Below are 121,896 nucleotides of genomic sequence, written 5' to 3'. Positions count from 1 at the left end.
TACACTAACGATCTATATTTCAATTAACTTTGTATATTAATGAAGTTTGTTTATTGAAGATATATGTATGCTGATGATCTATACAAGGGGCAGCAAGGTAAGACAGTGGAGTCCCGGATTAAGTCACTGTCGGTGCGGAATCTGCACGTTCTCCCCGTGTCTGCGTGGGTTTCCTCCCACAGTTGAAAGATGTGCAGGTTAGATGGGATAGCCATGATCAAGTGTCCGTATCCAAAAAGGTTACGTGGGGTTACGGAGATAGGGTGGAGGTGTGGGCTTGGGTAGGGTGCTTTTTCCAGCGCACGGAGCAGATTCGATGGGCCGAATGGCCCCCTTCTGCACTGTAAATTCTATGATTGAGAAGTTAAGTTTGTGGATTGATGAACTTGGCATAATATTGGACTGTGAAAGTGAATGAATTTGTACAGGCTGAAGAGAGACAGGGATTAGAGAGTTTGGCCTGTGTAGCAGAGGCAGTTCTTACAGCAGCAGCACGAAGTGATCTCCGTGTATCAGAGTCCCACCATGCATTCGGCTTCACTCCGGCATATGGCTGTGTTTGAAAAGCTGCTGCGATCCTGGGCCGGCTCCTCTGCTGCCCTTGCGGGAAGCCGGCTGCTGGGCAAGGTGTTCGGCAGCGGCTCGGCGATGCAGCGGGCTGCCCACTGCTCCGACCAAGGTAGATACATATCAGTACCCGGGCACGACCCCGGCACGGAAGCGGTGTCAAAAGCAGCTCCGCCCAGGTCGTAATCATCCGACGGGGTTGGAAAGGAAACAAAAGGCGCGTTTCCTTGTTCTGTTGCAAAGGGGGCTGGGGCGGGGGCGGGGGGGTCTCGGTGCCTGAAGGAGTTTCCAGCAGGGACTGACTGCAGAGGCTCAGGAAGGCAGCTGACCACCTTCCTGCAGGGCAGTTAGGGATGTGGCCTAGCCACGTGAACAAAATGAACAATCTGGGTCATTTATACCATTGCATCAATGATATATTCTAATTATGGTCCATTTTAAAAATCCCCCCACAACCCCAAAGATGTGCAGGGTAGATCGATTGGTCATTCTTGTGAGGTCTTTAGGTGGTTAGGTGGATTGGCCACGCTAAATTGGCCCTTCATTGGGGAAATAAATGGGTACTCTAAATTTATTAAAGAAATCTTTTTTAAATCCTTCTTTTGAATAACTCATCTTGCACAAGGTTCTTGGGTATTCAGATGTGTATTGTACAGTTGCACATAACAAGATTTTAATGTTTATTTGTCCCTTTTGTTGACAAACTACAAAAGATTGCAATTGCACATAACTGCCTGGGAGTGGCAGTCACCAGTCGATTGGGGGTGGGCGATTCAGACTGGGGGAGCTTGGTTGGGGCAGGGTTGGGGGTGGAGTCAGACAGGTGTTGGATGGGGGGGGCGGGGCAGAGTTGGATGGGGGGGCGGGACAGAGTTGGATGGGGGGGCGGGGCAGAGTTGGATGGGGGGGCGGGGCAGAGTTGGATGGGGGCGGGGCAGAGTTGGATGGGGGCGGGGCAGAGTTGGGTGTGGGGGCGGGGTGGAGTTGGATGTGGGGGCGGGGTGGAGTTGGATGTGGGGGCGGGGTGGAGTTGGATGTGGGGGCAGGGTGGAGTTGGATGGGGATGGGGTGGAGTTGGATGGGGTGGAGTTGGATGGGGGGGGGTTGAGTTGGATGGGGGGGTGGAGTTGGATGGGGGGCGCGTTGGAGTTGGATGGGGGGTGGGGTGGAGTTGGATGGTGGGGTGGAGTTGGATGGGGGGGTGGAGTTGGATGGGGGGCAGGGTGTTGGATGGGGGTGGGGTGGAGTTGGATGGGGGTGGGGTGGAGTTGGATGGGGGGGTTGAGTTGGATGGGGGGGGTTGAGTTGGATGGGGGGGTGGAGTTGGGGGGGCGGGTTGGAGTTGGATGGGGGGTGGGGTGGAGTTGGATGGGGGGTGGAGTTGGATGGGGGCAGGGTGGAGTTGGATGGGGGGCAGGGTGGAGTTGGATGGTGGGCAGGGTGTTGGATGGGGGGCAGTGTGGAGATGGATGCGGGCGGGGTGGAGTTGGATGGGGGGTGGAGTTGGATGGGGGGCAGGGTGGAGTTGGATGGGGGCAGGGTGGAGCTGGATGGGGGGGCGGGGTGGAGTTGGATGGGGGGCGGGGTGGAGTTGGATGGGGTTGGAGTTGGATGGGGGGGTGGAGTTGGATGGGGGGGCTGAGTTGGATGGGGGGGTGGAGTTGGATGGGGGGGCGGGTTGGAGTTGGATGGGGGGGCGGGTTGGAGTTGGATGGGGGGTGGGGTGGAGTTGGATGGGGGGTGGAGTTGGATGGGGGCAGGGTGGAGTTGGATGGGGGGCAGGGTGGAGTTGGATGGGGGGGTGGAGTTGGATGGGGGGGTTGAGTTGGATGGGGGGGTGGAGTTGGATGTGGGGGCGGGGTGGAGTTGGATGTGGGGGCGGGGCAGAGTTGGATGGGGGCGGGGCAGAGTTGGATGTGGGGGCGGGGTGGAGTTGGATGTGGGGGCGGGGTGGAGTTGGATGTGGGGGCGGGGTGGAGTTGGATGGGGGTGGGGTGGAGTTGGATGGGGGGGTTGAGTTGGATGGGGGGTGGAGTTGGATGGGGGGGCGAGTTGGATGGGGGGCGGGGTGGAGTTGGATGTGGGGGCGGGGTGGAGTTGGATGGGGGTGGGGTGGAGTTGGATGGGGGGGTTGAGTTGGATGGGGGGTGGAGTTGGATGGGGGGGCGAGTTGGATGGGGGGTGGGGTGGAGTTGGATGGGGGTGGGGTGGAGTTGGATGGGGGGGCGGGGTGGAGTTGGTTTGGGGGTGGAGTTGGATGGGGGGTAGGGCAGAGTTGGATGGGGGGGTGGAGTTGGATGGGGGGGTGGAGTTGATGGGGGGGCGGGGTGGAGTTGGATGGGGGTGGGGTGGGGGGTGGAGTTGGATGGGCGGGTGGAGTTGGATGGGGGTCGGGGTGGAGTTGGATGGGGGAGTGGAGCCGGATTGGGGGGGTGGAGTTGTATGGGGGGTGGGGTGGAGTTGGATGGGGGTGGAGTTGGATGGGGGATGGGGTGGAGTTGGGTGGGGGTCGGGGTGTAGTTGGATGGGGGGCGGGTGGAGTTGGATGGGGGGTGGGGTGGAGTTGGATGGGGGGGTGGAGTTGGATGGGGGGCGGGGTGGAGTTGCATGGGGGGTGGAGTTGGATGGGGGGCAGGGTGGAGTTGGATGGGGGCAGGGTGGAGCTGGATGGGGGGTGGGGTGGAGTTGGATGGGGGACGGGGTGGAGTTGGATGGGGGGTTGAGTTGGATGGGGGGCAGGGTGGAGCTGGATGGGGGCGGGGTGGAGTTGGATGGGGGCGGGGTGGAGTTGGATGGGGGGTGGGGTGGAGTTGGATGGGGGTGGGGTGGAGTTGGTTGGGGGGCGGCGTGGAGTTGGATGGGGGGTGGGGTGGAGTTGGATGGGGGGTGGGGTGGAGTTGGTTGGGGGCGGGGTGGAGTTGGTTGGGGGGTGCAGTTGGTTGGGGGGCGGGGTGGATTTGGTGGGGGGGGTGGAGTTGGATGGGGGGTGGAGTGGAGTTGGATGGGGGGGTGGAGTTGGATGGGGGCAGGGTGGAGTTGGATGGGGGGCAGGGTGTTGGATGGGGGTGGGGTGGAGTTGGATGGGGGTGGGGTGGAGTTGGATGGGGGGGTTGAGTTGGATGGGGGGGGTTGAGTTGGATGGGGGGGTGGAGTTGGATGGGGGGGCGGGTTGGAGTTGGATGGGGGGTGGGGTGGAGTTGGATGGGGGGTGGAGTTGGATGGGGGCAGGGTGGAGTTGGATGGGGGGCAGGGTGGAGTTGGATGGGGGGCAGGGTGTTGGATGGGGGGCAGTGTGGAGATGGATGCGGGCGGGGTGGAGTTGGATGGGGGGTGGAGTTGGATGGGGGGCAGGGTGGAGTTGGATGGGGGCAGGGTGGAGCTGGATGGGGGGGCGGGGTGGAGTTGGATGGGGGGCGGGGTGGAGTTGGATGGGGTTGGAGTTGGATGGGGGGGTGGAGTTGGATGGGGGGGCTGAGTTGGATGGGGGGGTGGAGTTGGATGGGGGGGCGGGTTGGAGTTGGATGGGGGGGCGGGTTGGAGTTGGATGGGGGGTGGGGTGGAGTTGGATGGGGGGTGGAGTTGGATGGGGGCAGGGTGGAGTTGGATGGGGGGCAGGGTGGAGTTGGATGGGGGGGTGGAGTTGGATGGGGGGGTGGAGTTGGATGTGGGGGCGGGGTGGAGTTGGATGTGGGGGCGGGGCAGAGTTGGATGGGGGCGGGGCAGAGTTGGATGTGGGGGCGGGGTGGAGTTGGATGTGGGGGCGGGGTGGAGTTGGATGTGGGGGCGGGGTGGAGTTGGATGGGGGTGGGGTGGAGTTGGATGGGGGGGTTGAGTTGGATGGGGGGTGGAGTTGGATGGGGGGGCGAGTTGGATGGGGGGCGGGGTGGAGTTGGATGTGGGGGCGGGGTGGAGTTGGATGGGGGTGGGGTGGAGTTGGATGGGGGGGTTGAGTTGGATGGGGGGTGGAGTTGGATGGGGGGGCGAGTTGGATGGGGGGTGGGGTGGAGTTGGATGGGGGTGGGGTGGAGTTGGATGGGGGGGCGGGGTGGAGTTGGTTGGGGGGTGGAGTTGGATGGGGGGTAGGGCAGAGTTGGATGGGGGGGGTGGAGTTGGATGGGGGGGTGGAGTTGGATGGGGGGGCGGGGTGGAGTTGGATGGGGGTGGGGTGGGGGGTGGAGTTGGATGGGCGGGTGGAGTTGGATGGGGGTCGGGGTGGAGTTGGATGGGGGAGTGGAGCCGGATTGGGGGGGGTGGAGTTGTATGGGGGGTGGGGTGGAGTTGGATGGGGGTGGAGTTGGATGGGGGATGGGGTGGAGTTGGGTGGGGGTCGGGGTGTAGTTGGATGGGGGGCGGGTGGAGTTGGATGGGGGGTGGGGTGGAGTTGGACGGGGGGGGTGGAGTTGGATGGGGGGCGGGGTGGAGTTGCATGGGGGGTGGAGTTGGATGGGGGGCAGGGTGGAGTTGGATGGGGGCAGGGTGGAGCTGGATGGGGGGTGGGGTGGAGTTGGATGGGGGACGGGGTGGAGTTGGATGGGGGGTGGAGTTGGATGGGGGGCAGGGTGGAGCTGGGTGGGGGCGGGGTGGAGTTGGATGGGGGCGGGGTGGAGTTGGATGGGGGGTGGGGTGGAGTTGGATGGGGGTGGGGTGGAGTTGGTTGGGGGGCGGCGTGGAGTTGGATGGGGGGTGGGGTGGAGTTGGATGGGTGGTGGGGTGGAGTTGGTTGGGGGCGGGGTGGAGTTGGTTGGGGGGGTGCAGTTGGTTGGGGGGCGGGGTGGATTTGGTGGGGGGGGTGGAGTTGGATGGGGGGTGGAGTTGGATGGGGGCAGGGTGGAGTTGGATGGGGGGCAGGGTGTTGGATGGGGGTGGGGTGGAGTTGGATGGGGGTGGGGTGGAGTTGGATGGGGGGGTTGAGTTGGATGGGGGGGTTGAGTTGGATGGGGGGGTGGAGTTGGATGGGGGGGCGGGTTGGAGTTGGATGGGGGGTGGGGTGGAGTTGGATGGGGGGTGGAGTTGGATGGGGGCAGGGTGGAGTTGGATGGGGGGCAGGGTGGAGTTGGATGGGGGGCAGGGTGTTGGATGGGGGGCAGTGTGGAGATGGATGCGGGCGGGGTGGAGTTGGATGGGGGGTGGAGTTGGATGGGGGGCAGGGTGGAGTTGGATGGGGGCAGGGTGGAGCTGGATGGGGGGGTGGGGTGGAGTTGGATGGGGGGCGGGGTGGAGTTGGATGGGGTTGGAGTTGGATGGGGGGGTGGAGTTGGATGGGGGGGCTGAGTTGGATGGGGGGTGGAGTTGGATGGGGGGGCGGGTTGGAGTTGGATGGGGGGCGGGTTGGAGTTGGATGGGGGGTGGGGTGGAGTTGGATGGGGGGTGGAGTTGGATGGGGGCAGGGTGGAGTTGGATGGGGGGCAGGGTGGAGTTGGATGGGGGGGTGGAGTTGGATGGGGGGGTTGAGTTGGATGGGGGGGTGGAGTTGGATGTGGGGGCGGGGTGGAGTTGGATGTGGGGGCGGGGCAGAGTTGGATGGGGCGGGGCAGAGTTGGATGTGGGGGCGGGGTGGAGTTGGATGTGGGGGCGGGGTGGAGTTGGATGTGGGGGCGGGGTGGAGTTGGATGGGGGTGGGGTGGAGTTGGATGGGGGGGTTGAGTTGGATGGGGGGTGGAGTTGGATGGGGGGGCGAGTTGGATGGGGGGTGGGGTGGAGTTGGTTGGGGGGCCGGGTGGAGTTGGTTGGGGGGGTGCAGTTGGTTGGGGGGCGGGGTGGATTTGGTGGGGGGGGTGGAGTTGGATGGGGGGCGGGACAGAGTTGGATGGGGGGGTGGAGTTGGATGGGGGCGGGGTGGAGTTGGATGGGGGGCGGGGTGGAGTTGGTTGGGGGTGTGGAGTTGGTTGGGGGTGTGGAGTTGGATGGGGGGTGGGGTGGAGTTGGATGGGGGGTGGGGTGGAGTTGGATGGGGGGTGGGGTGGAGTTGGATGGGGGGCGGGGCAGAGTTGGATGTGGGGGTGGAGTTGGATGGGGGGGCGGGGTGGAGTTGGATGGGGGGTGGAGTTGGATGGGGGGCAGGGTGGAGCTGGATGGGGGGTGGGGTGGAGTTGGATGGGGGACGGGGTGGAGTTGGATGGGGGGTGGAGTTGGATGGGGGGCAGGGTGGAGCTGGATGGGGGCGGGGTGGAGTTGGATGGGGGGTGGGGTGGAGTTGGATGGGGGGCGGCGTGCAGTTGGATGGGGGGTGGGGTGGAGTTGGATGGGGGGTGGGGTGGAGTTGGTTGGGGGGCGGGGTGGAGTTGGTTGGGGGGGTGGAGTTGGTTGGGGGGGTGGAGTTGGATGGGGGCGGGGCAGAGTTGGATGGGGGGGTGGAGTTGGATGGGGGCGGGGTGGAGCTGGATGGGGGGGTGGAGTTGGATGGGGGCGGGGTGGAGTTGGATGGGGGGTGGATTTGGATGGGGGGCAGGGTGGAGTTGGTTGGGGTGTGTGGAGTTGGATGGGGATGGGGTGGAGTTGGATGGGGGGCGGGGCAAAGTTGGATGTGGGGGTGGAGTTGGATGGGGGGGCGGGGTGGAGTTGGATGGGGGGTGGATTTGGATGGGGGGCAGGGTGGAGTTGGATGGGGGGCAGGGTGGAGCTGGATGGGGGGTGGGGTGGTGTTTGATGGGGGACGGGGTGGAGTTGGATGGGGGGTGGAGTTGGATGGGGGGCAGGGTGGAGTAGGATGGGGGGCAGGGTGGAGCTGGATGGGGGGCGGGGTGGTGTTTGATGGGGGACGGGGTGGAGTTGGATGGGGGGCAGGGTGGAGCTGGATGGGGGGCGGGGTGGTGTTTGATGGGGGACGGGGTGGAGTTGGATGGGGGGTGGAGTTGGATGGGGGGCAGGGTGGAGTTGGATGGGGGGCAGGGTGGAGTTGGATGGGGGGCAGGGTGGAGTTGGATGGGGGGCAGGGTGGAGTTGGATGGGGGGCAGGGTGGAGTTGGATGGGGGCAGGGTGTTGGATGGGGGGCAGTGTGGAGATGGATGCGGGCTGAGTGGAGTTGAATGGGGGGCGGGGTGGAGTTGGATGGGGGGAGGGGTGGAGTTGGATGCGGGGTGGGGTGGAGTTGGATGGGGAGTGGGGTGGAGTTGGTTGGGGGGCGGGGTGGAGTTGGTTGGGGGGGTGGAGTTGGATGGGTGGCGGGGCAGAGTTGGATGGGGGTGGGGTGGAGTTGGATGGGGGGGCGGGGTGTAGTTGGTTGGGGGGGTGGAGTTGGATGGGGGGGCGGGGTGTAGTTGGTTGGGTTGGTGGAGTTGGATGGGGGGCGGGGTGGAGTTGGATGGGGGCGGGGCAGAGTTGGATGTGGGGGTGGAGTTGGATGGGGGGGCGGGGTGGAGTTGGATGGGGGGTGGAGTTGGATGGGGGGCAGGGTGGAGTTGGATGGGGGGCGGGGTGGAGCTGGATGGGGGGTGGGGTGGAGTTGGATGGGGGACGGGGTGGAGCTGGATGGGGGGTGGGGTGGAGTTGGATGGGGGACGGGGTGGAGTTGGATGGGGGGTGGAGTTGGATAGGGGGCAGGGTGGAGCTGGATGGGGGCGGGGTGGAGTTGGATGGGGGCGGGGTGGAGTTGGATGGGGGGTGGGGTGGAGTTGGATGGGGGTGGGGTGGAGTTGGTTGGGGGGTGGAGTTGGTTGGGGGGCAGGGTGGAGTTGGTTGGGGGGGTGGAGTTGGATGGGGGGGCGGGGCAGAGTTGGATGGGGGGGTGGAGTTGGATGGGGGCGGGGTGGAGCTGGATGGGGGGGGTGGAGTTGGATGGGGGCGGGGTGGAGTTGGATGGGGGGGCGGGGTGGAGTTGGTTGGGGGGGGTGGAGTAGTTGGATGGGGGGCGGGGCAGAGTTGGATGTGGGGGTGGAGTTGGATGGGGGGGCGGGGTGGAGTTGGATGGGGGGTTGAGTTGGATGGGGGGTTGAGTTGGATGGGGGGTTGAGTTGGATGGGGGGCAGGGTGGAGTTGGATGGGGGGCAGGGTGGAGCTGGATGGGGGGTGGGGTGTAGTTGGATGGGGGACGGGGTGGAGTTGGATGGTGGGTGGAGTTGGTTGGGGGGGTGGAGTTGGATGGGGGGGCGGGGCAGAGTTGGATGGGGGGGTGGAGTTGGATGGGGGCGGGGTGGAGCTGGATGGGGGGGGTGGAGTTGGATGGGGGCGGGGTGGAGTTGGATGTGGGGGCGGGGTGGAGTTGGTTGGGGGGGGGTGGAGTAGTTGGATGGGGGGCGGGGCAGAGTTGGATGTGGGGGTGGAGTTGGATGGGGGGGGGTGGCGGGGTGGAGTTGGATGGGGGGTTGAGTTGGATGGGGGGCAGGGTGGAGTTGGATGGGGGGCAGGGTGGAGTTGGATGGGGGGTGGGGTGTAGTTGGATGGGGGACGGGGTGGAGTTGGATGGTGGGTGGAGTTGGATGGGGGGCAGGGTGGAGCTGGATGGGGGCGGGGTGGAGTTGGAGGGGGGCGGGGTGGAGTTGGATGGGGGGTGGGGTGGAGTTGGATGGGGGTGGGGTGGAGTTGGTTGGGGGGCGGCGTGGAGTTGGATGGGGGGTGGGGTGGCGTTGGATGGGGGGTGGGGTGGAGTTGGTTGGGGGGCGGGGTGGAGTTGGTTGGGGGGGTGGAGTTGGTTGGGGGGCGGGGTGGAGTTGGTTGGGGGGGTGGAGTTGGATGCGGGGCGGGGCAGAGTTGGATGGGGGGGTGGAGTTGGATGGGGGCGGGGTGGAGTTGGATGGGGGCGGGGTGGAGTTGGTTGGGGGGGTGGAGTTGGTTGGGGGGGTGGAGTTGGATGGGGGGGGTTGAGTTGGATGGGGGGTGGAGTTGGATGGGGGTGGGGTGGAGTTGGATGGGGGGGTGGAGTTGGATGGGGGGGGTGGAGTTGGATGGGGGGTGGAGTTGGATGGGGGGGGGTTGAGTTGGATGGGGGGTGGAGTTGGATGGGGGGGCGGGTTGGAGTTGGATGGGGGGTGGGGTGGAGTTGGATGGGGGGTGTAGTTGGATGGGGGCAGGGTGGAGTTGGATGGGGGGCAGTGTGGAGTTGGATGCGGGCGGGGTGGAGTTGGATGGGGGGTGGAGTTGGATGGGGGGCAGGGTGGAGTTGGATGGGGGCAGGGTGGAGCTGGATGGGGGGGCGGGGTGGAGTTGGAAGGGGGGCGGGGTGGAGTTGGATGGGGGTGGAGTTGGATGGGGGCAGGGTGGATTTGGATGGGGGGGTGGAGTTGGATGCGGGGGTTGAGTTGGATGGGGGGTGGAGTTGGATGGGGGGGCGGGTTGGAGTTGGATGGGGGGGCGGGTTGGAGTTGGATGGGGGGTGGGGTGGAGTTGAATGGGGGGTGGAGTTGGATGGGGGGGTGGAGTTGGATGGGGGGTGGAGTTGGATGGGGGGCAGGGTGGAGTTGGATGGGGGCAGGGTGGAGCTGGATGGGGGGGCGGGGTGGAGTTGGCTGGGGGGCCGGGTGGAGTTGGATGGGGGGTGGAGTTGGATGGGGGGCATGGTGGAGCTGGATGGGGGGCGGGGTGGATTTGGATGGGGGGGCGGGGTGGAATTGGATGGGGGAGGGGTGGAGTTGGATGCGGGGTGGGGTGGAGTTGGATGGGGAGTGGGGTGGAGTTGGTTGGGGGGCGGGGTGGAGTTGGTTGGGGGGGTGGAGTTGATTGGGGGGCGGGGCAGAGTTGGATGGGGGGTGGAGTTGGATGGGGGCGGGGTGGAGTTGGATGGGGGGGCGGGGGAGTTGGATGGGGGGGCGGGGGGAGTTGGATGGGGGCGGGGCAGAGTTGGATGGGGGGGTGGAGTTGGATGGGGGGGGCGGGGTGGAGTTGGATGGGGGTGGGATGGAGTTGGGTGGGGTGGAGTTGGATGGGGGGCGGGGTGGAGTTGGATGGGGGGTGGAGTTGTATGGGCGGGTGGAGTTGGATGGGGTCGGGGTGGAGTTGGATGGGGGAGTGGAGCTGGATTGGGGGGGTGGAGTTGTATGGGGAGTGGGGTGGAGTTGGATGGGGGTGGAGTTGGATGGGGGATGGGGTGGAGTTGGGTGGGGGTCGGGGTGTAGTTGGATGGGGGGCGGGTGGATTTGGATGGGGGGTGGGGTGGAGTTGGATGGGGGGGTGGAGTTGGATGGGGGGCGGGGTGGAGTTGGATGGGGGGTGGAGTTGGAAGGGGGGGCAGGGTGGAGTTGGATGGGGGGCAGGGTGGAGTTGGATGGGGGGTGTGGTGGAGTTGGATGTGGGACGGGGTGGAGTTGGATGGGGGGTGGGGTCGAGTTGGATGGGGGGTGGGGTGGAGTTGGATGGGGGGTGGGGTGGAGTTGGTTGGGGGGCGGGGTGGAGTTGGTTGGGGGGGTGGAGTTGGTTGGGGGGTGGGGTGGAGTTGGTTGGGGGGGTGGAGTTGGATGGGGGGGCAGAGTTGGATGGGGGGGCGGAGTTTGATGGGGGCGGGGTGGAGTTGGATGGGGGGGCGGGGTGGAGTTGGATGGGGGGGCGGGGTGGAGTTGGTTGGGAGGGTGGAGTTGGATGGGGGCGTGGTGGAGTTGGATGGGGGGCGGGGCAGAGTTGGATGGGGGGTGGGGTGGAGTTGGATGGGGGGGCGGGGTGGAGTTGGATGGGGGCGTGGTGGAGTTGGATGGGGGGCGGGGCAGAGTTGGATGGGGGGGTGGAGTTGGATGGGGGGGCGGGGTTGAGTCGGATGGCGGGGTGGGGTGGAGTTGGATGTGGGGTGGAGTTGGATGGGGGTGGAGTTGGATGGGGGGGTGGGGTGGAGTTGGGTGGGGGTCGGGGTGTAGTTGGATGGGGCGGGTGGTGTTGGATGGGGGGTGGGGTGGAATTGGATGGGGGGGTGGAGTTGGATGGGGGGCGGGGTGGAGTTGGATGGGTGCAGGGTGGAGTTGGATGGGGGGCAGGGTGGAGTTGGGTGGGGGTCGGGGTGTAGTTGGATGGGGCGGGGTGGAGTTGGATGGGTGCAGGGTGGAGTTTGATGGGGGGCAGGGTGGAGCTGGATGGGGGGCGGGGTGGAGTTGGATGGGGTCGGGGTGGAGTTGGATGGGGGGTGGAGTTGGATGGTGGGCAGGGTGGAGTTTGATGGGGGGCAGGGTGGAGCTGGATGGGGGGCGGGGTGGAGTTGGATGGGGGCGGGGTGGAGTTGGATGGGGGTGGGGTGGAGTTGGATGGGGGCAGGGTGGATTTGGATGGGGGGGTGGAGTTGGATGGGGGGGTTGAGTTGGATGGGGGGTGGAGTTGGATGGGGGGGCGGGTTGGAGTTGGATGGGGGGGCGGGTTGGAGTTGGATGGGGGGTGGGGTGGAGTTGAATGGGGGGTGGAGTTGGATGGGGGGGTGGAGTTGGATGGGGGGTGGAGTTGGATGGGGGGCAGGGTGGAGTTGGATGGGGGCAGGGTGGAGCTGGATGGGGGGGCGGGGTGGAGTTGGCTGGGGGGCCGGGTGGAGTTGGATGGGGGGTGGATTTGGATGGGGGGCATGGTGGAGCTGGATGGGGGGCGGGGTGGATTTGGATGGGGGGGCGGGGTGGAATTGGATGGGGGAGGGGTGGAGTTGGATGCGGGGTGGGGTGGAGTTGGATGGGGAGTGGGGTGGAGTTGGTTGGGGGGCGGGGTGGAGTTGGTTGGGGGGGTGGAGTTGATTGGGGGGCGGGGCAGAGTTGGATGGGGGGGTGGAGTTGGATGGGGGCGGGGTGGAGTTGGATGGGGGGGCGGGGGAGTTGGATGGGGGGGCGGGGGGAGTTGGATGGGGGCGGGGCAGAGTTGGATGGGGGGGTGGAGTTGGATGGGGGGGCGGGGTGGAGTTGGATGGGGGTGGGATGGAGTTGGGTGGGGTGGAGTTGGATGGGGGGCGGGGTGGAGTTGGATGGGGGGTGGAGTTGGATGGGCGGGTGGAGTTGGATGGGGGTCGGGGTGGAGTTGGATGGGGGAGTGGAGCTGGATTGGGGGGGTGGAGTTGTATGGGGAGTGGGGTGGAGTTGGATGGGGGTGGAGTTGGATGGGGGATGGGGTGGAGTTGGGTGGGGGTCGGGGTGTAGTTGGATGGGGGGCGGGTGGATTTGGATGGGGGGTGGGGTGGAGTTGGATGGGGGGGTGGAGTTGGATGGGGGGCGGGGTGGAGTTGGATGGGGGGTGGAGTTGGAAGGGGGGGCAGGGTGGAGTTGGATGGGGGGCAGGGTGGAGTTGGATGGGGGGTGGGGTGGAGTTGGATGGGGGACGGGGTGGAGTTGGATGGGGGGTGGAGTTGGATGGGGGGTGGGGTCGAGTTGGATGGGGGGTGGGGTGGAGTTGGATGGGGGGTGGGGTGGAGTTGGTTGGGGGGCGGGGTGGAGTTGGTTGGGGGGGTGGAGTTGGTTGGGGGGCGGGGTGGAGTTGGTTGGGGGGGTGGAGTTGGATGGGGGGGGCAGAGTTGGATGGGGGGGCGGAGTTTGATGGGGGCGGGGTGGAGTTGGATGGGGGGGCGGGGTGGAGTTGGATGGGGGGGCGGGGTGGAGTTGGTTGGGAGGGTGGAGTTGGATGGGGGCGTGGTGGAGTTGGATGGGGGGCGGGGCAGAGTTGGATGGGGGGTGGGGTGGAGTTGGATGGGGGGGCGGGGTGGAGTTGGATGGGGGCGTGGTGGAGTTGGATGGGGGGCGGGGCAGAGTTGGATGGGGGGGTGGAGTTGGATGGGGGGGCGGGGTTGAGTCGGATGGCGGGGTGGGGTGGAGTTGGATGTGGGGTGGAGTTGGATGGGGGTCGGGGTGGAGTTGGATGGGGGTCGAGGTGGAGTTGTATGGGGGGTGGGGTGGAGTTGGATGGGGGTGGAGTTGGATGGGGGGGTGGGGTGGAGTTGGGTGGGGGTCGGGGTGTAGTTGGATGGGGCGGGTGGAGTTGGATCGGGGGTGGGGTGGAATTGGATGGGGGGGTGGAGTTGGATGGGGGGCGGGGTGGAGTTGGATGGGTGCAGGGTGGAGTTGGATGGGGGGCAGGGTGGAGTTGGGTGGGGGTCGGGGTGTAGTTGGATGGGGCGGGGTGGAGTTGGATGGGTGCAGGGTGGAGTTTGATGGGGGGCAGGGTGGAGCTGGATGGGGGGCGGGGTGGAGTTGGATGGGGTCGGGGTGGAGTTGGATGGGGGGTGGAGTTGGATGGTGGGCAGGGTGGAGCTGGATGGGGGGCAGGGTGGAGCTGGATGGGGGGCGGGGTGGAGTTGGATGGGGGCGGGGTGGAGTTGGATGGGGGGTGGGTGGAGTTGGATGAGGGTGGGGTGGAGTTGGTTGGGGGGCGGGGTGGAGTTGGTTTCGGGGGTGGAGTTGGATGGGGGGCGTGGCAGAGTTGGATGGGGGTGGAGTTGGATGGGGGCGGGGTGGAGTTGGATGCGGGGGTGGAGTTGGATGGGGGTTGGGGTGGAGTTGGTTGGCGGGGTGGAGTTGGTTGGTGGGGTGGAGTTGGATGGGGGGCGGGGTGGAGTTGAATGGGGGGTGGGGCAGAGTTGGATGGGGGGTGGAGTTGGATGGGGGGGCGGGGTGGAGTTGGATGGGGGAGCGGGGTGGAGTTGGATGGGGGGGCGGGGTGGAGTTGGATGGGGGGTGGAGTTGGATGGGCGGGTGGAGTTGGATGGGGTCGGGGTGGAGTTGGATGGGGGAGTGGAGGTGGATTGGGAGGGTGGAGTTGTATGGGGGGTGGGGTGGGGTGGAGTTGGATGGGGTGGAGTTGGATGGGGGTGGGTGGAGTTGGGTGGGGGTCGGGGTGTAGTTGGATGGGGGGCGGGTGGAGTTGGATGGGGGGTGGGGTGGAGTTGGATGGGGGTTGGAGTTGGATGGGGGGCAGGGTGGAGTTGGATGGGGGGCAGGGTGGAGTTGGATGGGGGGCAGGGTGGAGCTGGATGAGGGGGCGGGGTGGAGTTCGATGGGGGGGTGGAGTTGGATGGGGGCGGGGTGGAGTTGGATGGGGGGTGGAGTTGGAAGGGGGGGCAAGGTGGAGTTGGATGGGGGGCAGGGTGGAGCTGGATGGGGGGTGGGGTGGAGTTGGATGGGGGACGGGGTGGAGTTGGATGGGGGGTGGAGTTGGATGGGGGGCAGGGTGGAGCTGGATGGGGGCGGGGTGGAGTTGGATGGGGGCGGGGTGGAGTTGGATGGGGGGTGGGGTCGAGTTGGATGGGGGGTGGGGTGGAGTTGGATGGGGGGTGGGGTGGAGTTGGTTGGGGGGCGGGGTGGAGTTGGTTGGGGGGTGGAGTTGGTAGGGGGGGCGGGGTGGAGTTGGTTGGGGGGTGGAGTTGGATGGGGGGGGCAGAGTTGGATGGGGGGCGGAGTTTGATGGGGGCGGGGTGGTGTTGGATGGGGGGGCGGGGTGGAGTTGGTTGGGAGGGTGGAGTTGGATGGGGGCGTGGTGGAGTTGGATGGGGGGCGGGGCAGAGTTGGATGGGGGGGTGGAGTTGGATGGGGGGGCGGGGTGGAGTCGGATGGGGGGTGGGGTGGAGTTGGATGTGGGGTGGAGTTGGATGGGCGGGTGGAGTTGGATGGGGGTCGGGGTGGAGTTGGATGGGGGTCGGGGTGGAGTTGGATGGGGGAGTGGAGGTGGAGTTGTATGGGGGGTGGGGTGGAGTTGGATGGGGGTGGAGTTGGATGGGGGGGTGGGGTGGAGTTGGGTGGGGGTCGGGGTGTAGTTGGATGGGGCGGGTGGAGTTGGATGGGGGGTGGGGTGGAATTGGATGGGGGGTGGAATTGGATGGGGGGCGGGGTGGAGTTGGATGGGTGCAGGGTGGAGTTGGATGGGGGGCAGGGTGGAGCTGGATGGGGGGCGGGGTGGAGTTGGATGGGGTCGGGGTGGAGTTGGATGGGGGATGGAGTTGGATGGGGGGCAGGGTGGAGCTGGATGGGGGGGCAGGGTGGAGCTGGATGGGGGGGCAGGGTGGAGCTGGATGGGGGCGGGGTGGAGTTGGATGGGGGCGGGGTGGAGTTGGATGGGGGGTGGGTGGAGTTGGATGAGGGTGGGGTGGAGTTGGTTGGGGGGCGGGGTGGAGTTGGTTGGGGGGTGGAGTTGGATGGGGGGCGTGGCAGAGTTGGATGGGGGTGGAGTTGGATGGGGGCGGGGTGGAGTTGGATGCGGGGGTGGAGTTGGATGGGGGTTGGGGTGGAGTTGGTTGGCGGGGTGGAGTTGGTTGGTGGGGTGGAGTTGGATGGGGGGCGGGGTGGAGTTGAATGGGGGGTGGGGCAGAGTTGGATGGGGGGTGGAGTTGGATGGGGGGCGGGGTGGAGTTGGATGGGGGGGCGGGGTGGAGTTGGATGGGGGCGGGGCAGAATTGGTTGGGGCGGTGGAGTTGGATGGGGGGGCGGGGTGGAGTTGGATGGGGGCGGGGCAGAATTGGATGGGGGGGTGGAGTTGGATGGGGGGGCGGGGTGGAGTTGGATGGGGGGTGGGGTGGAGTTGGATGGGGGTGGAGTTGGATGGGGGGGTGGGGTGGAGTTGGGTGGGGGTCGGGGTGGAGTTGGATGGGGTCGGGGTGGAGTTGGATGGGGGGTGTAGTTGGATGGGGGGCAGGGTGGAGCTGGATGGGGGGCAGGGTGGAGCTGGATGGGGGGCGGGGTGGAGTTGGATGGGGGCGGGGTGGAGTTGGATGGGGGTGGGTGGAGTTGGATGAGGGTGGGGTGGAGTTGGTTGGGGGGCGGGGTGGAGTTGGTTTCGTGGGTGGAGTTGGATGGGGGGCGTGGCAGAGTTGGATGGGGGGTGGAGTTGGATGGGGGCGGGGTGGAGTTGGATGCGGGGGTGGAGTTGGATGGGGGTTGGGGTGGAGTTGGTTGGCGGGGTGGAGTTGGTTGGTGGGGTGGAGTTGGATGGGGGGCGGGGTGGAGTTGAATGGGGGGTGGGGCAGAGTTGGATGGGGGGGTGGAGTTGGATGGGGGGGCGGGGTGGAGTCGGATGGGGGGTGGGGTGGAGTTGGATGTGGGGTGGAGTTGGATGGGCGGGTGGAGTTGGATGGGGGTCGGGGTGGAGTTGGATGGGGGTTGGGGTGGAGTTGGATGGGGGAGTGGAGGTGGAGTTGTATGGGGGGTGGGGTGGAGTTGGATGGGGGTGGAGTTGGATGGGGGGGTGGGGTGGAGTTGGGTGGGGGTCGGGGTGTAGTTGGATGGGGCGGGTGGAGTTGGATGGGGGGTGGGGTTGGATGGGGGTTGGGGTGGAGTTGGTTGGCGGGGTGGAGTTGGTTGGTGGGGTGGAGTTGGATGGGGGGCGGGGTGGAGTTGAATGGGGGGTGGGGCAGAGTTGGATGGGGGGTGGAGTTGGATGGGGGGGCGGGGTGGAGTTGGATGGGGGAGCGGGGTGGAGTTGGATGGGGGGGCGGGGTGGAGTTGGATGGGGGGTGGAGTTGGATGGGCGGGTGGAGTTGGATGGGGTCGGGGTGGAGTTGGATGGGGGAGTGGAGGTGGATTGGGAGGGTGGAGTTGTATGGGGGGTGGGGTGGAGTTGGATGGGGTGGAGTTGGATGGGGGTGGGTGGAGTTGGGTGGGGGTCGGGGTGTAGTTGGATGGGGGGCGGGTGGAGTTGGATGGGGGGTGGGGTGGAGTTGGATGGGGGTTGGAGTTGGATGGGGGGCAGGGTGGAGTTGGATGGGGGCAGGGTGGTGTTGGATGGGGGGCAGGGTGGAGCTGGATGAGGGGGCGGGGTGGAGTTCGATGGGGGGGTGGAGTTGGATGGGGGGCGGGGTGGAGTTGGATGGGGGGTGGAGTTGGAAGGGGGGGCAGGGTGGAGTTGGATGGGGGGCAGGGTGGAGCTGGATGGGGGGTGGGGTGGAGTTGGATGGGGGACGGGGTGGAGTTGGATGGGGGGTGGAGTTGGATGGGGGGCAGGGTGGAGCTGGATGGGGGCGGGGTGGAGTTGGATGGGGGCGGGGTGGAGTTGGATGGGGGGTGGGGTCGAGCTGGATGGGGGGTGGGGTGGAGTTGGATGGGGGGTGGGGTGGAGTTGGTTGGGGGCGGGGTGGAGTTGGTTGGGGGGTGGAGTTGGTAGGGGGGGCAGAGTTGGATGGGGGGCGGAGTTTGATGGGGGCGGGGTGGAGTTGGATGGGGGGGTGGGGTGGAGTTGGTTGGGAGGGTGGAGTTGGATGGGGACGTGGTGGAGTTGGATGGGGGGCGGGGCAGAGTTGGATGGGGGGGTGGAGTTGGATGGGGGGGCGGGGTGGAGTCGGATGGGGGGTGGGGTGGAGTTGGATGGGCGGGTGGAGTTGGATGGGGGTCAGGGTGGAGTTGGATGGGGGAGTGGAGGTGGAGTTGTATGGGGGGTGGGGTGGAGTTGGATGGGGGTGGAGTTGGATGGGGGGGTGGGGTGGAGTTGGGTGGGGGTCGGGGTGTAGTTGGATGGGGCGGGTGGAGTTGGATGGGGGGTGGGGTTGGAATTGGTTGGGGCGGTGGAGTTGGATGGGGGGGCGGGGTGGAGTTGGATGGGGGCGGGGCAGAATTGGATGGGGGGGTGGAGTTGGATGGGGGGGCGGGGTGGAGTTGGATGGGGGGTGGGGTGGAGTTGGATGGGGGGTGGGGTGGAGTTGGATGGGGGTGGAGTTGGATGGGGGTCGGGGTGGAGTTGGCTGGGGGAGTGGAGGTGGATTGGGGGTTGGAGTTGTATGGGGGGTGGGGTGGAGTTGGATGGGGGTGGAGTTAGATGGGGGGGTGGGGTGGAGTTGGGAGGGGATCGGGGTGTAGTTGGATGTGGGCGGGTGGAGTTGGATGGGGGGTGGGGTGGAGTTGGATGGGGGGTGGAGTTGGATGGGGGGCGGGGTGGAGTTGGATGGGTGCAGGGTGGAGTTGGATGGGGGGCAGGGTGGAGCTGGATGGGGGGCGGGGTGCAGTTGGATGGGGGGCGGGGTGGAGTTGGATGGGGGGTGGAGTTGGATGGGGGCAGGGTGGAGCTGGATGCGGGCGGGGTGGAGTTGGCTGGGGGTGGGGTGGAGTTGGCTGGGGGCGGGGTGGAGTTGGATGGGGGGTGGGGTGGAGTTGGATGGGGGTGGGGTGGAGTTGGATGGGGGTGGGGTGGAGTTGGTTGGGGTGGTGGAGTTGGATGGGGGGCGTGGCAGAGTTGGATGCGGGGTGGAGTTGGATGGGGGCGGGGTGGAGTTGGATGGGGGGGTGGAGTTGGATGGGGGTTGGGGTGGAGTTGGTTGGCGGTGTGGAGTTGTTTGGTGGGGTAGAGTTGGATGGGGGGTGGGGTGGAGTTGAATGGGGGGGTGGGGCAGAGTTGGATGGGGGGTGGAGTTGGATGGGGGGGCGGGGTGGAGTTGGATGGGGGTGGAGTTGGATGGGGATGGGGTGGAGTTGGGTGGGGGTCGGGGTGTAGTTGGATGGGGGGCGGGTGGATTTGGATGGGGGGTGGGGTGGAGTTGGATGGGGGGGTGGAGTTGGATGGGGGGCGGGGTGGAGTTGGATGGGGGGTGGAGTTGGAAGGGGGGGCAGGGTGGAGTTGGATGGGGGGCAGGGTGGAGCTGGATGGGGGGTGGGGTGGAGTTGGATGGGGGACGGGGTGGAGTTGGATGGGGGGTGGGGTCGAGTTGGATGGGGGGTGGGGTGGAGTTGGATGGGGGGTGGGGTGGAGTTGGTTGGGGGGCGGGGTGGAGTTGGTTGGGGGGGTGGAGTTGGTTGGGGGGCGGGGTGGAGTTGGTTGGGGGGGTGGAGTTGGATGGGGGGGGCAGAGTTGGATGGGGGGGCGGAGTTTGATGGGGGCGGGGTGGAGTTGGATGGGGGGGCGGGGTGGAGTTGGTTGGGAGGGTGGAGTTGGATGGGGGCGTGGTGGAGTTGGATGGGGTGCGGGGCAGAGTTGGATGGGGGGCGGGGCAGAGTTGGATGGGGGGGTGGAGTTGGATGGGGGGGCGGGGTGGAGTCGGATGGGGGGGTGGGGTGGAGTTGGATGTGGGGTGGAGTTGGATGGGCGGGTGGAGTTGGATGGGGGTCGGGGTGGAGTTGGATGGGGGAGTGGAGGTGGAGTTGTATGGGGGGTGGGGTGGAGTTGGATGGGGGTGGAGTTGGATGGGGGGGTGGGGTGGAGTTGGGTGGGGGTCGGGGTGGAGTTGGATGGGGTCGGGGTGGAGTTGGATGGGGGGTGTAGTTGGATGGGGGGCAGGGTGGAGCTGGATGGGGGGCAGGGTGGAGCTGGATGGGGGGCGGGGTGGAGTTGGATGGGGGCGGGGTGGAGTTGGATGGGGGTGGGTGGAGTTGGATGAGGGTGGGGTGGAGTTGGTTGGGGGGCGGGGTGGAGTTGGTTTCGTGGGTGGAGTTGGATGGGGGCGTGGCAGAGTTGGATGGGGGGTGGAGTTAGATGGGGGCGGGGTGGAGTTGGATGCGGGGGTGGAGTTGGATGGGGGTTGGGGTGGAGTTGGTTGGCGGGGTGGAGTTGGTTGGTGGGGTGGAGTTGGATGGGGGGCGGGGTGGAGTTGAATGGGGGTGGGGCAGAGTTGGATGGGGGGTGGAGTTGGATGGGGGGGCGGGGTGGAGTTGGATGGGGGAGCGGGGTGGAGTTGGATGGGGGGGCGGGGTGGAGTTGGATGGGGGGTGGAGTTGGATGGGCGGGTGGAGTTGGATGGGGTCGGGGTGGAGTTGGATGGGGGAGTGGAGGTGGATTGGGAGGGTGGAGTTGTATGGGGGGTGGGGTGGAGTTGGATGGGGTGGAGTTGGATGGGGGTGGGTGGAGTTGGGTGGGGGTCGGGGTGTAGTTGGATGGGGGGCGGGTGGAGTTGGATGGGGGGTGGGGTGGAGTTGGATGGGGGTTGGAGTTGGATGGGGGGCAGGGTGGAGTTGGATGGGGGCAGGGTGGAGTTGGATGGGGGGCAGGGTGGAGCTGGATGAGGGGGCGGGGTGGAGTTCGATGGGGGGGTGGAGTTGGATGGGGGGCGGGGTGGAGTTGGATGGGGGGTGGAGTTGGAAGGGGGGGCAGGGTGGAGTTGGATGGGGGGCAGGGTGGAGCTGGATGGGGGGTGGGGTGGAGTTGGATGGGGGACGGGGTGGAGTTGGATGGGGGGTGGAGTTGGATGGGGGGCAGGGTGGAGCTGGATGGGGGCGGGGTGGAGTTGGATGGGGGCGGGGTGGAGTTGGATGGGGGGTGGGGTCGAGTTGGATGGGGGGTGGGGTGGAGTTGGATGGGGGGTGGGGTGGAGTTGGTTGGGGGCGGGGTGGAGTTGGTTGGGGGGTGGAGTTGGTAGGGGGGCGGGGTGGAGTTGGTTGGGGGGTGGAGTTGGATGGGGGGGCAGAGTTGGATGGGGGGCGGAGTTTGATGGGGGCGGGGTGGAGTTGGATGGGGGGGTGGGGTGGAGTTGGTTGGGAGGGTGGAGTTGGATGGGGACGTGGTGGAGTTGGATGGGGGGCGGGGCAGAGTTGGATGGGGGGGTGGAGTTGGATGGGGGGGCGGGGTGGAGTCGGATGGGGGGTGGGGTGGAGTTGGATGTGGGGTGGAGTTGGATGGGCGGGTGGAGTTGGATGGGGGTCAGGGTGGAGTTGGATGGGGGAGTGGAGGTGGAGTTGTATGGGGGGTGGGGTGGAGTTGGATGGGGGTGGAGTTGGATGGGGGGGTGGGGTGGAGTTGGGTGGGGGTCGGGGTGTAGTTGGATGGGGCGGGTGGAGTTGGATGGGGGGTGGGGTGGAATTGGATGGGGGGGTGGAATTGGATGGGGGGCGGGGTGGAGTTGGATGGGTGCAGGGTGGAGTTGGATGGGGGGCAGGGTGGAGCTGGATGGGGGGCGGGGTGGAGTTGGATGGGGTCGGGGTGGAGTTGGATGGGGGGTGGAGTTGGATGGGGGGCAGGGTGGAGCTGGATGGGGGGGCAGGGTGGAGCTGGATGGGGGCGGGGTGGAGTTGGATGGGGGCGGGGTGGAGTTGGATGGGGGGTGGGTGGAGTTGGATGAGGGTGGGGTGGAGTTGGTTGGGGGGCGGGGTGGAGTTGGTTGGGGGGGTGGAGTTGGATGGGGGGCGTGGCAGAGTTGGATGGGGGGTGGAGTTGGATGGGGGCGGGGTGGAGTTGGATGCGGGGGTGGAGTTGGATGGGGGTTGGGGTGGAGTTGGTTGGCGGGGTGGAGTTGGTTGGTGGGGTGGAGTTGGATGGGGGGCGGGGTGGAGTTGAATGGGGGGTGGGGCAGAGTTGGATGGGGGGTGGAGTTGGATGGGGGGGCGGGGTGGAGTTGGATGGGGGGTGGAGTTGGATGGGCGGGTGGAGTTGGATGGGGTCGGGGTGGAGTTGGATGGGGGAGTGGAGGTGGATTGGGAGGGTGGAGTTGTATGGGGGGTGGGGTGGAGTTGGATGGGGTGGAGTTGGATGGGGGTGGGTGGAGTTGGGTGGGGGTCGGGGTGTAGTTGGATGGGGGCGGGTGGAGTTGGAGGGGGGGTGGGGTGGAGTTGGATGGGGGTTGGAGTTGGATGGGGGGCAGGGTGGAGTTGGATGGGGGGCAGGGTGGAGTTGGATGGGGGGCAGGGTGGAGCTGGATGAGGGGGCGGGGTGGAGTTCGATGGGGGGCGGGGTGGAGTTGGATGCGGTGTGGAGTTGGATGGGGGGCAGGGTGGAGCTGGATGGGGGGCGGGGTGGAGTTGGATGGGGGCGGGGTGGAGTTGGATGGGGGGTGGGGTGGAGTTGGATGGGGATGGGGTGTAGTTGGTTGGGGGTCGGGGTGGAGTTCGTTGGGGGGGTGGAGTTGGTTGGGGGGCGGGGTGGAGTTGGTTGGGGGGGTGGAGTTGGATGGGGGGCGGGGCAGAGTTGGATGGGGGGGTGGAGTTGGATGGGGGCGGGGTGGAGTTGGATGGGGGGGCGGGGTGGAGTTGGTTGGGGCGGTGGAGTTGGATGGGGAGGCGGGGTGGAGTTGGATGGGGGCGGGGCAGAATTGGATGGGGGGGTGGAGTTGGATGGGGGGGCGGGGGTGGAGTTGGATGGGGGGTGGGGTGGAGTTGGATGGGGGGTGGAGTTGGATGGGCGGGTGGAGTTGGATGGGGGTCGGGGTGGAGTTGGATGGGGGAGTGGAGGTGGATTGGGGGTTGGAGTTGTATGGGGGGTGGGGTGGAGTTGGATGGGGGTGAAGTTGGATGGGGTGGTGGGGTGGAGTTGGGTGGGGGTCGGGGTGTAGTTGGATGGGGGCGGGTGCAGTTGGATGGGGGGTGGGGTGGAGTTGGATGGGGGGGTGGAGTTGGATGGGGGGCGGGGTGGAGTTGGATGGGTGCAGGGTGGAGTTGGATGGGGGGCAGGGTGGAGCTGGATGGGGGGCGGGGTGCAGTTGGATGGGGGGCGGGGTGGAGTTGGATGGGGGGTGGAGTTGGATGGGGGGCAGGGTGGAGCTGGATGGGGGCGGGGTGGAGTTGGCTGGGGGCGGGGTGAAGTTGGCTGGGGGCGGGGTGGAGTTGGATGGGGGGTGGGGTGGAGTTGGATGGGGGTGGGGTGGAGTTGGTTGGGGTGGTGGAGTTGGATGGGGGGCGTGGCAGAGTTGGATGCGGGGTGGAGTTGGATGGGGGCGGGGTGGAGTTGGATGGGGGGGTGGAGTTGGATGGGGGTTGGGGTGGAGTTGGTTGGCGGTGTGGAGTTGTTTGGTGGGGTAGAGTTTGATGGGGGGTGGGGTGGAGTTGAATGGGGGGGTGGGGCAGAGTTGGATGGGGGGTGGAGTTGGATGGGGGGGCGGGGTGGAGTTGGATGGGGGAGCGGGGTGGAGTTGGATGGAGGGGCGGGGTGGAGTTGGATGTGGGGTGGGGTGGAGTTGGATGGGGGGTGGGTGGAGTTGGATGAGGGTGGGGTGGAGTTGGTTGGGGGGCGGGGTGGAGTTGGATGGGGGAGTGGAGGTGGAGTTGTATGGGGGGTGGGGTGGAGTTGGATGGGGGTGGAGTTGGATGGGGGGTGGGGTGGAGTTGGGTGGGGGTCGGGGTGTAGTTGGATGGGGCGGGTGGAGTTGGATGGGGGGTGGGGTGGAATTGGATGGGGGGGTGGAATTGGATGGGGGGCGGGGTGGAGTTGGATGGGTGCAGGGTGGAGTTGGATGGGGGGCAGGGTGGAGCTGGATGGGGGGCGGGGTGGAGTTGGATGGGGTCGGGGTGGAGTTGGATGGGGGGTGGAGTTGGATGGGGGGCAGGGTGGAGCTGGATGGGGGGGCAGGGTGGAGCTGGATGGGGGCGGGGTGGAGTTGGATGGGGGCGGGGTGGAGTTGGATGGGGGGTGGGTGGAGTTGGATGAGGGTGGGGTGGAGTTGGTTGGGGGGCGGGGTGGAGTTGGTTGGGGGGGTGGAGTTGGATGGGGGGCGTGGCAGAGTTGGATGGGGGGTGGAGTTGGATGGGGGCGGGGTGGAGTTGGATGCGGGGGTGGAGTTGGATGGGGGTTGGGGTGGAGTTGTTTGGCGGGGTGGAGTTGGTTGGTGGGGTGGAGTTGGATGGGGGGCGGGGTGGAGTTGAATGGGGGGTGGGGCAGAGTTGGATGGGGGGTGGAGTTGGATGGGGGGGCGGGGTGGAGTTGGATGGGGGGTGGAGTTGGATGGGCGGGTGGAGTTGGATGGGGTCGGGGTGGAGTTGGATGGGGGAGTGGAGGTGGATTGGGAGGGTGGAGTTGTATGGGGGGTGGGGTGGAGTTGGATGGGGTGGAGTTGGATGGGGGTGGGTGGAGTTGGGTGGGGGTCGGGGTGTAGTTGGATGGGGGCGGGTGGAGTTGGAGGGGGGGTGGGGTGGAGTTGGATGGGGGTTGGAGTTGGATGGGGGGCAGGGTGGAGTTGGATGGGTGGCAGGGTGGAGTTGGATGGGGGGCAGGGTGGAGCTGGATGAGGGGGCGGGGTGGAGTTCGATGGGGGGCGGGGTGGAGTTGGATGCGGTGTGGAGTTGGATGGGGGGCAGTGTGGAGCTGGATGGGGGGCGGGGTGGAGTTGGATGGGGGCGGGGTGGAGTTGGATGGGGGGTGGGGTGGAGTTGGTTGGGGATGGGGTGTAGTTGGTTGGGGGTCGGGGTGGAGTTCGTTGGGGGGGTGGAGTTGGTTGGGGGGCGGGGTGGAGTTGGTTGGGGGGGTGGAGTTGGATGGGGGGCGGGGCAGAGTTGGATGGGGGGGTGGAGTTGGATGGGGGCGGGGTGGAGTTGGATGGGGGGGCGGGGTGGAGTTGGTTGGGGCGGTGGAGTTGGATGGGGAGGCGGGGTGGAGTTGGATGGGGGCGGGGCAGAATTGGATGGGGGGGTGGAGTTGGATGGGGGGGCGGGGTGGAGTTGGATGGGGGGTGGGGTGGAGTTGGATGGGGGGTGGAGTTGGATGGGGGGTGGAGTTGGATGGGCGGGTGGAGTTGGATGGGGGTCGGGGTGGAGTTGGATGGGGGAGTGGAGGTGGATTGGGGGTTGGAGTTGTATGGGGGGTGGGGTGGAGTTGGATGGGGGTGAAGTTGGATGGGGTGGTGGGGTGGAGTTGGGTGGGGGTCGGGGTGTAGTTGGATGGGGGCGGGTGCAGTTGGATGGGGGGTGGGGTGGAGTTGGATGGGGGGGTGGAGTTGGATGGGGGCGGGGTGGAGTTGGATGGGTGCAGGGTGGAGTTGGATGGGGGGCAGGGTGGAGCTGGATGGGGGGCGGGGTGCAGTTGGATGGGGGGCGGGGTGGAGTTGGATGGGGGCGGGGTGGAGTTGGCTGGGGGCGGGGTGGAGTTGGATGGGGGGTGGGGTGGAGTTGGATGGGGGTGGGGTGGAGTTGGTTGGGGTGGTGGAGTTGGATGGGGGGCGTGGCAGAGTTGGATGCGGGGTGGAGTTGGATGGGGGCGGGGTGGAGTTGGATGGGGGGGTGGAGTTGGATGGGGGTTGGGGTGGAGTTGGTTGGCGGTGTGGAGTTGTTTGGTGGGGTAGAGTTGGATGGGGGGTGGGGTGGAGTTGAATGGGGGGGTGGGGCAGAGTTGGATGGGGGGTGGAGTTGGATGGGGGGGCGGGGTGGAGTTGGATGGGGGAGCGGGGTGGAGTTGGATGGAGGGGCGGGGTGGAGTTGGATGGGGGGTGGGGTGGAGTTGGATGGGGGGTGGGTGGAGTTGGATGAGGGTGGGGTGGAGTTGGTTGGGGGGCGGGGTGGAGTTGGTTGGGGGGGTGGAGTTGGATGGGGGGCGTGGCAGAGTTGGATGGGGGGTGGAGTTGGATGGGGGCGGGGTGGAGTTGGATGCGGGGGTGGAGTTGGATGGGGGTTGGGGTGGAGTTGGTTGGCGGGGTGGAGTTGGTTGGTGGGGTGGAGTTGGATGGGGGGCGGGGTGGAGTTGAATGGGGGGTGTGGCAGAGTTGGATGGGGGGTGGAGTTGGATGGGGGGGCGGGGTGGAGTTGGATGGGGGAGCGGGGTGGAGTTGGATGGGGGGGCGGGGTGGAGTTGGATGGGGGGTGGAGTTGGATGGGCGGGTGGAGTTGGATGGGGTCGGGCTGGAGTGGGATGGGGGAGTGGAGGTGGATTGGGAGGGTGGAGTTGTATGGGGGGTGGGGTGGAGTTAGATGGGGTGGAGTTGGATGAGGGTGGGTGGAGTTGGGTGGGGGTCGGGGTGTAGTTGGATGGGGGGCGGGTGGAGTTGGATGGGGGGTGGGGTGGAGTTGGATGGGGGTTGGAGTTGGATGGGGGGCAGGGTGGAGTTGGATGGGGGGCAGGGTGGAGTTGGATGGGGGGCAGGGTGGAGCTGGATGAGGGGGCGGGGTGGAGTTGGATGGGGGAGCGGGGTGGAGTTGGATGGAGGGGCGGGGTGGAGTTGGATGGGGGGTGGGGTGGAGTTGGATGGGGGGTGGGTGGAGTTGGATGAGGGTGGGGTGGAGTTGGTTGGGGGGCGGGGTGGAGTTGGTTGGGGGGGTGGAGTTGGATGGGGGGCGTGGCAGAGTTGGATGGGGGGTGGAGTTGGATGGGGGCGGGGTGGAGTTGGATGCGGGGGTGGAGTTGGATGGGGGTTGGGGTGGAGTTGGTTGGCGGGGTGGAGTTGGTTGGTGGGGTGGAGTTGGATGGGGGGCGGGGTGGACTTGAATGGGGGGTGTGGCAGAGTTGGATGGGGGGTGGAGTTGGATGGGGGGGCGGGGTGGAGTTGGATGGGGGAGCGGGGTGGAGTTGGATGGGGGGGCGGGGTGGAGTTGGATGGGGGGTGGAGTTGGATGGGCGGGTGGAGTTGGATGGGGTCGGGGTGGGGTTGGATGGGGGAGTGGAGGTGGATTGGGAGGGTGGAGTTGTATGGGGGGTGGGGTGGAGTTGGATGGGGTGGAGTTGGATGAGGGTGGGTGGAGTTGGGTGGGGGTCGGGGTGTAGTTGGATGGGGGGCGGGTGGAGTTGGATGGGGGGTGGGGTGGAGTTGGATGGGGGTTGGAGTTGGATGGGGGGCAGGGTGGAGTTGGATGGGGGGCAGGGTGGAGTTGGATGGGGGGCAGGGTGGAGCTGGATGAGGGGGCGGGGTGGTGTTCGATGGGGGGGTGGAGTTGGATGGGGGGCGGGGTGGAGTTGGATGGGGGGTGGGGTTGGAAGGGGGGGCAGGGTGGAGTTGGATGGGGGGCAGGGTGGAGCTGGATGGGGGTGGGGTGGAGTTGGATGGGGGACGGGGTGGAGTTGGATGGGGGGTGGAGTTGGATGGGGGGCAGGGTGGAGCTGGATGGGGGCGGGGTGGAGTTGGATGGGGGCGGGGTGGAGTTGGATGGGGGGTGGGGTCGAGTTGGATGGGGGGTGGGGTGGAGTTGGATGGGGGGTGGGGTGGAGTTGGTTGGGGGGCGGGGTGGAGTTGGTTGGGGGGGTGGAGTTGGTAGGGGGGCGGGGTGGAGTTGGTTGGGGGGTGGAGTTGGATGGGGGGGGCAGAGTTGGATGGGGGGCGGAGTTTGATGGGGGCGGGGTGGAGTTGGATGGGGGGGCGGGGTGGTTGGATGGGGGCGTGGTGGAGTTGGATGGGGGGCGGGGCAGAGTTGGATGGGGGGGTGGAGTTGGATGGGGGGGCGGGGTGGAGTCGGATGGGGGGTGGGGTGGAGTTGGATGTGGGGTGGAGTTGGATGGGCGGGTGGAGTTGGATGGGCGGGTGGAGTTGGATGGGGGTCGGGGTGGAGTTGGATGGGGGTGGAGTTGGATGGGGGGTGGGGTGGAGTTGGGTGGGGGTCGGGGTGTAGTTGGATGGGGCGGGTGGAGTTGGATGGGGGGTGGGGTGGAATTGGATGGGGGGGTGGAATTGGATGGGGGGCGGGGTGGAGTTGGATGGGTGCAGGGTGGAGTTGGATGGGGGGCAGGGTGGAGCTGGATGGGGGGCGGGGTGGAGTTGGATGGGGTCGGGGTGGAGTTGGATGGGGGGTGGAGTTGGATGGGGGGCAGGGTGGAGCTGGATGGGGGGGCAGGGTGGAGCTGGATGTGGGGCGGGGTGGAGTTGGATGGGGGCGGGGTGGAGTTGGATGGGGGGTGGGTGGAGTTGGATGAGGGTGGGGTGGAGTTGGTTGGGGGGCGGGGTGGAGTTGGTTGGGGGGCGGGGTGGAGTTGGTTGGGGGGGTGGAGTTGGATGGGGGGCGTGGCAGAGTTGGATGGGGGGTGGAGTTGGATGGGGGCGGGGTGGAGTTGGATGCGGGGGTGGAGTTGGATGGGGGTTGGGGTGGAGTTGGTTGGCGGGGTGGAGTTGGTTGGTGGGGTGGAGTTGGATGGGGGGCGGGGTGGAGTTGAATGGGGGGTGGGGCAGAGTTGGATGGGGGGTGGAGTTGGATGGGGGGGCGGGGTGGAGTTGGATGGGGGGGCGGGGTGGAGTTGGATGGGGGGTGGAGTTGGATGGGCGGGTGGAGTTGGATGTGGTCGGGGTGGAGTTGGATGGGGGAGTGGAGGTGGATTGGGAGGGTGGAGTTGTATGGGGGGTGGGGTGGAGTTGGATGGGGTGGAGTTGGATGGGGGTGGGTGGAGTTGGGTGGGGGTCGGGGTGTAGTTGGATGGGGGGCGGGTGGAGTTGGATGGGGGGTGGGGTGGAGTTGGATGGGGGTTGGAGTGGGATGGGGGGCAGGGTGGGGTTGGATGGGGGGCAGGGTGGAGTTGGATGGGGGGCAGGGTGGAGCTGGATGAGGGGGCGGGGTGGAGTTCGATGGGGGGCGGGGTGGAGTTGGATGCGGTGTGGAGTTGGATGGGGGGCAGGGTGGAGCTGGATGGGGGGCGGGGTGGAGTTGGATGGGGGCGGGGTGGAGTTGGATGGGGGGTGGGGTGGAGTTGGATGGGGGTGGGGTGGAGTTGGTTGGGGGGCGGGGTGGAGTTGGTTGGGGGGGTGGAGTTGGTTGGGGGGCGGGGTGGAGTTGGTTGGGGGGGTGGAGTTGGATGGGGGCGGGGCAGAGTTGGATGGGGGGGTGGAGTTGGATGGGGGCGGGGTGGAGTTGGATGGGGGGGCGGGGTGGAGTTGGTTGGGGCGGTGGAGTTGGATGGGGGGGCGGGGTGGAGTTGGATGGGGGCGGGGCAGAATTGGATGGGGGGTGGAGTTGGATGGGGGGGCGGGGTGGAGTTGGATGGGGGGTGGGGTGGAGTTGGATGGGGGGTGGAGTTGGATGGGCGGGTGGAGTTGGATGGGGGTCGGGGTGGAGTTGGATGGGGGAGTGGAGGTGGATTGGGGGTTGGAGTTGTATGGGGGGTGGGGTGGAGTTGGATGGGGGTGGAGTTGGATGGGGGGGTGGGGTGGAGTTGGGTGGGGGTCGGGGTGTAGTTGGATGGGGGCGGGTGGAGTTGGATGGGGGGCGGAGTTTGATGGGGGCGGGGTGGAGTTGGATGGGGGGGCGGGGTGGAGTTGGATGGGGGCGTGGTGGAGTTGGATGGGGGGCGGGGCAGAGTTGGTTGGGGGGGTGGAGTTGGATGGGGGGGCGGGGTGGAGTCGGATGGGGGGTGGGGTGGAGTTGGATGTGGGGTGGAGTTGGATGGGCGGGTGGAGTTGGATGGGGGTCGGGGTGGAGTTGGATGGGGGAGTGGAGGTGGAGTTGTATGGGGGGTGGGGTGGAGTTGGATGGGGGTCGGGGTGTAGTTGGATGGGGCGGGTGGAGTTGGATGGGGGGTGGGGTGGAATTGGATGGGGGGGTGGAATTGGATGGGGGGCGGGGTGGAGTTGGATGGGTGCAGGGTGGAGTTGGATGGGGGGCAGGGTGGAGCTGGATGGGGGGCGGGGTGGAGTTGGATGGGGTCGGGGTGGAGTTGGATGGGGGGTGGAGTTGGATGGGGGGCAGGGTGGAGCTGGATGGGGGGGCAGGGTGGAGCTGGATGTGGGGCGGGGTGGAGTTGGATGGGGGCGGGGTGGAGTTGGATGGGGGGTGGGTGGAGTTGGATGAGGGTGGGGTGGAGTTGGTTGGGGGGCGGGGTGGAGTTGGTTGGGGGGCGGGGTGGAGTTGGTTGGGGGGGTGGAGTTGGATGGGGGGCGGGGTGGAGTTGGTTGGGGGGGTGGAGTTGGATGGGGGCGTGGCAGAGTTGGATGGGGGGTGGAGTTGGATGGGGGCGGGGTGGAGTTGGATGCGGGGGTGGAGTTGGATGGGGGTTGGGGTGGAGTTGGTTGGCGGGGTGGAGTTGGTTGGTGGGGTGGAGTTGGATGGGGGGCGGGGTGGAGTTGAATGGGGGGTGGGGCAGAGTTGGATGGGGGGTGGAGTTGGATGGGGGGGCGGGGTGGAGTTGGATGGGGGGGCGGGGTGGAGTTGGATGGGGGGTGGAGTTGGATGGGCGGGTGGAGTTGGATGTGGTCGGGGTGGAGTTGGATGGGGGAGTGGAGGTGGATTGGGAGGGTGGAGTTGTATGGGGTTGGGGTGGAGTTGGATGGGGTGGAGTTGGATGGGGGTGGGTGGAGTTGGGTGGGGGTCGGGGTGTAGTTGGATGGGGGGCGGGTGGAGTTGGATGGGGGGTGGGGTGGAGTTGGATGGGGGTTGGAGTGGGATGGGGGGCAGGGTGGAGTTGGATGGGGGGCAGGGTGGAGTTGGATGGGGGGCAGGGTGGAGCTGGATGAGGGGGCGGGGTGGAGTTCGATTGGGGGCGGGGTGGAGTTGGATGCGGTGTGGAGTTGGATGGGGGGCAGGGTGGAGCTGGATGGGGGGCGGGGTGGAGTTGGATGGGGGCGGGGTGGAGTTGGATGGGGGGTGGGGTGGAGTTGGATGGGGGTGGGGTGGAGTTGGTTGGGGGGCGGGGTGGAGTTGGTTGGGGGGGTGGAGTTGGTTGGGGGGCGGGGCAGAGTTGGATGGGGGGGTGGAGTTGGATGGGGGCGGGGTGGAGTTGGATGGGGGGGCGGGGTGGAGTTGGTTGGGGCGGTGGAGTTGGATGGGGGGGCGGGGTGGAGTTGGATGGGGGCGGGGCAGAATTGGATGGGGGGGTGGAGTTGGATGGGGGGGCGGGGTGGAGTTGGATGGGGGGTGGGGTGGAGTTGGATGGGGGGTGGAGTTGGATGGGCGGGTGGAGTTGGATGGGGGTCGGGGTGGAGTTGGATGGGGGAGTGGAGGTGGATTGGGGGTTGGAGTTGTATGGGGGGTGGGGTGGAGTTGGATGGGGGTGGAGTTGGATGGGGGGGTGGGGTGGAGTTGGGTGGGGGTCGGGGTGTAGTTGGATGGGGGCGGGTGGAGTTGGATGGGGGGTGGGGTGGAGTTGGATGGGGGGGTGGAGTTGGATGGGGGGCGGGGTGGAGTTGGATGGGTGCAGGGTGGAGTTGGATGGGGGGCAGGGTGGAGCTGGATGGGGGGCGGGGTGCAGTTGGATGGGGGGCGGGGTGGAGTTGGATGGGGGTGGAGTTGGATGGGGGGCAGGGTGGAGCTGGATGGGGGCGGGGTGGAGTTGGATGGGGGCCGGGTGGAGTTGGATGGGGGGTGGGGTGGAATTGGATGGGGGGGTGGAATTGGATGGGGGGCGGGGTGGAGTTGGATGGGTGCAGGGTGGAGTTGGATGGGGGCAGGGTGGAGCTGGATGGGGGGCGGGGTGGAGTTGGATGGGGTCGGGGTGGAGTTGGATGGGGGGTGGAGTTGGATGGGGGGCAGGGTGGAGCTGGATGGGGGGGCAGGGTGGAGCTGGATGTGCGGCGGGGTGGAGTTGGATGGGGGCGGGGTGGAGTTGGATGGGGGGTGGGTGGAGTTGGATGAGGGTGGGGTGGAGTTGGTTGGGGGGCGGGGTGGAGTTGGTTGGGGGGCGGGGTGGAGTTGGTTGGGGGGGTGGAGTTGGATGGGGGGCGTGGCAGAGTTGGATGGGGGGTGGAGTTGGATGGGGGCGGGGTGGAGTTGGATGCGGGGGTGGAGTTGGATGGGGGTTGGGGTGGAGTTGGTTGGCGGGGTGGAGTTGGTTGGTGGGGTGGAGTTGGATGGGGGGCGGGGTGGAGTTGAATGGGGGGTGGGGCAGAGTTGGATGGGGGGTGGAGTTGGATGGGGGGGCGGGGTGGAGTTGGATGGGGGAGCGGGGTGAAGTTGGATGGGGGGGCGGGGTGGAGTTGGATGGGGGGTGGAGTTGGATGGGCGGGTGGAGTTGGATGGGGTCGGGGTGGAGTTGGATGGGGGAGTGGAGGTGGATTGGGAGGGTGGAGTTGTATGGGGGGTGGGGTGGAGTTGGATGGGGTGGAGTTGGATGGGGGTGGGTGGAGTTGGGTGGGGGTCGGGGTGTAGTTGGATGGGGGGCGGGTGGAGTTGGATGGGGGGTGGGGTGGAGTTGGATGGGGGTTGGAGTTGGATGGGGGGCAGGGTGGAGTTGGATGGGGGGCAGGGTGGAGTTGGATGGGGGGCAGGGTGGAGCTGGATGAGGGGGCGGGGTGGAGTTCGATGGGGGGCGGGGTGGAGTTGGATGCGGTGTGGAGTTGGATGGGGGGCAGGGTGGAGCTGGATGGGGGGGCGGGGTGGAGTTGGATGGGGGCGGGGTGGAGTTGGATGGGGGGTGGGGTGGAGTTGGATGGGGGTGGGGTGGAGTTGGTTGGGGGGCGGGGTGGAGTTGGTTGGGGGGGTGGAGTTGGTTGGGGGGCGGGGTGGAGTTGGTTGGGGGGGTGGAGTTGGATGGGGGGCGGGGCAGAGTTGGATGGGGGGGTGGAGTTGGATGGGGGCGGGGTGGAGTTGGATGGGGGGGCGGGGTGGAGTTGGTTGGGGCGGTGGAGTTGGATGGGGGGCGGGGTGGAGTTGGATGGGGGCGGGGCAGAATTGGATGGGGGGGTGGAGTTGGATGGGGGGGCGGGGTGGAGTTGGATGGGGGGTGGGGTGGAGTTGGATGGGGGGTGGAGTTGGATGGGCGGGTGGAGTTGGATGGGGGTCGGGGTGGAGTTGGATGGGGGAGTGGAGGTGGATTGGGGGTTGGAGTTGTATGGGGGGTGGGGTGGAGTTGGATGGGGTTGGAGTTGGATGGGGGGGTGGGGTGGAGTTGGGTGGGGGTCGGGGTGTAGTTGGATGGGGGCGGGTGGAGTTGGATGGGGGGTGGGGTGGAGTTTGATGGGGGGGTGGAGTTGGATGGGGGGCGGGGTGGAGTTGGATGGGTGCAGGGTGGAGTTGGATGGGGGGCAGGGTGGAGCTGGATGGGGGGCGGGGTGCAGTTGGATGGGGGGCGGGGTGGAGTTGGATGGGGGGTGGAGTTGGATGGGCGGGTGGAGTTGGATGGGGTCGGGGTGGAGTTGGATGGGGGAGTGGAGGTGGATTGGGAGGGTGGAGTTGTATGGGGGGTGGGGTGGAGTTGGATGGGGTGGAGTTGGATGAGGGTGGGTGGAGTTGGGTGGGGGTCGGGGTGTAGTTGGATGGGGGGCGGGTGGAGTTGGATGGGGGGTGGGGTGGAGTTGGATGGGGGTTGGAGTTGGATGGGGGGCAGGGTGGAGTTGGATGGGGGGCAGGGTGGAGTTGGATGGGGGGCAGGGTGGAGCTGGATGAGGGGGCGGGGTGGTGTTCGATGGGGGGGTGGAGTTGGATGGGGGGCGGGGTGGAGTTGGATTGGGGGTGGGGTTGGAAGGGGGGGCAGGGTGGAGTTGGATGGGGGGCAGGGTGGAGCTGGATGGGGGTGGGGTGGAGTTGGATGGGGGACGGGGTGGAGTTGGATGGGGGGTGGAGTTGGATGGGGGGCAGGGTGGAGCTGGATGGGGGCGGGGTGGAGTTGGATGGGGGCGGGGTGGAGTTGGATGGGGGGTGGGGTCGAGTTGGATGGGGGGTGGGGTGGAGTTGGATGGGGGGTGGGGTGGAGTTGGTTGGGGGGCGGGGTGGAGTTGGTTGGGGGGGTGGAGTTGGTAGGGGGGCGGGGTGGAGTTGGTTGGGGGGTGGAGTTGGATGGGGGGGGCAGAGTTGGATGGGGGGCGGAGTTTGATGGGGGCGGGGTGGAGTTGGATGGGGGGGCGGGGTGGAGTTGGATGGGGGCGTGGTGGAGTTGGATGGGGGGCGGGGCAGAGTTGGATGGGGGGGTGGAGTTGGATGGGGGGGCGGGGTGGAGTCGGATGGGGGGTGGGGTGGAGTTGGATGTGGGGTGGAGTTGGATGGGCGGGTGGAGTTGGATGGGCGGGTGGAGTTGGATGGGGGTCGGGGTGGAGTTGGATGGGGGTGGAGTTGGATGGGGGGTGGGGTGGAGTTGGGTGGGGGTCGGGGTGTAGTTGGATGGGGCGGGTGGAGTTGGATGGGGGGTGGGGTGGAATTGGATGGGGGGGTGGAATTGGATGGGGGGCGGGGTGGAGTTGGATGGGTGCAGGGTGGAGTTGGATGGGGGGCAGGGTGGAGCTGGATGGGGGGCGGGGTGGAGTTGGATGGGGTCGGGGTGGAGTTGGATGGGGGGTGGAGTTGGATGGGGGGCAGGGTGGAGCTGGATGGGGGGGCAGGGTGGAGCTGGATGTGGGGCGGGGTGGAGTTGGATGGGGGCGGGGTGGAGTTGGATGGGGGGTGGGTGGAGTTGGATGAGGGTGGGGTGGAGTTGGTTGGGGGGCGGGGTGGAGTTGGTTGGGGGGCGGGGTGGAGTTGGTTGGGGGGGTGGAGTTGGATGGGGGGCGTGGCAGAGTTGGATGGGGGGTGGAGTTGGATGGGGGCGGGGTGGAGTTGGATGCGGGGGTGGAGTTGGATGGGGGTTGGGGTGGAGTTGGTTGGCGGGGTGGAGTTGGTTGGTGGGGTGGAGTTGGATGGGGGGCGGGGTGGAGTTGAATGGGGGGTGGGGCAGAGTTGGATGGGGGGTGGAGTTGGATGGGGGGGCGGGGTGGAGTTGGATGGGGGGGCGGGGTGGAGTTGGATGGGGGGTGGAGTTGGATGGGCGGGTGGAGTTGGATGTGGTCGGGGTGGAGTTGGATGGGGGAGTGGAGGTGGATTGGGAGGGTGGAGTTGTATGGGGGGTGGGGTGGAGTTGGATGGGGTGGAGTTGGATGGGGGTGGGTGGAGTTGGGTGGGGGTCGGGGTGTAGTTGGATGGGGGGCGGGTGGAGTTGGATGGGGGGTGGGGTGGAGTTGGATGGGGGTTGGAGTGGGATGGGGGGCAGGGTGGAGTTGGATGGGGGGCAGGGTGGAGTTGGATGGGGGGCAGGGTGGAGCTGGATGAGGGGGCGGGGTGGAGTTCGATGGGGGGCGGGGTGGAGTTGGATGCGGTGTGGAGTTGGATGGGGGGCAGGGTGGAGCTGGATGGGGGGCGGGGTGGAGTTGGATGGGGGCGGGGTGGAGTTGGATGGGGGGTGGGGTGGAGTTGGATGGGGGTGGGGTGGAGTTGGTTGGGGGGCGGGGTGGAGTTGGTTGGGGGGGTGGAGTTGGTTGGGGGGCGGGGTGGAGTTGGTTGGGGGGGTGGAGTTGGATGGGGGCGGGGCAGAGTTGGATGGGGGGGTGGAGTTGGATGGGGGCGGGGTGGAGTTGGATGGGGGGGCGGGGTGGAGTTGGTTGGGGCGGTGGAGTTGGATGGGGGGGCGGGGAGGAGTTGGATGGGGGCGGGGCAGAATTGGATGGGGGGGTGGAGTTGGATGGGGGGGCGGGGTGGAGTTGGATGGGGGGTGGGGTGGAGTTGGATGGGGGGTGGAGTTGGATGGGCGGGTGGAGTTGGATGGGGGTCGGGGTGGAGTTGGATGGGGGAGTGGAGGTGGATTGGGGGTTGGAGTTGTATGGGGGGTGGGGTGGAGTTGGATGGGGGTGGAGTTGGATGGGGGGGTGGGGTGGAGTTGGGTGGGGGTCGGGGTGTAGTTGGATGGGGGCGGGTGGAGTTGGATGGGGGGCGGAGTTTGATGGGGGCGGGGTGGAGTTGGATGGGGGGGCGGGGTGGAGTTGGATGGGGGCGTGGTGGAGTTGGATGGGGGGCGGGGCAGAGTTGGATGGGGGGGTGGAGTTGGATGGGGGGGCGGGGTGGAGTCGGATGGGGGGTGGGGTGGAGTTGGATGTGGGGTGGAGTTGGATGGGCGGGTGGAGTTGGATGGGGGTCGGGGTGGAGTTGGATGGGGGAGTGGAGGTGGAGTTGTATGGGGGGTGGGGTGGAGTTGGATGGGGGTCGGGGTGTAGTTGGATGGGGCGGGTGGAGTTGGATGGGGGGTGGGGTGGAATTGGATGGGGGGGTGGAATTGGATGGGGGGCGGGGTGGAGTTGGATGGGTGCAGGGTGGAGTTGGATGGGGGGCAGGGTGGAGCTGGATGGGGGGCGGGGTGGAGTTGGATGGGGTCGGGGTGGAGTTGGATGGGGGGTGGAGTTGGATGGGGGGCAGGGTGGAGCTGGATGGGGGGGCAGGGTGGAGCTGGATGTGGGGCGGGGTGGAGTTGGATGGGGGCGGGGTGGAGTTGGATGGGGGGTGGGTGGAGTTGGATGAGGGTGGGGTGGAGTTGGTTGGGGGGCGGGGTGGAGTTGGTTGGGGGGCGGGGTGGAGTTGGTTGGGGGGGGTGGAGTTGGATGGGGGCGGGGTGGAGTTGGTTGGGGGGGTGGAGTTGGATGGGGGGCGTGGCAGAGTTGGATGGGGGGTGGAGTTGGATGGGGGCGGGGTGGAGTTGGATGCGGGGGTGGAGTTGGATGGGGGTTGGGGTGGAGTTGGTTGGCGGGGTGGAGTTGGTTGGTGGGGTGGAGTTGGATGGGGGGCGGGGTGGAGTTGAATGGGGGGTGGGGCAGAGTTGGATGGGGGGTGGAGTTGGATGGGGGGGCGGGGTGGAGTTGGATGGGGGGGCGGGGTGGAGTTGGATGGGGGGTGGAGTTGGATGGGCGGGTGGAGTTGGATGTGGTCGGGGTGGAGTTGGATGGGGGAGTGGAGGTGGATTGGGAGGGTGGAGTTGTATGGGGGGTGGGGTGGAGTTGGATGGGGTGGAGTTGGATGGGGGTGGGTGGAGTTGGGTGGGGGTCGGGGTGTAGTTGGATGGGGGGCGGGTGGAGTTGGATGGGGGGTGGGGTGGAGTTGGATGGGGGTTGGAGTGGGATGGGGGGCAGGGTGGAGTTGGATGGGGGGCAGGGTGGAGTTGGATGGGGGGCAGGGTGGAGCTGGATGAGGGGGCGGGGTGGAGTTCGATTGGGGGCGGGGTGGAGTTGGATGCGGTGTGGAGTTGGATGGGGGGCAGGGTGGAGCTGGATGGGGGGCGGGGTGGAGTTGGATGGGGGCGGGGTGGAGTTGGATGGGGGGTGGGGTGGAGTTGGATGGGGGTGGGGTGGAGTTGGTTGGGGGGCGGGGTGGAGTTGGTTGGGGGGGTGGAGTTGGTTGGGGGGCGGGGTGGAGTTGGTTGGGGGGGTGGAGTTGGATGGGGGGCGGGGCAGAGTTGGATGGGGGGGTGGAGTTGGATGGGGGCGGGGTGGAGTTGGATGGGGGGGCGGGGTGGAGTTGGTTGGGGCGGTGGAGTTGGATGGGGGGGCGGGGTGGAGTTGGATGGGGGCGGGGCAGAATTGGATGGGGGGGTGGAGTTGGATGGGGGGGCGGGGTGGAGTTGGATGGGGGGTGGGGTGGAGTTGGATGGGGGGTGGAGTTGGATGGGCGGGTGGAGTTGGATGGGGGTCGGGGTGGAGTTGGATGGGGGAGTGGAGGTGGATTGGGGGTTGGAGTTGTATGGGGGGTGGGGTGGAGTTGGATGGGGGTGGAGTTGGATGGGGGGGTGGGGTGGAGTTGGGTGGGGGTCGGGGTGTAGTTGGATGGGGGCGGGTGGAGTTGGATGGGGGGTGGGGTGGAGTTGGATGGGGGGGTGGAGTTGGATGGGGGGCGGGGTGGAGTTGGATGGGTGCAGGGTGGAGTTGGATGGGGGGCAGGGTGGAGCTGGATGGGGGGCGGGGTGCAGTTGGATGGGGGGCGGGGTGGAGTTGGATGGGGGTGGAGTTGGATGGGGGGCAGGGTGGAGCTGGATGGGGGCGGGGTGGAGTTGGATGGGGGCCGGGTGGAGTTGGATGGGGGGTGGGGTGGAATTGGATGGGGGGGTGGAATTGGATGGGGGGCGGGGTGGAGTTGGATGGGTGCAGGGTGGAGTTGGATGGGGGGCAGGGTGGAGCTGGATGGGGGGCGGGGTGGAGTTGGATGGGGTCGGGGTGGAGTTGGATGGGGGGTGGAGTTGGATGGGGGGCAGGGTGGAGCTGGATGGGGGGGCAGGGTGGAGCTGGATGTGGGGCGGGGTGGAGTTGGATGGGGGCGGGGTGGAGTTGGATGGGGGGTGGGTGGAGTTGGATGAGGGTGGGGTGGAGTTGGTTGGGGGGCGGGGTGGAGTTGGTTGGGGGGCGGGGTGGAGTTGGTTGGGGGGGTGGAGTTGGATGGGGGGCGTGGCAGAGTTGGATGGGGGGTGGAGTTGGATGGGGGCGGGGTGGAGTTGGATGCGGGGGTGGAGTTGGATGGGGGTTGGGGTGGAGTTGGTTGGCGGGGTGGAGTTGGTTGGTGGGGTGGAGTTGGATGGGGGGCGGGGTGGAGTTGAATGGGGGGTGGGGCAGAGTTGGATGGGGGGTGGAGTTGGATGGGGGGGCGGGGTGGAGTTGGATGGGGGAGCGGGGTGAAGTTGGATGGGGGGGCGGGGTGGAGTTGGATGGGGGGTGGAGTTGGATGGGCGGGTGGAGTTGGATGGGGTCGGGGTGGAGTTGGATGGGGGAGTGGAGGTGGATTGGGAGGGTGGAGTTGTATGGGGGGTGGGGTGGAGTTGGATGGGGTGGAGTTGGATGGGGGTGGGTGGAGTTGGGTGGGGGTCGGGGTGTAGTTGGATGGGGGGCGGGTAGAGTTGGATGGGGGGTGGGGTGGAGTTGGATGGGGGTTGGAGTTGGATGGGGGGCAGGGTGGAGTTGGATGGGGGGCAGGGTGGAGTTGGATGGGGGGCAGGGTGGAGCTGGATGAGGGGGCGGGGTGGAGTTTGATGGGGGGCGGGGTGGAGTTGGATGCGGTGTGGAGTTGGATGGGGGGCAGGGTGGAGCTGGATGGGGGGGCGGGGTGGAGTTGGATGGGGGCGGGGTGGAGTTGGATGGGGGGTGGGGTGGAGTTGGATGGGGGTGGGGTGGAGTTGGTTGGGGGGCGGGGTGGAGTTGGTTGGGGGGTGGAGTTGGTTGGGGGGCGGGGTGGAGTTGGTTGGGGGGGTGGAGTTGGATGGGGGGCGGGGCAGAGTTGGATGGGGGGGTGGAGTTGGATGGGGGCGGGGTGGAGTTGGATGGGGGGGCGGGGTGGAGTTGGTTGGGGCGGTGGAGTTGGATGGGGGGCGGGGTGGAGTTGGATGGGGGCGGGGCAGAATTGGATGGGGGGGTGGAGTTGGATGGGGGGGCGGGGTGGAGTTGGATGGGGGGTGGGGTGGAGTTGGATGGGGGGTGGAGTTGGATGGGCGGGTGGAGTTGGATGGGGGTCGGGGTGGAGTTGGATGGGGGAGTGGAGGTGGATTGGGGGTTGGAGTTGTATGGGGGGTGGGGTGGAGTTGGATGGGGTTGGAGTTGGATGGGGGGGTGGGGTGGAGTTGGGTGGGGGTCGGGGTGTAGTTGGATGGGGGCGGGTGGAGTTGGATGGGGGGTGGGGTGGAGTTTGATGGGGGGGTGGAGTTGGATGGGGGGCGGGGTGGAGTTGGATGGGTGCAGGGTGGAGTTGGATGGGGGGCAGGGTGGAGCTGGATGGGGGGCGGGGTGCAGTTGGATGGGGGGCGGGGTGGAGTTGGATGGGGGGTGGAGTTGGATGGGGGGCAGGGTGGAGCTGGATGGGGGTGGGGTGGAGTTGGATGGGGGCCGGGTGGAGTTGGCTGGGGGCGGGGTGGAGTTGGATGGGGGGTGGGGTGGGGTTGGATGGGGGTGGGGTGGAGTTGGTTGGGGTGGTGGAGTTGGATAGGTGGCGTGGCAGAGTTGGATGCGGGGTGGAGTTGGATGGGGGCGGGGTGGAGTTGGATGGGGGGGTGGAGTTGGATGGGGGTTGGGGTGGAGTTGGTTGGCGGTGTGGAGTTGTTTGGTGGGGTAGAGTTGGATGGGGGGTGGGGTGGAGTTGAATGGGGGGGTGGGGCAGAGTTGGATGGGGGGTGGAGTTGGATGGGGGGGCGGGGTGGAGTTGGATGGGGGAGCGGGGTGGAGTTGGATGGAGGGGCGGGGTGGAGTTGGATGGGGGGTGGGGTGGAGTTCGATGGGGGGTGGAGTTGGATGGGGTTGGATGGGGGAGTGGAGGTGGATTGGGGGGGTGGAGTTGTATGGGGGGTGGGGTGGAGTTGGATGGGGTGGAGTTGGATGGGGGGTGGGTTGAGTTGGGTGGGGGTCGGGGTGTAGTTGGATGGGGGGCGGGTGGAGTTGGATGGGGGGTGGGGTGGAGTTGGATGGGGGTTGGAGTTGGATGGGGGGCGGGGTGGAGTTGGATGGGGGCAGGGTGGAGTTGGATGGGGGGCAGGGTGGAGCTGGATGGGGGGCGGGGTGGAGTTCGGTGGGGGGCGGGGTGGAGTTGGATGGGGGGTGGAGTTGGATGGGGGGCAGGGTGGAGCTGGATGGGGGGCGGGGTGGAGTTGGATGGGGGCGGGGTGGAGTTGGATGGGGGGTGGGGTGGAGTTGGATGGGGGTGGGGTGGAGTAGGTTGGGTGGCGGGGTGGAGTTGGTTGTGGGGGGTGGAGTTGGATGGGGGGCGTGGCAGAGTTGGATGGGTTGTGGAGTTGGATGGGGGGCAGGGTGGAGTTGGGTGGGGGGGTGGAGTTGGATGGGGGTTGGGGTGGAGTTGGTTGGCGGGGTGGAGTTGGTTGTTGGGGTGGAGTTGGATGGGGGGCGGGGTGGAGTTGAATGGGGGCGGGGCAGAGTTGGATGGGGGGTGGAGTTGGATGGGGGGGGCGGGGTGGAGTTGGATGGGGGAGCGGGGTGGAGTTGGATGGGGGTGGGGTGGGGTGGAGTTGGATGGGGCGGGGTGGAGTTGGATGGGGGCGGGGTGGAGTTGGATGGGGGTGGGCTGGAGTTGGATGGGGGTGGAGTTGGATGGGCGGGTGGAGTAGGATGGGGGTCTGGGTGGAGTTGGATGGGGGAGTGGAGGTGGATTGGGGGGGTGGAGTTGGATGGGGGGTGGGGTGGAGTTAGATGGGGTGGAGTTGGATGGGGGGGTAGGGTGGAGTTTGATGGGGGTCGGGGTGGAGTTGGCTGGGGGGTGGGGTGGAGTTGGATGGGGGGCGGGGTGGAGTTCGATGGGGGGCGGGTGGAGTTGGATGGTGGGTGGGGTGGAGTTGGATGGGGGGTGGAGTTGGATGGGGAGGTGGAGTTGGATGTGGGGTGGAGTTGGATGGGGGTCGGGTGTAGTTGGATAGGGGTGTGGAGATGGATGGGGGATGGAGTTGGATGGGGGTCGGGGTGGAGTTGGATGGGGGTCGGGGTGGAGTTGAATGGGGGTGGGGTTGAGTTGGATGGGGGGTGGGGTGGAGTTGGATGGTTGGGTGGAGTTGGTGGGGGCTGGGGTGGAGTTGGATGGGGGGTGGGGTGGAGTTGGATGGGTGGTGGGGTGGAGCTGGATGGGGGTGGAGTTGGATGGGGGGGGTGGAGATGGATGGGTGGTGGGGTGGAGTTAGATGGGGGGTGGGGTGGAGTTGGATGGGGGGCGGGGTGGAGTTGGATGGGGAGTGGAGTTGGATGGGGGGTGTAGTTGGATGGGGAGTGGAGTTGGATGGGGGGTGTAGTTGGATGGGGGGTGGAGTTGGATGGGCGGGTCGAGTTGGATGGGGGTCGGGGTGGAGTTGATGGGGAGTAGGGTGGAGTTGGATGGGGGGGTGGGTGGAGTTGGATGGGGGTGGGGTGGAGTTGGTTGGGGGGCGGGGTGGAGTTGGTTGGGGGGGTGGAGTTGGATGGGGGGCGTGGCAGTGTTGGATGGATGGTGGAGTTGGGTGGGGGGCGGGGTGGAGTTGGGTGGGGGGGTGGAGTTGGGTGGGGGTTGGGGTGGAGTTGGGTGGCGGGGTGGAGTTGGTAGGTGGGGTGGAGTTGGATGGGGGGCGGGGTGGAGTTGAATGGGGGGCGGGGCAGAGTTGGATAGGGGGTGGAGTTGGATGGGGGGGGTGGGGTAGAGTTGGATGGGGCGGCGTGGAGTTGGATGGGGGCGGGGTGGAGTTGGATGGGGGGTGGGCTGGAGTTGGATGGGCGGGTGGAGTAGGATGGGGGTCGGGGTGGAGTTGGATGGGGGAGTGGAGGTGGATTGGGGGGGTGGAGTTGGATGGGGGGTGGAGTTAGATGGGGTGGAGTTGGATGGGGGGGTGGAGTTGGATGGGGGGGTGGAGATGGATGGGGGGTGGGATGGAGTTAGATGGGGGGTGGGGTGGAGTTGGGTGGGGGGAGGGGTGGAGTTCGATGGGGGGCGGTTGGAGTTGGATGGTGGGTGGGGTGGAGTTGGATGGGGGGTGGAGTTGGATGGGGGGGTGGAGTTGGATGTGGGGTGGAGTTGGATGGGGGTCGGGTGTAGTTGGATGGCGGGGTGGAGATGGATGGGGGATGGAGTTGGATGGGGGTCGGGGTGGAGTTGGATGGGGGTCGGGGTCGAGTTGAATGGGGGTGGGGTTGAGTTGGATGGGGGTGGGTGGAGTTGGATGGTTGGGTGGAGTTGGGTGGGGTTTGGGGTGGAGTTGGATGGGGGGTGGGGTGGAGTTGGATGGGTGGTGGGGTGTAGCTGGATGGGGGGTGGAGTTGGATGGGGGGGTGGAGATGGATGGGGGGTGGGGTGGAGTTAGATGGGGGGTGGGGTGGAGTTGGATGGGGAGTGGAGTTGGATGGGGAGTGGAGTTCGATGGGGGGTGTAGTTGGATGGGGATTGGAGTTGGATGGGGGGGTAGTTGGATGGGGGGTGGAGTTGGATGGGCGGGTGGAGTTGGATGGGGGTCGGGGTGGAGTTGATGGGGAGTAGGGTGGAGTTGGATGGGGGGGGTGGGTGGAGTTGGATGGGGGCGGGGTGGAGTTGGATGTGGGGTGGGGTGGAGTTGGATGGGGGGGTGGAGTTGGGTTGGGGGGGTGAATTTGGATGGGGGTGGAGTTGGATGGGGGGGTGGAGTTGGATGGGGGTGGAGTTGGATGAGGAGGCGGGGTGGAGTTGGATGGGGAATGGAGTTGGATGGGGGGGTGGAGTTGGATGAGGGGGGGCGGGGTGTAGTTGCATGGGGGTCGGGGTGGAATTGGATGGGGGGTGGGGTGGAGTTGGATGGGGGGTGGGGTGGAGTTGGATGGGGGGGTGGAGTTGGATATGGGGTGGAGTTGGATGGGGGGCAGGGTGGAGTTGGATGGGGGGTGGAGGTGGATGGGGGTGGGGTGGAGTTGGATTGGGGGTGGGGTGGGGTTGGATGGGGGTGGGGTGGAGTTGGATGGGGGTGGGGTGGAGTTGGATGGGGGGTGGGGTGGAGTTGGATGGGGGTGGGGTGGAGTTGGATGGGGGGGTGGAGTTGGATGTGGGGATGGAGTTGGATGGGGGGCAGGGTGGAGTTGGATGGGGGGTGGAGGTGGATGGGGGTGGGGTGGAGTTGGATTGGGGGTGGGGTGGAGTTGGATGGGGGGTGGGGTGGAGTTGGATGGGGGTGGGGTGGAGTTGGTTGGGGGGCGGGGTGGAGTTGGTTGGGGGGAGTGGAGTTGGATGGGGGGCGTGGCAGTGTTGGATGGATGGTGGAGTTGGATGGGGGGCGGGGTGGAGTTGGGTGGGGGGGTGGAGTAGGATGGGGGTTGGGGTGGAGTTGGTTGGCGGGGTGGAGTTGGTAGGTGGGGTGGAGTTGGATGGGGGGCGGGGTGGAGTTGAATGGGGGGCGGGGCAGAGTTGGATGGGGGGTGGAGTTGGATGGGGGGGGCGGGGTGGAGTTGGATGGGGGAGCGAGGTGGAGTTGGATGGGGGTGGGGTGGGGTGGAGTTGGATGGGTCGGGTTGGAGTTGGATGGGGGCGGGGTGGAGTTGGATGGGGGTGGAGTTGGATGGGCGGGTTGAGTAGGATGGGGGTCGGGGTGGAGTTGGATGGGGGAGTGGAGGTGGATTGGGGGGGTGGAGTTGGATGGGGGGTGGGGTGGAGTTAGATGGGGTGGAGTTGGATGGGGGGGTGGGGTGGAGTTGGATGGGGGTCGGGGTGGAGTTGGATGGGGGGTGGGGTGGAGTTGGATGGGGCTGGGGTGGAGTTCGATGGGGGCGGGTGGAGTTGGATGGGGGGTGGAGTTGGATGGGGGGGTGGAGTTGGATGTGGGGTGGAGTTGGATGGTGGTCGGGTGTAGTTGGATGGGGGGGTGGAGATGGATGGGGGATGGAGTTGGATGGGGGTCGGGGTGGAGTTGGATGGGGGTCGGGGTGGAGTTGAATGGGGGTGGGGTTGAGTTGGATGGGGGGTGGGGTGGAGTTGGATGGTTGGGTGGAGTTGGGTGGGGGCTGGGGTGGAGTTGGATGGGGGGTGGGGTGGAGTTGGATGGGTGGTGGGGTGGAGCTGGATGGGGGGTGGAGATGGATGGGGGGTGGGGTGGAGTTAGATGGGGGGTGGGGTGGAGTTGGATGGGGGGGCGGGGTGGAGTTGGATGGGGAGTGGAGTTCGATGGGGGGTGTAGTTGGATGGGGAGTGGAGTTGGATGGGGGGGGTAGTTGGATGGGGGGTGGAGATGGATGGGCGGGTGGAGTTGGATGGGGGTCGGGGTGGAGTTGATGGGGAGTAGGGTGGAGTTGGATGGGGGGGTGGGTGGAGTTGGATGGGGGCGGGGTGGAGTTGGATGTGGGGTGGGGTGGAGTTGGATGGGGGGGTGGAGTTGGTTTGGGCGGGTGGAGTTGGATGGGGGTGGAGTTGGATGGGGGGGTGGAGTTGGATGGGGTGGAGTTGGATGGGGAGGCAGGGTGGAGTTGGATGGGGAGTGGAGTTGGATGGGGGGGTGGAGTTGGATGGGGGGGCGGGGTGGAGTTGGATGGGGGTCGGGGTGGAATTGGATGGGGGGTGGGGCGGAGTTGGATGGGGGGTGGGGTGGAGTTGGATGGGGGGGTGGAGTTGGATGTGGGGGTGGAGTTGGATGGGGGGCAGGGTGGAGTTGGATGGGGGGTGGAGGTGGATGGGGGTGGGGTGGAGTTGGATTGGGGGTGGGGTGGTGTTGGATGGGGGGTGGGGTGGAGCTGGATGGGGGTGGGGTGGAGTTGGATGGGGGGTGGGGTGGAGTTGGATGGGGGTGGGGTGGAGTTGGATGGGGGGTGGAGTTCGATGTGGGGGTGGAGTTGGATGGGGGGCAGAGTGGAGTTGGATGGGGGGTGGAGTTAGATGGGCGGGTGGAGTTGGATGGGGGTCGGGGTGGAGTTGATGGGGGGTGGCGTGCTGTTGGATGGGTGGTGGAGTTGGATGGGGGGGCGGGGTGGAGTTGGATGGGGGGGCGGGGTGGAGTTGGATAGTGGGCGGGGTGGAGTTGGATGGGGAGTGGAGTTGGATGGGGGGGTGGAGTTGGATGGGGGGCAGGGTGGAGTTGTATGGGGGGTGGAGTTAGATGGGCGGGTGGAGTTGGATGGGGGTCGGGGTGGAGTTGATGGGGGGTGGCGTGCTGTTGGATGGGTGGTGGAGTTGGATGGGGGGTGGGGTGGAGTTGGACGGGGGGCAGGGTGGAGTTGGATGGGGGGTGGAGTTGGATGGGGGTGTGGAGTTGGATGGGGTTTGGGGTGGAGTTGGATGGGGGGCGGGTTGGAGTTGGATGGGGAGTGGAGTTGGATGGGGTGGTGGAGTTGATTGGGGGGGCAGGGTGGAGTTGGATGGGGGTCGGGGTGGAGTTGGATGGGTGGTAGGGTGGAGATGGATGGGGGGGTGGAGTTGGATGGGGGGTTGGAGTTGGATGGGGGGTGGAGTTGGATGTGGGGTGGGGTGGAGTTGGATGGAAGGGTGGAGTTGGATGGGCGGCAGGGTGGAGTTGGATGGGGGGTGTGGTGGAATTGGATGGGGGTGGGGTGGAGTTGGATGGGGGGGTGGAGTTGGATGGGGGGTGGAGTTGGATGGGCGGGTGGAGTTGGATGGGGGTCGGGGTGGAGTTGGATGGGGGAGTGGAGGTGGATTGGGGGGGTGGAGTTGTATGGGGGGTGGGGTGGAGTTGGATGGGGGGGTGGGGTGGAGTTGGGTGGGGGGCGGAGTGGAGTTGGATGGGGGGCAGGGTGGAGTTGGATGGGGGCGGGGTGGAGTTGGATGGGGGGCAGGTTGGAGCTGGATGGGGGGCGGGGTGGAGTTGGATGGGGGGCGCGGTGGAGTTGGATGGGGGGTGGAGTTGAATGGGGGGCAGGGTGGAGCTGGATGGGGGGGCGTGGTGGAGTTGGATGGGGGCGGGGTGTAGGATGGGGGGTGGGGTGGAGTTGGATGGGGGTGGGGTGGAGTTGGATTGGGAGTGGGGTGGAGTTGGATGGGGGGTGGGGTGGAGTTGGATGGGGGTCGGGGTGGAGTTGATGGGGGGTGGCGTGCTGTTGGATGGGTGGTGGAGTTGGATGGGTGGGCGGGGTGGAGTTGGATAGTGGGCGGGGTGGAGTTGGATGGGGAGTGGAGTTGGATGGGGGGGTGGAGTTGGATGGGGGGCAGGGTGGAGTTGTATGGGGGGTGGAGTTAGATGGGCGGGTGGAGTTGGATGGGGGTCGGGGTGGAGTTGATGGGGGGTGGCGTGCTGTTGGATGGGTGGTGGAGTTGGATGGGGGGGCGGGGTGGAGTTGGATGGGGGGTGGGGTGGAGTTGGATAGTGGGCGGGGTGGAGTTGGATGGGGGGTGGGGTGGAGTTGGACGGGGGGCAGGGTGGAGTTGGATGGGGGGTGGAGTTGGATGGGGGTGTGGAGTTGGATGGGGTTTGGGGTGGAGTTGGATGGGGGGCGGGGTGGAGTTGGATGGGGAGTGGAGTTGGATGGGGTGGTGGAGTTGATTGGGGGGGGCGGGGTGGAGTTGGATGGGGGTCGGGGTGGAGTTGGATGGGTGGTAGGGTGGGGTTGGATGGGGGGGTGGAGTTGGATGGGGGGGTGGAGTTGGATGGGGGGTGGAGTTGGATGTGGGGTGGGGTGGAGTTGGATGGAGGGGTGGAGTTGGATGGGCGGCAGGGTGGAGTTGGATGGGGGTTGGGGTGGAGTTGGATGGGGGTGGGGTGGAGTTGGATGGGGGGGTGGAGTTGGATGGGGGGTGGAGTTGGATGGGCGGGTGGAGTTGGATGGGGGTCGGGGTGGAGTTGGATGGGGGAGTGGAGGTGGATTGGGGGGGTGGAGTTGTATGGGGGGTGGGGTGGAGTTGGATGGGGGGTGGGGTGGAGTTGGGTGGGGGGCGGGGTGGAGTTGGATGGGGGGCAGGGTGGAGTTGGATGGGGGCGGGGTGGAGTTGGATGGGGGGCAGGTTGGAGCTGGATGGGGGGCGCGGTGGAGTTGGATGGGGGGCAGGTTGGAGCTGGATGGGGGGCGGGGTGGAGTTGGATGGGGGGCGCGGTGGAGTTGGATGGGGGGTGGAGTTGAATGGGGGCAGGGTGGAGCTGGATGGGGGGGCGTGGTGGAGTTGGATGGGGGCGGGGTGTAGGATGGGGGGTGGGGTGGAGTTGGATGGGGGTGGGGTGGAGTTGGATTGGGAGTGGGGTGGAGTTGGATAGGGGGTGGGGTGGAGTTGGATGGGGGTGGGGTGGAGTTGGATGGGGGGTGGGGTGGAGTTGGATGGGGGTGGGGTGGAGTTGGATGGGGGTTGGAGTTGGATGTGCGGGTGGAGTTGGATGTGGGGGTGGAGTTGGATGGGGGGTGGAGGTGGAAGGGGGTGGGGTGGAGTTGGATGGGGGGTGGGGTGGAGTTGGATGGGGGGGCGGGGTGGAGTTGGATGGGGCGTGGAGTTGGATGGGGGGGTGGAGTCGGATGGGGGGCAGGGTGGAGTTGGATGGGGGGTGGAGTTAGATGGGCAGGTGGAGTTGGATGGGGGTCGGGGTGGAGTTGATGGGGTTGGCGTGCTGTTGGATGGGTGGTGGAGTTGGATGGGGGGGCGGGGTGGAGTTGGATGGGGGGTGCGGTGGAGTTGGATAGTGGGCGGGGTGGAGTTGGATGGGGGGTGGAGTTGGATGGGGGTGTGGAGTTGGATGGGGGGTGGGGTGGAGTTGGATGGGGGGGCGGGGTGGAGTTGGATGGGGAGTGGAGTTGGATGGGGTGGTGGAGTTGATTGGGGGGGCGGGGTGGAGTTGGATGGGGGTTGGAGTTGGATGGGCGGGTGGAGTTGGATGGGGGTCGGGGTGGAGTTGGATGGGTGGTAGGGTGGAGTTGGATGGGGGGTGGAGTTGGATGGGGTGGTGGAGTTGGATGGGGGGTGGGGTTGGATGTGGGGTGGGGTGGGGTTGGATGGGGGGGTGGAGTTGGATGGGGGGCAGGGTGGAGTTGGATGGGGGTGTGGAGTTGGATGGGGGGTGGGGTGGATTTGGATGGGGGTGGGGTGGAGTTGGATGGGTGGAGTTGGATGGGGGTGGGTTGGAGTTGGATGGGGGGGTGGAGTTGGATGGGGGGGTGGAGTTGGATGGGGGGTGGAGTTGGATGGGCGGGTGGAGTTGGATGGGGGTCGGGGTGGCGTTGGATGGGGGAGTGGAGGTGGATTGGGGGGGGTGGAGTTGTATGGGGGTGGAGTTGGATGGGGGGGTGGGGTGGAGTTGGGTGGGGGGCGGGGTGGAGTTGGATGGGGGGCAGGGTGGAGTTGGATGGGGGCGGGGTGGAGTTGGATGGGGGCAGGTTGGAGCTGGATGGGGGGCGGGGTGGAGTTGGATGGGGGGCGCGGTGGAGTTGGATGGGGGGTGGAGTTGGATGGGGGGCAGGGTGGAGCTGGATGGGGGCGTGGTGGAGTTGGGGGGGGCGTGGTGGAGTTGGATGGGGCGGGGTGGAGTAGGATGGGGGGTGGGGTGGAGTTGGATGGGGGTGGGGTGGAGTTGGTTGGGGGGCGGGGTGGAGTTGGTTGGGGGGGTGGAGTTGGATGGGGGGCGGGGCAGAGTTGGATGGGGGGTGGAGTTGGATGGGGGGGTGGAGTTGGATGGGGGGGCGGGGTGGAGTTGGATGGGGGTGGGGTGGAGTTGGATGGGGGCGGGGTGGAGTTGGATGGGGGGTGGGGTGGAGTTGGATGGGGCGTGGAGTTGGATGGGCGGGTGGAGTTGGATGGGGGTTGGGGTGGAGTTGGATGGGGGTCGGGGTGGAGTTGGATGGGGGAGTGGAGATGGATTGGGGGGGTGGAGTTGTAAGGGGGGTGAGGTGGAGTTGTTTGGGGGTGGAGTTGGATGGGGGGTGTGGGGTGGAGTTGGGTGGCGGTCGGGGTGTAGTTGGATGGGGGGCGGGTGGAGTTGGATGGGGGGTGGGGTGGAGTTGGATGGGGGGGTGGAGTTGGATGGGGGCGGGGTGGAGTTGGATGGGGGGCAGGGTGGAGTTGGACGGGGGCAGCGTGGAACTGGATGGGGGGCGGGGTGGAGTTGGATGGGGGCGGGGTGGAGTTTGATGGGGGGGCGGGGTGGAGTTTGATGGGGGTGGGGTGGAGTTGGATGGGGAGCGGGGTGGAGTTTGATGGGGGTGGGGTGGTGTTGGATGGGGGGTGGGTTCGAGTTGGATGGGGGGCGGGGTGGAGTTTGATGGGGGTGGGGTGGAGTTGGATGGGGGTGGGGTGGAGTTGGATGGGGGGCAGGGTGGAGTTTGATGGGGCGTGGTGGAATTGGATGGGGGGTGGGGTGGAGTTAAATGGGGGGTGGAGTTGGATGGGGCTCGGGGTGGAGTTGGATGGGGCGGCGGAGTTGGATGTGGGGGGGCGGTGTGGAGTTGGATGGGGGCAGGAGTTTGATGGGGCGGGGCGGAGTTGGATCGGGGTCAGGGTGGAGTTGGCTGGGGGGGCGGGGTGGAGTTGGATGGGGGCTGGAGTTGGATGGAGGGTGGGGTGGAGTTGGATGGGGGTGGGGTGGAGTTGGATGGGGGTTGGGGTGGAGTTGGATGGGGGTGGAGTTGGATGGGGGTCGGGGTGGAGTTGATGGGGGTGGGGTGGAGTTGGATGGGGGCGGGTGGAGTTGGATGGGGGGGCGGGGTGGAGTTGGATGTGGGGTGGGGTGGAGTTGGATAGTGGGTGGGGTGGAGTTGGATAGTGGGTGGGGTGGAGTTGGATGGGGGGTGGGGTGGAGTTGGATGGGGGGTGGGGTGGAGTTGGATGGGGGGTGGGGTGGAGTTGGATGGGTGGTGGGATGGAGTTGGATGGGTGGTGAAGTTGGATGGTGGACGGGATGGAGTTGGATGGGGGCGTGGGGAGTTGGATGAGGTGCCGTGCTGTTGGATGGGTGGTGGAATTGAATGGGGGGCGGGGTGGAGTTGGATGGGGGGTGGGGTGGAGTTGGATGGGGGCAGGGTGGAGTTGGATGGGGGGTGGAGCTGGATGGGGGGTGGGGTGGAGTTGGATGGGGGGCGGGGTGGAGTTGGATGAGGGGTGGAGTTGGATGGGGGGCGGGGTGGAGTTGGATGGGGGGTGGAGTTGGATGGGCGGGTGAAGTTGTATGGGGGTCGGGGTGGAGTTGGATGGGTGGTAGGGTGGAGTTGGATGGGGGCTGCAGTTGGATGGGGGGTTGCAGTTGGATGGGGGGGTGGAGTATGATGTGGGGTGGGGTGGAGTTGGATGTGTGGGTGGAGTTGGATGGGGGCAGGGTGGAGTTGGATGGGGGGGTGGAGTTGGATGGGGGGTGGGGAGGAGTTGGATGGGGGTGGGGTGGAGTTGGATGGGGGTGGTGGAGTTGGATGGGGTGGAGTTGGATGGGGGTGGGTTGGAGTTGGATGGGGGGGTGGAGTTGGATGGGGGGTGGGGTTGAGTTGGATGGAGAGGTGGAGTTGGATGGGGGGTGGAGTTGGATGTGGGGTGGGGTTGAGTTGGATGGGGGGGTGGAGTTGGATGGCGGGGTGGAGTTGGATGTGGGGTGGGGTTGAGTTGGATGGGGCGCAGGGTGGAGTTTGATGGGGGGTGGAGTTGGATGGGGGGTGGGGTGGAGTTGGATGGGGTGGAGTTGGATGGGTGTGGTGGAGTTGGATGGGGTGGAGTTGGATGGGGGTGGGGTGGAGTTGGATGGGGGCGTGGAGTTCGATGGGGGCGTGGTGGAGTTGGATGTGGGTGGAGTTGGATAGGGTGTGGAGTTGGATGGGGGCGGGTTGGAGTTGGATGGGGTGTGGGGTGGAGTTGGATGGGGAGTGGAGTTGGATGGGGGGTGGGGTGGAGTGGGATGGGGGTGGGTGGAGTTGGATGGGGGTGGGTGGAGTGGGATGGGGGGTGGAGTTGGATGGGGAGGTTGAGTTGGATGGGGGTGGGTGGAGTTGGATGGGGGTGGGTGGAGTTGGATGGGGGTGGGCGGAGTTGGATGGGGGGTGGAGTTGGATGGGGGGTGGGTTGGAGTGGGATGGGGGTGGGTGGAGTTGGATGGGGGATGGAGTTGGATGGGGGGGTGGAGTTGGATGGGGGTGGGTGGAGTTGGTTGGGGTTGGGTGTAGTTGGATGGGGGGTGGTGATGGATGGGTGGTGGAGTTGGATGGGGGGGTGGAGTTGGATGGGGTGGGGTGGAGTTGGATGGGGGGTGGGGTGGAGTTGGATGGGGGTGGGGTAGAGTTAGATGGGGGGGTGGAGTTGGATGAGGGGGGGGCGGGGTGGAGTTGGATGGGGGTGGGGTTGGATGGGGGGTGGTGTTGGATGGGGGTCGGGGTGGAGTTGGATGGGGGTGGAGTTGGATGGGGGCGGGGTGGTGTTGGATGGGGGTGTGGTGCAGTTGGATGGGGGGTGGAGTTGGATGGGGGTCGGGGTGGAGTTGGATGGGGGGTGGAGTTGGATGGGGGTCGGGGTGGAGTTGGATGGGGGTGGGGTGGAGTTGGATGGGGGGTGCAGTTGGATGGGGGGTGGAGTTGGATGGGGGTCGAGGTGGAGTTGGATGGGGGGTGGAGTTGGATGAGTGGGCGGGTGGAGTTGGATGGGGGTGGAGTTGGATGGGGGCGGTGTGGAGTTGGATGGGGGGGTGGGGTGGAGTTTGATGGGGGTGGGGTGGAGTTGGATGGGGGGCGGTGTGGAGTTTATTGGGGGTGGGGTGGAGTTGGATGGGGGCGGGGTGGAGTTTGATGGGGGGGCGGGGTGGAGTTTGATGGGGGTGGGGTGGAGTTGGATGGGGAGCGGGGTGGAGTTTGATGGGGGTGGGGTGGTGTTGGATGGGGGGTGGGTTCGAGTTGGATGGGGGGGCGGGGTGGAGTTTGATGGGGGTGGGGTGGAGTTGGATGGGGGTGGGGTGGAGTTGGATGGGGGGCAGGGTGGAGTTTGATGGGGCGTGGTGGAATTGGATGGGGGGTGGGGTGGAGTTAAATGGGGGGTGGAGTTGGATGGGGCTCGGGGTGGAGTTGGATGGGGCGGCGGAGTTGGATGTGGGGGGGCGGTGTGGAGTTGGATGGGGGCAGGAGTTTGATGGGGCGGGGCGGAGTTGGATGGGGGTCAGGGTGGAGTTGGCTGGGGGGGCGGGGTGGAGTTGGATGGGGGCTGGAGTTGGATGGAGGGTGGGGTGGAGTTGGATGGGGGTGGGGTGGAGTTGGATGGGGGTTGGGGTGGAGTTGGATGGGGGTGGAGTTGGATGGGGGTCGGGGTGGAGTTGGATGGGGGGTGGAGTTGGATGGGGATCGGGGTCGAGTTGGATGGGGGTGGAGTTGGATGGGGGGTGGAGTTGGATGGGGGGCAGGGTGGAGTTGGATGGGGGGCAGGGTGGAGTTGGATGGGGGCGGAGTTGGATGGGGGGGCGGGGTGGAGTTGGATGTGGGGGCGGAGTTGGACGAGGAGGGGGCGGTGTGGAGTTGGATGGGGGGTGGAGTTGGATGGGGGCGGGGTGGAGTTGGATGGGGGGTGGAGTTGGATGGGGGCGGGGTGGAGTTGGATGTGGGGGAGATAGATGGGGGGCTTGAGTTGAATGGGGGCGGGGCGGAGTTGGATGGGGGGGCGTGGTGGAGTTGGATGGGGGGTGGAGTTGGATGGGGGGGCGTGGAGTTGGATGGGGGCGGGGCGGAGTTGGATGGTGGGCGGGGTGGAGTTGGATGGGGCCGGGGTGGAGTTGGATGGGGGTGCGGGGTGGAGTTAGATGGGGGGGCGGCGTCGAGTTGGATGGAGGGTGGGGTGGAGTTGGATGGGGGTGGAGTTGGATGGGGGGGGTGGAGTTGGATGGGGGGTGGGATGGGGGGGCGGGGTGGAGTTGGATGGGGCGGCGGGGTGGAGTTGGATGGGGGGTGGGGTGGAGTTGGATGGGGGCGGGGTGGAGTTGGATAGGGGCGGGGTGGAGTTGGATGGGGGGCGGGGTGGAGTTGGATGGGGGGCGGGGTGGAGTTGGATGGGGGGCGGGGTGGAGTTGGATGGGGGTGGGGTGGAGTTTGATGGGGGGGTGGGGTGGAGTTGGATAGGGGGTGGAGTTGGATGGCGGTGGAGTTGCATGAGGGGTGTAGTTGGAGGGGGGGTGGAGTTGGATGGGGGTGGGGCTGGATGTGGGCGGGGTGGAGTTGGATGGGGGGTGGAGTTGGATGGCGGTGGAGTTGGATGGGAGGTGGAGTTCGATGGGGGTGGGGTGGAGTTGGATGTGGGGGCGGGGTGGAGTTGTATGTGGGGTGGGGTTTTGTTGGATGGGGGGTGGAGTTGGATGGCGGGTGGAGTTGGATTGGGGGTGGAGTTGGATGGGGGGGTGGATTTGGATGGGGGGGTGGATTTGGATGGGGGGGTGGAGTTGGATGGGGTGGTGGAGTTAGATGGGGGGGTGGAGTTGGATGGGGGCAGGGCGGAGTTGGATGGGAGGCAGTGTGGAGTTGAATGGGGGGTGGAGTTGGATGGGGGGGTGGAGTTCGATGGGGTGTGGGGTGGAGTTGGATGGGGGGTGGAGCTGGATGGGGGGAATTGGATGGGGGTGGAGTTGGATGGGGGTGGAGTTGGATGGGGGGTGGGGTGGAGTTGGATGGGGGTGGGGTGGAGTTGGATGGGGGTGGGGTGGAGTTGGATGGGGGTTGGTGTTGGATGGGGGTCAGGGTGGAGTTGGATGGGGGGGTGGAGTTGGATGGGGGTGGAGTTGGATGGGAGGCAGGGTGGAGATGGATGGGGGGCGGAGTGGAGTTGGATGGGGGGGTGGAGTTGGATGGGGGGGCGGGGTGGAGTTGGATTGGGGGTGGTGTTGGATGGGGGTCAGGGTGTAGTTGGATGGGGGGGTGGAGTTGGATGGGGGTGGAGTTGGATGGGAGGCAGGGTGGAGATGGATGGGGGGCGGAGTGGAGTTGGATGGGGGGGTGGAGTTGGATGGGGGGTGGGGTGGAGTTGGATGGGGGCGGGGTGGAGTTGGATAGGGGCGGGGTGGAGTTGGATGGGGGGCGGGGTGGAGTTGGATGGGGGGCGGGGTGGAGTTGGATGGGGGGCGGGGTGGAGTTGGATGGGGGTGGGGTGGAGTTTGATGGGGGGGCGGGGTGGAGTAGGATGGGGGGTGGGGTGGAGTTAGATGGGGGGTGGAGTTGGATGGGGGTCGGGGTGGAGTTGGATGGGGCGGCGGAGTTGGATGTGGGGGGGGCGGGGAGGTGTTGGATGGGGGGGTGGAGTTGGATGGGGGGTGGAGTTGGATGGGAGGCGGGGTGGAGATGGATGGGGGGGTGGAGTGGAGTTGGATGGGGGCGGGGTTAAGTTGGATGGGAGGCAGAGTGGAGTTGCATGAGGGGTGTAGTTGGAGGGGGGGTGGAGTTGGATGGGGGTGGGGTTGGATGTGGGCGGGGTGGAGTTGGATGGGGGGGTGGGGTGGAGTTGGATGGGGCGGGGTGGAGTTGGATAGGGGGTGGAGTTGGATGGCGGTGGAGTTGGATGGGAGGTGGAGTTCGATGGGGGTGGGGTGGAGTTGGATGTGGGGGCGGGGTGGAGTTGTATGTGGGGTGGGGTTTTGTTGGATGGGGGGTGGAGTTGGATGGCGGGTGGAGTTGGATGGCGGGTGGAGTTGGATGGGGGGGTGGATTTGGATGGGGGGGTGGATTTGGATGGGGGGGTGGAGTTGGATGGGGTGGTGGAGTTAGATGGGGGGGTGGAGTTGGATGGGGGCATGGCGGAGTTGGATGGGAGGCAGTGTGGAGTTGAATGGGGGGTGGAGTTGGATGGGGGGGTGGAGTTCGATGGGGAGTGGGGTGGAGTTGGATGGGGGGTGGAGCTGGATGGGGGGGAATTGGATGGGGGTGGAGTTGGATGGGGGTGGAGTTGGATGGGGGGTGGGGTGGAGTTGGATGGGGGTGGGGTGGAGTTGGATGGGGGTGGGGTGGAGTTGGATGGGGGTTGGAGTTGGATGGGGGTTGGTGTTGGATGGGGGTCAGGGTGGAGTTGGATGGGGGGGTGGAGTTGGATGGGGGTGGAGTTGGATGGGGGCGGAGTGGAGTTGGATGGGGGGGTGGAGTTGGATGGGGGGGCGGGGTGGAGTTGGATTGGGGGTGGTGTTGGATGGGTGTCAGGGTGTAGTTGGATGGGGGGGTGGAGTTGGATGGGGGTGGAGTTGGATGGGAGGCAGGGTGGAGATGGATGGGGGGCGGAGTGGAGTTGGATGGGGGGGTGGAGTTGGATGGGGGCGGGGTGGAGTTGGATGGGGGCGGGGTGGAGTTGGATGGGGGCGGGGTGGTATTGGATGGGGGTTGGAGTTGGATGGGGGGTGGGGTGGAGTTGGATGGGGGGTGGAGTTGGATGGGGCGTGGAGTTGGATGGGGCGTGGAGTTGGATGGGGGGTGGCGTTGGATGGGGTGTGGGGTGGAGTTGGATGGGGGGGCGGAGTTGGATGGGGGGCGGGGCAGGGTTGGATGGGGGTGTTGAGTTGGATGGGTGGGTGGAGTTGGATGGGGGGCGGGGTGGAGTTGGATGGGGGGGTGGAGTTGGATGGGGGCCGGGGTGGAGTTGGATGGGGGTTGGAGTTGGATGGGGGCGGGGTGGAGTTGGATGGGGGGGTGTGGTGGAGTTGGATGGGGGTGGGGTGGAATTAGATGGTGGGTGGGGTGGAGTTTGATGGGGTGGGGTGGAGTTGGATGGGGGTGGGGTGGAGTTGGATGGGGGGCAGGGTGGAGTTGGATGGGGTGGGGCGGAGTTTGATGGGAGTCGGGGTGGAGTTGGCTGGGGGGGCGGGGTGGAGTTGGATGGGGGCTGTAGTTGGATGGGGGGTGGAGTTGGATGGGAGGGCGGGTGGAGTTGGATGGGGTGGAGTTGGATGGGGGCGGTGTGGAGTTGGATGGGGGGTGGGGTGGGGTTGGATGGGGGGTGGGGTGGAGTTGGATGGGGGGCGGGGTGGAGGTGGATGGGGGTGGGGTGTAGTTGGATGGGGGGCGGGGTGGAGTTGGATGGGGGGGCGGGGTGGAGTTGGATGGGGGCGGGGTGGAGTTTGATGGGGGGGCGGGGTGGAGTAGCATGGCGGGTGGGGTGGAGTTGGATGGGGGGTGGAGTTGGATGGGGGTCGGGGTGGAGTTGGATGGGGCGGCGTAGTTGGATGTGGGGGGTGGCGGGGAGGTGTTGGATGGGGGGGTGGAGTTGGATGGGGGGTGGAGTTGGATGGGAGGCGGGGTGGAGATGGATGGGGGGGTGGAGTGGAGTTGGATGGGGGCGGGGTGTGATTGGATGGGGGTTAGAGTTGGATGTGGGGCAGAATGGAGTTCCATGAGGGGGTGGAGTTGGAGGGGGGGTGGAGTTGGATGGGGGGTGTAGTTGGATGTGGGCGGGGTGTAGTTGGGTGGGGGGGTGCGGTGGTGTTGGTTGGGGGGTGGAGTTGGATGGACGGGCAGGGTGGAGTTGGATGCGGGGTGGAGATGGGGGGTGAGGTGGAGTTGGATGGGGGGTGGAGTTGGATGAGGGGGCGGGGTGTAGTTGGATGGGGGGTGGTGTTGGATGGGGTGGGGTGGAGTTGGATGGGGGGTGGGGTGGAGTTGGATGGGGGTGGAGTTGGATGAGGGGGCGGGGTGGAGTTGGACGGGGGTGGTGCTGGATGGGGGTGGGGTGGAGATGGATGGTGGGTGGAGTTGGATGGGCGGTGGGGTGGTGTTGGTTGGGGGGTGGAGTTGGATGGACGGGCAGGGTGGAGTTGGATGGGGGGTGGGGTGGAGTTGGATGGGGGGTGGAGTTGGATGAGGGGGCGGGGTGTAGTTGGATGGGGGGTGGGGTGGAGTTGGATGAGGGGGTGGGGTGTAGTTGGATGGGGGGTGGTGTTGGATGGGGTGGGGTGGAGTTGGATGGGGGGTGGAGTTGGATGAGGGGGTGGGGTGGAGTTGGACGGGGGTGGTGTTGGATGGGGGGTGGGGTGGAGTTGGATGTGAGGTGGAGTTGGATGAGGGGGCGGGGTGTAGTTGGATGGGGGGTGATGTTGGATGGGGTGGGGTGGAGTTGGATGGGGGGTGGGGTGGAGTTGGATGGGGGGGTGGAGTTCGATGAGGGGGCAGGGTGGAGTTGGATGGGGTGGAGTTGGATGGGGGGTGGAGTTGGATGAGGGGGTGGGGTGGAATTTGATGGGGGGGCGAGGTGGAGTTGGATGAGGGGGAGGGGTGGAGTTGGATGGGGGGTGGAGTTGGATGGGGGGGTGGAGTTGGATGGGGGCGGGTTGGAGTTGGATGAGGGGGTGGGGTGGTGTTGGATGGAGGGGCGGGGGGGAGTTGGATGAGGGGGGCGGGGTGGAGTTGGATGTGGGGTGGAGTTGGATGAGGGTGGGCGGGGTGGAAAGGTCCTGGTGAATTGGAAACACAGAATGTGACACCCCTATTCAAAAAAGGAGAGAGGCAAAAAGTAGGAAACTATAGATAGGTTAGCTTGATCTCTGTGGTGGGGAGGTTGCTGGAATCGATCATTAAGGAGGAGATGACTGAATATTTAGGAAGACTAAACTCAATCCAACATCTTGATGGGCCGAATGGCCTCCTTCTGCACTGTAAATTCTATGATTCTATGATTGTCAGCATGGTTTTATGAAGGTTAAGTCATGGATGGGGGGTGGAGTTGGATGTGGGCGGGGTGTAGTTGGATGGGGGGGTGGAGTTGGGTGGGGGGGTGCGGTGGTGTTGGTTGGGGGGTGGAGTTGGATGGACGGGCAGGGTGGAGTTGGATGCGGGGTGGAGATGGGGGGTGAGGTGGAGTTGGATGGGGGGTGGAGTTGGATGAGGGGGCGGGGTGTAGTTGGATGGGGGGTGGTGTTGGATGGGGTGGGGTGGAGTTGGATGGGGGGTGGGGTGGAGTTGGATGGGGGGTGGAGTTGGATGAGGGGGCGAGGTGTAGTTGGATGGGGGGTGGTGTTGGATGGGGTGGGGTGGAGTTGGATGGGGGGTGGAGTTGGTTGAGGGGGCGGGGTGGAGTTGGACGGGGGTGGTGCTGGATGGGGGTGGGGTGGAGATGGATGGTGGGTGGAGTTGGATGGGCGGTGGGGTGGTGTTGGTTGGGGGGTGGAGTTGGATGGACGGGCAGGGTGGAGTTGGATGGGGGGTGGGGTGGAGTTGAATGGGGGGTGGAGTTGGATGAGGGGGCGGGGTGTAGTTGGATGGGGGGTGGGGTGGAGTTGGATGAGGGGGTGGGGTGTAGTTGGATGGGGGGTGGTGTTGGATGGGGTGGGGTGGAGTTGGATGGGGGGTGGAGTTGGATGAGGGGGTGGGGTGGAGTTGGACGGGGTGGTGTTGGATGGGGGGTGGGGTGGAGTTGGATGTGAGGTGGAGTTGGATGAGGGGGCGGGTTGGAGTTGGATGAGGGGGTGGGGTGGTGTTGGATGGGGGGGCGGGGGGGAGTTGGATGAGGGGGGCGGGGTGGAGTTGGATGAGGGTGGGCGGGGTGGAAAGGTCCTGGTGAATTGGAAACACAGAATGTGACACCCCTATTCAAAAAAGGAGAGAGGCAAAAAGTAGGAAACTATAGATAGGTTAGCTTGATCTCTGTGGTGGGGAAGTTGCTGGAATCGATCATTAAGGAGGAGATGACTGAATATTTAGGAAGACTAAACTCAATCCAACATCTTGATGGGCCGAATGGCCTCCTTCTGCACTGTAAATTCTATGATTCTATGATTGTCAGCATGGTTTTATGAAGGTTAAGTCATGCTTGACAAACTTGCCTGAGTTCTTTGAGGATGTAACCAGCAAGGTGGATGATGAGGAACCTGTGGATGTGGTATATCTAGACTTCCGGAAGGCATTTGGTAAGGTGCCGCATTAAAGTCTGATCCAGAAGGTGAGATCTCAAGGGATTGGGAGTAGAGTACTAGATTGGATTGAGGATTGGCTGACTGACAGAAAGCAGAGGGTTGGGATACTGGCGAACTGTAGGTGACAGGGTGTCACAGGGGTACGTCCTCGGCTCTCAACTGTTAACAATCTATATAAATGATCTGCAAGCAGAGACAGCATATAACATAGCAAAATTTGTGGCTGATATTAAAATAGGTGGGAAAGCAGGCAGTGAAGAGGAGATAAAGAGTTTACGGATAGAGATGGGCTGGGAGTATGGGCCAAAATTTGGCAGATGGTGTTTAAAGCGGATAAGTGTGAAGTTATCCATTTTGACCGAAGAAATAGAAAGACAAATTATTATCTGAATGGAAAGCAAATTCAAAATACATCTGGGCTGGGGGATCTTGGTGTCATTATTTCTGAATTGCAGAAAGTCAACTTGCAAGTACAGCATGTAATAAAAAAGGCAAATGGAATTTTAGCATTTATTGCAAAGGACTGGAATATAAAAGTAGAGAAGTGTTGTTGGAATTGTATATTGTGTGTAGTTTTGCATGCAGTTTTGGTCTCCTTATCTGAGGATGTTTTTGTTATGAAAGGCGTGCAGAGAAGGTTTGCCAGACTGATTCCTGGGATGATAGGACTGATGTAGGAGAGAGATTGAGTTGGTTAGGATTATATTTGCTTGTGTTTAGAAGAATGACGGGGGAATCTCATAGAAACCTATAAAATTCTAACAGAACTAGACAGGGCAGATGCAGGAAGGATGATCCGGCGGCTGGGGGAGGGGGGAGGGGGGGAGTGGGAGGGGGGTCCAGAACCAGGGGTCAGTCTGAGGATACGGGGTAGTCCACGTAGGACAGAGATGGGGAGAGATTTCTTCACCCAGAGAGTGGTCAGCCTGTGGAATTCAGGCTATTGAGGATTGAATGGCCTCCTCCTCCTATTTTCTATGAATTCAAATTCCACCAGATGTCATGGTGGGATTTGAATCCACGTCCCCAAAGCATCAGCCTGGGCCTCTGGATTACAAGTTTAGTGACATTCCCACCATCTCCCTTCGTGCTCGAAGGTTGGCGCTCGCTGATTGGTTTTGGGTTTGATTGCTGCATGCTGATTAGTTTTGATCGGTGATCGTTGATTGGTTTTGATCAGTGATTGCTGATTGATTTTGATCGCTGTTTGATTTTGATCGGTGATCACTGATTGATTTTGATCGTTGCTCGCTGATTGATTTCTTGCTGATTGGTTTAGACCGGTGATCGCTGATTGATTTTGATTGGTGATCGCTAATTGATTTTTTTTTGGTGAATGCTGATTGATTTATTGCTGATTGGTTTTGATCGGTGATCAATGTTTGATTGGTGATTGCTGATTGATTTTTTTGGTGAATGCTGATTGGTTTATTGCTGATTGGTTTTGATCGGTGATCAATGTTTGATTGGTGATCGGTGATTGATTTTGATTGGTGATTGCTGATTGATTTTTTTGGTGAATGCTGATTGGTTTTGATCGGTGATCAATGTTTGATTGGTGATCGGTGATTGATTTTGATTGGTGATTGCTGATTGATTTTTTTGGTGAATGCTGATTGGTTTTGATCGGTGATCAATGTTTGATTGGTGATCGGTGATTGATTTTGATTGGTGATTGCTGATTGATTTTTTTGGTGAATGCTGATTGGTTTTGATCGGTGATCAATGTTTGATTGGTGATCGGTGATTGATTTTGATTGGTTTTGCTCGGTGATCGCTGATTGGTGGCTCTGTGACTGATTGGCCGCTCGCCAGTTTTTGGGCCGGTTTTTGGCGGGCTTTTTAACGGTTCAGTCAGTCACTCGCGCGCTCTCTCTGTGCTCCTGTCCAGGGACCATGCCGTGTTCGGAAGCCTCCAGCCCCGCCGCGTCCCCGGCCAAGCGGCCCAGGGCCGAGGAGAAGCCGCGGCTCCGCTTCGCCCGGCTGAGTGAAAACGCGCGAACACCGACCCGGGGCTCGGAGCGGGCGGCCGGCTTCGACCTTTACAGGTGAGTCCGTCAGAGACCCCCCGCCCGCCCACCCGGCCTTCCTAACCGCCCCGGAGTAAATTACCCGCGGATCCGCCCTCTCTCTCTCTCTTGGCCTTTCCCCTCATGATTCCCCCCACTTCACTGTTTTAAACAACTCTCGCCCCTTTCACCATCTTTTATTACTTCACCTTCACACAGGAATTGGGCCATTTAAATCTTCCAGGTTTTTCCCCCTTATCTTTCCTTAAGCTTTACCGCGTTTTGCCCAACTCCCTTTTTTATTTCGCCCCCCCCCTTTTATTTTGCTGCTTTTCCTCCTGAATCGTGCCCAGGTTCTGGGGTCTGAGGTTTTTGTCCAATGGGCCATTCTCTGCCTGGCTTTGGGTGGGCTGTTCGACTGCAGGAAGCATCATATCTCTCTCTCTCTCTCTCTTCACCCCCCCCCCCCCTTCCCAATAATGAGGAAGAATTGTTTTTGTCAGACCAACATGATTATTTTCCATTGGGGGGGGGGGGGGGGGGTTAAACTGAAGAAACCCAAGAGCTGTCTGCGTGCAAGTGGTGAGGCTGAAAATGACATGGTTATACCTTTTGTGTTGGTTAGTGCTTCCCCGCCACCCTCGTGAGTGAAGGGTGAATGAGGTGGCACCTCTGACTGCCCCCCTCCACTTTGTTTGCAGCGCCTACAACTACATGGTCCCCGCTCAGGATAAAGTTATTGTGAAGACCGACATTCAGATTGCAGTTCCCTCTGGATTCTACGGCAGAGTGGGTAAGCCGGCTGACTTGAACAATTCCCGCTTTTCTTGTTCGCTTGGATGCTTTTTTTAATAAAAACAATCCCACAATTTCAGCTTTATTTGAGGATGGTAAGTCTCCTTGCCAAAGTGGAGGAGTAATAGGTTTGTGTGGCAGAGAATTATCAGCCCAGCTTGTCTTGGAAGGCACGGTGGCGCAGTGGGTTAGCACTGCTGCCTCACGGCACTGAGGACCTGGGTTACGTCTGGACCCTGGGTCACTGTCCGTATGGAGTTTACACATTCTCCCTGTGTCTGCGTGGGTTTCACCCCCCCCCCCCCCCCAACAACCCAAAGATGCACAGGTGGATTGGCCATGCTAAATTGTCCCTTCATTGGGGAAAAAAATTGGGTACTCTTAAATTTATTTCAAAACAAAGAAAAAGCCTAGCTTGTCTTAACAACCCATCAGTTTGTTGTCCTTAAATTGGGTGGGCTATAAGCCACTAAACCTGATTAACTGGTGCCTTTTCTGTGTTACTGCTCCACACACACTTTGCAGCCACTATGTTAAATGCAAATGAGCACTCAAATTGTCATTGTTACCTGGCACTGCTGCCTCACGGTGCCGAGGATCAGGTTTGATCCCGGCCCCGAGTCACTGTCCGTGTGGAGTTTGCACATTCTCCCCATGTCTGCAGGGGTCTCACGCCCACAACCCAAAGATGCGCAGGGTAGGTGGATTGGCCATGCTAAATTGCCCCCTTAATTGGAATAAAAAAGAATTGCGCACATTAATCGATGTAATATTTCTGAACCTGCCTGTCTGAAGTTCCATATAACTGCTTTCTCAACAGTTCAAGTTTTGTCTTGGTTTGGTTGATCTGTCTAAAACGAAAACAATGCCGCCACAGATTATTTTATTGAGGTTCGCTGTCTCAGCACTAACATTTGTTCTATGATCATTTGTTCAAAAAACAATCAAATCACAAAAATGAAACTTGCCCAAGTTGGCTCTTACAAGCTTATCGACGTAGGCTTTCCGCTGATCAGTGTGTTCCCTGATCGCAGATGTACTCCAATCAATGCTTGGTCCTAAACTGCCCCCCTCCCCTACATGGACACACGTCCTGCCACCTCTGAAATGTGCGCAATGCAAGAACATAGAAAAATACAGCACAGAACAGGCCCTTCGGCCCAGGATGTTGTGCCGAACCTTTGTCCTAGATTAATCATAGGTTATCATGGAATTTACAGTGCAGAAGGAGGCCACCCGGCCCATCGAGTCTGCACCGGCTCCCGGAAAGAGCACCCTACCCAAGGTCAATACCTCCACCCTATCCCCACAACCCAGCAACCCCACCCAACATTAAGGGCAATTTTGGACACTAAGGGCAATTTATCATAGCCAATCCACCTAACCTGCACATCTTTGGACTGTGGGAGGAAACCGGAGCACCCGGAGGAAACCCGCATGCACACTGGGAGGCTGTGCAGACTCCGCACAGACAGTGACCCAAGCTGGAATCGAACCTGGTACCCTGGAGCTGTGAAGCAATTGTGCTATCCACAATGCTACCGTGCTGCCCTTGAGAACAAATTCATCTACACTATATCATTCTACCGTAATCCATGTACCTATCCAATAGCTGCTTGAAGGTCCCTAATGTTTCCAACTCAACTATTTCCACAGGCAGTGCATTCCATGCCCCCACTACTCTCTGGGTAAAGAACCTACCTCTGACATACCCCCTATATCTTCCACCGTTCACCTTAAATTTATGTCCCCTTGTAATGCTTTGTTCCACCTGGGGAAAAAGTCTCTGACTGTCTACTCTTATCTATTCCCCATATCATCTTATAAACCTCTATCAAGTCGCCCCTCATCCTTCTCCGTTCTAATGAGAAAAGGCCTAGCACCCTCAACCTTTCCTCGTAAGACCTACTCTCCATTCCAGGCAACATCCTGGTAAATTTCCTTTGCAACTTTTCCAAAGCTTCCACATCCTTCCTAAAATGAGGCGACCAGAACTGTACACAGTACTCCAAATGTGGCCTTGCCAAAGTTTTGTACAGCTGCATCATCACCTCGCGGCTCTTAAATTCAGTCCCTCTGTTAATGAATGCTAGCACACCATACGCCTTCTTCACAGCTCTATCCACTTGAGTGGCAATTTTCAAAGATGTATGAACATAGACCCCAAGATCTCTCTGCTCCTCCACATTGCCAAGGACTCTACCGTTAACCCTGTATTCCGCATTCATATTTGTCCTTCCAAAATGGACAACCTCACACTTTTTTCAGGGTTAAACTCCATCTGTCACTTCTCAGCCCAGCTCTGCATCCTATCTGACCCACCCTTCAACTCCCTCATCCAAGTCATTAATGAAAATCACAAACAGCAGAGGACCCAGAACTGATCCATGTGGTACGCTACTGGTAACTGGGCTCCAGGCTGAATATTTGCCATCCACCACCAGTCTCTGACTTCTATCGGTTAGCCAGTTTGTTATCCAACTGACCAAATTTCCCACTATCCCATGCCTCTTTACTTTCTGCATAAGCCTACCATGGGAAACCTTATCAAATGCCTTACTAAAATCTATGTACACTACATCCACTGCTTTACCTTCATCCACATGCTTGGTCACCTCCTCGAAGAATTCAGTAAGACTTGAATTCAGCAGAGGGCAGTAGAACGGAGATGCTGATTGGCTGTTGCAAGGGAAATTTGCATGCCTCCATTATGATCACCCTAACTTGAAGGAGCTAGAGACCCTAGCTGTTCGAGTGAAGACGAGCATCCAGCAGAGGGCAGTAGAGCGGAGCTGCTGATTGGCTGTTGCAAGGGAAATTTGCATGCCTCCATTATGATCACCCTAACTTGAAGGTGTATCTGAGCTAGAGACCCTTGCTGTTCGAGTGAAGACAAGCATCCAGCAGAGGGCAGTAGAGCGGAGCTGCTAATTGGCTGTTGCAAAGGAAATTTGCATACCTTCGTTGTGGTCACCCTAACTTGAAGGTGGTTTGTGGAGGAGCTGTTGTCAAGTGACACTTAAACCCGAAACACGTCTTCAGTGTTTCCCTCCCTACCCCCCCCTCACCAAAAAACAACAACCGCTGTAAAGATCAAGAGGAAGGCTCGAGGGTTTCCCCTCCGGTGTTATCGTGCAGGGCGCAGAGGTTGCTGAGTGCTTGCTGAGAAGGGGAGTGAATAACAGATAAGCTCTTTTTCTTTTTTTTATCTAGAGGGGATGGCAGGGAAGGTAGTGCAATGTTCCTCCTGCAGAATGTTTGAAGTGAGGGACGCCGACAGTGTGCCTGCTGATTTCATCTGTGGGAAGTGCACCCATCTCCAGCTCAGAAACCGCGTTAGGGAACTTGAGCTGGATCTGGATGAACTTCGGATCATTCTGGAGGCAGAGGTGGTCATAGATAGAAGCTTCAGTGATGTAGTTACTCCGAAGAATAAAGATAGATGAGTGACGGTGAGAGGGGCTGGGAGGAAGCAGTCAGTATAGGGATCCCCTGTGGTCGTTCCCCTTAGTAACAAGTATACCGCTTTGGATACTGTTGGGGGGGGACGGCTTACCAGGGGTAAGCCATGGGGTGCAGGTCTCTGGCACAGTCTGTCCCTGTTGCTCAGAAGGGAAGGGGGGAGAGGAGTAGATCATTAGTCATTGGAGACTCCATAGTTAGGGGGATAGATAGGAGATTCTGTGGGAACGAGAGACTCGCGGTTGGTGTGTTGCCTCCCGGGTGCGTGATGTCTCGGATCGTGTTTTCGGGATTCTTAAGGGGGAGGGGGAGCAGCCCCAAGTCATGGTCCACATAGGTACCAACGACATAGGTAGGAAAAGGGATAGGGATGTAAGGCAGGAATTCAGGGAGCTAGGGTGGAAACTTAGATCTAGGACAAACAGAGTTATTATCTCTGGGTTGTTACCCGTGCCACGTGATAGCGAGACGAGGAATAGGGAAAGAGGAGTTGAACGCGTGGCTACAGGGATGGTGCAGGAGGGAGGGTTTCAGATTTCTGGATAATTGGGGCTCATTCTGGGGTCGGTGGGACCTCTACAAACTGGATGGTCTACACCTGGACCAGAGGGATACCAATATCCTGGGGGGGAAATATGCTAATACTCTTCGGGAGGGTTTAAACTAGTTCAGCAGGGGCTTGGGAACCTGAATTGTAGCTCCAGTATACAGGAGGTTGAGAGTGTGAGGTCATGAGTAAGGTTTTAAAGTTGCAGGAGTGTACCGGCAGGCAGGAAGGTGGTTTGAAGAGTGTCGTCTTCAATGCCAGTAGCATCTGGAATAAGGTGGGTGAACTTGCGGCATGGGTTGGTACCTGGGACTTAGATGTTGTGGCCATTTTGGAGACATGGATAGAGCAGGGACAGGAATGGTTGTTGCAGGTGCCGGGGTTTAGAAATGTCAGTAAGCTCAGGGAAGGTGGTAAAAGAGGGGGAGGGGTGGCATTGGTAGGCAAGGACAGTATTAGGGTGGCAGAAAGGACGTTTGATGAGGACTCGTCGATTGAGGTAGTATGGGCTGAGGTTAGAAACAGGAAAGGAAAGGTCACCCTGTTAGGGGTTTTCTACAGGCCTCCGAAAAGTTCCAGAGATGTAGAAGAAAGGATTGCAAAGATGATTCTGGATAGGAGCGAAAGCAACAGGGTAGTTGTTATGGAGGACTTTAACTTTCCAAATATTGACTGGAAACGCTATAGTTCGAGTACTTTAGATGGGTCCGTTTTTGTCCAATTTGTGCAGGAGGGTTTCCTGACACCGTATGTAGATAGACCAACGAGAGGCGAGGCCGCATTGGTTTTGGTACTGGGTAATGAACCAGGACAGGTGTTAGATTTGGAGGTAGGTGAGCACTTTGGTTACAATTCGATTACGTTTACTTTAGTGATGGAAAGGGATAGGTATATACCGCAGGGCAAGAGTTATATCTGGGGGAAAGGCAATTATGCTGTAGCGAGACACGAGTGTGGACCTGGCTAAGCAACGAGCTGTATTCAACAGCATCAAGCCTACACTACAAAAAAGGAATTGGCATTTGGATGATACACCCTGCCCATTTCCGACTCTCAATGGATAAGACCAATTCTTCATGAGGTCATGTTGCAGCTACACAACACTCTGGTGCGGCTGCATTTGGAGTATTGCGTGCAATTCTGGTCGCCGCATTATAGGAAAGATGTGGAAGCATTGGAAAGGGTGCAGAGGAGATTTACCAGAATGTTGCCTGGTATGGAGGGAAGATCTTGTGAGGAAAGGCTGAGGGACTTGAGGCTGTTTTCGTTAGAAGAAGGTTAAGAGGTGACTTAATTGAGGCATACAAGATGATCAGGATTGGATAGGGTGGACAGTGAGAGCCTTTTTCCTCGGATGGTGATGTCTAGCACGAGGGGACATAGCTTTAAATTGAGGAGAGATAGATATAAGACAGATGTCAGAGGTAGGTTCTTTACTCCGATAGTAAGGGCGTGGAATGCCCTGCCTGCAACAGTAGTGGACTCGCCAACACTAAGGGCATTCAAATGATCATTGGATAGACATATGGACGATAAGGGAATAGTGTAGATGGGCTTTCGAGTGCTTTCACAGGTTGGTGCAACATCGAGGGCCGAAGGGCCTGTACTGCGCTGTAATGTTCTATGTTCTACTTGTAAGGCAAGACCTACCCCTCATAAATCCGTGCTGACTATCCCTAATCAAGCAGTGTCTTTCCAGATGCTCAGAAATCCTATCCTTCAGTACCCTTTCCATTACTTTGCCTACCACTGAAGTAAGACTAACTGGCCTGTAATTCCCAGGGTTATCCCTAGTCCCGTTCTTGAATAGGGGCACGACATTCGCCACACTCCAATCTCCTGGTACCATCCCTGTTGACAGTGAGGACAAAAAGATAATTGCCAACGGCTCTGCAATTTCATGTCTTGCTTCCCATAGAATCCTTGGATATATTCCGTCAGGCCTGGGGGACTTGTCTATCCTGAAGTTTTTCAAAATGCCCAACACATCTTCCTTCCTAACCAGTATTTCCTCACGCTTGCCAGTCTGTTTCACACACTCCTCTCCAACAATATGGCCCCTCTCATTTGTAAATACAGAAGAAAAGTACTCGTTCAAGACCTCTCCTATCTCTTTAGACTCAATACACAATCTCCCGCTACTGTCCTTGATCGGACCTACCCTCGCTCTAGTCATTCTCATATTTCTCACATGTGTAAAAGGCCTTGGGGTTTTCCTTGATCCTACTCGCCAAAGATTGTTCATGCCCTTTCCTAGCTCTCCTAATCCCTTTCTTCAGTTCCCTGCTGGCTATCTTGTATCCCTCCAGCGCCCTGTCTGAACCTTGTTTCCTCAGCCTTACATATGTCTCCTTCTTCCTCTTAACAAGACATTTAACCTCTCTCTTGTTCCCTCACTCAACCATCTCTTCCCTGCCTGACAGGGACATACATATCAAGGGCACGTAGTACCTGTTCCTTGAACAAGTTCCACATTTCACTTGTGTCCTTCCCTGACAGCCTATGTTCCCAACTTATGCACTTCAATTCTTGTCTGACATCATATTTACCCTTCCCCCAATTGTAAACCTTGCCCTGTTGCACGCACCTATCCCCCTCCATTAAGGAGAAACCAAAGCCACATTGTTGCATGAATCTGATCTATAGTGCAACAGCAACATGGATCTCCTGTCCGAACGGAAAGGTACAACTCCAGACTGCTCCAACCATAGTTTCCCTTTCACATCTTTGTGTCTTGCTGGAGCTCCTGTGGCAGCTTTGTGGCCCCCCCCCCCCCCCCCCCCCCCCCCAAACGAAGTACAATTAAATAAATCATGTTGAAAAAGAAAGCTATACATGATCATACCAAAGAGATTGGCGACCAAAGAAAGAAAAGATTTGCAACAAAAACTAAATAACTCTGATTTTTAATCTTGTACGATTTGCAGAAAGATTGGGGTCGGCAGTTTGGTAGAAGGTTGTTGGAAGATTTAAACAATTGGATTGGGAGTGAGATTTTCAGCAAGTTCTGTGGGTCTCCAAATTGCCATTGTGTTTTTTTTATGATCATCTCTTGGTTCCTTACCTGAAGTCCTTATTCCACAAATTGTCCTATTTTATACTGAGGAGGGTTGACATTAGACCAGGAGGGAGTAAAGGTATACGTCAAATCCTTGCCCCAGATGGGGAAAAGTCGTTTGCCTTGTTACTTGCACTGTTGTCATTTTGGTTTAAACTAAGATGCAGAATGAATGAATGCCTGAACTTGGATTTGTGTGTCATAGAGTTTCACTGTTTCAGTCCATTCTGTTTGCTGGCTGTCAAGCGCCCATCTATTTTAACCCCATTTTCCAATTCTTGAGCCTTTTATGCTCTGGTGTTTCAAGTGGCAGTCAGTTGTTGTGGAAAATATTAATTTTTCCATTTATTTTTTTTATTTCCTTTCTAGCTCCAAGATCTGGATTGGCAGCAAAATACTTCATTGATGTCGGAGGTAATGGATTTGCCCCATGTTTTGAAACAGCCTATCTACGGCAATGATGTACTCCAGCATGTCCGGCTTATTTTAAATCATTTCAAACTAATTTTATGAGTGGACATGGGCAGAGGAGAGCTATCATCAAGTTTGTAACCTGACTTCAGGAGCTCCCAAAGCGGTTGGTACTAGAGGACGGTGCTACCTATTTTGGAAACACAAGTACTGAAAATAAATAAGCAACCGCTCTTGCTAACCTTTCAGGACAACTTTGGCAGGCTCCAGTAACGGAATTGAAATGAATGAGTCCTCCTACCTCTGGTATTCTCTCTCCTGTATCCTGGCCTCAACCATTTTTGATCTTTTCATTGAGAACTGTCTACGTCACATCAACTGTCTTAATTTCTCCGCTACCCCTCATTCACTAACCTGTCTGTCTTCAGCTTTGCTGCTCTGTTCTGGAGGGTCTAACCTCTACATTGTTATCAAACCTGATGTGTGGGAACTTTAGTTGCAGGATGCAGATGAAGCACACGTGAGGTATCTCCCCCCCCCCCCCCCCCCCCCCCCCCCAAACATTCTCGCGTTTCACGGAGCTGTGAATCTTATGTTGAGACCGCGCAAACCGTCGTAAATGAGTAAGCAACAAATGTCTGCTAAGAATGCCAAAACAAAGTAAGTATTTTAGCTGGAAAACTTCAACTGAAATAGATACATCTGCCGATCCGGAAACAACCAAGATGAGGGCCGCCTCTCCCACGCTTTTAACATCCATCCTGACCACTAAGTTTGGCTCTGGAGCTGAAAAATTCATTGGCCCCCATCCGATCCTTCCCCGACTCCACTCCTAACTCTTGATTCCAACGGCAGCACCATCACTGATATGGAGACTGCCCTCTCTGACCACAGTGACAGGATCAGTATGCTGGAGTCTGAGCTGACTGCAGTGAGTAAAGAGAATTTGGCACGGTGGAATAGAGCGATGACATGGTGGACCGGTCCAGATGACACAACCTACGAGTTGTGGGGTTACCAGAGGAGTCTGCAGTCCGCACCCTTACTCCGTTCATATCTAGAATTTAGAACTATTTGGGCGAAGGCAGGCATGTTCCGCGAGATCCCGGAGTTGGACTGGGCCCTCCAGCCGCAGCCTCGCCATGGTGACTCCTCACGAACCATCATCGGCCATTTCCACAGCTACAAAGACAAAGATCTGGTCTTTCAATGGGTGTGAGAACACCGCAACTTCAGCAACCAGAGCCATATATTATGATATAGTGAGACATGAGTATGGACCTGGCTAAGCAACGAGCTGCATTCAACAGCATCAAGCCTACACTACAAAAAAGGAATTGGCATTTGGATGATACACCCTGCCCATTTCCGACTCTCAATGGATAAGACCAATTCTTCAGCACACCTAAATAGGCATACCCGAGCATGTGCCGGAATGTGGCGACTAGCAGTAACTTCAGGAACTTTGTTCCTGCGCTGTACATTTCTTTGTTCTTTAAGATTGTAGTTTAGTCGGGCAGCATGGTCGGCACGGGCTTGGAGGGCCGAAGGGCCTGTTCCTGTGCTGTACATTTCTTTGTTCTTTGTTCATTGCAATGTTAATGTAAGCCCAATTGTGACACTAATAAAGATTATTATTTATTTTCTGGGTATTGTGTTTCTCATTGTGATTTTTGCAAACCTGTGTTGGCCATTTAATATGCTCCAATCACGGGTATGCTCAGCTGAAATGTTTTATGTCATTGCCCCGCCGCACATTTAGGATAAGCCTAACGGTGTACTTTGGGGGACTACCCGACTAACGAGGTTGGTTCGTTAACAAATGTTGTATAAGGCAAAAAACCTCATCCTGTTTTTGTTGACTGGTTTAGGATTTTAATCATGGTTTTAGTTATAAGTTTATCATCTCACTGTTTAGTTTTTATTCCAGCAGAAAGTCTGGATGTAGAATATGTTGATAGTAATTAGTATTTTCTTTATATTTGACCATTATCACATTGCCATAGACCCTCATGGCTTTGATTCCTTACCATTGCTACTTTTTGAATCTCTGGTAAAATCTCCCCAAAGTCACGACTAGTGTAGGCGTTCAGGGTGGTACGGGGCTGCCGTTTAGCATAGTTGCATTGAACATTAGGGGGTTAAATGGGCCAGTAAAATGCTCCAGAGTGTTTGTACAGCTTCGGAGCCTCAACCCAGAAGTGACATTCCTTCAAGAAAAGCATCGTGTGTTAAAGATCACCAGATTACACTGGGTTGGCCAGGTTTTTCACTCTAGCGTTAACGGCAAGTCCAGGGAACGGCAGTTCTGATTAACAAGAGGGTCCAGTTTTCCCCCTGGAAATGTAATCTCCAACCCTGGTGGACAGTGTGCAATAGTTAGCGACATGCTTCTTCGAAGTTTGGTAGTCTTGCTAAATGTCTGCCCCCAATTGTGATGACGCAAGGTTTATCACTTAGCTCTGACCCTCACTCCCTAACTTGGACATCCATCATTTTACCTTTGGAAGAGACTTATTATTATTGTTGTTGCAGTGTCTTGGGACCCAAAATTAAATTGCTCAATTCCTAAGACCCTTGTCCTTTCTGATGTTTCCAAAGTGCTCTCTTCCTTTATGACACAAATGGGACACGTGGACCCTTGGTTTGGTGTTTTCTACATCTGGGCACAAAAGACTTCTAACTCCTGTTCACCACACTTGTTCATGTGTAGACAGGAAATTTTGCTAAGTCTATATTCATCAGTATAGACTACTTCATTAAAACAGATCCACCACCCCTTCAATATTGTGGGAGACCTTTAGTTCTTTCAGGAAACAGATTCTTCATTATGCATATGCTATCAAACCAAGATTGAGTTGGTGGACTCATTTTAGAAATAGATGGGCAGTATTCCATTGCTCCCATCCCGGAGCTGTATGCAGACAGGTTAAGGTTCCACATTCAATTTGATTTGCCCTCCACCAATAAACCAGCTTCGTAAAGGGTTCCAATTAGCCACAAACACCCGCCGCCTCCTCACCATCATCATTTCCCCTGCTGCCTCGACTGCCCTGAGGTGGTTGTGTCTCTCTGAGGAAGAAGGCCTTTGACTGTGGGGTGGGAGTATTGTTTATAATCTTGTGTAGGTTTGAGTTTGGCCAAAAATCTATCTTCTGGATCCTCCTTCTGTATACCTCCCCTCTACACCAACTCCTCTATATCTAAGCACTTTCCACCGTCCAGGGGAACATGTCAGCGATGCCTCCTGTCCCCACTGTTGTTTACTTTAGCAAGAGAACTTGTGTTCAAGCCGTCCACGCTGCTAAAGGGCATCCTCCGAGCTGGTGTGAAGCAACGAGCACCCTTGTATGCTGATGAGCGCTTCTACATTGCAAACCCTGTTCCATGTGTCGACAACATAATGAACATTCTCAGCACCTTTTGGCTTTTTCAGGCTATAAGTGAACAAAGCAAATGTTTTCGAATTTGTTCTAATGCCAAGCAAAATCCCATCAGGTGCTTTGCCATTCTGTTCATCTGATGCCAGCTTTTGCCGTCTAGGCATCAACATAGTTCATTTGCTCCTGAACCATCATAGAATAAATTGCTCGAGCCTGGCTGTCAAAAGTGGATAGGCACAGCTGGAATTGTTTACCTCTCTTCCTAGTTGGTAGAATTCAGTCTATAAAAATAAAAACGTCAGAGTGGTCCTGGTGCACCGGATGCCTGATGACTCAGAAGGGCCAAGAGTCTTCGCTTCCCACACGCTTTCCAACCCCGAGTGAAATTACGCGCAGGTTGAGACGGGAGGTTTGGCCATCGTATTTGTGGTGCGGAACTTCCATCAGTACATTTAGGAGCACGTGTTTATGATTTAGACAGACTACATGCCCCTTCTGGGATTATTTAGAAGAGGACAGGGTGATCCCGTCCAGGTCCAATGGTGAGCTTTGCTACTAGCCGCCTCCGAATATACCCTGGAGCACAGTCCGGGCACAAACTTACCACCAGCCGGCATGCTGAGCTGCCTGTCCCTCCACTAAACCGCCAGTGGCCGCGGAGGTAACCGTTGCTCTCCCACTTCATGGACAGCTTGCCAATCATGGTGGCTCGTATCAAGGACAGACCCACAATTGTCACTGGTCCGGCACATGGTTCAATATGGAGCCCAGCATAGAGCACTGCCGGGTGATCTGAGGGCCTACTCCGCGAGGCTACTGGAGCTGGAAGTAGAAGATGACGTCCTTTTGTGGAGGACGAGCGAGCAGTGTCGCATGTCCTTGTTGAAGGACCTGCACAATGGCCATCCAGGAGTGGCCATAATGAAGATATTGGCCCGCAGCTACGTTTGGTGGCCCGAGATGGACTCTTAAGAGTGGCCCAACACTGCGGCCCTTGACAGGAGCACCAGAAAGCCCCACCGGCGGCCCCGATGCCGGGGAAACCACAGTCCCTCATCCACGTAGGCTTTGCCAGCCTGTTCTGTTTTTGAAAACTCACCACTATTCTTAAAGTCCCGCTATACCAAAAAGGGCCGACATTCTAAATGGTGATCAGGGATTCTCTGTAGCATTGATCCTGGGTCCCGCATTGCTAAGTAAGTAAAGCAGACTATTTTCTCTTTTTAAAAGATGCAATCACTGTCTTTACAGAAAAGTAAAAAGATCTTGCTTCTGGATCCTTCTGGTTGGTTGAAGGGACCTTCAGGCCCAACTTGACAATCAATCTTCTTTAAAGTCTGGTCGGTCTCTTATTTTCCAATTGCGTCCTCAGCTCAATTTTCACTTTGATTTTGGCTTTGAATTATGTTTCTCGTAGACTGATAAACCTGGTATTAGCAAATTTTCGCACTTAGAATCTCATCCTTTCTTTTCCAGATCCTTACTAAGATAGTTACTTTCAATGAAGGTGTGAGCCATTGTCTTTGGCTTCATTCAAAATCCTGTTTATCTTGTTTGCTGAGCCTGCTTGACCAAGGATATCTGCATTTTACAATCCTCTCCTGGCAGCCGCTGTTAACCCTTTGTGGGATCTTTCCCTACATTCTCTCATGTTTCTCTCAGACCAGATATTGCCAGACTTCCATGTTTCAAATGACACATCTTTCCATATTTTCAATAACCGTTCCAAGGGGGCCATGTTCTTTATCCTGGTAGATGCCCATTCCAAATGGCTTGAGGTGCACTGGGTACAAACCGTGACTACACTGACCATTGTAGATATGCTACGACACATTTGTAGCATACACTGAATACTCAAAGTCCTGGTGACCTATAATGGGACTGCGCTCACCAGCCAAAGACCATGTGGTCATTCATGGCCACGAATGGCATCCAGCATGTGAGGACTGCTCTGTACCACCCGGCCTCCCAACGGATTGGCTGAGCGGGCAGTCCAGACTTTTAAACGAGCCATGAAGAAGACTGCCAGACCTTGGGAGACATGACTGGATTGCTTACTCCTCAGTTACTGTACAATACCACATGTCACTACTGGCGTTGCACCGGTGGAATTGCTCATGGGACGATGGCTCAGAACTCGCCACAGCCTTGTATTCCCCGATGTCGGTGCGCGGATCCGCCAACGGCAGGATCGCTCCAAGGCAGACACATCGGCGCTTGCAACTACGCACTTTCAAGCCTGGCGACATGGTCTACGTACAGGACTGTGGCATGGTCCTACTATGCTGTCTAATCGCAAGGGAATGAAGTCAATTTCCACCGTGACCACATTCGACGACTTGAGCAAGAATTGCTAGAGCTAAGTCAGGGTGCCCCAACCAGGGTCTGGGCACAATCCCCTATACAGCCTTGGAGAACTCCTGAGGCACCGTCGTCCTACACCTTGGAGTACGAACTCCCCAGGTGATTGGGAGGGGGGTGGTGGAGCCACCCCTAGTTGGCAGGAACCTCTGGGTAACCCTGCGGGGTGAGGAGTAGTAGAATTGTAAGATAACCTAGCTGTTATCCTACCTACCTGGTATCTTATGAAGCCCTTGCCTTCGGCTATCACAGTTCTGCTAATGTAAAGAGGTGGGAGCAGCTCAATTGGATAGGCTAAGATAAATTGGAAGTATTTAAAAGGTTGTCAGTCCTGAAAGTAGAGAAGTCCCCTGGTCTGGATGGGTAGCCATCCCATGTTACTGAAGTAAAGTGAGGGTGGGAATTAGAGGCTCTGGCCACAGTGTTCTAATCCTCCTTGAATATGTCAGCCCTGTTTTTAAAAAATTTTATTAAAAAAAAAAAATAGGAAGAGGGGCAAAGTTAGCAATTACCGGTCAGCCTTGAGTTGGTGGTGGGCAAACAATACCAGTGGCAAAATTTTAATTGACACGTGGACGATTATGGAGTAATAAATGAGTTTGTGTTGTGTATGGAGTAATAAATGAGTTTGTGTTGTGTATGTTGAAGGCCAGCTGTGCTTGACTAACTTGACCTTATTTTGAACTAATAGGATTAATAAGGTGATGGTGTACAGACTTTCTAGATGGGGGACGGGACTGTGTAACATAACAGACCTGTTAGTATAATTAAAGTTCATGGGAGTAAAAGGACAGTGGAAACCTGGGTACAAAATTGAGTTAAGGTATGACAACACCTTGTACGGGAGCTTGAGCATAATAAAAGTGCCACAGCTCTTCAGAGGAGCATTATAAAGTAAAGTATGACATGGAACCATGTAAGGAAATATTGGATCTGGTCAAAGCGGTAGATTATAGAGTTTCTTACAGGAGGAAAGTGACGTAGGGAGAGTATCTCCGGGTTTAGGGCCCTGGCAAATGAAGGCACTGCCACCAAAGGACCGATTTGGGTGTTGGCAAAAGAACGGGGGTTGCCAACAGGGATCTACAGGTGATGGAAGCAGATTCAAAAGTAACTTTTAAAAAGGATTTGGATAAATTATTTTAAAGTCCAATGAATACAGGGCCATGGGGAAAAGAGCAGGGGAGTGGTATTAAATAGATGGTATATTTGGCACTGGTACAACGGCCATATAATGGTCTTTATTTGCTACATTATTCTGATTCTGGGCAATTGTTTTGTCTCATTTCATGCTAACACAAGCTTCTTTCTGGCACAAAGCGTTATTTTGCTTCCACCAGTTGGTGGAGCTGCAGTTCTTCAGAATTCAAATTAAAATATCGGTTTGAAATTTCCTATCAAACATTTGGGAGTTGGACATCGTTCACACTTGTAGCTGGGTGAAAATGCTGGAACATCCTATGGAGCAGGATTGGGTGCACAGACTGCAGTGTCTCGAAGACAACTAAAGATGGTTAATAAATGCTGGTCTTGTGAGCATTACCCATGCCCTGAGAATTTTTTTTTAAGTCGCGGAGTGAGGGTGAGAGATCGATCCATCACTAAAGCAAATTTGCGTCTCGCTAATTAGTGGAATTGAACTTTCCAAACCGGAAGAAGCAGTTCAGTCCCTTGAGCCTGTTCAACTATTCGTTTAGATCATGACTGATCGCTGTCTTGGCTCCATTTCCATAACTCCTGATACCATTGCCGTACAAAAGTCTCATCAATCTCAGTTTTGACAAATTTATGTGATGCCCAGCCTCAACAGCTTTCTGGGAGAGTTCAAGATTTCTGTTACCTTTAGTGTGAAGAAGTGCTTCTTTGCATCACCCCTGCATGGCCTAGCTCTATTTTGTCGTGGGCATTTCCAAAGAGGAATAGTTTATTTAGCCGCCCTGTCAATTTCTTTAATCATCAGAAACATTTCAAGGAAGACCCCCATTAATCTTCAAGGAAATGTTAACTGTCTACGCAGCCTGAGGAAAAATGGGACTACTTTCTCTGGTGTTTAGGAGGACGCAAGGTGATTGCGTTGTAATATATTAAATTCTTGGGCTTTACTGGGTGGATCCGGGGAGGCCATTCGGTGTGGCTGGAGGATCAAGAACAGGGGCCAAAGTCCCAGGGTAAGGGTCCATAAATCCCTCCTGCCATTCAATAATAATCTTTATTGTCACTTAGGCTTACATTAATACTGCAATGAAGTTACTGTGCAAAGCTCCTAGTCGCCACATTCCAGCACCTGTTTGGGCACACTGAGAATTCAGAACTTCAAAATTACCTAGCAAGTACGTCTTTCGGGACTTGGGAGGAAACCGGAACACCCGGAGGAAACCCACGCAGACACTGGGAGGACATGCCGACTCCGCACAGACACTGACCCAAGCCGGGAATCGAACCTGGGACCCTGGTGCTGTGAAGCAACAGTGCTATCCACTGTGCTACCATGCTGCCCTTTCTGCTCCTTCCAAAATTTGTCCAAATGATGATACAACTTTGTAAATTAAAGATGGTCCTTTCCAAGTAGAAGCATGCAAAGAACTAAGATATGTATATAGAATTGCCTGCTATGCATGTGAATGTCTTCCAATAGTATACATTATGCCTGGTGCCCTTTTGTATGGGTGTGGATAGTGAATGTTATTTTTAGCCTCTACGTATCTGTAGAATCAGTCACTCTCTTTCTGTTTCTCAGCTGGTGTTATTGATGAGGATTACAGAGGAAATGTTGGTGTGATTCTCTTCAACTTTGGCAAGGAACCATTTGAAGGTAAGGGACAAGTAACCGATGGCTTTTCTTTCACCTCATTACTGTTACTGTACACACAGCAGATTCACTCGAAGAATCTTCTTATTTGTTCCATTGTTACTAATACGAGCACAACATTAGTATTGGTCATCTTATTTAAGGAAGGATGAAAACTCCTTAGAAGCAGTTCAGAAAAGGTTTACTGACCTTGTACCAGAAATGGGTGGGATGAAATATGAGGAAAGATGGGACGGCTAGGCGTGTATACTTTGGAGTTTAGAGTTAGTAGGAGACCTGATTGAAACATTTAAGGACCCTGGGGGATCTTGATAGGGTGGATGTGGAGAGGGATGTTTCCTCTTGAAGGAGAATGAAGAACTAGGGATCACTTGGAAAAATAAGGGATTGCTCATTAAAGACTGAGATGAGGAGAAATTCTTTCTGAGGGTCGTGAATCTTTGGAACTCCTTCCTCAAAAGGCTGGAATGTTTCCAAGTCGATTCTTGGTAAGCAAAAGAGTGAAAGGGTTATTGAGGCAAGGCAGGAGGTTGCAGTCAGATCTTAACTGCATGGCGGTGCAGGCTCGAAGGTTCAAGTGTTCTACTCTTCCTAACTCATCCCAACTCCTAAGAACAAAGAAAAGTACAGCACAGGAACAGGCCCTTCGGCCCTCCAAGCCCGTGCCGACCATGCTGCCCGACTAAACTACAATCTTCTACACTTCTTGGGTCCGTATCCCTCTATTCCCATCCTATTCATGTATTTGTCAAGGTGCCCCTTAAATGTCACTATCGTCTCTGCTTCCACCACCTCCTCCGGCAGCGCGTTCCAGGCACCCACTACCCTCTGTGTAAAAAAAAAAAAACTTGCCTCGTACATCTACTCTAAACCTTGCCCCTCGCACCTTAAACCTGTGCCCCCTAGTAATTGATCCCTCTACCCTGGGGAAAAGCCTCCGACTATCCACTCTGTCTGTGCCCCTCATAATTTTGTAGACTTCTATCAGGTCACCCCTCCAACTCCGTCGTTCCAGTGAGAACAAACCAAGTTTATTCAACTGCTCCCCTTAGTTAAAAGTGCAAATTCGAGAACTATTGGAGGGTAAAGCATTTACTCTAGTGGCCACTAAGTGGGGAGTTTCCTTCTGACATGCTTTTAATAATTGTGTGAAATGTTCTACTGGGGCAATTTGGTAAGGCACGAATGGGGAAAACATTCTCAACAAATTCTTAAAAATGTTATTGGACATTTATCCTCATGTTTGTACTTTGTCTAGTCACATCAAGTGCCTGTGTTGCAGAGAAAATTGCCAATTTGTTAGCCCTGCCAAAATATGTAACCGACACAATACGTCAATTGTTCTGAACTCCATAATCTTTAATTATTAGTAGCTTATGTTAACATGCCCTGACCATGATGGACAAAATTCCAGTTGTCAAGATGCACGCAATGTGGCCAAACAAATAGTGAATCAGCTTCAGACATTTATTTGGATAACTGCCGAGCTATTGTACACAATTTCCACCTGTTTTTTTATTTATATATATATATATATATGATTAGTTCCAGAAGGTCTAGTTGAATTAATTTTGGCATGCTTGGGATTAAATTGGAGATGTTTTCATTAACTGGCCACCAAACATTTCGGTTACAGGGCGTGGGAAGGAGTGGGGTGGAAAAGCTCTTGGCATGCCTGTGTTTAGGCCTTGGGTGAGAATTCAACCGGGCGAGGCTCCACAGCTGAGTTGTTTGCCGGATTTGAATGTCTCGCTGACACATGACGAATGACCACTTGGTACCAAAGGGCTGTTGGCACCTGAAGCAGTGTTATACGAGTCACCACATTGTAACAGCAGGCATTGTAACAATGTCCTACTAAATGATGCTTGGAACAGTTTATCCAATTGCATTGATGATCACCAGAAACGTAGACTTTTATTTGGTATCCTGGCTACCATGCTTAAGACATCAATTCCTCCCCCTTTTTTCTTTTGCTGTGAAGTATCGAAGTATCAGTAGTGGAATTCATTTTCATTGGTGTGTCAGAAGTTTGGCATTAAATAATGTGTTTTAACCTAAAGGAAAATATGCAGTAAATACCTTTTGTAGGTGGAAATAATTTTCTAATTGCACTGCTGCTCTTGAATGTAAAAGAACTTCTGAAGAGGTAGGTCACCATTTTTGAACTTCTTTGTGGAAAAACCTCCAGGTTTCAATGCATAAAGAATGTCATTGGCAGTCAGTTTTCTAATAAACTGGAACAGCTTTGAAGTTGGTTTGCTCGCTCCGTGTGGTATGCATTCATTTTTAATCTATGGTTGGAAACATTACAAGACATCACAAAATGGTTGGATAGACCTAAACTAATTAAGATAATGTACTAAGTGGACGGGAATAAATGGAGCGCCAAATGGTCAGGACGATTTGTGCTGAGCGATTTTTGGGGAGAAAAAAAAAGATTTATTTTCTTTCAAATTTTTATTTTGATAGTCAAAAAGGGTGATCGAATAGCGCAGCTGATCTGTGAACGTATCTGCTACCCAGAACTTGAGGAGTTGAAGGTGAGTAAATGTATTATTAAGCAAACATTCCTTGTTGTGGTTCTATTTTCCGGGGGTTAAGATGGAGCCTCCTCTTTGACTGTTTTACCCTCTCTTGTCTTTCTGCAGACCCTGGATGAAACTGAACGAGGTGCAGGTGGTTTTGGCTCCACTGGTACAAACTGAACAGGTTGTTCTGCCAAACCATGTCAAACATTGCTTAATTCTCTTGAGATGTTACAAGCTACAAGCTGTGATTCTTCATAAAACCGCAACTTGCCTCGTCTATGGTGCGTTTGTTTTATACTTAGTGGAGAAAACACAATCTATCCACATATAAAACTGCTTCCTTGCTGCTTATAAAGAAGTGATCACAATAGTGACTTAAGTCGGTTATTCCCTTGTTCCAGTTAAGAATCCCAGCAGTAGGTCAACCGCTAGAATCATCAGGTGTATTTCATTGTTTTTTTTTTCCTAATAAAAATTTTTATACCTTATGGATGCACGTTGTAAATAGGACATTTGCATTTATTCAGGGGTGAGGGGGAGAATTTAATGTGAATTTATGCTCAGCAATTTTCCACCAGAGTTTTAATCCTTTGCTTGATCTTTTGGAGTATTTAGGAAATTCCTGCCTTTTATTTGAATTTAAAAAAAAATCATTTATAGGATGTGGGCGCTGGTTCGGACAGCATTTGTAGCCCATCTTTAGTAGCCCTTCAGAAAGTGGTGAGTTGCCACCTTGAACCACTGCAGTCCTGAGGTGTAGGTCTACCCACGGTGCTGTTAGGGAGGGAGTTCCAGGATTTTGACCCAGCGACAGTGAAGGAACAGTGATATATTTCCAAGTCAGGGTGGCAAATGACTTGGAGGGGAACCTTCAGTTGGTGGGGTTCCCAGGTATCTGCTACTCTTGTTCTTCTGGGTGGTAGATGGTCGTGGGTTTGGAAGGTGCTGCCTAAGGAACCGTGGCAGTTACTGCAGTGCATCTTGGACAGTGGCAGTGTACCATCTACATCGGTGTGGAGGGATTGAATGTTTGTGGAAGAGGCAGCAATCCAGCGGGGCTGCTTTGTCCTGGATGCTGTTGAGCTTCTTGAGTGTTGGAGCTGCACTCAACCAGGCAAATGGAGAGTATCCCATTTCACCTGTCTTGTGCCTTGTAGATGTTGGGCAGGCTTTGGGGGAGTCAGCAGGTGAGTTGCTCTCTGTGGGATTCCTAGCCTTTGACTTGCTCTGGTAGCCAAAGTATTAATATGGTTAGCCCAGTTCAGTTTCTGATGAATGGTAACCCCCAGGATGTTGATTTGTGGGAGATTCAGCACTGGTAATGCATTGAATGTCAAGGAACGATGGTTAGATCCTCTCTTGTAGGAGATGGCCATTGCCAGACACTTGTGTGTTGCGAATGTAACTTGTCAGCCCAAGCCTGGATATTGTCTAGGTCTTGTTGCATTTGGACATGATTCCCGAACTCCTAGAGTATCTGAGGAGTCGCGAATGGTGCTGGACATTGTGCAATTCTCCTCCTGACCTTTATGATGGAAGGGAGGTCATTGATGAAGCAGCTGAAGATGGTTGTGATCATAGTGGACAGGCTTTTTCCTCTAAATTCAAGACTGTTTACACACATGATTCGACACACACAAATCCTCCAGTTGGGTTGTCTCCCTGATTTTGCGAGAAAATCTAAAATTGTCAATCTTCCATTCCAAGGGTTGGTTCATGCATTTATTCCTTTGTTACATCCATTACGTTGAGCTTCTTCTGCTATCCAGTAACACGTCGGGTCTTCCCTTTACGAGCGGCACGATGGCACAGTGGTTAGCACTGTTGCTTCACAGCACCAGGGACCTGGGTTTGATTCCCGTCTTGGGTCATTGTCTGTGCGGCATCTGCACATTCTCCCCATGTCTGCGGTGGTTTCCGGGAGTTCCGGTTTCCTCCCCACAAGTGCACAAAGACGGGCTGTTAGGTGAATTCGTCATTGTGAATTCTCCCTCCGTGTACCCGAACAGGTGCTGGAATGTGGTGATGAGGGGATTTCGCAGTAACTTCATTGCAGTGTTATGTAAGCCTACTTGTGACACTAAAGATTATTTCCTCGTTTTGTAACACAATCCCCACCCACCAACCTGGTTTGTTCCAGTTCATCTCCGATAGCTGCGGCTGGCCTTGTGATAATCTGAAGGTGGTAGTGGGTAGTGACTGAGGTCTACACCTATGCTCCCTGAACCTAAATCCGAGCTGTTTCTGTTGTTTTCAGCGATACTGCTTTCTGGCTTTCTCTTTACGCTAGCAGTTGGTGAAATAAGTCACTGTCATTTAATTTAGAAGGTACGGCATTATTCGAAAATTGCTGCAGTTTACCATATCTTCATAACTTCAGAATGAGGAGTATAGAAAAATAGTTAGGTTTTTATGCATCACTAAGATGTATGAGTGGGAACTTAAGCTTTCCCCAAGGAGTGTTTTGCCCTGGGACTCGACCTGTAATCACCCATTTATAAAAAAAAAACTTACAAACTTTACAAATAAACCGCACATAAATAATTCAATTCTGCTTGTATACATGACAGCCAGATATGGAAGGTAACAAACTATTTTCTTTAAAAAAAAAATAAAAAAAAAAAAATAAAAAAAATTTTTTATTCAAGGTTTTCATAAAATATCAATAACAAAATGAGAAAGAAAAAAAAGAACCCAACAGGGTTAAGTACAAAACACAATCTAAAAAAGTAACCTCCCAAACCCCTCCCCCCACCCATGTACATAAATAATAAATTAACATTAACACCCCGACTTAACACAACAGGTGTATACACCCCCTCAGACCCTCCAGTGTAAATAACATAACAAAAATAAAGTAAACCTCCTCTCCCACCCACCCCACCCCCCGAGCTGCTGCTGCCATTGACCAATGTCTATCGTTCTGCCAGAAAGTCTAAGAACGGTTGCCACCGCCTAAAGAACCCTTGTACCGACCCTCTCAAGGCGAATTTCACCCTCTCCAATTTATGAACCCTGCCATATCGCTGATCCAGGATTCCACGCTTGGGGGCCTCGCATCTTTCCACTGAAGGAGAATCCTTCGCCAGGCTACCAGGGACACAAAGGCCAGAATTCTGGCCTCTTTCGCCTCCTGCACTCCCGGCTCCTCTGCCACCCCAAATATTGCGAGCCCCCAGCTCGGTATGACCATGGATCCTACCACCCTCGACACCGTCCTCGCTACGCCCTTCCAAAATTCCTCCAGCGCTGGGCATGCCCAGAACATATGGGTGTGATTTGCTGGGCTCCCTGAGCACCTAACACACCTTTCCTCACCCCCAAAGAACCAGCTCATCCTTGTCCCGGTCATGTGTGCCCTGTGCAGCACCTTAAGTCTCGTGAGGCTGAGACTCGCGCACGAAGAGGAAGAGTTCACCCTTCCTAAGGCATCTGCCCACGTCCCCTCTTCGATCTCCTCTCCCAACTCCTCCTCCCACTTAGCTTTCAACTCCACCACTGAGGCCGCCTCCTCCTGCATCACCTGGTAAGTTTCCGAGATCACCCTGTCCTGTACTGTGTGTGGCGGTAGCCGCGGGAATTCCGCCACTTACCGTCTGGCAAACGCCCTTACCTGTAAGTACCTGAAGGTGTTCCCCGGGGGTGGAGCCCGTACTTCTCCTCCAGCTCAACCAAGCTCGTGAACTTCCCGTCCACAAACAGGTCCCCCAACTTTCGTATCCCTGCCCTGTGCCACACCGAAAACCCTCCACCTGTTCTTCCTGGGGCGAACCGGTGGTTCCCCCGTAATGGGGTCCACGCCGAGGCCCCAACTCTTTCCCCCCCAATGCCGCCTCCACTGCCCCCAAATTTTGAGGGCCGCCACCACCACCGGGCTCGTGGTATACCTCCTTGGAGGGAGCGGCAGCACACAGGATGCCGTCTCCAGCCTCTTCCATGCAGCCCCCTCCCCCTCCATCACCCACTTGCGCACCATCGTCGCATTGGCGGCCCAGTAGTACCCACAGAGGTTGGGCAGCGCCAGCCCCCCCTATCTCTACTCCGCTCCATGAACACCCTTCTCACCCTCTGAGTCCCTCGCGCCCACACAAACCCCATTATACTCCTGTTAACCCGCCTGACAAAAGCCTTCGGGATAAACACGGGAAGGCACTGGAGCAGGAACAAAAACCTTGGGAGCACCGTCATTTTGATTGACTGCACCCTACCCGCCAAGGACAGCGGCAACGCGTCCCACCTCTTGAACTCCTCCATTTGCTCCACCAGCCACATACAGCAGCAGGTCGTCCGCATAAAGCGACACCCGATGCTCCTCCCCACCCCGCACCAACACCCTCCAGTTCCTCGACTCTCTCAGTGCCATAGCCAGGGGTTCAATCGCCAGTGCGAAGAGCAGGGGGGATAAGGTACACCCCTGTCTCTTCCCTCGGTGCAACCGAAAGTACTCTGACCTCCTATTTGTGGCCACACTCGCCATCGGGACCTCCTACAACAGCCTAACCCACCTGACAAACCCCTCCCCAAACCAGAACCTCTTCAGCACCTCCCACAGGTACCCCCACTCTACCCTATCGAAGGCTTTCTCAGCGTCCATCGCCACCACTATCTCCGCCTCCCTCGCTGGCATGATAACGTTCAAAAGCTTCCGCACATTCGCGTTCACCTGTCTCGCCTTCACAAACCCTGTCTGGTCTTCATGGATGATCGGCGGCACACAATCCTCAATCCTCGTGGCTAAGACCTTCGCCAGCACCTTGGCATCTACATTTAGCAAGGAAATCGGTCTGTAAGACCCACATTGCAGGGGATCTTTGTCCTGCTTCAGGATCAAGGAGATCAGTGCCCGGGACATCGTCGGGGGTAAAGCCCCCCCCCCCCCACCACCACGCCCTTGCCTCATTAATGGTCCTAACTAACAGCGGGCCCAACAGGTCCATATATTTTTTTATGGAACTCGACCAGGAAACCGTCCGGCCCCGGTGCCTTCCCCGCCTGCATGCTTCCTAACCCTTTGATCTGCTCCTCCAGCCCAATCGGGGCCCCCAGTCACGCCACCAGTCCCTCTTCCACCTTTGGAAACCCTAATTGATCCAGGAAACGGCCCATCCCTCCCTCCTCCCGTGGGGGCTCGGATCGGTGCAATTCCTCGTAGAAGTCCCTGAAGACCCCATTGCTGCCAACCCAACTCCGCACCGCGGTCCTTCCCCTGTCCTTCACTCCCCCGATCTCCCTAGCTGCGTCCCGATTCCGAAGCTGATGCGGCTTGCCTTTCCCCATACTCGTAGACCGCCCCCTGGGGCTTCCTCCACTGCACCTCCGCCTTCCTGGTGGTCACCAGGTCGAATTCGGCCTGGAGGCTGCGCCTCTTCCTCAACAATCCTTCCTCAGGCTCTTCCGCATACCTCCTGTCTACTCTCACCATCTCCCCCAGCCTCTCCCTCTCCCCCCCGCTCCCTATGCTCCTTGTGGGCCCTAGTGGAGATCAGCTCTCCCCTCACCACTGCCTTCAGTGCCTCCCATACCATCCCCACAGCGGGCGCTGGTCCCTCTCCTCCCCATCTCCAAGTCCACCCAATGCGGGGCGTGGTCTGAAATGGCTATTGCCGAATACTCGGTATCCTCTACTCTCGATATCAGCGCCCTACTCAAAATGAAAAAGTCGATTCGAGAATAAGCCTTATGGACATGTGAGTAGAATGAAAATTCCCTAGCCCCCGGCCTTGCAAATCTCCAAGGGTCCACCCCTCCCATTTGGTCCATAAACCCCCTCAGTACTCTAGCCGCCGCCGGCTTCCTACCCGTCCTAGACCTGGATCGATCCAGTGCCGGATCCAACACCGTGTTAAAGTCTCCCCCCATTATCAGGCCCCCCACTTCCAAGTCTGGGATCCGACCCAACATACGCCGCATAAAACCCGCATCGTCCCAGTTCGGAGCATACACATTGACCAGTACCACCCTCTCTCTCTGCAACTTACCATTATGTACCTACCGCCATTATCTGCCACAATGCTCGACGCCTCGAACGACACCTTCTTTCCCACCAAGATCGCCACCCCTCGATTTTTGGCATCTAGCCCCGAGTGAAACACCTGACCTACCCACCCTTTCCTCAGTCTTACCTGGTCTGCCACCTTCAGGTGTGTCTCCTGGAGCATAACCACATCCGCCTTGAGCCCCTTCAGGTGCACGAACACGCAGGCCCACTTAACCGGCCCATTCAGTCCCCTTACATTCCAGGTTATCAGCCGGATCAGGGGGCTACCCGCCCTCCTCCCCCGCCGACTAGCCATGACCCCCTCCTCGGCCAGCCGCGCGCCCACACCCCACACCCGGCCTGTTCCCCACACCGGCATACCCCCGTCTCGGACCCCCCCCCCCCCCCCCCCGCTCGCTCCAGCTCCTTGACCTTAGCAGCAGCAGCAACTCGACCCCCCCCCCCCCCCCCCCCGGGGCTAGGACCCATCCTAGCTGGTTTACTCTCCCCATTGCACTTCTGCAAGTCAGCTAACTCCGGGTGACCCCGGCCACTCCCGCCTCCCCTTCGACTCCTCCCATTGTGTGGCACACCCTCCTCTCCCGATCCCCATCCACAGGCTCTCCCCCTCCCCCCTCTGTTCTAAGCGCGGGAAACAATCCTCGCTTCCCCCCCCCCGGTCTTTGGCGCTGGAAAAAAGCCCGCGCTCTCCACCAACCAGGCCCCGCCACCACCCAAAACAGTGCCCAACCCGCCCCATCCACCCTCCCCAACCCGAAAGAAAAACACAGGAAAAAGAAACCCAAAACAATGCAAAGGCCCCCCCCCCCCCCCACAAACAGAAAATAGGCATAACATATCCACCGCAGTCCCCAATCGCCCATCCCGACCCTCAGTCTGTGTCCAGCTTCTCGGCCTGAACAAAGGCCCAAGCCTCCTCCGGTGACTCAAAATAAAGGTGCCGGTCCTTGTAGGTAACCCACAGTCGCGCCGGCTGCAACATGCCAAACTTCGCCCCCTTCCTGTGCAACACCGCCTTCACTCGATTGTACCCGGCCCTCCTCTTCGCCACCTCCGCACTCCAGTCCTGGTATATTCGAACCTCTGCGTTCTCCCACCTGCTGCTCCTCTCCTTCTTGGCCCACCTGAGCACACACTCCCGATCGACGAACCGCACCAGCACCGTCCGCGGAGGCTCCTTAGCCTTGTGCCTCCTCTCCAACACACTATGGGCCCCTTCCAGCTCCAGGGGCCCCTGGAAGGACCCCGCTCCCATCAGCGAGTTCAACATGGTGACCACATAGGCCCCCACGTCCGGCCCCTCCGGGAGGCCCAGAATCCGCAGATTCTTCCGCCTCGACCGATTCTCCATCTCCTCGAACCGCTCCTGCCATTTCTTGTGGAGCGCCTCGTGCGCTTCCACCTTTACCGCCAGGCCTAAGATCTCGTCCTCATTGTCAGAGATCTTTTGTAGAGCCTCTCGGATCGTCACCCCATGGGCCGTCTGTGTCTCCAGCAGCTTATCAATAGAAGCCTTCATCGGCTCTAGCAGGTCCATTTTAATCTCTCTCAGGCAGCGCTGGATACCCTCCTGTTGCTCCTCCGCCCACTGCCTCCCCGCTGCCTGGTCTCCGCCCGCCGTCATTTTGCCCTTCCATCCCTTCTTCGGGTCCACCACCACCTTTTTTGTCGCCCCGCTAGTTAAAGCCATATACTGACGGGGAGCTGTTATTAACTCCTTCCCATACCGGGAAACGGCGAAAAAGTGCCATTGGGGACCCTGAAAAGAGCCAAAAGCCCATTTTTGCGGGAGCTGCCGAATGTGTGACTTCGCTCTGCATAGCCGCAACCGGAAGTCTCGAGAGGGAATCCTTTTGACAGTGTTCGCTTCACCAATCTGCCCAAAAAAGTCTGTGGAAACTCCTGAAAAAGGTCTGAGAGTCCGTTCCAGACTGGAGCTGCCTACTCCTCCATGGCCGCCACCGGAAGCCTCGTCCCCGCTTCTTAAATGGCCTTGGTGAGATCTTTTCACAGTTGTTCCCTCTGCTGCTAGAATTCACCTTTAATAAAGGTCCGCTTGAAGCCTTTAAGCTTGCCCTTCCCCCGCCTGCATGCTTGGAAGAGGCTTTTGTTCCTGCAGCTCCAGACAAATCTTTTACTGTTTCTGCCGGGTCTGGTAACCAAGAGACATACCATTCCTGGGGGACACTGTCGGGGGAATGTTGCAGTCTTCTTCCCACACCGGGAAGTGTCTCAAAAACTCCGTAGGGGGCCCTGTAAAGAGCCCAAAAGTCCGTTCCAAGCGGGAGCTGCCGAACATGCGACTTAGCTCTGCATAGCCGCACCCGGAAGTCCTCGGTAACAAACTATTTTCAAATGTGTGCCTGAACTTGTTTTCTCATCAATCACCAAGCAGTAAAGGACTCTGACCCTGGTCATCTCTCCCATCGAGTAGCACTGGTGGAGGAGGGAGGTGCACCAACAATTTCTGAATAATGGGAGCAAAAGCAGCAATAGTTGGTGCCCATGTGTTGGCTCATTAAGCAAGGAGCTATGGCTGTTTATATGTGCCTTTACAGGAGTAATTGTTTGAAGGGGGAGTGGGAATTCAAAGACTGATGACTGGCAAGATCCTATGTCCCATTGCAGCTTCTGTGGCTGTCAATGACTCCAAGTTGGCTTGAGTGTCTCTAATGTCCGCCAGCTGCTTCACTGTTGCACTTGCGTAATCTGCGCTTCTCCTTTGCTGACACCTTCATTATTCAGAGGACGACAGTGGGTTGCATCTTAGCTCAGCAATTTGATTCCCCCCCCCCCCCCCCCCCCCCCCCCCCCCACTCTGGGCGCAATAATCTGCAGCGCGCGATCCTTTATACCAATCAAAGAGAGATCTTCTTGCCGTGAATTCATGGAGTGTTCAATTCAAAGTGTTCTGCTACCTGGTGAACCCCTTGCTTTTGCCGTGTCACCAGCATTCTGTTAAGTGTCAGTTCGTTGTCTGCAATAACTACAGCCCACAGTGTTTCTGCCCATTCACGCACCTCGCCTGCAATACTAATTCTTTGGATCAGTTTATATTTAAGAGTGATGAAGTTTGTAGTTAGGGTATTTGCAATAATAGGCCATACCGTGCTTGTTTGAACTTCGTGTCTTACAGATTTTGCTCGTTTTGCTGTTCCAAAATAATCTAAGACTCTAGCCATCAGTCTTCTACTGGGGTTTGAGCTCAAGCACTGTATAATTGCGTTTCCTAACCACTTTCAACTTTCTTTGCCAAATACACTGAAGCGTGCCAAATTTTACCACTTACCAGACAGGAATTACATTAGACAGTGTAACGCTGAACTGATTATTTGCTCTGCTATTGGATGTCTGAGTATGTCTAGTGGCAGAATTACGTATTGTAGTTGGCAGGAAACTGTCTAAACCCCATCAAAAGTCACTTTCATTCTCCCCCTTCAAGTTTTACTAGCAAGTTTGTATTTTTTATTATCCCTACAGGTTCAGTTTTTCTTTTATTGCACAAGGTTTGCGATGCAGTCGGTTTCTATTCCGAGTTCTTGACCTTTTGAGACTTGATGCTTCAGCTTCGACTTTAATAACTACCTCCCGTTCCTTCCTGAGATACACTCTGTTCTTTACTAAAACTGGCCAAAGATCAGTGCTACAGTGTGAATGAAGATGCCCTTTGTTCAAGTCAGTCTACACTCTAGAGATTCAGACAAAATGGAACAATTAAATAAAACATTTAACCTTTTTATTTAAGAGTGCTGTTAAAAAAAATTTTTTTTTTTGTTCTGCCACTTTTCTCAACCGGAGTTTCTTAAATTGTCTCTCTCCCTCTCTCCGACAATTATATCACCAATATCGAAGCATACAGCAGCACCCTCCTGACTGTAACATGTCCAAGGAGACAACTGATGGTTGAGATTAAAAATTTAGAAGAGCAAGAATTAATTTTATTCGGTGCCAGTGAACACGTGTATGCTTTGGGCTGCCCTAATTGATTACTTATAAAGTTATTTCAAAAGTATAGTTTGGATTTAAAAACAAAAATAATTCACAAGAACAAAAATGGACTTGGTAGAAAGTTTGGCACTAGATTTAATCTTCCAAAATGTTCTTGAAGTCACTGCAAACTGCGGCAATGGAAGTTCAGGTGTAAAAGGAAGACTTTTAATGATGCAAGTATGCATGAAAGAACACTGCTTCAGAGCTATGGCTCCTTTCTACAAAACTATTGATCACTTTAGCTCTTAACCCCGTTGTCCCTCTTTTAGCAGCGTTTTGCCTACTTAACCCAAGTCACTACTCTTCAAAAGTAATTGGCTGCAAGGCACTTTAGGATTTTCTGACCACATGGTTGATGATGTGATGAATGGAAGTCCTTTCTGTATAATTTAATGCTAGAGCACCATGTGTGAACTGTGTGGTTTTTCTGTTGTAATTTATTTGCAAGTCTGGTATGAAAGTTTCCCCGTAAATTCAGATTGGCACGGTGACCATAAAGTAGCTCAGCTCATCCAAAGCTTTGCTGCTAATATCCGCCTCTCATCAAATATAGTTCATCCATCGCACCTGTGTTCACTCACCTACGTTACCACTTAGCCTGGGAACGCCTTGATTTTAAAAGCTTTTGTTTTCAACTCTAGCCTCCGCCCTCCCTATCGCTTAACCTCCACCTTGAGTCATCTGCAATCTCGGCGCTGCTTTAATTTGAGCCGTTCGGACTTCCGGTTGCAGCGATGCACTGCTAAGCCGCACGTTTTGGCAGCTCCCACTCTAACAGACTTTTGGGCTCTTTTTGGGAGCCCCAACGGAATTTTTTTCGGACCAAACCCAGTGTGGGGTGACGAAGTAAGGAGTCCCCTCTAGTGTGTATGGAAAAGATCGGTGGTAGTGGCCAGATTGCGAAGGATCCTCTGGAGCAGCGGCAGAGAAGAGAAGGAAGAAGCAAGATGGCGGCGATTGGAGACCAGACGACGTGGGGGCCGGATCAGCAGGAATTCCTTAGACGGTGTGTGGAGGAATTAAAGAAGGAGGTGCTGGCGCCGATGTTCTTGGCAATCGAAGGGCTAAAAGAAACGCAAAAGGCCCAGGCAATAGAGCTCCGTGGGGTGAAGCAGAAGGCAGCTGAGAACGAGGATGAGATTCTGGGCTTAGCGGTAAAAATGGAGACGCACAAGAGGTGTATCGAAAGACTCGTAAGTCCTGGAGAACAGATCGAGGAGGAAGAACCTCCGGATGCTGGGTCTCCCCGAGGGAGTGGGGGGAGCTGACGTTCGGGCTTATGTGAGCACGATGCTCCATTCGCTAATGGGAGCTGAGGCTCCCTTGGGCCCCCTGGAGGTGGAAGGGGCTCACCGGGTCCTTGCGAGGAGACCCAAGGCTGGAGAACCACCAAGGGCGATAGTGGTGAGATTTCATCGCTTCACCGACAGAGAGGCTGTTTTGAGCTGGGCCAAGAAGGTACGGAGTAACAGGTGGGAGAATGCGGTGATACGAGTGTATCAGGACTGGAGTGCGGAGGTGGCGAGAAGGAGAGCGAGCTTTAATCGGGCCAAGGCGGCGCTTCACAAGAAGAAAGTAAAGTTTGGGATGCTGCAGCTGACGCGATTGTGGGTCACGTACCAGGATAGACACTACTATTTTGAAACGGCGGAAGAGGCATGGACCTTCATCCAAAAAGAGAAATTGGACCATAACTGAGGGACTGATGCTGTGGGGGAGATGACGATGTTGATGTACAGAAATGTAAATTGGGGAATGGGAGGTTCACCGTATCGGGACGATAGATTGGGAGGGGAAGGGGAAGAGAAGAATCCCTGTTATCTTTGACGGTGGGACACTGAGAAATGTGGGCGCCGGTGGAAAAAGGGGCATAGGTGGGGGGATGGGGAATGGGAACGGGGCTGGAGGGGGAGCTGCGCCATAGGGGGCGGGGCTGATCTAGGAAAGCACTTTTTTTCCCACGCTAGGGAGATGATGGCAGGAAGATAGGCGCAAGGAGGATGAGAGCTCCACACACCGGGGGGGGGGGGGGGGGGGGGGGGCGGTCGTCAAGGGGGGAAGCCGGGGTCAGTTGGAGTCAGCTGACTTTCGGAAGCATCATGGGGGGAGTAACCATGCTAGATGGGGACCTAGCGGGGGGAGGGGGGGGGGATAACTGGGTTGCTGCTGCTGGGATAGAGAGGGAGCTGGCAAGGGAAGAGATGGTCGGGATGGGAGTGCGCCGCCTGGGGGACTTGTGGGTGCGTGGGACAAGCCTAGAGTAGGTGATGGCTAGTCGGCGGGCGGGGGGGGCGGGCAGCCCCCCAATCCGGCTGGTCACGTGGAATGTGAGAGGCCTAAATGGGCCGATTAAGAGGGCCCGAGTGTTCGCGCACTTAAAAGGACTGAAGGCAGACGTGGTCATGCTTCAGGAGATGCACCTGAAGGTGGCGGATCAGGTTAGGTTAAGGAAAGGATGGGTGGGACAGGTGTTCCACTCGAGGCTGGATGCGAAAAATAGAGGGGTGGCTATATTGGTGGGGAAACGGGTGTCGTTCGAGGCTAGGAATATAGTAGTGGACAACGGTGGCAGATATGTGATGGTGAGTGGTAGATTGCAGCGAATGGAGGTTGTGCTGGTAAATGTATATGCCCCGAACTGGGATGATGCGGGATTTATGAAGCGGATGCTGCGACGTATCCCGGACCTGGAGGTAGGAAGCCTGGTAATGGGGGGGGATTTCAATACTGTGCTGGATCCAGGGTTAGATCGGCCTAGATCCTAGACCGGAAGAAGGCTGGCAGCGGCCAAGGTGCTCAGGGGGTTTATGGAGCAAATGGGGGGAGTGGATCCGTGGAGATTTGCTAGGCCGTTGGCCAAAGAGTTTTCCTTTTTCTCCCATGTTCATAAGGCTTACTCCCAGATAGATTTCTTTGTTTTGAGTAGGGCACTGATTTCGAGGGTGGAAGGAACTGAGTACTCAGCCATAGCCATTTCAGATCATGGCCAGCACTGGGTGGATCTGGAACTAGGAGAGGAGAGGGAACAGCGCCCACTGTGGCGACTGGATGTGGGACTATTGGCGGATGAGGGAGTCTGTGGAAGGGTGCGGGGATGTATTGAAAGGTACCTGGAGGCCAACGATGATGGTGAGGTCCAGGTGGGGGTAGTATGGGAAGCGGTGGTTAAGGGAGAGTTGATTTCCATTCGGGCTTACAAGGAGAAAAAAGAGGGCAAAGAAAGGGAGAGATTAGTGGGGGAGATTTTGAGTGTGGACAAAAGATATGCGGAGGCCCCGGACGAAGGACTATATAGGGAGAGGCGAAGACTTCAGACGGAGTTTGACCTGCTGACCATGGGGAAGGCAGAGGCACAGTGGAGGAAGGCACAGGGGATGAGATACGAATATGGGGAAAAGGCGAGTCGGCTGCTGGCCCACCAGCTTCGTAAGAGGATAGCGGTGAGGGAAACCGGGGGAGTTAGAGATAAAACGGGAACTACGGTGCCGAGTGCAGGGAAGGTAAATGAGGTGTTTAAGACCTTTTTATGAAAGGCTATATAGGTCCCAACCCCTGGAGGGGAAAGAGGGGATGCAACAGTTTTTGGACCAACTAAGGTTCCCGAAGGTGGAGGAGCAGGAGGTGGCAGGTCTGGGGGCACCAATCGGGGTGGACGAGGTGACTAAAGGGCTGGGGAACATGCAGGCAGGGAAGGCCCCGGGACCAGACGGGTTCCTGGTGGAATTTTATAGGAAGTATGTGGACTTGTTGGCCCCGCTGTTGGCAAGAACCTTTAACGAGGCCAGAGAAGGAGACTTCCGGGTGCGGCGATGACCAGCTAAGTCGCACGTTTCGGCAGCTCCCGGTGGAACGGACTTTTGGGCTCTTGATAGGAGCCCCAACGGCAATTTTAACGGCTAAAAACACCGTGCGGTAAACCAGAAGGGTGTTCCCCCTGGACACGGATGGAAAAAGGAGAGGAAAGTGGCCGGATTGCAGCGGATCCTTTGGAACAACGGCAAGGAAGGCAAGCAGAAACCAAGATGGCGTCGGAAGGTGGCAGTTTCATATGGGGGCCCTGAACAACAAGAGTTCTTGAAACGCTGCGTGGAGGAGATAAAAAAGGAAATGAAGAAAGAGTTGTTGGCCCCGATATTACAGGCGATTGAAGGGCTGAAAGAGGAACAAAAGACCCAGGAGCAGGAGCTTCGGGTCGTGAAGGAGAAAGCAGCAGAGAATGAGAACGATATACAGGGCCTGGTGGTGAAGTCGGAGATACAGGAGGCACACCAGAAACGATGTGTGGAGAGGTTGGAGGCACTGGAAAACAACGCAAGGAGGAACAACTTGAGGATTCTTGGCCTTCCTGAAGGTGTGGAGGGGGCGGACGTCGGGGCATATGTGAGCACGATGCTGCACTCGTTAATGGGAGCGGAGGCCCCGACGGGTCCGTTGGAGGTGGAGGGAGCATACCGAGTTATGGTGCGAGGATCGAGAGCAGGAGAAACTCCCAGAGCCATAGTGGTGAGATTCCTCCGTTTTAAGGATAGAGAAATGGTCCTTAGATGGGCGAAGAAAACTCGGTGCAGTAAATGGGAGAACGCGGTGATCCGCGTTTATCAAGATTGGAGTGCGGAGGTGGCGAGAAGGAGGGCGAGCTTTAATCGGGCCAAAGCGGGTACTTCACAAAAAGAAGATAAAATTTGGAATGCTGCAACCGGCAAGACTGTGGGTCACATATCAAGGGAGGCACCACTACTTTGAGACGGCGGATGAAGCGTGGACTTTTATTGTAGAAGAAAAATTGGAATGAGTGGATTATGAAAATGAACGTTTGGACAAAGTGGTGGGGCGAATGGGGGGGGGGGCGAAGAGGGGTTTTATGTTTTAATCCTGCGGTATGGTAACTTTTCTTTCTCCCACAGGTGGTGATGGGGGGAGGTGGGGAGGGAGAGGAGATGGGGCGTTGGCCATGTGAGGCGGGGCCGAGGGAGAGGCGCGGGCTTGGTTCCCGCGCTATGATAATTATGGCGGGAATAGAGAAGCAGGAAGGAGGGGGCGTCGCACGGTGCGAGCCGTGATCACGGGGGGGAAGCCGAGGTCAGCCAGAGTTTGCTGACTTCTGGGAGCAACATGGGGGGAGTAATTACGCTAGCGGGGGGTCTAGCGGGGGGGAGGAGGGAATTACTGGGTTGCTGCTGCTGGGGAAAGGGGGGAGTGGGTACGGGAAAGGATGGGCGGGGGGGGCACCGCCTGGGAGAGATACAGCTGCGTGGGAACTGGGTGAGAAGCTGGAAAAAGATGATGGCTAACCGGCAAGGGGGGGGGGGGTGGGAAGCCCCCCAACTCGGCTGATCATGTGGAACGTGAGGGGGCTTAACGGGCCGATAAAGAGGGCACGAGTACTCGCACACCTTAAGAAACTTAAAGCAGATGTGGTTATGTTACAGGAAACGCACCTGAAACTGATAGACCAGGTTAGGCTGCGCAAAGGATGGGTGGGGCAGGTGTTCCATTCGGGGCTGGATGCGAAAAACAGGGGGGTGGCTATATTAGTGGGGAAGCGGGTAATGTTCGAGGCAAAGACTATAGTGGCGGATAACGGGGGCAGATACGTGATGGTGAGTGGCAAATTACAGGGAGAGATGGTGGTTTTGGTAAACGTGTATGCCCCGAACTGGGACGATGCCAACTTTATGAGGCGAATGCTAGGACGCATCCCGGACCTAGATACGGGAAAGCTGATAATGGGGGGAGACTTTAACACGGTGTTGGAACCAAGGCTGGATAGGTCGAAGTCCAGGACTGGTAGGAGGCCGGCAGCAGCCAAGGTGCTTAAGGATTTTATGGAGCAGATGGGAGGGGTGGACCTGTGGAGATTCAGTAGACCTAGGAGTAAGGAGTTCTCGTTTTTCTCCTATGTCCATAAAGTCTATTCACGCATAGACTTTTTTGTGTTGGGTAGGGCATTGATCCCGAGGGTGAGGGGAACGGAATATACGGCTATAGCCATTTCGGATCATGCCCCACACTGGGTAGACTTGGAGATAGGGGAGGAAACAAGAGGGCGCCCACCCTGGAGAATGGACATGGGGCTAATGGCAGATGAGGGGGTGTGCCTAAAGGTGAGGGGATGCATTGAAAAGTACTTGGAACTCAATGACAATGGGGAGGTTCAGGTGGGAGTGGTCTGGGAGGCGTTGAAGGCGGTGGTGAGGGGGGAGCTGATATCAATAAGGACACATAAAGGGAAGCAGGAGAGTAAGGAACGGGAGCGGTTGCTGCAAGAACTTTTGAGGGTGGACAGACAATATGCGGAAGCACCGGAGGAGGGACTGTACAGGGAAAGGCAAAGGCTGCATGTGGAATTTGACTTGCTGACTACAGGCACTGCAGAGGCACAATGGAGGAAGGCGCAGGGTGTACAGTATGAATATGGAGAGAAGGCGAGCAGATTGCTGGCACACCAATTGAGGAAAAGGGGAGCAGCGAGGGAAATAGGGGGGGTGAGGGACGAGGAAGGAGAGACGGAGCGGGGAGCGGAGAGAGTGAATGAAGTGTTCAAGACATTTTATAAAAAATTGTATGAAGCTCAACCCCCGGATGGGAGGGAGAGAATGATGGATTTTTTGGATCGGCTGGAAATTCCCAAGGTGGAAGAGCAGGAAAGGGTGGGACTGGGAGCACAGATCACGGTAGAAGAAGTGGTGAAAGGAATTAGGAACATGCAGACGGGAAAGGCCCCGGGACCGGACGGATTCCCAGTTGAATTTTACAGAAAATATTTGGACTTGCTCGCCCCGCTACTGCCCCCGACTATGTCAGAAGCAACGATATCGCTTCTCTTAAAGAAGGAAAAGGATCCACTACAATGCGGGTCCTACAGACCAATTTCCCTCCTAAATGTGGATGCCAAGGTCCTGGCCAAGGTAATGGCAATGAGAATAGAGGAATGTGTCCCGGGGGTGGTTCATGAGGACCAAACTGGGTTTGTGAAGGGGAGACAGCTGAACACGAATATACGGAGGCTGTTAGGGGTAATGATGATGGCCCCACCAGAGGGTGAAACGGAGATAGTAGTGGCGATGGACGCCGAGAAAGCATTTGATAGAGTGGAATGGGATTATCTGTGGGAGGTGTTGAGGAGATTTGGTTTTGGAGAGGGGTATGTTAGATGGGTGCAGCTGTTGTATAGGGCCCCAGTGGCGAGTGTGGTCACGAATGGACGGGGATCGGCATATTTTCGGCTCCATAGAGGGACAAGGCAGGGATGTCCTCTGTCCCCATTACTGTTTGCACTGGCGATCGAGCCCCTGGCGATAGCGCTGAGAGGTTCCAGGAGATGGAGGGGAATACTTAGGGGAGGAGAAGAACACCGGGTATCTTTATATGCGGATGATCTGCTACTATATGTGGCGGATCCAGCAGAGGGGATGCCAGAAATAATGCGGATACTTGGGGAGTTTGGGGATTTTTCAGGGTATAAATTGAACATGGGGAAGAGTGAGCTGTTTGTGGTGCATCCAGGGGAGCAGAGTAGAGAAATAGAAGACCTACCGTTGAGGAAGGTAACAAGAGACTTTCGTTACCTGGGGATCCAGATAGCTAAGAATTGGGGCACATTGCACAGGCTAAATTTGACGCGGTTGGTGGAACAGATGGAGGAAGATTTCAAGAGATGGGATATGGTAGCATTGTCAATGGCAGGGAGGGTGCAGGCGGTTAAGATGGTGGTCCTCCCGAGATTCCTCTTTGTGTTTCAGTGCCTCCCGGTGGTGATCACGAAGGCTTTTTTCAAAAGGATAGAAAAGAGTATCATGGGTTTTGTTTGGGCCGGGAAGACTCCGAGAGTGAGGAAGGGATTCTTACAGCGTAGTAGGGATAGGGGGGGGCTGGCACTACCGAGCCTAAGTGAGTATTATTGGGCCGCTAATATTTCAATGGTGAGTAAGTGGATGGGAGAGGAGGAAGGAGCGGCGTGGAAGAGATTAGAGAGGGCGTCCTGTAGGGGGACCAGCCTGCAGGCTATGGTGACAGCCCCATTGCCGTTCTCACCAAGGAACTATACCACGAGTCCGGTGGTGGTAGCTACACTGAAGATTTGGGGAACAGTGGAGACGACATAGGGGAAAGACCGGAGCATTGGGGGGGTCCCCGATAAGAAACAACCATAGGTTTGCCCCGGGGGGAATGGATGGGGGATATGGAATGTGGCAAAGAGCAGGAATAACGCAATTGAAAGATCTATTTGTGGATGGGAAGTTCGCGAGTCTGGGAGCGCTGACCGAGAAATATGGGTTGCCCCAAGGGAATGCATTCAGGTACATGCAATTGAGGGCTTTTGCGAGGCAACAGGTGAGGGAATTCCCGCAGCTCCCGACACAAGAGGTGCAGGACAGAGTCATCTCAAAGAAATGGGTGGGGGATGGTAAGGTGTCGGATATATATAGGGAAATGAGGGACGAAGGGGAGGACTATGGTGGACGAACTAAAAGGGAAATGGGAAGAAGAGCTAGGGGAGGAGATCGAGGAGGGGCTGTGGGCAGATGCCCTGAACAGGGTAAACTCGTCGTCCTCGTGCGCCAGGCTAAGCCTGATTCAGTTTAAGGTATTACACAGGGCACATATGACTGGAACACGGCTCAGTAAATTTTTTGGGGTGGAGGATAGGTGTGCGAGGTGCTCGAGAAGCCCAGCGAATCATACCCATATGTTTTGGTCATGCCCGGCACTACAGGGGTTTTGGATGGGGGTGACAAAGGTGCTTTCGAAAGTAGTAGGAGTCCCGGTCGAACCAAGCTGGGGGTTGGCTATAGTTGGGGTTGCACAAGAGCCGGGAGTGCAGGAGGCGAGAGAGGCCGATGTTTTGGCCTTTGCGTCCCTAGTAGCCCGGCGCAGGATATTGCTAATGTGGAAAGAAGCCAAGCCCCCGGGGGTGAGACCTGGATAAATGATATGGCGGGGTTCATAAAGTTAGAGCGGATTAAGTTCGTCCTAAGGGGGTCGGCTCAAGGGTTCACCAGGCGGTGGCAACCGTTCGTCGAATATCTTGCGGAAAGATAGATGGGGGAAAAAGAAGGCAGCAGCAGCAGCCCAGGACTTGGGGGGGGGGGGGGCGGGGGGGGGGTGTGGCCTGAGACAAGGCAGTTGCCAATTAGGGCTAGTTTTTATTTTTGTTATTTAATATTTATTTATTTGTTGTTGTTTTTTTTTTGTTCTTGTTTAAATAAAAAAGGTCATTATTATCTGTATTGTTATAATGTTGTGTAAAGGATGCACAATGTATTGGTTGACCAAAAATTTTCAATAAAATATTTATTAAAAAAAAAAAAAAAAAACGAGGCCAGAGAGGGGGGACTCTAACCCCCGACAATGTCGGAGGGCGACGATATCATTAATCCTGAAGCGAGAAAATGACCCGCTGCAATGCGGGTCACATAGGCCTATCTCGCTCCTGAATGTAGACGCCAAGTTGCTGGCAAAAGTGCTGGCGATGAGGATCGAGGATTGTGTCCCGGGGGTGGGCGCATGAAGACCAGACAGGGTTTGTAAAGGGGAGACAACTGAATGTTAATGTGCGACGGTTGTTGGGGGTGATAATGATGCCCCCAGTGGAGGGGGAGGCAGAGATAGTGGCAGCGATGGATGCAGAGAAGGCATTTGATAGGGTAGAGTGGGAGTATTTATGGGAGGTGCTGAGGAGGTTTGGGTTCGGGGAGGGGGTTTGTCAGTTAGGTAAACTTCTCTATGGGGCCCCAGTGGCAAGTGTAGTCACAAATCGGCAGAGATTGGAGGTAATTTTTCCGGTTACACAGGGTAACAAGGTAGGGGTGCCCTCTGTCCCCATTACTGTTCGCCGCTGGCAATTGAACCACTGGCCATAGCGTTGAGAGACTCTAGGAAATGGAGGGGGGTGGTTAGAGGGGGAGAGGAACACCGAGTGTCACTCTACGCAGATGACCTACTGCTGTATGTGGCGGATCCTGTGGAGGGGATGACAGAGGTTATGCAGATATTGAGGGAGTTTGGAGATTTTTAGGGATATGGCTTAATATGGGGAAGAGTGAGCTTTTCGTAGTACATCCCGGGGATCAGGGAAGAGGGATAGACGGCCTGCCGCTAAGGAGAGCGGAAAGGAGCTTCCGATATTGGGGATTCAGGTAGCCAGGAGCTGGGGAACTTTACACAAACTTAATCTGACGCGGCTGGTGGAGCAGATGGAGGAGGATTTCAAGAGGTGGGATATGCTGCCGCTCTCATTGGCGGGCAGAGTGCAGGCGGTCAAGATGATGGTCCTCCCAAGTTTCTTTTTGCGTTTCAATGTCTCCCCCATTTTGATCACTAAGGCCTTTTTTAAGAAATAGATAGTGTTATGAGTTTCGTGTGGGCAGGGAAGACCCGAGGGTAAGCAGGGGGTTCCTGCACCGCAGAGGGGACTGGCGTTGCCGAATTTGGACGATTATTACTGGGCTGCCAATGTGGCGATGGTTCGCAAGTGGATGAGGGCGGGCGAAGGGGGCGGCGTGGAAGAAGCTGGAGATGGCGTCCTGTAAAGGAACGAGCCTAAAGGCGCTGGTGACGGCGCTGCTACCGCTCTCCCCGAAAAGGTATACCACAAACCCAGTGGTGGCGGCAACCTTAAGGATCTGGGGGAATTGGAGGCGACATAGGGGTGTGACGGGTGCCCTCGGTGTGGTCCCCGATCAGGAACAACCATAGGTTTGTCCCAGGAAGGATGGACGGAGGGTTCCAGAGCTGGCATCGGGCAGGAATTAGGAGATTGAGAGATTTGTTTATGACGGGACGTTTGCTGAGCCTAGGAGCGCTGGAGGAAAAGTATGAGTTGCCCCCGGGGAATATCTTTAGATACATGCAATGTGAGGGCGTACGAGGCAACAGGTGAGGGAATTTCCCGCTGCTCCCGACACACGGGATCCAGGATAGAGTGATTTCGGGGGTATGGGTCGGGGAGGGCAAAGTGTCCGAAATATATCAGGAGATGAGAGACGAGGGGGAGGCGCTGGTAGAGGAGCTGAAGGGAAAATGGGAAGAAGAGCTGGGGGAGGAGATTGAGGATGGGTCTGTGGGCTGATGCCCTAAGTAGGGTAAATTCCTCTTCCTCGTGTGCCAGACTTAGCCTGATACAATTCAAGGTTCTACACAGAGCACACATGACGGGAGCGAGGCTGAGCAGATTCTTCGGGTGGAGGACAGGTGCGGGAGGTGCTTGGGAAGCCCGGCGAACCACACACGCATGTTTTGGTCGTGTCCGGCACTGGATGAGTACTGGAGGGGAGTGGCAAGGGTGATTTCAAAGGTGGTGAAGGTCCGGGTCAAGCCAGGCTGGGGGTTAGCTATATTTGGGGTAGCGGATGAGCCGGGAATGCAGGAGGCGAAAGAGGCCGATATTCTGGCCTTTGCGTCCCTGGGTAGCCCCGGCGTAGGATCTTACTCATGTGGAAGGAAGCGAAACCCCCCGGCGTGGAGGCCTGGACAAACGATATGGCAGGGTCATAAAACTGGAACGGATGAAGTTTGCGTTGAGAGGATCTGTTCACGGGTTCTCTAGGTGGTGGCAATCGTTCCTTGACTATCTCGTGGAACGTTAAGGGAAAATAGATCGTCAGCAGCAGCAGCCCGGGGGGGCGGGGGGACCTGTTTGTTCTGGAGGGGGGGGGGGAGCACTATTTTTTGTTACTTTGTTAGTTCACTATTTTATTTAAATAATGTTATCTATTAGTTATTGTGTTATCTTTTTTGATTGATTTGTAAGGTGGAAAAATTGTGTTTGAAACTTTAATAAAATATATTTTTAAAAAATAATAATTTGAGCCGTTCAGCATTCCTGATTTTTAAAATTGCTCCACCATAGGTGGCGGTGCCTTCAGCTACCTTGGTCCTAAGCTCTGAGATACTCTTCCTAAACCTCTAAGTGTGTCTACCTCTTGAATAGTCCTTTAGAAACTTAAACTCTGACCAAGCTTTTACTCTTTGTCCTGGTGTTTCCTTCTATGGATCTGCTAATCTTTTTATTTGCTAACATTCTGTTAGCCTTGGAACAGCTTGCTGCAATGAAGGTGACACTAATTGACTTAATTATTTTCAGTGTTCCAGGTAATCTTTAACGTCATCTTTACCCCCTTCCCAGAAAGAGAGACTCAGCCTAGGCAGTATGGCCATGAAGCGTTTCCTTTGTATAATTTTTGCGATGTGTTAACTCATGTGAACTGTATCACAGAATTTACAGGAGGCCATTCAGCCCATTGAGTCTGCTCTGGCCCTTAGAAAGAGCACCCCACCCAAACACCAGGAGGAACCCAAGATTTTAAATATTTATAATAAAATATTGGAAACATTGACAAAGTCAGGCAGCGTTTGCAGAGGGGAAGACCATGTCAGATTAATGCAGTGGTATGCAGCCCATCAGGGTTTCTGAGTGTGGGCCTGTGGAGCTATCTGCTGAGTTGCCCATATGCAGAGTTTGTCAGATTCTACTGTTTTCTGTGCACATAAAACTTTTTCCATACCAATATTATTAAAGTGAGATAGATGCAAAGCAAAGGCACAAAGTGTGTGCTGATTGCACTCACTGCCCAATCAAAGTGTTGCTACGATTCAGTTGGTGCATCCTGCAAATTCGAAGTATGCAAGCGCAGTTGGCAGAATTACCCTATTCTGGGAGGCCATCTAGGTTATGACATTGGTGGACTTGGGAGGCTGTGCATTTTTGTTACTTTTGACTTTAAGGTAAGCGTAAATATTAGTTTGATTTTACCATTTGCAATTGATATTTCTATTAATAGGAACAATTAAACATTTCTATAATGCAGTATGAATATTCGGCACATTAAATGTATTTGATCTTATTCATGGGGGTCTATGGTTAGTGAAGCAAGCCCGATTTCAATTCTGTGGGGCCCACAGCGATGAAGGCGGTCCACTCGTGTGGCCCACTCACTAGCCTAGGTTGCTCATCACTGGATTAATGACCTTGCAATAAGTGCTTCACAATCTTGGGAATCGGTGTCTGAAAACCTTGAGCAACAAATTGAAGATTGAGGAAAAGGCATCTTAAAATCAAATGGATTCCTGCAATTTATAAAACTTGAGATTTTCCTCCAGACCCATGTTAAGAGCGCTGGCAAAGTTACTTCAGCGTAGATTTCCCAATTGGGCTTTAAATGAGCGATTCTTTATTAGCATCTGCCTGATTTTTGTGTGGTTAGCTTCATTTACATAATGTGGGCAAGTTCCCAGACTGTTCAGCTTGGCAAAGAGCTTGCAGGGTGTGGGGTTGTTTACGGAGTGATGGATTAAATTAAAGGTTTGCAGATGCTTTTAAGTAGTCCCCTATGGCAACAAATGCATTGGTAGTTTTTTATTACAAAGATTTCTAATTTTTTAACGTGCAGCTTGCAAAGTCAGTTTGGCTAATGACTGGTGCAATAATTATGGAGGCCGGGAACCATGTCTGGCCAAGTAATGAGGTTGTGCAGTACTGAAACCTTGCGTTTGAAGGGTGTGGAAATGGCATCGCACTGAGTTGATGGTGAGAGCGCTGGTCCAGCCTGCTGCTCTGGACATTCCCTCTTCACCCACCATTTCCATCAGAAACCTTTTTGAAGCCTGTCTGGAAGAAGGATGTTAAGGAATTTGGGCTCTGGAGCGCCTGCTCCACCATTAAGTAAGCTAATGACTGATCTGATTGTGGCCTTGGCTTCAATTCCCTCCCTGCCTCCCGTAATCCTCAACTCCCAGATCAAGAATCTGTCTCAGTCAGCCTGGTGTGTATTCCATGACACCGCCTCCACTGCTCTCAAAGGAAGAGAATTTCAAACACTAAGAGCCCTGTTTAAATCTGTTAATGACGGAATGGGCCAGAAGGCTCACTCATCAGGTATACACGTGAACATGGTGTCGTTGTACTGTTGAACCATTCTCATGAAGTTCTTAATGCAGCCAAATTTCTCCGTTACCTTCCGAAGTGCGGCATGAGAATCTATGTCTTGGTCAGGTCGACAAATTTGGTGTGGAGGTCTATGCTCTGTTCTTGGCATTTCTCCTGAAGCTGTCTTAACTGCATGCACTATGGAAGGGATTCTCCGTTTCAGAAACTTGTGTTGATGTTGGGACTGAATCGGTGTACTTCCACGACGACTAAATTGGCGCCGGCCCCAGAGCAATTCATGAGTCGTTAATGGGCTAGCACTGGTGCCAAGTGGAACTTGAGAGCAATTCCAATGAAAAACGGTGTCCAATTCGCATGGTTGGGATTGACACTCGGGAGGCTGCAGCTGCATATTAACACTCCATTCTCCCCCCCCCCCCACACACCCCAGTTTACGGATGCAGAGCTGGAGACCTTGCTAGACACTTGGATCCAGATCTTCAGAGCACCCTACGTGCTCTCATCCCACGGACTCCCCGCATTAGATCTCTATTGCCTCCCGAAAATACATAAGGCCAACACGCCAGGCCGCCCTATCGTTTCAGGCAATGGGACCTTGTGTGAGAACCTCTCTGGCTATATCGAGGGCATCTTGAAACCCATTGTACAAGGTACGCCCAGCTTCTGTCGCGACACGACAGACTTCCTACAAAAACTCAGCAACCATGGACCAGTTGAACAAGGAACATTCCTCGTCACAATGGACGTCTCGGCACTCTACACCAGCATCCCCCATGACGACGGCATTGCTGCAACAGCCTCAGTACTCAACACCGACAACTGCCAATCTCCAGACGCAATTCTGCAACTCATCCGCTTCATTCTGGATCACAACCTCTTCACCTTCGACAACAAAGTTCTTCATCCAGACGCACGGAACAGCCATGGGGACCAAATTCGCACCCCAATACGCCAACATCTTGCACAAGTTTGAACAGGACTTACTCACCGCACAGGACCTTCAACCGACGTTATACACCAGATACATCGATGACATTTTTTTCCTTTGGACCCACGGCGAAGAATCACTGAAACGACTACACGATGACATAAATTTTTTTAAAATAATATATTTTATTCAAATTTTTTGGCCAAACAAAACAATACAAAGGTTTTCCTTTTTACAACAGTAAAGCAGTGTAAATAACAGTGGCCGTTTTTAACAAATAAATAAATAATATATAAACTAAATGGCAACTGCCATATCAAAAATAATAACTCTCCGAAAATAAAACAAACAATCCAATATACATAGCCTAACACAAATATCTATACAAAAACACCCCTGAGGACCCGCCCGGGCCCCCCCTCTTCCCCCCTGGGTTGCTGCTGTTACCTTCCCATTTCCTTTATCGTTCTGCGAGGTAGTCAATGAACGGTTGCCACCGCCTGGTGAACCCTTGAGCCGAACCCCTTAGTGCGAACTTTATCCGTTCTAGTTTTATAAACCCTGCCATGTCATTTATCCAGGTCTCCACGCCCGGGGGTTTGGCTTCCTTCCACATAAGCAATATCCTTCGCCGGGCTACTAGGGACGCAAAGGCCAAGACATCAGCCTCTTTCGCCGCCTGCACTCCCGGCTCTTCTGCAACCCCGAATATAGCTAACCCCCAGCCTGGCTCGACCCGGACTCCCACCACCTTCGAAAGCACCTTTGCCACCCCCACCCAGAACCCCTGTAGTGCCGGACATGACCAAAACATGTGGGTGTGGTTTGCTGGGCTTCTCGAGCATCTCCCACACCTATCCTCTACCCCGAAAAATTTACTGAGCCGTGCTCCGGTCATATGCGCCCTGTGTAAAACCTTGAATTGTATCAGGCTTAGCCTGGCGCATGAGGACGACGAGTTTACCCTACGTAGGGCATCAGCCCACAGCCCCTCCTCAATCTCTTCCCCCAGCTCTTCTTCCCATTTCCCCTTCAGCTCATCCACCATGATCTCCCCTTCGTCCCTCATTTCCCTGTATATATCCGACACCCTACCATCCCCCACCCATGTCCCTGAGATCACTCTATCCTGAACCTCCTGCGTCGGGAGCTGCGGGAATTCCCTCAACTGTTGCCTCAGTTGCATGTACCGAAATGCATTCCCTTGGGGCAACCCATATTTTTCCGTCAGCGTTCCCAAACTCGCAAACGTCCCGCCTACGAACAGATCTCTCAGTTGCACAACCCCAGCTCTCTGCCATGCTCCAAATCCCACATCCATTCTCCCCGGGACAAACCTATGGTTATTTCTTATCGGAGACCGCACCGAGGTTCCCGTCCTTCCCCTATGTCGTCTCCACTGCCCCCAAATTTTTAGTGTTGCCACCACCACTGGACTTGTGGTGTATTTCTTCGGGGAGAACGGCAACGGCGCCGTCACCATTGCTTGTAGGCTGGTTCCCTTGCAGGACGCCATCTCCAATCTCTTCCACGCCGCTCCCTCCCCTTCTCCCATCCACTTACACACCATTGAGATATTGGCGGCCCAGTAGTATTCACTTAGGCTCGGTAGTGCCAGCCCCCCCCTATCCCTGCTACGCTGCAAGAACCCCCTCCTCACTCTCGGGGTCTTCCCGGCCCACACAAAACTCATGACACTTTTCTCAATTCTCTTGAAAAAAGCCTTTGTGACCATCACCGGAAGGCACTGAAACACAAAGAGGAATCTCGGGAGGACTACCATTTTGACCGCCTGCACCCTACCCACCAGTGACAGGGGCACCATGTCCCATCTCTTGAAATCCTCCTCCATCTGTTCCACCAATCTTGTTAAATTAAGCCGGTGTAAGGTTCCCCAACTCCTGGCTATCTGAATCCCTAAGTACCGGAAATCTCTTGTTACCTTCCTCAGCGGTAAGTCATCTATTCCCCTGCTCTGCTCCCCCGGATGCACCACAAACAACTCACTCTTACCCATATTCAATTTGTACCCCGAAAATTCCCCAAACTCCCTGAGTGTCTGCATTATCTCAGGCATCCCCTCCACTGGGTCCGCAACATACAACAATAAATCATCTGCATACAAGGATACCCGGTGTTCTTCTCCTCCCCTGAGCACTCCCCTCCACTTCCTGGAGCCCCTCAGTGCTATGGCCAGGGGCTCAATCGCCAATGCAAACAGTAACAGAGACAGGGGACACCCCTGCCTCATCCCTCTATGAACAAAGAACAAAGAAATGTACAGCACAGGAACAGGCCCTTCGGCCCTCCAAGCCCGTGCCGACCATACTGCCCGACTAAACTACAATCTTCTACACTTCCTGGGTCCGTATCCTTCTATTCCCATCCTATTCATATATTTGTCAAGATGCCCCTTAAATGTCCCTATCGTCCCTGCCTCCACTACCTCCTCCGGTAGTGAGTTCCAGGCACCCACTACCCTCTGCGTAAAAAACTTGCCTCGTACATCTACTCTAAACTTTGCCCCTCTCACCTTAAACCTATGCCCCCTAGTAATTGACCCCTCTACCCTGGGGAAAAGCCTCTGACTATCCACTCTGTCTATGCCCCTCATAATTTTGTATACCTCTATCAGGTCGCCCCTCAACCTCCTTCGTTCCAGTGAGAACAAACCGAGTTTATTCAATCGCTCCTCATAGCTTATGCCCTCCATACCAGGCAACATTCTGGTAAATCTCTTCTGCACCCTCTCTAAAGCCTCCACATCCTTCTGGTAGTGTGGCGACCAGAATTGAACACTATACTCCAAGTGTGGCCTAACTAAGGTTCTATACAGCTGCAACATGACTTGCCAATTCTTATACTCAATGCCCCGGCCAATGAAGGCAAGCATGCCGTATGCCTTCTTGACTACCTTCTCCACCTGTGTAGCCCCTTTCAGTGATCTGTGGACCTGTACTCCTAGATCTCTTTGACTTTCAATACTCTTGAGGGTTCTACCATTCACTGTATATTCCCTACCTGCATTAGCCCTTCCAAAATGCATTACCTCACATTTGTCCAGGTTAAACTCCATCTGCCATCTCTCCGCCCAAGTCTCCAGACAATCTAAATCCTGCTGTATCCTCAGACAGTCCTCATCGCTATCCGCAATTCCACCAACCTTTGTGTCGTCTGCAAACTTACTAATCAGACCAGTTACATTTTCCTCCAAATCATTTATATATACTACAAAGAGCAAAGGTCCCAGCACTGATCCCTGTGGAACACCACTGGTCACAGCCCTCCAATTAGAAAAGCATCCCTCCATTGCTACCCTCTGCCTTCTATGGCCTAGCCAGTTCTGTATCCACCTTGCCAGTTCACCCCTGATCCCGTGTGACTTCACCTTTTGTACCAGTCTACCATGAGGGACCTTGTCAAAGGCCTTACTGAAGTCCATATAGACAACATCTACTGCCCTACCTGCATCAATCATCTTAGTCACCCTTAAACATGAAGACGGAAGTAATCAGACCTCTGTCTGTTCGTGACCACGCTCGCCACCGGGGCCCTATACAGCAGCTGTACCCATCCGATATACCCGTCTCCAAAACCAAATCTCCTCAGCACCTCCCACAGATAATCCCACTCCACTCTGTCGAATGCTTTCTCGGCGTCCATCGCCACCACTATCTCCGCCTCCCCCTCTGGTGGGGGCATCATCATTACCCCTAGCAACCTCCATATGTTTGTGTTCAGCTGTCTCCCCTTAACGAACCCAGTTTGATCCTCGTGGACCACCCCTGGGACACAGTCCTCTATCCTCGTCGCCATCACCTTGGCCAGGAGCTTAGCATCTACATTTAAAAGGGAAATGGGCCTGTAGGACCCACACTGCAGCGGGTCTTTTTCCTTCTTCAAAAGGAGCGATATCGTTGCCTCCGACATAGTCGGGGGCAGCTGTCCCCTTTCCCTAGCCTCATTAAAGGTTCTCGTCAAAAGCGGGGCCAGTAAGTCCATATACTTCCTGTAAAATTCCACTGGGAATCCATCCGGTCCCGGGGCCTTCCCCGCCTGCATGCTCCCAATCCCTTTTACCACCTCCTCCATCTCAATCTGTGCTCCCAGTCCCGCCCTCTCCTGCTCCTCCACCTTAGGGAATTCCAGCTGATCCAAGAAACACATCATTCCCTCCTTCCCTTCCGGGGGCTGAGCCTTATATAACCTCTCATAAAATGCCTTGAACACCCCGTTCACTCTCTCCGCTCCCTGTTCCATCTCTCCCTCCTCATCTCTCACCCCACCTATCTCCCTCGCTGCTCCCCTCTTCCTCAATTGGTGGGCCAGTAGCCGACTCGCCTTCTCTCCATACTCATACTGTTCACCCTGTGCCCTCCTCCACTGTGCCTCTGCCTTACCCATGGTCAGCAGATCAAATTCCACATGTAGCCTTTGTCTTTCCCTGTACAGTCCCTCCTCCGGTGCCTCCGCATATTGCCTGTCCACCCTCAAAAGTTCTTTCAGCAATCGCTCCCTTTCTTTACCCTCTTGCTTCCCTTTATGTGCCCTTATGGATATCAGTTCCCCTCTAACCACCGCCTTCAACGCCTCCCAGACCACTCCCACCTGAACCTCTCCATTGTCATTAAGCTCCAAGTACCTTTCGATGCACCCCCTCACCCTTAAACATACCCCCTCATCCGCCAATAAGCCCATATCCATTCTCCAAAGTGGGTCCTGTTCTTTTTATCCTCCTACCTCCAGGTCTACCCAATGTGGAGCGTGGTCCGAAATAGCTATGGCCGTATATTCCGTCCCTGTCATCTTCGGAATCAGTGCCCTTCCCAAGACAAAAAAGTCTATCCGTGAGTATACTTTGTGGACATGGGAGAAAAATGAGAACTCCTTACTCCTAGGCCTACTAAAGCTCCAGGGGTCTACCCCTCCCATCTGCTCCATGAAGTCCTTGAGCACCCTGTCCGCTGCCGGCCTCCTCCCGGTCCTGGACCTCGATCGGTCCAGCCCTGGATCAAGCACCATATTGAAGTCTCCCCCCATTACCAACTTTCCCGCCTCCAGGTCCGGGATACGTCCCACCATACGCCCCATAAAATTTGCATCATCCCAGTTCGGGGTATATACGTTCACCAGAACCACCGCCTCCCCTTGCAATCTGCCACTCACCATCACATATCTACCCCCACTATCCGCCACTATGGTCTTTGCCTCAAACAGTACCCGTTACCCCACTAAGATAGCCACCCCCCTGTTCTTCGCATCCAAACCTGAATGAAACACCTGCCCCACCTATCCTTTACGTAGTCTGACGTGGTCTATCAGTTTCAGATGCGTCTCCTGCAACATAACCACATCTGCCTTTAATTTCTTTAGGTGTGCGAGTACCCGTGCCCTTTTAATCGGCCCGTTCAGCCCTCTCACGTTCCACGTGATCAGCCGGGTTGGGGGGCTCTTTACCCCCCCCCCCCCCCTTGTCGACTAGCCATCCCCTTTTTTAACCCAGCTCCTCACCCGGTTCCCACGCACCCGTGTATCCCCCGACGGCGCCCTCCCGCCTCGACCACCCCATCCCATAACAGCTCCCCCTTCTCCTTAGCAGCAGCAACCCAGTTAACCCCCCCTCCGCTAGATCCCTTTCTAGCGTAGTTGCACCCCCCATGTTGGTCCCAGAAGTCAGCAAACTCTGGCTGACCTCGGCTTCCCCCCTTGTCCTCGGCCCCCACTGTGCGAGGCCCCCTCCTTCCTGTGTCCCTGTTCCCGCCATAATTACCATAGCGCGGGAACAAAACCTGCGTTTCCCACTCGGCCCCACCCCTAATGACCGGCGCCCACAGTTCCTCATACTCCCCCCCCCCCCCCCCCCCCCCCCCCAACATGGGGAAGAGAGAAAAGTTACAGGATCGCAAGATTAACAAATTGAAAAATCATCCCCCCCCCCCCCTTTTTTTCCCCTCACCCCACATAATCACCCTACCACTTTGTCCCAAAAGTTCTTTCTCTCGCCAGACTATTCCAGCTTCTCGTCCACAATGAATGTCCACGCCTCTTCTGCCGTCTCAAAGTAGTGGTGCTTCCCTTGGTGTGTGACCCACAATCTCGCCGGTTGTAACATTCCAAACTGGATCTTTTTGTGAAGCACCGCCTTAGCCCGATTAAAACTTGCCCTCCTTCTCGCCACCTCCGCACTCCAATCCTGGTATACGCGGATCACCGCGTTCTCCCACCTACAGCTCCGAGTTTTCCTCGCCTATCTGAGGACCGTCTCTCTGTCATTATAGCGGAGAAACCTCACCGCTATAGCTCGAGGTATTTCTCCAGCCCTCTGTCTTCGCGCCAAAACTCGATAAGCTCCCTCCACCTCCAAAAGGCCCGTCGGGGCCTCCGATCCCGTAAGCGAGTGAAGCATGTCCCGACGTCCGCCCCTTCTGCGCCTTCGGGAAGACCCAGAACCCTTAAATTCTTCCTCCTCGAATTATTCTCCAGTACTTCCAGCCTTTCCACACACCTTTTGTGCTGTGCCTCGTGCGTCTCTGTCTTCACCACCAGGCCCTGTATTTCGTCTTCATTTTCAGCAGCCTTTGCCTTCACAACCCGAAGCTCCTGCTCTTGGGTCTTCTGCTCCTCCTTTAGCCCATCAATCGCCTGTAATATCGGGGCCAACAGCTCCTTCTTCAACTCCTTTTTCAGTTCGTCCACACTGCGCCGCAGGAACTCTTGTTGGTCCGGGCCCCATAACAAACGGCCACCTTCCGACGCCATCTTGCTCTGTGCTCTGTGCTTTCCTTCCTTGCCGCTGCTCCAGAGGATCCTCCGCAATCCGGCCGCTATCCTCTCCCTTATCCATACGTGTCCGGGGGGATTCCCTTCTGGTTTACCGCACAGTGTTTTTGGCTGTTTAAATTGCCGTTGGGGCTCCTATTAAGAGCCCAAAAGTCCGTTCCACCGGGAGCTGCCGAAACGTGCGACTTAGCTGGTCATCGCCGCACCCGGAAGTCACACGATGACATTAATAAGTTCCATCCAACCATCAGACTCACCATGGACTACTCTCCAAAATCAGTTGCATTCTTGGACACACTCGTCAAGGACGGTCACCTCAGCACTTCGCTTTACCGCAAACCCACGGATAACCTCACGATGCTCCACTTCTCCAGCTTCCACCCTAAACACATTAAAGAAGCCATCCCCTATGGACAAGGTCTCCGTATACACAGGATCTGCTCAAACAAGGAGGAGCGTAACAGACCTCTACAGACGTTGAAAGATGCCCTCTTACAAACGGGATATGGCACTCGACTCATCGATCAACAGTTCCAACGCGCCACAGTGAAAAACCGCACCGACCTCCTCAGAAGACAAACATGAGGGGTTGTCAGCAACCATCCAGCGCCTGCAGTGGCAGGTGGTGTGCCGACAGTGCATGCCACCCAGGCCAACGCTTGGCTGTTGGGGGGGGGGGGGAAATGGGATGTGCGTGCAGTCGGCCAGGCCCCCTTGTCGGTGAACCTGGAGGTGATTATGTGTCCCGTGTGCGTCGGTCCAGGCACGCACGTGTGGTTTCTTGAATCTGCCCATGCCCTGGCCGCCCTCGTCGGATGAGGCCTGGTGTTCATCCTCCTCCGTCACGTCGCCCATCTGCGTAATGTTGTAGAGGACGTAGTAGGTCACCACAATGGCTGGTTTAGCACACTGGGCTAAATCGCTGGCTTTTAAAACATACCAAGGCAGGCCAGCAGCACGGTTCAATTCCAGTAGCAGCCTCCCCGAACAGGCGCCAGAATGTGGCGACTAGGGGCTTTTCACAGTAACTTCATTGAAGCCTACTCGTGACAATAAGCGATTTTCATTTCAATGTGGGAGACTCTGCTAGTGCTATACTGGCAGGCCCCCCTCGAGTGGTTCAGGCACTTCAACTGCATCTTCAGGATGCTGAACCACCGCTTGGTTCTCCGCGTCGGTCTGTGATGGGTATCTCCAGGCATGACCTCAGCGGATAACCCCTGTTGCCCAGGAACCAACCCCTCTCCTGGGGTTGTGCCTCGAAGGTGTCCGGAGCCGTCGAGTGTGCCAGGATGAATGTATTGTGCATATTGCCTGGATATCGGGCATGATGTGCAGCTCATGGTCACTCACCAACTGCACATTCATCGAGCGGAACACTTTTCGGTTTGTGAAGGCCGGCCCGTCATAGGCCGGTGCTCGTGTGACATGCATCCCGATCTTCACCCCCTTGGCCTGGGGCATCCTGGCAATGGCGGAAAACCCCGCTACCCGGGCATCCTGGTGGGTGTGGTCCATATTGAACTTGTATTGTGCCGAGCAGGCATATAGGGCATCTGTGCCAGCACGGATGCACATGTGCATCGAGGTCTGCCAGATCCAATGCAGGTCCTCACTCGGCACCTGGCAGGACCCCGTGTGTAAATGTTTGGGGCGACTGTCACCTTGTCAGCTACCAAGAGCGGGTGTCATCCTCCATACCCCTGTGGTTCCAGGTTCACCATGATCCAGCAGATATGCCGTACGGTTCCTCTGTTCAGCCGGAGTCTTTCGCATGCCAAGCCCGTCAGGTCCTCGAATGAGGCACTGCCAGTACACACGACACGTGATGCGCGCTTTTTTCCCACTCGGCCTGCTGGGTGGCCGGCTCTCCATCTTCACTGGTTGCCTCCTGTTCCTCTGGGACAGGCTCCGCCGCTGCAGGGTCCTCCTCGAGCAGCCTCAATGCATCCCCCAGGGCTCCGGCGGTCAGGATGTAGGCCTCCATTCCTGGTTGGTTTCCAAAGTCCATTGTAGGGGGTGAAAGGGACACATGTTAGCATGGTGTGTACTTTAATCGAAACACAGATTTAACCACATTAAAATGAAGGAAAAAATCTTTACAATTATCAGTTTAACGGTTCTTAATTAAAACGAAAAACTTTAACTTACAATCTACACCTGGCACTAATTCCAATTAAGCAATCTAAAATAGTTCAAATGCCACTTATAAATAATGTTAACAAAACCGTTTTTTTGCTTTTTGGATAGCGACTTCTTCGAGAACAGATCCAGTACACTTCTGCTCCACCTTTTTTGGCAAAACTGCTGTTCAACTTAAAATCGTATAACAGATCGCAAAACTACAGACAGACCTGACTTGTCCCATTAATTACATCATCTGTATCCTCTGAGTTTCATGACCTGCTGTAACTAGGACTAAATATAATCCCTCATAAATTATCTACACTCCAGGGAATCATCCAAAATGTAAACAACATTCTATTAGCCCTTTATCTGTAACCAAGTAACTGATTGGAATAAATGATTACCTCACCTTTACGACTCTTTAATTACAATTTTAGTAGACGTACTGCCTGTATGTATTTTAAACCAGGGGTTTTCATAATATTACGGCCACAGATCTATAATATATATCAATTTCTTACATTCACGCTATTCTTGGGATGTTGTTTCTGACTTCTACTATGAAGTTTTTTGATCTTATTTACCGTTTGACTATTTGCTGGTGGTTTAGGTAGTAATCCAGATATTACTATCTCTGTGGTTCAGCGTTTCCATTTTGCCTTCTAACTGCTCATATTCCCTCTCTCAGCCCTACCAAATGTCATTGGTACCCACATGGCCATGGCAACTGGATCCTTCCCTACCTGCTCCAAGTTCCTCTGCAGCCCCAGCGAGATGTCCTTAACCCTGGTAATGAGCAGGCAACATTGCCTTTGGGACTTGGCATTTTTGGCTGCAGAGGACATTATCAATCTCCCAGTTTATACTGTCCTGCATTACACCTAAATTCTTTTTACTGTCCCTATTTGAATTGGCCCCCTATCCCACTGCTGTGGTCAGTTTATGCACACTCCCTGCAATCCCTGATCTTGTTCGCAAGCTTGAGAGCATCAAGGCAGACGTTAATTGCTTTACTGTTTTGGGGCTTTGGTGCACGTTGGCTTCAGGCAATAAGTGGCATTACTCTTTCGCTATCTCCTGAGTGTTTCAAAGCTTTCTCAGGCAATGCTCTCCAGGGAAATCCAGGTTGTTGTAAATGAGTCTGGGATACTGCTGGGTGAATGCACTTAGCGTCCATGCCCTGACTTGAACAACATCCCTGTGTTTCTCTTCCCACAGAAAACAATATTTGGTAAAATCAATTATAGAATGCGAACAGGGCAGTAGGAGGCCATTCGGCCCATCAGGTCTGCACCAACACTCTGAAAGAGCACCCCAATCAGGCTTCTACTCTATCCCTGAAACCCTGTAACCCGACTTAACCCGCACATCGCTGGACACTAAGGGGCAATTTATCATGGCCAATCCACCTAACCTGCACATTTTTGGACTGTGGGAGGAAACTGGAGCACCTGGAGGAAACTCACACAGACAAGGGAAGTAAGTGCAAACTCCACATAGACAGTCACCTGAGGCTGAATTGAACCCGGCTCCCTGGCACTATGAGGCAGCAGTGCTAACCACTGTACCGCTTGCAGACACTTCCAAAAAAATGGGTATTCAAAACACTTGGCAAAAAGCCTCCTGAGAAACAATCCAAATGTTGAGAGGAACACATTTGGAAAAGCAGTCCTAAGTCTAACAATATGGTTTTATAATTTTGATTTTAATTAAATTGGCTTCTAAATACAAAAAATCCTTACAAGCCTTGGGCTCCATTTCTACATTAATTGCTTTTATGAATCTGAGCTAACCCTAAACGGACTTGGAAATAGCTAAACTAAATTTGCCAAGGTTCACCTCGTTCCATGCTGATCCTAGCGTGTTACAAGGATGGAGTTCCTGATTAAATCTCTTATCAACAGATGTGTGCCATGAGGCAACTTCTGTGCCTTCAAAACTTTCCATGTGTCTCAAATTATTCAAGGTGATCCCAAAATTGTTATTTTCTGACAAATCTATTTAATTTGCAATCAGTACTAATTACCTCCATCCTATTAACATAGAATTTACAGTGCAGAAGGAGGCAATTCGGCCCATCGAGACTGCACCGGCTCTTGGAAAGAGCACCCTACCCAAGCATTCTACCCTACCTCCACCCGATCCACATAACCCAGTAACCCCACCCAACACTAAGGGCAATTTTGGACACTAAGGGCAATTTAGCATAGCCAATCCACCTAACCTGCACATCTTTGGACTGTGGGAGGAAACCGGAGCACCCGGAGGAAACCCACGCACACACGGGGAGGATGTGCAGACTCCGCACAGACAGTGACCCAAGCCGGAATCGAACCTGGGACCCTGGAGCTGTGAAGCAATTGTGCTAACCATTATGCTGCCGTGCTACCGTATTAGGGGGGTCTGTTCCATACATTGACTACATGTTCAATGAAATATTTCTGTTGATTAGTTTTATATTTATGGATTGCTTCAAGCAGAGGCTTTGCCCTCTGGTTCGACAGTTCTGGACAAGTAGGTGGTCCACGTTACTTTTTAGAATCCTAAAAACAGCAATCATATCACCTCAACCGCCTGTTTCGATGAGAATGTGATGGATTGTATAGTTAGAGAGGAAGTTGGAGAAGCAAGGTCAGGGATTGGTGGGAGCTAAGGCGAGATTGACAAAGATGCCATGGAGACAAAGGGATGGAGTCCTTCTGGGAACCGGGGTGTGAGGAGCTGTGGGAGACTGGAATTGTAATGAATATTGGTGGTCAGCCTAGCACCAGAAATGGAGACTGAGCGGTCGAGGAGGGAAGTGTCAAAGATGGATCACATGAAGGTTAGAGGGGGATAGAAGCGAAAACAGATGAATTCTTCCAGGTTCAGATGAGAGCAAGAAGAGGCACTAATACATCAATAACTGATGGAAAAGAGTTTTGGGAGCCGGCCTGGGTAGGATTAGAACAAGGAATGTTCCACATACCCTACAAAAAGATAGGCAATACCGGGGGGCCCATGTGGATACACAAAGCTACACCTTTTGTTTGTAGGAAATGAGACAATTCAAAGGAGAGATTGAATGAGATCAAGTTCAGCGAGGTGGAGGAGGATAGCGGTGGACAGGGATTGTTCAAGATTCTGCTCAAGGAAGAAGCGGAGAGCCCTCTCACCTGGCAGGGAGATGGAGGTGTATAGGGATTGGATGTGCATTGTGACGAGAAGGCTGGGAAAGCGGAAATTGTTGATATGACGTAGTGCATCAGAGACCGTGAATGTCGGTGGGAAGAGACTGGACAAGGGGAGAGAGGATGGAGTCAAGATGGGAAGAAATTAGTTTGATCGGGTGGGATAGTTTGATGAGGCTAGACTTGGGCAGTACTATTTGTAGACTGTGAGGAAGAGATAGAAGTGGGGTTGGGGTATGAGACTGAAAGCTGGGAGGGAAAATCTGCGATAAGTTGCTTTATAAGGTAACTGCAATATTCCTTTTCTACTCTGGTGACTGGATGTGGACGCTGAATTCTCAATTGTGGAAGAGGCTGGATTACCCAACTTGGTTACTTGAATGTTGCATATAGGTGTCTGGAAGACTAAACGGTGCTGCTGTGTAGAGATCCCATGCTGCCTGTACTTCAAATTGGCATGGCATTTTGTGTCTGTACAATGAAACAGAATTGAAGAACAATTTGCGGGGGGAGCAAATGCATGGTTGGTTACTATTTTTAGGTAATTTATGCTAGAAGATGTGTGATGGTCAATTGGCTGCAAATTTGCCTGAAATATATAAATGCATCTGGTGAAGGAAGAAAATTAGGTGTCGGCTCCATTGTTCCCCATTGAAGTGTGGATGGAAACGTTTTCTCTGAGGGCTGGTAGATCATGTGTAAGTAATGGTGTATTACCAGACATCAAACAAAGTCAGTAATAGCATACATGCATTTGGAAGCTGCTGTGCTCGTTAGTTTGGTTTTTGATAAAAAGTTCTTCCGAAAACATTTTATATGTCATGGAAAAACTGAACCCTGGGGATAATGAGCCAATCTCACTGCACCGCATGGATTGAGTTTGTAACATTTATATGGTGTAATTGATTGAATAAGGCACATTTGACTGCTTCAAATCACGAGCTGACCTCTTTTGTTTTGATAAGCAGCAATCAGGTCATGACTACTGCTTTAAAACATCTTGTTTTTATTACGTGAAAGCAAATTGAATTCTTGTGAATCAAAAGAAGTGCAAAGGTATTGGTTACGGTCAGGCCTGAACTATCTGGTTTGATAAGACATTGACTTTCCATGAACTGACGGTTCTTTTTCTAACTCTGCCCCATGGCCGCCTTGTTGGAATTCCAAAGCCGGATTCAGATTCGTTGGGCTAGGGTAGAGAGCAGAGGTTGATTAGGTTCCTAAGATTTGGTCTGAAGATTGGTTGGCTCTTCATGGCTAATTTGAACACAGATTTGTATTGGAGCAAACTCAGGAAGTCCCAAAGTATTTTCCATCCAGTGAAATATTTTTCTTTCGAAGGGTTGCACTGGAGGAATTGTTGCGGCTGATTTCTAAATATCCATGAGATAATGATCAGATGACTTGTTAATGTGTGATAGCGACTGAAGGATGCATTTTGGCCAGGACACTGGAGAGACCTCGCTTGGGGTGGCACAATGGTTAGCATCGCAGTCTCACAGCGCCAGGGAACCGGGTTCGATTCCGACCTCTGGTGACTGTGCATCTCCCCGTGTCTGCATGGGTTTCCCCTTGATGCTCCGGTTTCCACCCACAGCCCAAAGATGTGCAGGTTAGCTGGATTGGCCGTGCTAAATTCAAGAACATAAAACAGAACATACAGTGCATGTGGTGTTGGGTGCTCTGAGGTACAGATGAACCAACACGGTTGCGATTGGTACAACGCAGTTTTATTCCAACTAGTTATTTACAGATCTGTCTTGGTACTCAACACGTGGTGACTGTGTGAGTGTCTTGTTAATGAGGTCCTGGCCTTGGCCTGTCTCCAGATGGACTGGCCACCAGGTGTCGTGTTTCTTGTCTTATACTGTGTCTGCTCTTGTCTGTGATTGGCTGTCGTGTTATGTGTGCTAATTGGTCTGTTGGTCTGTCTATCATGATGTGTGTGTTGTGATGTGTGTTTGAATATCATGACAGTGCAGAAGGAGGCCATTCGGCCCATCGAGTCTGCACCGACCCACTTAAGCCCTCACTTCCACCCTATCCTCGTAACCCAATAACCCCTCCTAATCTTTTTGGTCACTTAGGGCAATTTATCATGGCACCGGCGGCACCCGGAGGAAATCTATGCAGCCTCGGGGAGAACATGCAGACCCTGCACAGACAGTGACCCAGCAGGGAATCGAACCTGGGACCCTGGCGCTGTGAAGCCACAGTGATATCCACTTGTGCTACTGTGCTGCCCTAAATTGCCCCCAAGTGTCCAAAGGTGGGGTTACAAGGCGACAGGCGATTGGGCATAGCGTAAGGTGCTCTTTTGGAGGGTCAGTGCAGAATTGATGGGCCGAATGGCCTCCTCCTGCATTGTAGGGATTTTTTAATTCTATGGTGTTTTCCTAAGAGGGCAACCTGAGTCTCTGATTAATGTCATATCAGAAAGATGCCACCTCCCAATATTATAGTGCTGTGTCAGTACTGCACTGAAGCATCAGCCAGTGGTTTATGCTCCAGTCTCGAATGAGATTTAACACACATTAAGACTTGGGTGAGGGTGCTACCAACTGCATTTGATTCCCCTTGCCCTCCTGTTTGTGTTGCCGAGCATTTGGTTTCCTTCTCTTCATTGAACTATGTGTTGACCTCTAGCTAAGTCATTTTTTTCTTTTTGCCTTAAATGTAATTTTTCTTTCAAACTGGAGAAGCATTAATGTCTGTAGATCTGCTGTTTCCTGCCTTGTTTTCTGGCATTGAACCCAGCTGAAGGTGGGTCTCTGCCAGGAAATGTGTATGCTTCAGGGCCTGGACAGGCACAGTATACTTTGGGCGTACAGCTCCTGCTCATTGCTGGGGCAGGGTGAGCCATGAAAATTGGCTGCAAGCTTTTAGACTTAACTTTTAACCTTTGGATATTAGATTAATGGTGAAGTGCTATTTTGTGAGTCTTCCTGAGAGCATTGTTTTAATATAAAAAGGGGAAGCCAAAGGCATCTCTTAATTACAGGCTGTATAAAATTGGCCAATTAGAAAAAGAATATTAATTTATCCAGGGCCATTCTGATTTGAGCGAATGACCAGTGCGATAGAGTATGAAATCCTAGAATGTGCCTTGGGTGAAAAAATAAAACCGTAACAAATTTAATCCTCTGTCCAAAATTCTTTGGACAAGTGAAAGCTACACCAGTAGTAGTGATGGGTAAATTTTTGCCTGTAGTATTCTTGGATTGATGTAGCATTTTGAGATGTTGGATCAGCAATGTTTGATTTTTCTGGGTAGCTAACAACTGTTGATATATTCCTCCTGGCTGTGGTCTCACTAGCCACAATATACATTTTGGATTCGTAAAGAAAGGGTTTGCACCGTGTAGTTCTTGTGCTGACAGACATATTAAATGACAGTTTCCACTCCTTTTCTCCTATTTTGGAATAAAACATTGGCGAATTAAACTTGATCAAAAGAAGTGAGGGACAAATTAAAGGAGCTATACTTTTTCTCCCGCAAATCATAAAATGGTAGGTGTGTGGATTAACTTTTATCAGGTCTTTTCACGCTGGCCCATGCAATTGTGGGCCTTGTGCATCGCAATATATGCATTCTCTACTCAATTCTGCCATCTGTAAAATCATATTAATAGTAATTGCTACCCCAAATAATGATTCACAAATCATTTATTCGTTTTCACAGAAAATAAATGGTAGATTAATGCTAGGACTTCCGGTGCTAGATTGGGAATTAGCATTGTTTGCCAATGAGAGTGACAGATACAGCTGTTACAACTACAAATGACATGAAGAAACTGCCAACCAGCAATTGACATAACAGCTGATTGCTGTTATCGTGCGGGGCGCAGTGGTTGCTGAGTGAGTACTTGCTAAGGGGAGTAAATTTTTCAAAAACTTACTGTTGGCGGTTTCCAGCTGAATCCGGTCGGAGTGAGGACAGAGTGACTGCTGGGTAAGGAGTAAAGATTTAAATTGTTTGCGTGGGCCCATAACAGCTGATTGCTGTTATAGTGCGGGGCGCAGTGGTTCCTGGTTAAGTTTTATTTTTACCTGTATATAAGTTGGGCAGTTCCTAAACACGAGACACTACACTTGTAGTGTCCCCCACCCTTCCACCTCCTCTAACCTAAGGGGTTAAGTGAATATCAGGTAAGCCCTTTCTTTCTTTTTTTTCTTGTTTTTATCCGCAAGTTATCTAGGAGGGATGGCAGGGAAGGCAGTGCAATGTTCCTCCTGCAGAATGTTTGAGGTGAGGGACGCCGTCAGTGTCCCTGCTGATTTCACCTGTGGGAAGTGCACCCATCTCCAGCTCCTCAGAAACTGCATTAGGAAGCTGGAGCTGGATGAACTTCGGATCATTCAGGAGGCAGAGGTGGTCATAGATAGTAGCTTCAGGGATGTAGTTACTCCAAAGAATGTAGCTAGATGGGTGATGGTGAGGGGCTGGGAGGAAGCAGTCAGTACAGGGATCCTCTGTGGTCGTTCCCCTCAGTAACAAGTATACCGTTTTGGATACTGTTGAGGGGGACGACCTACCAGGGGTAAGCCATGGTGAACGGATCTCCAGTACTGAGTCCGTCCCTGTGGCTCAGAAGGGAAGGAGGGAGAGCAGGAGAGTAATAGTTATTGGGGCTCGATAGTTAGAGGGACAGATAGATGGTTCTGTGGCAACGAAAGAGACTCATGGATGGTATGTTGCCTCCAGGGTGCCAGGGTCCGTGACTTCTCTGATGCTCGATCAATAACTCCAGAAGCGAGATTGGAGACAATTGAAGGCTTTATTACACTAGATGTTTCCCCCAGCAGCACAGGTGCAGAAGGCAGCTG

At 57.3% G+C, this 121,896-nt stretch overlaps 1 protein-coding gene across 1 annotated transcript; it reads left to right on the top strand.

Moving 5' to 3' along the window:
* The first annotated feature begins 520 nt into the window (after positions 1-520).
* On the top strand, positions 521-80,676 carry LOC140404454 (deoxyuridine 5'-triphosphate nucleotidohydrolase-like). Its single transcript, XM_072493010.1, has 7 exons — positions 521-679; positions 60,714-60,870; positions 61,533-61,624; positions 69,063-69,107; positions 77,586-77,660; positions 80,130-80,200; positions 80,309-80,676. Exons 1-7 carry the CDS (start codon positions 526-528, stop codon positions 80,363-80,365), a joined length of 651 nt encoding a protein of 216 aa, XP_072349111.1. The 5' UTR covers positions 521-525; the 3' UTR covers positions 80,366-80,676.
* Positions 80,677-121,896: the final 41,220 nt, after the last annotated feature.

Source organism: Scyliorhinus torazame, chromosome 30 (assembly GCF_047496885.1).
Source record: "Scyliorhinus torazame isolate Kashiwa2021f chromosome 30, sScyTor2.1, whole genome shotgun sequence".
NCBI classification, from domain to species: Eukaryota; Metazoa; Chordata; class Chondrichthyes; order Carcharhiniformes; family Scyliorhinidae; genus Scyliorhinus; species Scyliorhinus torazame.
The sequence above is the reverse complement of the archived record's forward strand: the minus strand, read 5'-3'. Positions and strand labels throughout refer to the sequence as shown.

Bases quoted from the DNA above. Each gene is read 5' to 3' on its own strand.
- LOC140404454 (XM_072493010.1), top strand. From the start codon at position 526: ATGCATTCGGCTTCACTCCGGCATATGGCTGTGTTTGAAAAGCTGCTG. The intron at 680-60,713 runs GTAGATACATAT...GCTCCTGTCCAG, and splicing joins TGCCCACTGCTCCGACCAAG to GGACCATGCCGTGTTCGGAA. The intron at 69,108-77,585 runs GTAATGGATTTG...TCTGTTTCTCAG, and splicing joins ATACTTCATTGATGTCGGAG to CTGGTGTTATTGATGAGGAT.